The following is a 144,179-nucleotide window of genomic DNA, read 5'->3' as shown; positions in this document are numbered from 1 at the left end:
GGGAGCCATCGGGCAGCCCCCCCTGAGAGACACAGAGAGAGAGAGAGAGAGAGCCGCTGCCTGGGACTGTAACCTTGAAGCTTGATAAACATGGGCCTGTGCTGGCAGCACGGTTGGGACGGAGAAGAGGGGGGGGTTCAGCCGGCCGCTTGTAGGAGCTTTTAACCCCTTTTTGGAGAATGAGAACTTTACAGATCATTGACCTCTCCTGGAAGATAGAGTGGAAAATGAAGAAAGAAATGGGCCAGTGTGAGAGAGGTCTGGGCGAGTGAGAGATAGTAGAGGAATAGAGAAGAATCCTAGTGGGAAGAGATGATGGAGTGGCTTTGGCTGGACTCTTTTTGTATAGCCATGGACAGTACCATGTTCCTTGTGATACAGAGACTGCATTCTAGGGGGAGGCAATGGCCTCAGAACCAAGAGGGTTCAGTGTTGGTGCCCCTCGGCCCCAGGGGGTGAAAATATGGGGGGGACAGGTGTCCCAAAAGGAGAGATTGTGGGGACAGGTGTCCCAAAGGAGAGACTGTGCCTTTTTTGGATCGGGACAGAGCATCCTTAAAAGACAACCCTAGAAGCAGTTCTGGTCCGTGTTCAGTGGTGAGAGCACTGGACATGGAAAGGAAGAAGTCACGACGGCAGATGTACTCCGGGCGGTGCCACGAGTGACACAGAAACACACGAGGCTTCAGCTGTGTTTCCAGGGGAAGCCCATGGTACAAGAAGGACTCCTCTCCTCTTGATGAACTGAGGATTGATTGTCTAAAAAGTGCTGCTAGACTGAGAGTTGGTGATTTGAAGAACAAATGTATTGGGTTGGAAATTTGGTGGGGGAGGAAGAAATGCATTTGTGAAGTTTTCATTTTCCCTGTGTGTGTGTTCCTTTTTATCTGTAGTTGTAGAGTAGTTAATAAAGTTCTGGTTCTTTTCTTCCCTAAGTAGGAGCCTGCTTTGCTTATTCCTGGTCACATCTCACAGCAGAAGCCAGGGAGAAGGTATCTTCATGGGGGCACTGGCATTGTGCCAGTGTCAAACCATGACACAAACCATGCCCCCTCTCCTGGGCAGCCCGGCGTGCTGCACGTCCCGCTCCCGCATCCCGGGAGGCCGGGATGGATTCGGGCCATCGGCGGAGTCTGCGCTGCCCCGGAGCATCCTCGCCGTACGCGGAGACACGCAGCACTGTACCAGTTACTGAGAAGAAAATGAACTCTATCCTAGCCAAAACCAGGCTATATGCTTTATAAGCACATATAATGCAAGAAAAAGGTATCCTGGAAAGGATGAAAGTCAGAAATTCATTTATGCAGAAGCTGGGTGCTGGAGGTGAGATGACGATGTGTAAGAACAGCACGTGCAGACATAAAGCAAGGATGAAGGGATGAAGGTCAGATGAAAGGATGAAAGGATGAAAAGTCAGAAGTTCATTTATGCAGAAGCTGGGTGCTGGAGATGAGATGTGTAAGAACAGCACGTGCAGACAAAAGGCCTTCAGATGTGTGACATACCTTGTCAGCGTTTGTTGGGTTGCCATCCCAGATGAAACGCTGCACCATTCTTGTTCTTGGGGTTTGGTCTAGCAATCCTGACACATTGAGCTATAAAGAGAAGGAAAAATGAAAATTTAAAAAATATTGTCTGACCCACAACAGCCATATTTGAGCAAAAACTTCTTGTAGAGGCTTTAAAAAAAGAACAGAAAATATTATTTCCAGGTTTTTGTCCAGGAAATAACACACTGAAAGGGAAACTTCCAGTGTTATGCAGCCATCTTTTTGTTAGAGGAGGCATTTTCATCATTTGTGTCACAGTGAACTGCAATTTTCAGAAAAGAGGGCTGTATGGAATAGGTCGAATTCACATGCATTACAGATATTAAAGAATTCTTAAGTTAGTGAAAACACATTGAATTTCACAATAATTTGTACCCATGTAGATTAATTTGGATAAATAAATTAACTAAACAGTAATTGAGAGCATAATATTTCTTCACATATGTATTAGAGAAAGATGCTTTGTATGTAATAGTAGAGACCACATTTTATTCCCTTTTATGTTAAGGTTACATTCCACTGTATTTTATTTGTAATTAATTGTTGTGCAATTTTAAAATCATAGTGATTCTCATAGTGGTGTATTTTGTATAATCTTTTACTGGCACATATTGATAGTAACTCAAGTGAGAGAACACTATTTATATAACCACTACATAGATAAAAGAATGCAAATGAAAGAAGTAACAAAATCATCAGCTTCAAAAATCTAACCTTAGCTTTACATAATGAAGCTTTTCTATAGCTTTAGAAAATCTTGATAATACTTTTTAGCTAAGAATTCTTTAACCTGATTAATGAAATTCCTAGAAGAAACGACTTTCACTTTAAAGAGACTGTAAACATAAAGTGTTGACAGCTTGAGATGCCTTATGTTAAAGCTAATTATTTCAGTTGCAAAGTCATGTGCTTGGTAGAGCTACCTAAAAAGGAAGAGAGGCTGCTCTTCTGTGCTGTATTGAACTCTGCTCTGTACTACAGAAATAGGAAAGGAAATGCTTATTTTTCTCAATCTGTTATGGAAACGTAAAACTGTCCTCATTATAGTGGAAAATCCCATCCATTAGGTAAAGACCATAGAGCAGTGTAGGCAGCTGTGGGCTGCAACCTTGGTCATTGATTTTGGGAGCTGGATTTGATTTTTGAAGTGTGCTTTGACTGGTAGTTAATTCAGGAAACACAGCTGATTCCCTTTCTAGCGCACAGGAGAAACTCTTGAATTGTCATCTCACAGTGTTGAGCCCACAAACTGGCTCTCTTTTGGGGGGGACAGGCTTTGATTTTGCACTTGTACCTTATTAATGATTGGAGCGGTTGCTGGGGTTGTGGCTTCATTCACAACAGCCTCTTTTGCTCAGGAACACCTCATCAAACTTCTCTGGAAACCCTCCTGTCTTGGGCAGGGTTACATCCTGCCACACACCTGTAGGCCAGGGAAGGTGTGATGGGCACGGCGCTCACAGAGAAAGGGCTGGTGGAAAAGATCTCTTCATCCTGGGTTCAGTGACTTCTTTCCTCTTGTTTACATTAGGATCATGCTGCAATTATGCATTTCCCACGTGTGTTCACATTTACTTCATTGCTGGGAATTACTGTCTTGTTCTCTTTCTGTGATTGTCCTTGAGGAGAAGAAACATGTGGGCAATTAATGGGTGGTTATTCAGCTCCAAGCTGGCACCTGTCTCTGCACAATGGCTTTGACAACCTAAACCTTTCCCCCACCAGGCAGCAGCTCTGCCAAAAGTTGGGTTCTGACCACATGTGGCAGCAGATGCTGCCTGTAAGGGTGGTGGGCACCTGGGTGCATCACTACCAAGGCTAAAGTGTACTGCAGATGCATTAGCTGGTGAAGACGTGCAGAAGGTCATCCATCCTTGGCTCATTTCAGATCCTGGGAGGATTTGGAAAACATCTTCTCCTCTGTTTTTTAGTCACTGTGTTGGCAGAAAACATTCCTAGGATCTTCTTCAAAGATACAGGATTTAAAAACCACTATGCTGAGCTGCTTAAGATGAAGACAAAGTTACTTGTGTTTGAGGGTGCTACCTAGATTTTAGGAGAGCTGGAATAGGGACTCTCAGGGTGGATTTTCCTTGGAGCAATAATTTAACAGGTGAGGCATTAGTTGAAGAGAAGAATACTTAGCAGTCTCTTGTACCAAATAAAAAGAATAAATTTGAAAGCTACATATGAAGACTGAAAAGTTAATAGGCCACACTTTATGCAGCTTCTTGGACAGAGACCAAGAAGCAGGGGCAGAAAGACAGTTCAAGGTGATTAATGCAAAAAGGGGTTTAGACAAATGAATAGATTACAGGTCCATATATGCATAGAAAATAAGTAATACTTATTTATTCCCTTTTATGCAGAAGTTCCATTCAGCTGTACTTAGTTCTTAAGAATATTTAAGTATCTTACAGCTTTTTATAGCAAGAATATGTAAGGGTCTATGAATGGAGAGCTGCAGAAATGTGCATACATTTCCTCTGGTAAATGCTTTTGTAAATATCCATAGATGTATTCCCATCAGGAGGTGGTAAAGAGCTCAAATCTGCAGGCAGCAGCAGTAGACCATATTCTGAGCACCACGTTACAGCCTTCAAAGAGATTTCAGCTTCCAAAGGAGAAATTCTCAGACAATGTTTGTTTTAAAAGTATTATCTGCCTGACTCTCTACGTAGAAGAACTGGAGCTGATTTGTTTATTTTCTTCCCAGCCCTTGGGATCTAAGCCTAGATGATTTTTTTCTTGGTTTTTTTTTTTTTTTTTTTTTTTTTGGCATGATACAAGGAATGGGTGCAGCTCTGCTCTGGTTAAAACTACTGTTTGCCCTTAGAAAGAGATATCAGATTAATCGAACAGTAACAAACACTACAACGTGAGTGTATCAGGGCCAAAGTAAGCTTACTTAATGTTCCTTCAACCTAAGCCATAAATGTAACCCAAACCTTTCCTCTTCTTATTTTGAAGACAACTTATGATACATTTAGGGTTAATTAAAGAAACATTTTTATTTCTTGAACTAATGGTGAAGTATGAACCAATTCCCTTCTATTTTTAATTACATTAGTTAATCCTGAAAATCAGTGAGAACAGCTCTCTTGGCATGGACATGGCAGTGCTGTTGCTTTTTGAAGGAGAACCAGACTGCCTCAGGTGTGTCAATTATTCTGATATAAGAATGAAAGCATCACAGCAGTGCAGTAAATTTGCTATCTGGGCCCTAAATTCACAAGGCTAACAGATGCAGCTGGGGTACTGTTTAAGGATGGCAAGGCTGCCAGAAATACAAATAATAAAGCAACAAAACAGTAGAGAAAAAATGATAGTATGGGTAATTGGAAATGTATCAGCAACTTTTCTATTTAGTAGGTACCTTAGTAAAGAGGAGTTCAGCTTAGCATGTTTCATCAGACTGGCACCATACAGAAAGATAATCAGGAAAGAAAATTTTGAAAGAGATGGGCACACCATAAAATGAGGTTCTATTGAATTATGGCAGTGTTTTTGTAGGCTCTTCTGCTTGAGGAAAAAAACCCCAAAACAGTAAGAACTTGAAGATGTTTTTTATTGTTTGAAATCCTGTGTATTGGGCACTAGGAAAGAGTTACGGTAAGCCTGAACTTTTCACATCTCATTCACAAGTGATGGGACAGGATAGAAAGCTAATGTTTCACTTGTGGCTTGGTTCTACTCTATTGTGTTTTATTATAATTACCCTGGTTTGAGGGTGAAATTACTGATGAAGTGGTGCATGATTCCCATGTCAACATAAAACCTCTACAAACAAGGATTTGGTTGCTAGAGTACACACATCACAACATACCATCCTATCATTTACATCTGACAAGACATATCCAGTATTTTGGTTGGCCATCAAGTATAAAAGAATAGCCAAGTTTCCAATAACTTCACTTTCCAAAGTTTAAATGAGACTTCAAAAGCTGTAGAAATGCAATACAGGATTAAGAAGGCCTATACATACAATACCAAATCTTTCAAAAAGGAAGAACTGTGAGTGCAATTGCTTATTATACTGACTGACTTAGTTTCTGGAAATTGCTTGGGATTTGTTATGAAGACTTTAAAAATCTTTTCCATCTGTTCTTTCTCTGGGTTATTTTAGAGCAAATTTAGAGAACTACATCCACAGTATACCATGGCCACAATACATCATTAATATTTGGAATAGGCATTTTTACTATAAAGCTATGTTTAAAGTCACAGGAACATTGATTTCCCTAAATAGGCATCCAAAATAATGCTAGGACTCAGAGTGACTGAAGAATCACATGGATAATCCTGGCTAAATAACAGTCTGAGGAAAGAAACATTCACTTGGTCAATAGTTACAGAAGGCTGAACATTGTCTTCCATTTCAATGCAGATCTCAAGTCTGGGAAAGGACTGAGTTTTTCTTCACAGAGACATACTTGAGCAAAACAGGATCCCATCCACGGAAATACCCATCCTGCGAAAACTGATCATCTATCCCGCAAAAATTAGGAGGCTGCACATCCTGTGGTAAGAACAGGATAGTTATTACAGGTAGTTATTAGCTAGCCAAGATGCTGACACTATGCAAAACACTCTCACTACAGTAAGTGAGATTAGTTAAGTAGGGCTGTGGATTAGTTAAGTACATGTTTTTCTCATGCTGACTTGATTACCCAAGAAATCAGGGACACCAGACCTTTCCTTAAGCTTCTTTTCAGGGTAGAAATGCAATAGAGGTGGGATGTCAAGAGACTACCTGCATTCCCTCAATAAATGTCCAGAGTAGAAGTGACAGGTTGGCACAAATCTTCCTTAGTTCATGGAGAATGAACTTTACTCCACCTGTCTGGAGTACTTCTAAAAGCAAAGTGACAAAAAAAAAAATGTAATGGGTGGGATCTTGAAAAAAATGTAACACATTCTAGTCTACTAGGTTTGTCTAGTCAAATTAGGTTTGTTTTTACAAGGATATGTATACAAGGAAAGTGTTGTATTCCCTGGCTCCTGATCTTAGGCCCAGGACCATCATCTTCAAGCTATGGTGTACAGCTGCTCAGTTCCATGACAAACTTGCTCAGCCTCAGCTTCTTCTTGTCATCTCCAAATATAGCGTAGAAGCAAATTGTTATTTTTCTTTTTAGACACCAGATGCAGATCCAGGCATGCAGCCAACTTCATGTATTCTTGAACAGAAATAATAAGAGAGACTTTCTGGGAAGAGTAAGTGCCGAGTCCAAAGGGCAGATGTGCTTCCAGCTCCACTTATGTTATACTCACACAAGCCTCAGCACAGACTAAAAAACTTGAAAAAAGGTAAAAGTGGAATGTAAGATTAAGGTTGTTGGGCTATTAGCAGAGAGAAACAAATGGTTATCAATACACTATTTTCCAAATAAATGTCAATACCATCATCTTTAGCCAGTCATGCTTATCACAACATTAAGAGCATCATCACGTAGAGTGGAGGGTGACATCTTCCCCAGGAGGAGCATCCAGGCCCAGCAAAAGGCCCTTGGCCTGATGAGTTCACTCCACCCCATTGCATGGTGAATAAATAGCAGACATGGAGGGGAGGGAATGAAGAGCTTTATTTGCTCATGTGTGGGCTGTTAGGAAAAGTAGACGTCTTTCTCTGTAAGAGGAGCCCCATGGGACAGATGAGAACAAGACACTGCTGTTACAAGTCTCTCTGAAGAAATGAAGTGCTTAAAGTGCTGTTAATAAATTCCTGCTGGTTTGAACTGCTTATTGCTGAAAAGTGATAAAACTGCCCTCACTGAAGAATGTAGCAATCAAAATAAGGCCTTTCATCTTTTTGTGCCAGCCTGGAACTTGCTAGTGGAATTTCCTAATGCATTTCCCAATCATCATTTATTTGTCCTTCTGTCACATGCATCAGGGTGGTTGTTAGAATTTAGGGACACGGAGATATCTGTGGGTGCTGAAGGGATTGAAACAGATGTTTCTTGCTGTGGCTGTGACTGCTAAAAGAGAAATGTCTAGAACAGAAGGCAAGAAAACAAATTTCATCTACTAAACTCTATCACTGAGAGTTCTCAGTTTTGTCTGTTGCCAAAACTGGAGTTGTGCTCCAATCTAAATCTGGATGAGAGGAGGGACAAACAAAGAACATGAATCTGCAGATGAATAAATTGGTGACCAGGTGGTGGTGGAGTACTGGGTAACAATGGGATAGTGACCATGTCTGCATGGTCAGTGACAGGCTGAGAAGGCAGCGGGTACTGCAGTCACTTGAGGGTTTGATGGGCACCACTATTGTTAGTAGTAATTATTAGAGAGGTGCAGAGGTAAAAAAGTCCCTGTTTGTCAGAAGAACTTGTTTTGATAATGATTTGAAAAAGATTTTTGTTCCCTACAGTGCTGACCCCTCTCACTACACCAAAAGGTTTAGTTCTGAGGTTCTCCTGGCCCACATGTTTGCCAGCACTTTACTGTCTGATTTATTCAGTTGGGCCTGAGAAGAGAAATGTGAATGGAGAACCACAAGGAAATATAATTTGTGATATAATCTATGAATTCACTTAGGAGGAAGAGAAATACTGATCAGTTTTGATGCACACAATTCAAATGACTAGAAGAGAACCCAATAACAATCTATAGACCCTTGCATCCTGCAGCATTGTTGTGTTCTATTCTAGAAGTAAATGGAGTATGACTAGTGAGACAATTGGCATGACCCCCATTAAAAAAAAAAAAAAAGTAGTGACATTTGGGGAAGTCAACTAGGCTGTTCAAACTTGTTGCAGCTTGGCTTCTACCGTGACATGATCTCCATGGTCACAAACTTACATCTTGAAGGATCCTGAACCAAAGATTAATACCATCATTGCAACAACTCTCATAAAGCAAGATGTTTGGGGTTTTTTCCATCCTGGAAGACCTACTGACACACACAGCTGAACCAACCTGACAAAAAAGCACAAACCCATGAGCAGTGCATATTCCACATCAGATGTACTCCAAGTGATTAGGGTAACACCAAATGCAGTGCTTGCTTTGATTTTGTATCATGAGCACTGGGCAAGCATATTTGGCAGGGTCTGTTGCTGTATTTGAGCTTGGATAGAATTGTGATGAATTATTAAATTAACTGAAGAGACACTTGTCAGATTATTTGCTATTCCTCACTTCCAAAGCTTTGGCTGATGCATTGAACTCCTGATAAATATTTTATGTACAGATCAGTGAATTTGGGGAAGGTCTAGTCAGTCTGGAGTGGTTCTATGTTCACAAACATGGTTAAGACATTCTGGGGCTGACCATGCCCTTTGTGGAGCAGACAGCTATGCTCCATGACTCTGCTCTCTCTCTATCTCTGGGCAGGTTCTTCAGTCACATAGCAAGAGGACAGACCTGCAAGAACAATTTTGTGCCTCCCCAAGTCCTGAGGTCTTCCAAATCTGTCTGAGGTCTGGCAACTCCTGTATGAAAGGATAAAGGGGAAGAACAAGGTTTAGGACTCTAAAAGGAGATTAAGGATGTCAGCATCCATATTTCAGTAGTCAGGGTCAGTAGCATCAGTTGTCCCTGAATGAGGACAACATTGTACTATTCAGAGGGTTTCAGAGGCCCTCCAGTGATTGATTGAAGTAAGCCTATGAACAGTTTTAGGCTCAATGAGTTTATTTTGACCCTTAAGGTCCAATGTGAGAATGTTTGTTCCTAAGCAACTCAATCAAAGAGTGCCTATGATGAGTACTGAGGAATTAAATCCTCCCAAGTATTTTTCTTGTTTCATCTCTGGTGCTGAAGAATCTGAATTACTTATCTCTCTCAGCCACTTCTGACTAGACTTTAGAAACACCTCTATTCAGATGTGTCAGTATTTTTATGGCATGCCTGTATTTAGGAAGTTCTCCTGGTACCTATTTGATAAAAGATGATCAAACCATGTAATTTTTTTCCCAGGGTCTCCTGTGCTTCATTCATATGCCTAAATGATTTTTGGCAGAATGCAGGTAGGAGAGATCTGAATTCTGATGTGAAGTTGCACTTTTGTCTCTAAATCCTGCCCAGCTGCTGAAGGTTTTAAGCCAGTTCTACAGATGTTGGTTTCTATGCCCTTCCAGGCCAAAGGTGCTGATGTTGTCCACTGCCTCCACAATTCATTTGCTTTCTTGAATGTCTTACATCTTCGTGGTTTGGGCAAGGAAACTGAGTTTTCCTCTTTGCTCAAGAAACCCTTGGGGTAAGTACTGCTGTCACATCTGAAGTTTGATGGAACACATTTGAGATTTCTCCTAGACTAAAAGGACTTAATCCATTTTGTATATGAAAATATTTTAAATGCAAATTTGTTCTTTGTCTTTTTTTAAAACACATATGCTACAGAACTCGAATCCTTTCATTCAGAAAAATGTAATGCAAAAATTTATGTAAACATGTGATAAAGTCAGGGACTATAAATATGGGAAATGGTAGACTGAGAGCAGTAGGGTTTCTCCTCTGGGCTTTTGAATAAGGGTTTTGGCATTATGTATCTGGACAATATGCTTGTAACTTCCATGAAGTGTAATTAACCAACCACCTCATCTATAAACTTTAACCCTTTCTAGATTAACTGTGCTTCATCCAATCGTTTGCTATGGAGGAAACGAGAACAAAATATCACAGTGTGGACATAGGGTCTTGTTACAACGATTAGGCATAAAATAAATCTATTTGTTTTCCAGTGGTCAAAGTGGGGTTGGAAACTTTATATTGGCTGTGGCCAAAAAATATTTCTGAGAGGACTTTTGGTCACAAAGGGAGACTATGTACTCACATGGTCGGTATGGCCTATGAATACAGCACAGTGGGCAATAGAAGCTTTCCCCAAGCTTATTACAAATTCTCATGCTTAAAATGCATTATTATTTTTCAGTTTCATAAAATTTAATAATTAAATATAACTGAGGATTTTGAAGCCATTTTTTCTTGTTAAATGGAATACAATAAATTTTAAGTACTTTTGTTCTACAAAAAATCTACACCAGCAATGAAATACAATATTATGTGATAATGTAAAAGGGTTCTTTAACATTACAAAACCAGTAAGAATTATCCTGGTATTTTGTTAAACCTTTTACAACAGAAATTTTTATATAATTATATGCAGAAATAAGAAAAGTGTTAAATGGGTTTATAGATGATACCTGTGCAATTGACTCATTAAAATAAGTGCTACGTTTGACAGACAGCAGCAGCCCAGGCAGCTGCTGCCTTAGTTAGACATAAATCAGTACACCAGACAATTGCTGGGGAATTTTCTGAAATGACTCACTGGGAGAGCAGGGTGTTGAAGGATGAGGTCGGAAGACAGACAGCAGAGTCATCACTAAATTTGAAGCAAAACGCAGATAAAATCCATGAAATTGCTGGTCTTCAGAAATAATTGTTAACCCAGACTAGAGAATAATTTGTTTTAATTAGAATAAGCAGCTCCATTTTCCCTGGAGTCAGCAACATGAATTGTCAGGCCAGGATTTTAGACCATATTCTGGCATAAACTAAAGGGAGACTTGAAACTCACTCAAGTGAAATTAAAATCCTAAAAAAGGAAAGCATTAATGTTGCTGATTAATTATAATGATTTTTTTAAAAGATCTGTATTATATATCTCTATGAGGTACATTCTGTGGACTGGCTATTGGGCTTTGACATCCTTGATCAGCCTTTACTAAGTAAGTGATTGCTCAGACAGAATCCATTAAATTAGACATCAAAGCCAGTGGTGTAACAACACTGCTTTTCTAAAATATTTTAAAAGGGTGTTCAGGACCTTGCTTGGATAGCCTTGTAATCAGTGGCATGATACAGAGTGTTTATTTCATGCACTGAACTTGCCATGGTTTATTTGCTTCTGGATGGCACTTTGAATAAAAGTGTTCTCATAATAACAAAACCTGTATAATTTGAGAAAATAAGTATCTTACTGCAAAGAATCAGGGATAACAAGGAAGAAAGAGATTCAGTTTTGAAGAATACTACCACTGTTGGGAAAGAAGTTGAAAGAACAGACAAATTCAGATGCCTGTAGCCTGTAACTGTGAGAAGTTGAAAGACCAAACAGCACAATGTATGGATGGACATGGATTTGCTTTCCTTATGATTATCACAGGAACAGCCCATATCAAGTTCTTGGTGCAGAAAATGGAGAGAAAATATTACTGAGATGTATCAATGGAGTGTGCAAGGCTTATCCAGCCTGCACAGAAGGAGATCACTGAAGGTGATGGACTGTGCCAGGCAGTGCTAGCAGCAGGAAATGAGGGGAGCTGGCACAGAGGAGTGCGGTGATTCCTTTTCCTTGGTGCTCAAGTAGAGCTGGCAGAGCAGATGCTGCTGAGCCAAGCCTTGCCATGAAGACAGAGGACTGTGTTAATGGCAAGCAACATAAACCATGGAAAGGAGCATGAGAAGCAGAACACAAGCCCTTCCAAAGCCAACAGAGAAATGTCAATGAATGTCCCAACAATAATGCTTTGTTGCATGTGCTTACCTCCCTTGGTGACCATTAATCTACCCAGAGACTATTTTTCAGAAAAATGCACCCTGCACCTTATGTCACCCCACACAGTGAAGACTGGTGGTGAAAAACATATGGCTGTAAAATTTTATTTTTTTACCCCTTGGGTACTGTGGTGGGGAAAGAAGTTTGTCACAGGCCATAGAGACCTGCTGTTACTGATCTCTACTGCACCAAGGCTCCCCACTGGTTGTGCTTTTCACCATGAAAGGCCATTTCCTCTGTTGAGCATCCTTGCAGCTGTCTGGCTTGCTTGCCCTGTTTAGTGATTTCCTCTAGTCATGGTGGTTGGGGTGGACCTTGTAGCAGTCTATGTCAGTCAGTGATTTCCTTAAAGAGGGTGCAGTGGCATGTGGGATCCACACAGAGTCCTTGCCACATAAAAACTTAAGGTTTCCTGAAAGGAGTCTTTTCCTTTCTTAAAAAACCCTCTTTGCCCAATGTTTTGCTAATCTATGGTTTTAGCCTCTAATTAGGGTGGCCATTCACTCTGGGCATGTTGTGCACAGTGGATTTGCCTATGGTTTTCCCCACAGGGCAGTAAATACCCAAGTTTCCCTACCTTTAGGAACCCAATGATTTTCAAGTGAAATATCCCAAAATATGGTAACTAGGGACATTAATTAGGTCTATATAGGCCATCCACTGGTCCATGTGCATCAGCTCTCCAAAGATTCCTCTGTGAGACATCCAGGCTCAGAGACAGTGGGCAGACACCCCGAACTCTCAGAGGAGAGCTGTTCTTGCCCCAGGCCATCAGCCAGACCTCTGCAAGGCAAAGGACAATTGCTTAAGCTGGCAGTTCTGAGAACTACGTGTTAGTGATGGATGTAAGGAGTTTAAAAATATATAACTATGTCTTTATTTTTCAAAATTTACAACAGCCATCACCAAGCTAAATTTCAGGTTGTAGAGGCAGCAGCTCATGTCACTGCACGTTAATGGAACAGGAATTTCACCTTTTATAATGTTAGGGGAAATTTTCAGAGAACACTATTCCATGTTATCTGAAGTCCAGCTGGTTTTTTGTCTGCTGTTTCTAGGAGCCACACGATAGCCAACCATAATCTTTTACAAGTTGTCTTTCTTCATTGAGTATTATCATGGCACATTCAGTGGATATTTTCACTGCATGAACTTGCACTGTGCTTTGAAATTCTCCCCTGAAACTCAGGGCTGCTTTTAAGCGTACTCATAGGTTATGAAAGAAAGTTTTTCTAGTCTCCTGTTCTTACAATTTGGCCCTGATGTCCACACATGGGACTCTTAGATACACATCTGGAAACACGCACACACTCATATTTACATATGTGTGCATATCTATATGGAGAAACACACACACATTAACTTGTTTCTTAAGAAAATAACACATATCCTTTATCTCACCCTGCTAAATATGCAGTTGCAGAAAATGGCCACATAGGTCATTGTATTGGGAGTAAAAAAGAGCAAAACCATTCCTTCTGCACAATAGAAGGAAAAGAAAACCCTTTAACCTTAAATCTAAACCTTTGTGTTATGATCTTTAGTCATAAATGCAGACATCCTAATGGTTACTATGATTTTCCTTTTGGGAGGTGGGGGAGGGGTGCACGTATTTAGAGAATTTCAAGACTAATCTTAGAAATGCTTATTGTCTTAGTGACCAGTGTGGCTGCTTTTTTGCTGTGTTTTTTGTTTTTGTAAAAGCTAAAAATAATTTAATTGGTTTGTGTTAGCAAGAAATGCTTGGGTTTTCTTCTGTGCTGCCATGTGGCGTAGTCTGGGATGTGGGTTTTTAATGGCCTGAGTAGTTTGTGCTTTGTCCCCACAGTATCATCAACACCACATGCTCCAATGTACCCTCATGTTTGTACAAGGAAATGAAACCTCCAGGCACTGCAGCCTTTCTTTTAATAACTGTTCCACCTGCCAGACCTGAGTCAAAGTTAGACTATACAGCTTTCTAGTGTTGTATAGCGCTTGGGCAGAAAGCAGAGTTTAAAAATAACTGGGGTTGTTCACATGTGCATTGGGTACTTGCCATAACCTTTGTAATTCTGTTTTTTATTAATATTCCAAGACTCCTCACACTGAACCTCAGAGATATTACCTTCACATGTTAAAAACAAATAGTTAAAAGACATTCAGGTGGGGAACAAGGCTCCCAATGCCTGTTAAAACTGGTTTATGGACAAAAGGAGCTGTGGGACCTTGGTGGCTGAGTTAGAATTCACTGCAAATAATGAGAAACTGAACTGTAGTTGCTTGCTTACACTGTTTTTTTGGAAAACCTTTTAAACGTATTGCAGCAGTAGTGGAAATTATATAATCAATGCTACAGGTCCCTAAATCAGCCAGCCTCTAGGGCCTGGGAAGGAAGAAAGGCAAGGATGGGAAGGAAAGAGGAAAGATCACTCACCCAGTAATCATAAATTACCTGGCATTTTTATTCTGTTTAGTGTGAATCATCCTGTAGTCCTACGTCAAAGTCTGGAGGATAAGGCTGCTTGTGTCTTACCCCAGAATATGTGAAGACCTTTATGCTATGCTAATGGCTCATGTTTCTTTTGATCAAGCCAGACAGTGCTTCATGTTTTAGTCTGTAAAATTCTGGCTTCCAGACTTGCTCAAGGAGCAGATTTCAGGTCAGGAAGGAAAGTGGGCAGTGTGACAGAGCCAGTTGCGTTACTCAGCTCACTTTGTGTGTCAGGGCACTGTAGAACAGTTATCTCTTGCAGACAATGATATATTGACAAAAACTCATCTCTTCAGCTGTGTTGTTTTTATATATTATAGATTATTTGGATCCATAGAGTTTCTAAGCAGGAGCTGTTTATGAAGATGAGAGTAACTTTCTGCTTTCAGTTGCTGAACCTTCCTTCCCATCTAGATCACAGTAAAACTTTCCTTACACTAAAGGATTTGCTGCTCTCTGGCACTCTTAAAAGCCTGTGACTCACGCAGTTAAAGTTTTGTGTGTCAAGATTCATGCACTTACAGGCTTCCATTACACTCCAAATGAAAAGACAGCAATGCTTTTATTATGATTGGTTCAACTGTGCTAAGTTTGCTCACTCTGATATCAAGTTCCTTTCATGTTTTACACCTACAACTGGCAGAGCTCAGGTCTTTTCAAGGGGCATTTAAAATCATGTTCCACTGATTTTACTGGCTCATTTAAAAAGTATTACTAATTTAATAATTATTTAGTAAGCATTATTTAAGAAATAAAAATTAATATTTCATTTCTGTATGAGTTGGTGAATGATTTAAAGTGTTTTTTTTACCATGAGATTACCATGAGATTATCCATTGATCAAAACTTAATTATCCCCATTAAAAAAATCTCATGTCATTACTTAAATGAAAATGGTAATTATATCAAATGGATGATAGAAAAAGTAACCCAATCTCTATCTCCTTTGAATCTCCTTTGAATCTGTCTCCTTACTCTATAGTAAAGCACAGATTTATGAGTAAGTGCTCAGGAGTGCAAGGAAGGTTTTGCTTCCTCTTTGTGTGTCACTATCATCTGTTCCCAGAGAAGAGGCATAGCTATGGAGCTCCACTACTATCTCCATGGCCACACCATTTCTGCTAAGAAAAAAATCATAGAATCATTAAGCTGGAAAAGGAGGTCCAAGATAAGTGAGCCTAACCTTTGACTAATAACTCCAACTAAACCAAAGCACTAAGTGCTTTGTCCAGTCATTTCTTGAGCACTTCCAAGGGTAGTGACTCCACCATTTCCCTGGGTAGCCTGTTCCACTGCTTGACCACCCTTTCTGTGAATTCCTTCTGATGTCCAATCTGAACTTACCCTCATGCAGCTTCAGACTGTCCCTTTGTCTTGGGAGAAGAGGCTGATCCTCATTGTGCTACAATCTCCTTTCAGGCAGTTGTAGAGTGATAAGGTCTCTCCTGAGCCTCCTCTTCTCCTGATAAGACTTACACTCTAGACCTTCCCAAGCCTTGTTGCCCTTCTCTGGACACATTCCAGCACCTCAATGTCTTTCTTGTAGTGAGGGACCCAGAAATGAACACAGGATTTGAGGCACTGCCTCACCAGTCCCAAGTACAGTGGGACAATCACTGCCCTGGTCCTGCTGGCCATACTATTTTTTATGCAGGCCATGATGTTCCTGGACTTCTTGACCAGCTGGGAAAAAACTGGCTCATGTTCAGTCATTGACCAGCAACCCCAGGTCCTTTTCTGCTGGACCTCCTCCCAGTCAGTGAATGTGGATATTTAACAATCTCTCCACTTAACCTCCTGTGATTTCCCTGCAAAATGCTTGCTTTGTTGTACTCTACCTAACACCTTAAAAGCTCATCTAATAGCAGTCTTAATCAAAGCACATATTTCTTCTAAATCAGTCATTCACCATTATTCATGCTGAGTTTTCTGTGTGCTTACCCTAAGTTTTGCTTTAGGGGTTTTTTTGGGGTATGTATACAGTAACTGCAAGCAGACACGGGGTTGGCAAGGTACATAAGAGCTAAAGGAAAACTTACCACGATAAGACATGAACTATGGATCTGACTCAGGGACCAAACTTAGGAGTGAATGTTGAATGTGGCTAGGAACTGGAGTACAAAAGCCACCATAACCAGCCAGTTAATGCCGCTGGATGATGAAAACCATGCTAATTACATGCTTGTATTTGCCTTTACAGCCATAGGAAATTTGTGGTAAAGAACAAACTGAAAAGCCAGCACAAAAACAACATCACTATCTCCAAATGTGTGTCAGATTTTTACAAAAGCATAAATAACTCATTTTTCAAAATCCTCTTTTTTTTCAAATACACTTTGCTGTCCTAAAGAATAAGAAGCTCAAAAGCTGTGGCTGATGAGTCTGTGAGCAGCCCTTAACATGCAATCCCTATTGTCCTGCCCTAAGAGGAGATGGGGCAGACTCTGCTGTCAAAACTGCTAATAGGGACCTAATGGAGCAGCCAGGGGCACCTTCTACAAGCCCTGCTGGGACTTGAAGAGCAGCAGTATCCCAGGATACTTCAGCAGGAGCAGAGGGAGAGGGCAGCAGATGCATGTCCTGGAGGCAGCCCTGGAAGCAGGAGCTCACCTGCTCAGCCCATCAAGGCAGAGTGCTAAGGCATGGCCCAGGATTTTGTGTTGTCCTTGACTAATCCTTCAAAGTTTCTCAATTCAGACCATCTGGCAGGATTAGGCAGCAAGAAAAAGGGCTACATACTGCTTCTTGAGTTCTTTATAACTTTCCAGATATACTCTCAGCTAAATAATGGTTTCTAGGGAAGAAACAGAAGAAGAGAGTGTGTAGATTTTGCTACATATCCTGGGCTTTGTCTGCAGCTTATTTTAGAGGTACTTTTTGGCCATTTGCCTAGAGTGCAGTCCTTTTCAACAAATCAGGCGAGGCTTGGGACATATTTATAACTTTTCCTGAGATCCCCAGCTTGATGAGAGCTCTGTTGCTTCAGATGTCCCTTGGGAAAATGGTGCAGCCAGAGTGGGAGGTGGTGAAGGTTGTCCTGCACTTGCTGTACTCCCTGTCAGCCTTGTCTTTATGGATCCAAAGGAGGAGTTGTAGTGAGCAGGAAAGCTCCCTAAAATACCAGTGGTTTTTGCGGACAGACTGTTACCTTTACAGCAGGCTGGGATCCTTCCCATAACATATCAGGATGCTTTTATAGGACCTGTTTCCCTTCAGCTCTCTGGGCTGGAAGTTGTTTTGTTACTGTGAGTTTGAAGCTTGGGGTGTGAAGACTGTGACCAGTGGCCCAAGGGATTCCCTGGGCTGCAGCCACAGCAGCCACCATTTGTTTTCTTTTGACAGCTTGTGGAGGCCCTGCAGGCAGCTCAAATCCACCAGCTGACTACAAGCTGCAAACCACAACCCCTCTCCACTGTTTTAGAGCATATACCTGACAGGAATATAAGCTCTGGAGGGACTAGCTGTGCTTTTCCAATTGTTCTCTAGCATTTCACTGGCTTTTCATTTACCCAGGATTTGCCTGAAGGAGTTTGCTTGTATTTCGGCATCCCTAGAGCTCCAGCTGCAGACTTCCCTTTTGGGGATACATAAAGGGTGAGGTTTTCAGAGGGGTGGGAGGTCTTTTGTAATTGTTTAAAGTAACTCGGGTAGCATAAGAGGTCTGCAGAAAATATGTTGTCCCTCTCTACAACTGTTAAGAAATTGTGCATGAACCAGGTTAGGAAATCACAGAAAGGATGTTTCATCCCTAAAGCTGTCTATGAGGGTACTGTTTATCATGACCAAGAGCACTTCTCAAAAAGTCTAGCTAGAAGGAATTTTAGATAAAATTGTGGTGGAACAAGGAAATTTCTTCACTTTTTTCTGTGTAAAAAATAAAACCCCAATGGTCCGTTCTGTCATCCCAGTACCTTCAGGCAGATAAAGACTGATCAGGTTGCTAACACAGAGTTCATCACCACACCACTGCCAAAACCTTATTTTTCCAAAACCTTATTTTTCCAAAACCCGCAGGAAAGGTCTTGAAGCTCCTAGAAGAGGCAGATAACTACTGTGGAGATACGTCCTTGGACAGATGCAGTAAACAAAGAAATCCCTTTTCCCATTCCCCAGTTTTGAGTAGATTCAAACCTTACTGAAGACAAGGAAACAGTAACCAAAAACCCCAACCATATGCGTCACATATAAAGATGGTCTGTAAAGCCCCAGACTTATTTATGGATATGGTCAGACATCATGGATCCTGCCACATCTGATGTCTGGCCTCTGACTCTGTGAAGATTGGGGGTTTTCCATAGGCTGCCTGTTAGTAATCTCCAAATTCAGCAGTCCAAAACCTGGCTCAGCAACTGTTTGTCTGCTCTACTTAGCCTAAACAACTAGGCTGGAAGGATAGTTATCATTGCCCTGTGGTGTCTAGTAGGATGTGTAGGATGTCTTTCCAATCTGCCCTGTGATAAATTTACATAGAGGACCTCTATGTAAGCTATGATGAACGTCAACTTTCACTCTCAAACTCTTACAAAACTACTGAAGAGATCTCAACAGACCAGAATATATTAAATAAATGGTGGCTGTCCCATGCTCAGTCTGCTGCTGTGTGCTAAAGTTAAGCCCTACCAAGGTCAGTAGAACATGCATCCTGCAGGGTGTGACCTAGGCCTCATTGGGGGGTTAAGCATGCCAATTTCAGCAAGAAAAGAGAAAAAAAGAGGGTTGCTTATTGCCTGGGGCTTTGTTATAAACAGGTATGCCTGAAAACCATTTTCTAGCAGTGCACAGCTACAAACACAATATTATTTCTAGAAACCACCCATGGCCTCAGTGCTGAAAGATGCAGAGAGGCCTCAGCATTAGGAACGTCAAGTTCCCTTGTTCCAGACTGCGGTTTCCTTACACCTTTCCATTTTGGCATAAGTTTGCAAAGCCACTCTCCATTTTTAATATTTAAAGGTTAGCTGACGCACCAAGCATATTCTTGGGAAATGGTGTAGCTGCAGTTCCAATAGGCATAGCTGAAAGCGGGAAAAGTAACGTGGCTGCGTATCTCAAACAAACGGGGAGACAAGTTGCGTGAGCCAGGAAATAAATTTTTGCATTGCCTAGGGAGTAAGTCTTACTTTCTGCTTCAAACTATAAAGATGATGGCTAAAATTAGATGATTCATGTTGATTTACTACAGGTATAAAAACAAAAAGTCTCTCTGACCAAATTCTTTAGTGGGCAGGAGAGTCTTTTTTGTTAGAAACAGAAAAAAATCCCAAAGGCAAAAAGCACAACACACATACACATTCACACATGCTTAAAAGTTACTGTTTTTTACCCTGGAAAATGTGGTTTCCGTAATTGAGGGTTGTAAAAAAGAAAAAAACTTTTAAAGCATCCCACTCGATTAGTCATTCCAGGGTGGGTCAGTCTTATCATATCACGTGATGTCCAGTAACGGTGATGCAATAAAACAGATGCTGTCCGAATTTTGGGCCACCAGTCTGCAGCAAAACTATGCAAATCAAACCACTGTCCTTTTCTAGAAATTCCAAAACATCTCATCTCTTCCAGGCCCTGTGCTTAGTAGCTTCTGCCTTCCCAAACAATCTAAATACATGATCATTTCTTCTTCAGCCGCACATGACAAGAATGAGTTCCAGACTACTGGAAATACAACTCAGTGGAAATTCTTGTTGTGTACAGAGGGGTACTGTACCTTCTTGGAAAAAGAGGTGGAAAAAAATAGTATTTCCATAAATTGATTACAGTCTGGTATTCTGTATACTTTTATACTACATATATTTATATATATTTATATTGTCTGGCAAGAAGTACTGTACATAAAATCTCATACTAAGACAGGATCAACCCACTTAAATCTTTCAAGACACTGTATCACCCCTGAAAGTTTTTACCCAACATAAAAGGATGATGACAAAATGGTACCAATTCTGTTTCTATTTGGTATATTTCTCATCAAACAGATATGTGGATACAGAAAAAGTAAAGGTAATGTGCTGTACTGTCAAAATTTATTTAAACAAATTTCTGTCAAGTAGAGGATGTGGCTTTGAGTGACTAGCTATAATCAACTTCTATCCAAAAAATGAGGGAAAGCCCAATAAAAGTGCTACACACAAGATTTTATTGGCACAAAGTGAGATAGTGTTAGGAACACACAGAGAAGTACAAGAGTGTAATGAGAATGACTAGCAGCAAGTACAGCAGTGCCTATAAATCAGATTGTCTGAATAAATGATAAGGTATGATTTTTACATTGAATCTGGTTTTACTTGAAAAAATGGTGATATTTCTACTAGAACATGTAGCCTGGAAGTTATTTATGGATGAATGTTTCTTCATTCTGAAGGTGAAAACAACAAATGCACAGAAATACTATCATCCCCCTTGAAACTTTTCAATTCATTTAAATACGTGTCCTGCCAAGTTTTGGATGAATTTTCTACCATAAAAGTAAAGTTCTATAAAAATCTCTGAAGCTACTTTGGGTATATAAGTAAACCCAAGTGGGAATTTACCCAGTGGGAAAATGCACTCCATTTCCAATTACACTTCTAAAATTTGTAGACATGACTTGTATAGATAAAAAAGAGGAACCAGAGATTAATTTGATCGTGTAATAAATTCCTGAAGAATGAAAAGCAGAGCTTTCAAAATATGAACCCAGCTGGAGTGAAAAGACAGGACGTATGGCAGTGGCCACCTGGCAAGTGCAATTGGGCAAAGAGCCCATTAACATTGGCTTGCTACAGATGAGAACTGACCAGTGTAGCCAAAGAAGACACAACCAGGGTCAATAGGTGCCTTCCTAAATTAAGCTCCAGAAACATCTGTTGTTATTGGCCCCAGAAGTTTGCTCAGTCACTGTGGTATGTATACATCAGAGAAGTCAACTGAGCTGAACACACAGCTATGGCAGAACCAAATTGTCCCAGGATTTACCCTTTGTGCTTGAGTAGCTCCATGTTCTCTCTGCAAGGGCGGCCCTGTGAGGCTGAGGCATCAGAATCTTGCTGTGAGACAGAGGTGTCCACTCCAGCATCCAATGAAGCCAGAATGTTGTTTGTGGGAAACAATTCAGACATTTTGAGAGGTCTCCAAGTGCTGGCCCAGGAGTGGGGCTTGGGACTTACCCTGGAAAAAAGCTGGGGTAAAGTTCAGCAGTGGCTGATGAAATTGAGACTGAGGAAATAAAGTGTTTGGCCTCAGTAAGGGGAATAGGGATACCTCTGGCAGGTTTTTAATGGAGTAATGACTGAAGAAGCCTGATTTGCAACAGAATGGCAACAAAGTGAGTTTAAGGACTAAGGGCTGGTGAAGGAAACTGCAACAAAACCAGTGCTTGTCACAGATAACACCTTTTTGGCATTTAGGTTTTCCCAGACGGAGCACCCAAAAAGCCTCAGCAAGGCTTGCAAAAGACCCACAATGCCACCAGTTGTATCCTGCCCTGGGTTTTCATGCTCAATCCTTTCTCCACCAGCACAACAATGATGTGTGAAGGCTGAGTCTGAGCTAGTTACAGCCTCAAGGTGTTTAGGGAGTCATGTATAGACAGGATACCCAGGAAAGGGCTGCCGATATTGGGCCTTCTTGGCCAGTAACTCAACCCAAAAAGTATCCTTCCATGTCTGCAACCATATGGTCCCAGATCCCACGCACAATAGACTCCCTATCCCCATCCTGCATGATGCATGATGCTCTAGCATGGCAACTTGGAGCAACTGAACAGAAACCACCAGTTTTCTGAGCTTGAATAAAGGGATGCAAATGGCATTTGGAAGTGGAAGAGCAGGAACTGAGACCTATCAAATGATAACAGAAAGAGGATTGAAATATAAAGAAAATTTCCCTCAAAACATGAACTTTGCATTGAATATTTCAATACAGCCTATGCAACAATTTGAGGTACCATTGCAGTCAGAAATGGATTCGCAATCTTTATGCATTCACAGGAATGTGAAAGGCTTAAAAGTGCTGCAATCTTATAGTCTGTGGCCGTTATTGGAGGCAGAAAAGACATGCACTGGTATGATGTTTAATTTGGGAAGGGAACACATTTTCTGGTTCTTTCATACTTTCTAACTTAGGTTTTGTTTGGGAGAAATAGTCTTGCTGCATTAAACATTTATGCCTTGTGAATTTACTCAAGTGAATTGTATGAAACCAATACAGAACAGGGGATCACCCATTCTGCTTGGAACAGGCATTAGCATGAGAGTTCTGGAACAAACTGAAGGAGTGTGGCAAATGTACTGTGCTGCAGCAACATGCTTTGTCTTTTTACTAGCTGTGTATTTAAGCAAGGACCAATTTTCACAAACTCTTAGGTTTTGCTTTCTGACCGCAAGACTGAATACAATGAAGGAATAATTCTGAATAAATTTATTTTAATTGCCATCATGTCAAAATGGTTGAATAATTTATCAGCTTCTGAACTGACCATATAACAAGTGGGGTCAGCAATGCCAACACTGGTTTTAGTAATTCTCCTGCCTGCAACATTATGCGTGCAAAAAACTTTCTGGAGAAGTTGTGAAATCTAGAAACATTCAGTTGGGCAATTTGACAGAAAACAATTGTATTGCATGGAAATAAATTGCTTTTCTAGACTTAAAAATAGCCAGCATTAAACAGGTGATACTGCACAGGTCTGTCACTTGGACAATGTGGTCACAGATTTTATTACCCAACACTTGTATTCTGATGTTTCCATTTTCTAATAATTCAAATTGCTTGCCAAACATAAGGAAACTTAAATTCCAAAGATGATCCAATGCTGTGTCAAAGAGGAATCAATAATTTTCCTGTTGTATATATTTTCCAAATAGATGATATCCAGGAAATATGCTTGCCAGAATTTCAGTGTGAGGCAATGAAGTCTCTGTAACTGAAAGCAGAGGCCAACTGATTTTACACAGCTCTTCAGCATGATTCAGTTTTCCAATACCCAGTATCTACTCTGAAGTAACCATGACTGTTTCATCTTGAACATGACTGTTTCTGAATTCGCAGTGTTGGAATTTATTTACCTTTCTTCAGTTCCAGCTCTCAACTGAAGAGCTTGTTAGTGGCTGACATTTGGGAATTTATACGCATGAAGGATGTTAGCCATGAGCTGGTCATGGATTAGATTACCATCTGCACCTTCTCTGTGCACAGACTCCCAGAGTCTCTTAGAGAGGGAGGGAGGGATCTCATGAAGTCCTTTCTCAAAGAAGGGTCAGAGCTGAGTTCAGACCACATTGCACAAGCCTGTGTCCTTTTGGGCCTTGAAAGCCTCCAGGGCAATGCCCTCTTCTTGGTATCCTCCTCCTGCACCCCAGGAGGCTACAGTGAAGTCCTGCCAGGTTATTTCGGCCTGAGGAGCCTGGCTGAGCAGTGCTATACAGCTGAATGCTTAGGCAGCTTTAGAACACAGACATGCACGGACTTCCTCCCCTTTTGGGTCATACCCTCCCCATGTCTGATATCATTGTTCCTGCTCAATACCCTGGGGAAGGCCATTGCAGGGAGGGCTAGCAGAGACCTATGGAGTTTCCCTTTTGACCTAGAGAATTATATTTAAGATTGGAATGTGCCTGGAGAGTGCTAACACACCATGGCCATAATAGTAGCACAGCACATGTGAACCCTGTGTGTGAGAAGAAAAGATTTCAAGTAGCCAGAAATAAAGACAAGTTCCATTAGCCATTTGCTAGAAGTGACTCGTCCTTGTTTTCCACTCTAAGAGCTGTGGACTTGGACAGGCAACAGAGGAAACCTTCCCTTCCCAGAAATTTTAACCAAGTTGAATGAATTTCTGTGAGAGAGCTGAAGTGGCTGACAGTGATGGGAAAGATAATCAATGCTAGGGTGAATGCTTTGCTTCACTGACTCAGACATTGCTCAGTTAATGTTACATTCATTACTTGCAAGATTCCAGCACAACCCTTGTGGCTTTCCCTACTGGTTTTCTTCACTGAATATCCATTCCTGGTAGGGCTGAAACAGGGGAAGAGAGGCATGCACCATCAGATGCAAGTAATATGGACCCCCACAACTGAGCTTGCACTCCTTGATAAAGGAACAGCAAAAGATTATAAACTAGGCATGAATAAATTCAAGATGGAAAGTAGGAGCTGTCTAACTGTTAAGGAGATCTTGCAACACTCTACTCATAGGAGCAGCAGGAAGCAAAACAACATGACTATTTTTAAGATGGAGCAACCCTGTTCTTGTGAAAGGGAAGTGTAGTAATACAAGGACCTGACCTTTGTGGTCCAAGAAATCCTAGTGCTCTCTTGATTGGTAGGAAAGGTGAATTTAAGAAAGCTTCTTATTCATACAGAGAAAAACAAAATAATTTCCCTTATTTTGTATATGATTATAATGGATTCATGTAATGTGAATGAATGAGGAAACACTTGTAGCTTCAAATGTGGAGTACTTCCACAAAACAAGGAATGCAGCTGCTCCATTTTTTGAATTTGACTTGTGTTTAGTGAAGCCCTGGGAATATTTTCTTTGCCTAATTAAGCATTCTTTATAATCAATGTTTGATGAGAAGTGTCATGTTTCTAGGCTCTTTGTTTTTTACAAAAAATCCCAGCAACGAAACCTTTCAAAAGCAGATATGTTACACTCATCTGCTATTGGGTAAACAAGTATTGAATTTTGGGGTTTGTGATTTCGTGACCTGCTACCAGTGCCTAAGACATGTCATGAGGTTTCAGTTTGGCTCATACACATGTATAAAATCCACAAATGTTAAAAATGTGACTGCCAGAGCACTTACCCTTGTCTCTCATACTGCCAGCCCCGGCCCAATTTAAGAAAGGCATCAACAACCTCCCCACATTTCTGTGAGTGTCCAACCAAACCTCTTTCATGTCTGGTAGGCAGACTGAGGGTGGTCTGCAGCTCCTGGGCTGAAAATTGGTGATATGTTCCTTCTTGTCAGGGTGCATTTTTGGAAATTCAATTTATCTCCAATATGAAATACCAGTTAAAATGGTCCTTCTACAGAAGGTCCAACTGGTTGCTGTTCACCACAGTGATTAATTACCTTTCTATGAAATTTAATTTCCCATAGTTGTAGATTTTGTGGGAAAAGCAAAAGCAGTAGGTGTCATGCATTTTAAACATAACACTCATAAATAAGCTGGAGAAGCATGGTCAAGACAAACAGAGGATTCTGGGGTGGGGAAAATCTTCTAGAAAAACACATAATCTGTGGCATCAAAGGAATGCAGTGAGCAGAGTTTCACAGGGTGAAACTCTGCTCACTGAGTCTGATACAATGCAGTATTTCCAGGTCTGACCCAAAGATAGAATAAGGTATTTTACTAAATGTGCAAATAACACCAAGCTGGGGAGAAGTGCAAGGCTAGACCTCAAAGAAATCTTGCCATATTGGAAGGACATAATGGGAACAAAATGAAACAAAACATTTTTCAATGGGGAAAAATGTGGGGGGTGCAGACACTGAGTGGAAACCAAGGCAGCACACCAGTAGGAAATGGCCTACGAGCTGAACATGAGTCAACAGAATTGTAAAGCTACAAGAAAAATAAAAACTGGGCTCTGTAGAGGATGGCCAATAAGACACATGGATGGAAAAGCCGAAGCGTTGTGCTGCAGCACAACCACAGCTGAAACTGTGCCTAGCCGGGGGGCTTGCACATTAAGAAGGACACAACTACTTGGAAAGAGTACAGAGAAGAGTAATGACAAAAAGCATGAGCCTGAAAAATAAAGTCTTGGAAGAAAGATTGGATTTAGTTGTGTTTTTCCTGAAGAAGGAATGGCTAATCACAAGTTTCTAAACCAAGAAAAGCTGCTGATAAGGTGATGAGAACAATAAATTTTCATACTCAAAGGGTAAGAAAAATGTCTATGGGTTGGACATCAGTTAGGACAGTCCTAGGAGCATGGGAAGCAAAGAATGAGGTAAATGACCAGAGGAAAAATATTTTGGAGACTGCTAGGAGCAGTTTGGTTAAATGCTGATCAGGAATGATGCAGCTAGAGCTGACCCAGTCATGGGACAGCAGAGATGAGTTAAGCAGCCCACTGAGGTGGAAATCACTGACCTGGTAAAACAGCAGTTGGAAATATGGGTGACAGCTCAAAGCTATTTTAAAAATGAGCTCATGCCACTTCAAAGAAACTACAGCTTCACAGCTCTATTTCATGGCTGCCTGGAAATTCTGGGCAGTTATACTCTGGGGAGATGGGGCAGTATGATGCCACTTGAGAGCAATTGACAGAAAGCATGCTTTAATTCTTGGCAATAAAACATTTTATTGTCCAGTTTAGTCACTCTCTTCTCACTATTGCAACATCACCAGGACAGCATTAATCTCACAAGCCTTAGCTTGCAATATTTCATCTGAAGATAGAGAGGAGCAGTGAAAAAGAGATATGAATTTAATTTGAATTGGTGTACATTGCAGAGTACATGCAAATTAAGGTACAGCTGCTAAAAAGACCACTGAACTGCACAGAAATATGCTTCTTAAGTAACTTCAGAGGCTGCCATCGAGCATTACCACCACTTTGGGTATGTTCAGTATGCTTGAGTTCCTTTGAGATACCATTCCATTTCGCATAAGAATTGCAAGACTTTTGGGGTTACAGGGAAAAAACGTTCAGGATCAAGATCCTGTGGTCCACTGAGCCAGGTAATCAAAGCTAGAGCTGCTCACAGCAACTCTTTGTGAGCTACTGTTTCCAAAGGTTTTGTTAGACAGGGCTCTCTCATACTGTGAAAGGACCAAGAGGGGAGCATTTTCTTAAATCCCAGAAACACATCTTTTGGCCCATGTTTATGTGAAAAATTGTATGTGACATGTAGTGAAACAGTGTCCCAAAAAGAGCAAATGCACAATGATGTAGCAGTGCAAGTTCTTTCTATCAAACAGCTTTTGATAGAAAATGGCTTTTAATGGCTTAGGACAAAAAACAGTGTCAAAAATCTGTGGGGAGTTGCTGTGAAAAATAACACATCCATAACTTTTGGTTAAAAATACTCTGATGCTACATATACCCACTATTCTTTTATTCTATTTTGATGGTTTTACACATGAGATGCTTTGCTGAGGACTGGAATTGCTCCTTTGTTGAAAATTTATTATGACTATTTACTCATCAAGGTTTTACAAGGATCAATAAAACAACAAAACAACAAAAGTTGCGCAAAGATACAGCAACATGGAAGGATTTTGGTTAATCACATGATTACATAGCCTTGTGGTCTTCCTCATCCATCATACCAGAGCAGGCTGCTATAACAGAGATGAAAGAGATTTCCTGACTGGTATTAGCTTCAGTGTCAGCAAAATTATCAAATTACATCCTGCAGGGGAAGGTACTGCTGAAGTGGTCAAGATATTTAAGATCTAACATATTTACAGAGCTGCATAAGCAGGTTTTTACATAAGATTTCTAGACTGAGATGTGCAAATCCCTGGAATGCTTTCATTGCAACCAGATGGTACACAAGATGGGAAATATCAAGTGTGAAACCATTAAGAGAATGAGGTCAAATATCAGCCATCGAGGTGGTAACGTCTGGATGTTCACTAAGCCTGTGTGGGAAGAAATTCAGAAGTCTGTTTGAGGCAGTATTTAATTTTCAGTTTAAAGAAGTTCATTGATGATGGAAAAAACCCATTCCCTACTTGCACTAGCAAAATCAAGCAAGTATTTTTTCTTTTCTAAACAACAGTTTCTTTAATGAATAGCACCTTCTATATTCGAGTGTTGAAATTTTCCATCTCTGTGATGATTAACAGAATGAGGCTGATAAATCTGTCTTTCAGCTCCATAATGCACTCTGTCTCCTAAACCTTAGCATGGTGGCCTCTTTTTCCCTCAAATCTTTCAGAACAGTGAAACCATAAAATAATGTTCACGGTTGTGTCAGCACCAAGTTAAAACTGCTAATGGAAAGAAACCTTATTTCACAGGGTTCTGTAAGAAGAAGTTTGAGGTCATGTGAGTAATTTTGCTTGGGCATTTATGCCAGTTTACATTGCTGCTAACAGTAATAATCCCTTGACTGCCCTCACTCAATGCTTGGAACTTGAGAACATTTACATGTATTACACGGCAATTTCTGTTGACTTTATTCTCCAAACATCAAGGCATGATGAAAATTGTTTCATCAGCTTGAAATCTGACAGTCCTTAGTCTGAGTTTCAGACCAACAAAAACTGGAAAAGTGATGATCAGAAGTGCATGGTCTTCCAGGCACATCTGGCACAGTTCTATTTCATGTAACTTTTTGAACTTGCTGCAATACAGTTCCTTTGGGGTGCTCCTTATGTATGAAAGGCTTATTTTCTCTTTCTTTTCTTTTATTTTGGAATAATAAAAAAAATATTTGCAGAGAGTATTGTCTGGTTTATAAATGGGATGCTAAAACAGCAATCATTCACGTAATCTGCCACTGTAGATTTGGGAAGCCAAAAAAGAGTCTGAGTCAGCCAGGTCTCTGAGGTCCCAAATTGCATTTATTTTCCTAAAGTCATGCTGAGCTCAAAAGGAGTTTAGCTGCCTAAATAATTTTTCTTAGTTTTATTGGTAAAATCTCCAGACTTTTTAAAACTCGTGTTCTAGATAATAAAACAACTATAAACCCATATTTTTATATTAGCACATAAACTGATCTGCAGATAATACGCTAGTAATTGTTTGGATAGCGGCAACACTATCAGACAATAAACCCTTCATCGCAATTTCAGTTAAAATAATCCCGTTCTCCTAACCAATGTAAATGGAATTTTAAAAATAAATAAAACTCTCTGAGGGAGAGTTTTAATGCCTTGCTTGGATACGCTACGTTTCTCAATAGGAATCGGCAGGTGAAGCCCTTCCCTGTAATGGACGGAAACAGGCACAACGAACAGAATGACAGAAAGAGACAAACTTGTCTAAGTAACAACAGGGAAGAAAAGGGTGCAGGGAGGAAATATTTTGTTGTCTTAAAAGGGTGCAGGGAGGAAATGTTTTGTTGTCTTAAAGTTGGTTTGAAGCAGTTTTTGAAAACATTTCATGCTTTAATAATATGGCTGGGGGAGTGGGGAGTTTTTGCCTAGAATAAAACTGGAAGAATGATTCACCACATGTCTGCAACTGTTCCTTGATCCCAGTTAAGTTTGACACCACTAACACCTATGAGTCAGCAGAGGCTCTTTGGGATGTGCTTTGCCTGCCCTGTTTTGAGACTGTTGCAGTAGGATCTTTACCCAAGCCTGGAAACTGGCTCCCAGCATTGCCTGTGTCAGTTTTTCCTACCCACTATCAAATACCACCAGCCTCCACCAAGAGAAGGGATCTATTACTACATCCCATGGTCTCTGCACTACAGCTGTACTAGTCTATACTTTACTGTCTATGTCCAGGACCTCAATATTGTTTATCATCTCTCTTTAGCCAAGATAACAGATGTTCCCATAGGGACTTTGGGGCACAATGTTGAAGATGAACATCTGGAGTGGTCAACATAGCCTAAAAAAGGACAGCTGCCATAACCAGCACTCCTCATGCCATGGGAAGGTTTTGTGTGTCACGCTTGGAGGCTCCTTTATTCTCCTTGAATATTCAGATACTCTGTGCTTAATGCTTAAGTTTAAAAAACTGTTCTGCTTCTAAAATTATATATTGTAATTTGGGGATTTGAGAAAGTAGAAAATAAGGGAGCTCTTCCATGTACGATGCCATGTTACAACCACATCTTATACATCTTTGTCTTGTTTGGTTCCAAGATTGCTCAATCTCTGAGCTGCTTCAGCTTTCTATCTGGACTTGGCTTACAACTCCTTAGACAACTTTTACCACATTTAAATTTTTGACTAATGGACAGGCATCTATCTTCTGGAGCCATTTTCCAAAAAATGTCTTGAACAAATGGTAATGGCAATACTCGGAAGCACATTGGATTGTTGCGCTGGCTGGCTACATTTATGCAGAATTATAATATTTTACAGTAGTTTTCGTGACTTCCTTCAGTTGTATACCTACACCTAGTTGCTTGTGGATTTTGGGTTTTTTGGGGGGGTGAGACAAAGCTCTTACCTATCTAACCAGTCTTATCTATACTGCAGAGAATGTACTAGTGGCTGCTCTGCAAAAAAAAAAAAAAAAAAATCAAAATAATATCTCAGAGCCATTTTTCTCCAGCCACCACCTACAATCAAAACTATTTTTTACATATGGCACATGATCTTCTTCTTGGAAGAGAGATGTTAGAGAATATTACCAAATAATTCGATAAATGTAGAAGCAAGATTTACCAACAGGAATAGCAAGTCAGCCACAGATCTGGAACAGAGGACATGGTTTTTATGAGAAAGCAAGTATGGATTCATCTTACAGATTTCTCTTCAAAGTACTAATTTTAATGTGAACTGATGGACAGTGTTAATGAGTAGTCCAGATAGGAAAGTTTTCAAACAAATCCTCATGTCTGTAGTGCTTGCTGTGTAGGTATTGATTGTAAGAAGTTGACACTTACTTAAAGTAAGACCAGCTGTGGAAAATACAGAGTAAGGTGTTTAGGAGACATTTGGCAGATGCTTAAAGAACTCCCCAAAACTCTTCAAAGGAAAGATCATCTCCTAAAATTTTCACTTTGCAAAATCTTGTGAGTAGTTTTCCATGCCAGTTGGTCTGAGTAAGCAATATCTGGCAGTGATATCACCTGGAAAAGCAATGATTGAGAGGTTAGTTAACATCCATGTCAATCACATAAAACCATTGTTGTTGGTGATCACAAGTTTCTAGTGCAGAGGAATGGTTTTGTTTCTCAGCTGTTTACTTTGGACTGATTTCTGTGACGCACTTCATCTACACCTGATGCTTTTTCTAAAGTGGAAGCCACACAGGATTCAGGTCATAGCTGGGTGTGGAAGGCAACACCTTTCCATGGTACATCACATCCATATGCCAGGAACCAAAACACTCATCTGCTCAAAGTTCTGTACAGTTTTGTCCTATTGGGTTTTGTTTGTGAAGCCTGCAGCAGGGTTGTAATTATTTATCTTGGTCCCTGGCTCTTCCTGTGGCTCTTTGTTTTACAGTCATGGTCAGAACTGCATTCCTGTTCACTGATAGAGGATACAGTTTTCTTGTGGAGACAGGGGGAAAACCCACTGGTGTTTGGCTTTCTGGCTTTCCTGAAGGTACAGAGAAACTGCTGCATCTGACTTCAGGCTATACTGAAATGCTTTAGCTGCTGTTTCTTAGATTTATTATTGACTGAACAAAAACAGTGTCTCAAGAACAGATTATTTATTTTTAAAAAAACAGCACAAAACACCCATGTTTTTGAAAAGCTTATGCAAAGGACTTTTATTTTTCTTTTTTGTTTTTAATCGACTTCAAAATTTACAATCTTGAAGGCTGACATTGAGCACATCCTGCCCTGCCTGAGTTTACACTGCCCTTGAACTTCAATCATGTCTTAAAAATTGAGGGAAAGGTACACCAGCTCCTACAGTCATGCTCTCTTTCATTCACTAACTCAAAAAATTTTCTAAAAATGACAAACACATTGTTATTTAAAAAATAGGTATAAGAATGAATTCCATTTTGTCTACTCACCACTTGTAGATTTAACACTCTTAACTTAAATGATCTTTATAATCTCCTGGAATTCTAACTGTAAAAGGTCAAATCTTAACCAAAGCATGGTCTTACAAGAAAAATTGAAGTCAAATTAAAAAAAAAATTGTTCCTGTACTGAAGTCTGGGACTCTTGTACTTTTTCAAGCCCACCCTCCCATTTCTCTACTCTTCTAGAGCTTTGAGAGAAAAAGATTGGAGCACACTAAGCTAGAACTTTGGGAAAAGTTATTTTAACCTTTAAGGTAACTTTGTCAGTGTTGTAATTGCTGTTCTCTCAGGCTTTACTGTGTGATAATTAATTTGCAGGAAATTTTGGATGTCTCAGTGTTAAAATATTGGTTTTGTTAAAGCCGGAGATCTCATATGATTGCTAAATTTGCAGAACAAAAAGATTCAACAAACTGGTTTGTTTTCAAAGAGTATGTAAAAATAAAGTTTAAATATTATCAAAAGGTTATTTGAGAGGAATTTAAAAATACTCCTGCCAAAAAAAATACATTTAGAAGCTGATGGCAAGGTCAATATTTAAAGTTCTTATTCTTTAACTTTCTTAGCAGAGTCTTTTCAGTACTACAAACAAAGATACCCTATAATTAGCCATCCCCTTGGACTGTCCTGTTGGATTTTCCCTCTTGTAATTCTTAAGAATGATCATAAACCTTCATAAAGGATGGCAATATTTTAATATGCCAAAAATTATATAAGAATGATGAAGGTGAAACACTTATTCCATTAGAGGGTCTTATATTATAAAAATAAATGGCCTTTTAAATGATGCACAAGAATTTCCTTTCAGTCTGGTCTTGTGAAATGTAGTGGCTTTGTCTCTGACGTGGTTTGGGTTGGAGGCCTTTTGGTAAATAATAAGTTTTTTTAGTTCTTGTCCAATTATTCCTTCAGATGCAGTCTAATCTAGGGATCCTTTTGGGGCAACAATAATATTGCAGTAAATGCCCTGTCTTCAGTGCAGAAGGAAATGGATTTTAGGAAAAGACATTCAGCTACATCTAACTTTTGTTCTCAGCTGACCTGCAACTATTTTTCCATCCAAGTGGGTCATTAAAAGAACTTCTAATTCAATACTTTGTAAGTCCATAAATCTCCTTATAATGCTGTTGACAGATGCTTGAAGGCATCCCCAGCCATGGGGATATGCATGTCATTGCCAGCCCTTCCTGGCCAGGTTACAGACCATCAGAGGAGAAGAAAAAGCAACCCTTCACAGGGTCATTGGAAAGTCCTTGTTGTCAGGGATGCTCAGCACTTAACATTTATTTTAAAGGTGTATCAGTGGTGGTGCTGACACTGGAGACACTTCCTGCAAGGACCTGTATCATTCTTCCCATTTGGTACAGGCTTTCTGAATCTGGGATGATAAACACCCTAAGGCTTCATTGCAATTCTTTTATTGCTATCTGCAACCCTAGCACAAAGCTGCAAAAATATTGTTGCTGCACTGAAGAGTTGAAAAAGAAAATGTTAGAAATGTGTGTTAGAAAGTGTGTCTGTTTTGTACACAGGGACAAGAATTTATAGACATGAGACTAAAGTTGCTCTTGGTTTCTTGCCTTCCTGAGGATGACGGCTCTACCCTGGCCAGAAAAGTTAGGGCTAGAGTTTATTGCCTTGTATTGTACAGTATGGCAACTTGCACATGGAAACTTCTTAGGTTGTTGGAGGAAATGTAAATTAAATCTGAAGAGAATTCTTGATTTACCTAATTATATATCCAGGTGCTTTATTTAGTTCAGAGGTAGGTGAATGATTTACTTCAGGTAGAGGAAAATATTTCCATTATAAATAATTATTAGTTTTAATTCAGAATGTGAATTTACATCAGCCACTGAGGTTATGTTTGGAAAAGCCAAAACTAAGGTTTAAAACTTTAAGTCTAAAAACTTTAGGTTTAAAATTAAAATTTGCCTGACTTTTCCGCGCTTCTGTTCTCTATACTCCCAAGATTTATACCACTTTATTTTTCTTTTTAAAGTTATCCATCAATTTTGAATATTTTAATAAAAAACTAATTGCAGCTTTTACAGTTTTGACTTAGCCAGCACTCTCAGGTGATTGAGGAAAATCTGTTGAGACATTGAGAAGTGATGCAGTTCATGCCTGTATACCAACCTTGGTGTTGTGTTTCTGTGTCTGTCACTATAGAAGTAAAAGTCTAAACCATAATCTTTTCTGCCTTGCTGCATCCAAAATTGGAGTATTTTCTGCAGAAAGTTGAAATTTCAGTTCCAGAGGATCTTGCTCAGTCTAAATGACAATGAAAACAAGTGAAGTAAATTGAAATTATTTCCTCTGTTTTCTGAAGGTGATCAACACTGATGACTGCATTTGTGTTTTGTGATATTTTGAAAATGTCATTTGAATTTAAAAGACCTGACTTTTTACCAATGTTTCTAAAAATGTAGCTGGTGCTGTTTAAGTTGTTTCCAGGATAGAATTATTCATAAAGATCCTCCAATAAGAGACCATAAATTACTCCTCATTTCACAAAGTCTGTCTACTGGTTTACCACACTATGTCTGGGGACTTCATCTATTGCAGATGCCTCTTCATTCTTTTATGTGACAAAATCAAAATAAGGTTCCCTTCTGTAACAGATCAACATTTCATTCCCAAATTTGCTTGAAAATTAGACAGCTTTGTTTCAAATGGAAATGACAAATATTGTAAAATTCAAAAGTCTTCAAACCTTCAGGTTATTTGGTAATTAATTTGCCATATTCTCCATTCTTTCTACTACTTCTTTGAACACATTTGAGGGACACTTAGAAAGGGAACTAAGATGTAGGAGTCAATAGCCCAGACTTTGTAAACATCTGCAGGTGAGACAGCAAGGGTGGTGAAGACTAACATTTTGACACCCAAATACCCTTGGAGTTAGGAAGAGGAAGGTGCTTCCCAGGATTTTAAGCTGTAGGAGCTTTTGGTGCACACCAGAACCAGCAGTCTCCTTGAGTGTCTGAGACTGAGAGCTACCTGTGAGGGCAACTGGCATCACTGACCCACCAAAGTGGTGATAACCTGTCTGAGCTGGCACATACAGAGGCAAAGAAGGATGGTGGCTGTCCTTCACTCCCTGAGGTCTGGTTATAGATCAGATTAAGCCAGGATCTCTGAAGTGCTCAGGGAAAAGTCAGAGAGCAACAGCTGAGATTTGCAGCAAGGCAGGTGCTAGCTGGATGCAAGGGGGGAAAAAATCCAATGGGTGAGCGGTGCAGCCTTGAGAGAGAGAAAGCTTCATCCTTGGAGATGCATTCTTTGGAGAAGCTCAAGACACAGCTGGACATGGCCCTGGGCATCTTGAATTCCTTTTGGAGTTAGCCCTGCACTGAGCAAAGTTTGACTTGGGGGCCACCAGCAGTCACTTCTAGCATCAGCTATCCCATGGGAAAATGACTTTCATGTAAGACATCCAGGTAGGGTAGGTGCGCAAAAACTGAAAAAAACATTCTCACATTTCAGAGAGATAAGGTGAAAGAAAAGAAATGGCTTCAGAAGAAGGGTTTAGAATAGAAATCTTGTTCAGATACTCTGGTTATAGAAAACAGTCTGTAAAGTTCTCTCAAGGATGCACTTTTTCCAACATACAATGAAAAACCAGTTGTCTTCTGAAAGGATTTAATTCAAATACTTAAGTCAGCAGCTAACTGACAACAGCACTAAGCAGCTGAAAACTGTTGGATATTCTGGAAGGTTATGCTCTTCCAGTTCATTATTATTTTGTGGGTTTCATTTTCATTTAAGAGAAAAGTCCTTGTTAGAAAACATTCACTGTGTCTGTAACAACGATACTATAATAAGTTCAAATGAGTGCCATTTTTTTAAATCCTCAAAAATGTACTACCTTTTTTTCTCTGAAAATTATTTCCAAAAGTAGGTTTGTCGTTACTTTTACTTTGCATGTTGTCTCACAGAGGAAAAAAAAGTCATTGTAGTTAAATAGGAAGACATAAATCTATTTTTAAGTCCAGTGATTAACATTTTAAGGCTGAAAATATTTTGAAAAGACAGGCCATCCTCTATCAAACTATAGTATAAACAAGGCTGCCACAATCTTCAAATCTGACATAAGGCTAGGCTTTATGAACATCAGTGGAGGCTTTCTAGCCCTCTACTAGATATGGCAACATAAATGATCAGTTTTCTGAATTTAAAGTCCCACCTAGAAAAAAAGAAAATGTTTGATAAAATCATGACTTAAATGCAAACTAAAAACTTGACTATATGAAAGTGTCCATGAGTAATGATTTTTTATACTGCTTAGGTTTAAAATTCCTCAGAAACAGTGGTTAAAATGTTGTAAGTGCTAAATTACAAGTTAGCTTTCCAAACTAAATCAACTGATGGTACAGGAGATTGCAAATCAAAGTTTGCATCTTTTCCTTGAGACACTGATCCAAAGCCTGTTGAAGTTAATTGGAATCTTTCAAGTGAATTCACTTTGGGCCTTGGAAGAGAAACATTATGTTAGCACTTTTGCCTTTATAATACCTTCTAGTCCCCTGCAGGATATGCAAACAAAGGGGAAACTAAGAATTGGATAAAAGCTGAGTGTTGTGTCTGAGAGGCAGTAGTGACACGTGGTAAATATTCCATTTCAGGGCTCTGGCAAACAGAAGTTCACAAAATCTGCAGACAAGCATGGCCAGCCACCTCTGCTGCTGTATGCACACTCCATCCTTTCAGGCTGGAGATCTTACAGGGCCATTGGGTCATCCTTTGCAAGGGCAAAGTCCTTCCTTGGGTCTGTCCCAAGCCTCCTGCAGCCCCCTCACTCCCAAAATTAACATATCTGTAGGAGACACCTGTAATGTGCCCAGGGTTAACTTTCTCTTACTGATACCTCTAGGTATCTGTGTGCTGAGTTTCACCTCTTTGCTTGGCATATTTGCACTGCTAAGCCTGATCCCAATATTTCCAAGTCATTAAAGTATAGTCCTACATCTTACCATGGAGCATAACAGTCTTAGCTCCATCTCATTCAGCCATCTGCAATGTGCTTTGAAATCAAAAGGCTACCTGAAATTAAGATATTTTTTGGTGCTCACTGGTCTTGTATGTACTGGTGTCATATGAGTATGAGCCAGATTTTCAATTATTTTCTTTTTGCATCAACACAGATCAATTTTACATAGGCAAAATCCCAAAGCATAAAGGGAAGCAGGACAGAAGCTCTGTAGAAGCCAGATGCTGCTTCTGGGAGCAGGAAAGACAGGCAGGAGTGGGGTTTATTGCTCCTGGGGAATGTCCTCTCCATCCACAGCCCAAGCACTGCAAGCCTCACCTCTTGGTCAGCACTTTGCATTTCCATAGCATTTCATCAGTGTGGAGCACGGTTGAGTGTACTTTGGGTGGCAGGGTTAGAACTTGGTGAAGAATTTGCATCAAGTCCTGCCAAAACTTTTGCATTTGCATTTCAACAACCTCATAGTGTTGAAAAGTGCATTAAATTGTAAAATATTTTGGCAAGACTGGGGGCTACCAGACCCCATGCTGGGCATCTGAATCCTTTAATGACAAAATTGCAAGTTTAAGACTGCGCTCCTGTCTGCTCCTGTAACAATGAGAAATTTTCCCAATAGATTTCTGGGGATTTTGATCAAATTCAGTGGCAGCCTTGGTAATAGATGCTCTAATGTAGGTCAATGATTTTTGAAAACCTCTGCTGTGAAATGACTAGCTAGGGCACTGAAACACACTCCTGATCCTGCTTCTTGCATAAGAAACACGCGTGCAGCAGGGCCTGAGCCCTCCCTGCCACCTGCTGCTGAGCTAGCTGCTTCTTGGCCCCTCTGAAAAACTTCTCCCCTCTTTCTTAATACAAAATTGATGGTTTGGCTTCTTTTGTCCACTTTGTTCTGAAGTTTAAACCAAGGGTTGGGGTGCAATGGCACAAGGGTCCCTCAGAGCAAAATTTTGGTATAGTACCATTTGATTGTTATGCACGATCTCTAAATATTGAAAACAATTCTTAGCTCAATCTAAGGTATATTGTTTTGTTTTGGTAGTTAACATTTTATTGTAGGAAACCTGAGCTTGGTACCTCAGCTGCAGTGAAATGATGTTTATGGTAAACTTCCCTTCCCAAATTTACCCACTCCTAAAAAGCCCAGACCTCTACAGACTAATGTTTTTGTGCAGACCTGGACAAAAACTGTCAGTGTAAAGCAACCTATACGATGAAAAATACATAATTTACAGCCTGAAACTAAATTTATGTTGCTTAAAACAACTATTTTCTGTTGGAGAGGTGGAGGTGCTAAAACTAATTACAGCCTAGTTTTGCCCCTTGTAAGAGGTCAAGACATGAGACAGACACAAGACTAATGTGGAAAAGTGGGGCTGTAACTTTACTGGAACTAGAAACCTGGCCATAGTCAAGATGCTCCCTGGGCTATACCTCATATGAGTGTATATCCTATCCTTGGATAAAACACCAAATCTAGATTAAAAGCTCCCCCTTGCTTCAGGAAGACAGCCAGAGAGATTAGACTGCGTGTCAGGACCTACACCCAGCTGCTCACTTTGCTTGAGGGAGCCACGTGGTAAAGGCTCTTCTGCTGCAGGGCAGGATCCAGACCTCTCTGTGTAGAGATCAGCCCTTGGCACTGAGTCCTGGATTAAATATTAGCTTAAATTTTAGCTACCTGCCAGTCATACTTCTAGAAGCTGGCTTTTCAGGAAGATAAAAGCACCCAAAGCACAGAAGAAAAATCTCATTGACAGTGGGCACATGGTCAGAGGAATGCAGTCTGGGCAAAATACAAAAGGCAGCAATAAAACGTCCTGCTGCTGTGAAGCTTTCCCATCCAGCCTCATGGAAACCAGCCTGAAGCCAGAGAACCCTGTCTGAGGGAGGTGGAAAATTTCACAAAGTGAGAAAAACTTGAACCTTTGTGAAGAATCTGGGTTCACCCTCCCAAGTTCTGCAGTAGATGATAGCCCTGAGCATGGCATGGGACCTCGTCTCCTCCCACTGGTGTGACCATGGGGTGTCTTGCAGCACCTTCACCAGCCCACTTCCCAAGGCAAGCCTAAGGAAAGGAAAATCCCTTTGGGAAACTTGTCCTCTTTGGCATGCAGGAGTGCTTGACCATGAGTTGCAAAGAAACAACTGTACATCCACTGACAATCTAACACACTAATTTTAGGGCTTTAACCCACTCTAATTATATTTGGGAGCATTTTTCTTGACATTTGGATGTTTGGGGCTGGCAAAACAGCCTCAGTGGATGATATCTGGCGCTTCCTGGATTTTCCACACAAGGTAAGCCAACAGGCCTGAAGCAGCTGGGGCTGGCCAAGTCCTCTTCCCTGTTGTGCGGATTCATGATGTGCCAAGGAAGCTCCACAAGTGGAGGCTCAAAGGTGAGAAGACAGTGGGGGGAGATGAAACTTTGGCTACTCATTATTTCACTTCACTTCAAATGACTCTTAACATCCAGGAGGAGAAAATACAGTGAAAATCTCTCCCTGAATTTGCAGGACAGTAAACATGAGACCTTTCTTCTGAAGACCCAAAGGTGGTCCTTTATTTGGATGAAACTTGTCTCCCACACCCTCACCACTGGTGATGAATACCCCCAGATTTATCCCAGAAGTGTTGTACCTGGCCATGTGGAAAAGGACAACTGTCTGCTGTGGAAAGAGCAGCAGATTGGGTTGTGGTTACTGATCCTGTCTGCGGCTGAGGGCTCGCTGATGGAGGAGCCTACATCCAGCCCTTAGAGATGCTCCTGCCTTCCAGAGGCGGCTGGCAGAAGTTGCTGATGTCTTTGGCTGCCCTGAGTGCCCCTCATTCAAGGTCCTGCATGGAATTCCTTTCTCTGCCAAGTGGTTTAAAAAAAAAAAAAGGGAAAAAAGAAGAAAAAAAATAATTAGACTTACACTTAAAAAAACAGTTTGGAAAATATGTTGCTTAAAATCAACCCCCATTTAAAAAAATTAGTTCAAGATGTTGTCACTTCCCGAGCCAGGAGACATTGGGAGCACAATGCAGGAAGCCTGTCCAGCCCCTGCACTGCTGTCCGACAGGGACAAGTTATTATAGTGTGGGTGAGATTAAAAAAGGTTCTGAGCACCCAGACAAAATTTTCCTTTGTCTCTGTGCAGTGTGCGTGTAACCCAGTCTGTGACCTGCACTGACCAGGGCATGGAAAAGAGGTTCAAGAGTTTTACCTCTATGAAGTCATTTGTTTCAGACAAATTGCAAACAGCAACACAGATCCATCTGTGGTAAAGACTATTTCTGCCATGTTGTCAGTGGGATGTTGCTAAACAGGGCTGCCACAGACTCTCTTCACCCCACAGGCCACCCTCAGGACATCAAACTGTCAGGAAGAGATGCAGTAGGATGCTGATGCCAAGCAATCACAGAATCATAGAATGGTTTTACGTTGAAGGGGACATAAAAGATCATCTCGTTCCAACCCCCCTACCTTCGGCAGAGACACCTTCCATTAGACCAGGTTGCTCAAAGTCCTGTCCAACCTGGCCTTGAACACTTCCAGTGTCCACAGGTTCTCTGGCAACAGGTTCCAGTGTCCCACCACCCTCACAGTAAAGAATTTCTTCCAAATATCTGATCTAAATCTATCCTTACCCTAATGCAGGAGGACGATGAGTCAGCTATGAGAGACACAGGAATAATGAAATCATTTAAGTGAGCAAGAACTGTGCTGTGTGTGTCTGTGTTTGTAAGGGTATGATGCACACACCAAAGGTACTGAGGCATAAAGATGCCTGCTATCTGTTATTCTGTTATCACAATATCTGTGTTCCAGCATGACCATGCAATCACATTCACAATTTATTTTAGAATTGGGAAAGGAGAGGACGAATAGCTTTTTTCTCTTTAGCACTTCAGGACCAGATCCAAATCTCTTCAAAATCAATGGGCACCTTTCCAATGCTTTCATTAGGTTTCAGCACATACCCTAGCTGCAGTAGAACAAATGGGGATCATTATTGAGGCAGATAAACCTTCCACCACCTTCAACTAGCAATAAGTTTCAGTATGACAGAGACATAACTCATATTTGGGAGTCAAAACATGGCTTGCTAACTCTCTAACAACACTGGGAGATAACGTGGTTTTGGAACTGAACATTTCAAGGCGATATCAACTGAAATCTGCAGTGCATAGGCTGTTGCTTTCAGGAGCCCCTACATTTTATTCTTTCGTTTTTTGTTTCTCATTTCCTTAGCTTCAGCTTCCCCTTTCTTTAATTTATCCTACAGTCTTCACTTCAGTGAGGCAATGCTCAGTGTACAGAACATGAACTCCAAGTTGAGTTTCTTTGTTTTAAGGCAACTCTAATTTGAGCTTTCTCCATTTTCTTAGCTTTTCAGCTCTTTTCAGCATCTTGTAAGTTAAAATATTGTAGTGTGAAATGAAGGTTTATAAGACACAATAAAAAATTGGAAATTTCATTTTCAAGGAATATTATAGTAGACAAAACCACTGACAGTCGTATGCTACAGGCTGGATGCAATAATCTGAAAGGTTTTTCCAGCCTAAACAATTCTCTGAATCTATTAATAAGTTTAGTAAGTGTATCCTTTAACATGATTTTGCAATTGTTTATATCTGCAATTACAACTTAGAGATGTTTTTTCTCAGTATTATCTGTACACATTTCTGAAGAAATGTGGGTCCAAAACATACTCTAAAGTAACTTTCACATATAGAAAGCATATATAGCATTGAATCTGGATCTCCCCAGATTGTCCGTAAAAGCAATTTATTTCCTTTAATTAATGTTATTAAAGTCTTGACTCTAATTTTTGAAAGTGAATGTCAGAAGTTATGTTTCAAGAGAATTTACAGGCAACTGAAATATTAATTTTTTTAAATTTTTTTCCAGGGGTTGAACCAGTTGAATAAACCAGTCTTTGATAATATCTTTGAAGTGCTTAAATGTGAATTTAAGAAACTGAATTGTGAAAGCTGAGTTGCTTTCATTTACCAATTTTTTAAAAAGTTTTTTTCCTGTACATTGACAAGGTTCAATTTCATGAAGTGGTTTGAACAAACAGAAGCATTTTTTTCCTCTCACTTAAAGACAATACACTGCAGAGATTAGCAAAACATATTATTTGCTTCCTCAGATTTTGGAAGAAGAGAAAATATTTGTTTGCTCATCAAAGTAATAGATGTCCCATTTTATCATCTGCCATGGGAGTATTCAATCCCTATTTAAGTAAATGAAAAGCATGGCTACAGACTTACAGGTCTGAATTTCAGATCAGTTGATAACAATAATAATACTCCAAGAAATCAGTTATGTGATAAAGGATGAAAAAAAATCTAGGAAATTAATCACTTCATGATATTTCTATCTACAGGAAAATTCATAGCAACTTTTGTTAAAATTTGCAGTATAAGGCAATAATACCTGCAACAACAACAACAAAACTTTACAAACCTGAATCTATGACTTTGGGGTTTTTTTTGTTTTACAGATACTGAGCTTAAAAATTCCTGATAAACTGAAATATTTTGTTTATTTCCATTAGAGAGATATGAAATGAGTCACTAAGTCTTTGACCTAGATGCCTGCTTGCTTGCGTATGTTATCTCCAAAAGACAGAACAAAATGTTATTGGGCTATAGGTTATTTTTCAGTCTGTGGGTTACTTTCAAAATTAAATAAAAAAACATTTCTACTTGGTTATATATGTTCATTACCTAGTGCCACTTTGCCCTCTTTCATATGTCCATTTTTCACATCAAAATAAGATTCACGCCTGTCCAAAGTTTCTTCCTAAATTTAAAATATAAGAAAAGAAGGTCAGAAAATAAGAGGTTAAACATAACTTCTAACACTATAAATCCACCCAAGCATAAATAGCAAGGTGAGTTGATTTCTTAATGTTTACTGTGACTTTAAAATGAGTAGTAAGGAATCTCCAGTGCTGGAAAATTGAAGATTAAGGGTAATGAGTCTCAAACAGAACTTAGAAATTGGGGCATAAAGCAGGCCAAAGCTGTGCTGGCTCTGAAGAGTAAGGGTTAGGAGCAAGACTCATTGTTTTATGCCAGAGTTTATGCCAGAGAAATTCTCATTTGAACAAAACATTCCATGAAATCCACTGTACCTTGTCTGTGATCCAGCAGCTTTCACAAAGGTGAGGCATCACAGTGGGACGTTTTCCTGCTCACCCATGCAGTCTGGTGCTGAGCATTTCAGACTGAGATATTGGGTGTTGGGTGCCACAATGGCAAAAAAATGGACAGTCATTGCCTGGGAAGGTAAAGCTTGATAAGGAGTTACCTTGATGGCCTTGGGTTAACCTTTGGGCTTGACTTTGAAAATGCCATTTGCAATCCTCCAGTGAGGGTTTGCGTCTTGTTTTGAGTTCATTTGCCTTGAATAGATGAGGAACTTGGTGTCATAATGTCCTAGGGTTAGCACAGAATTACATTCCAGAATTTCAAGTAGATTATCTCAGCTTTGCCCAGCTGTGTTCACATCTCCTCTTGGAATCCTTGCAATACTCTGTGTGGCCTAAATTTGAGTCCTCTCAAGGAATTTCATCCAAATGAAACTGGCTACCTAGATTTGTAGCAGAGGATGCCACCATCTACACTGTATGGAAACCTCAAGCAACAGGACCCTTTTGGAGTTTCACATATGCCTGTACATGCATTACAACATGGGAGGCCAAAGTTTTTCTGTTCATCATGTCAGGATGACCTTTTGTGGTGCTCCAGCTGCACTGAGGTTTGACCTACGGGCCCTGTGCATCAACCAGGACACCCAGGCAACATCACAGAGCCCGTGAGCGATGCTGACAAGCACTGAGCTGAGCATGAGTAAAGAAAATCCAATTTGTGCTGAGCACCAACACTGAGCCTTGGCCTTACGAAATGCACTTACTGGCAGAAGGCTGCTGTTTGCTTCCGCTTTCTTTTTCGCTGGGGCCAAGTCTTTAATCTCAGCCAGTGCCACCCCTGAGCAGTCTGGCCTATGCTCTTTGGGGGCTGCTGAGATCCCAGCAGCCTCCTGCCAGGAGTTCATTAATTACAAGAGCAGGAGCGCTGCCTGAGTGCCGTGCCAGCGTGTGACTTCCAGGTCTTTGACGGTGTGTGTTTATGCAAGTGCAGACCGCCCTGGCTGGCGTCTGCTGCGCCTCGCAGGGTGACAAGGAAACGACAGTCAATTCAGGGGCATGCTCGTGTGTCACTGACGTGAAAATACCCTGCCTTCATCATGCCAGAGAGGAGCCAGTGTCACACTCAGAACCGTGAGGTCACTTCCCCCATATCATGTCACATGTCTCCTGGGGTACTTGCACGGACAGAGCCGCAAAGCTGATGGATTCATATTTTGTTTCAGAGGTAGTTCACCATCACTCTGCTGCTGAGGTCAGTGGAAATGGAAACAAGACTGAGCCAGGCTGAGCCATGGAGCTCTCTGATACTGCCCTTGGAGCTGCCCAGCTCCAGGAGGGTTGATTCCCTGGATTTCACAGACAGAAAGTAGCATGCAAGAGTCAGCGACTTGCTTGGTGCCAGAGTAGCTACACTGGATACTGTGGACTGACACAGTTTTGCACTGCACAGAGATCTGGAGCAAGGTCTTTTGTGCCTCCTGATTGCTATGAGTCACTCAAATTCCAATTCAAATGTAAACCCATTCTAAGGCAGTTTAAAAATATAAAATTAGTGCTTAGTTTCTTGACTGCTAGCATCAAATCTGGCCAAGGAAGCTATCTGTAATTTTAGAATATATCAAGTAGATTTACAGACCTAATGAAAACACTCTTTTCCATCTCTCTGGAGATTTAGCCTTCCACTTGCTTTTTAACTTCAGCCCATCTTTAGATCCTGTGGAAACAACACTAAAACTAAATGCAGAACAAAAATGAGCTCACACCATCTGGAAAAGCTTCTTTCTTGGAGAGATCATATTTAACTTAGGAAGACCCCTACCAGGATAGCAGGAGTTCAAATGAAAAGCTTTTTGTAATAAATGTATTTTAAGGGTTTATACAGTGGTAAAGAGCATCACACTTTCAGATAACCTTGCCAGGGTTTGCCACAAAGGAATATCAAAATATCAATGAGTTTCATGAGTAAACATCAACCCTTTTTAATGTTAGATTGAAACAAAGGGTTTGAAGTATAGGAACAGGAGAAGATTAATAAGACTGAAAAAGCTTAATATAATGATTATAGAAGTGATGGAAAGTTCCAAAGATGGTGTTATAACTATTGCATGTAAAATGAAGAGTAAATAACCACAGCAATAGTAATCAGTGTTTTTATGACTTGGCAATTTTATATGTTATCCCTCCATTATACATAAATGCATGACGTACAACTGAATATAATATGCCATTAAGAGTGAAGGCTGAAGTCTTCTCAATTGCCATCTCAAAAGTGATCAAGCATCTCAGTACCAAAGAGGAAATATTTATATGTCAATAAGTTCAAAAAGTGGAAGCATCAGGATGGAGTAACTGGAAAAACAAAGTGGTGTGAGAGAGGTTGGAGCAGAGGCCAGCCATAGGGCGGATAGAGGAGGAAAGACTTTTGGGAGAAAAGTATAAGCTTAAACTTCAATGAGTGGCAGCTGAGCCCTGCAGCTACTGCAGATAACTTGAAATAAAATACTAGGAGCAATAGAGTGAAGTGGCCTGTGCTCTTCCAAGAGCTGAATAAATTACAGACACTAATTTTCCCTCATCGAGTTTTTCAGTCTTTCATTAAGAAGTTTCACAAGAAGTATTAAAAAATTGCAATGAACAATGAACAAATATGGAGCCCAAATCATTGTCATACAAGACTGGAACCATAGATATTTGATAGACTCTGCCATGATGCTCCTTCATGCCCAGCTGTAGATTACAGAGCCATTGATGCCCCTGCTACAGAACATTGCAATATCAGTCTTGAACTGTGCACTGGGATGTCTGCTTTCCTGTCATACTTGCCAGAATAATGTGGCTGAAAGTCTGATCTGAAGCTGAATACATTATTTCTGTTATCTGACACTGTGCAAAGGGTGAGACTAAACTTTCATTGTCTGTCAGCAAAATAAAAAGTGAACTCTCTGAGTATATCTCCCACTGACCTTGACTCCATACTTGCATAAACTCACAGAAAGTTTAGGCTTTCAGCTTTCTAAAAGATTAGATGATGCAGTTATCCAGATGCTCTTCACAGAAGCCTGTATTACAAGGATAGTGCCATTGCAACCATTGAACAAGAATTTTTCGGCATTCTCAAGCACCCTTTTTGTAGTGCAGCTGGCCAATTATGCTACTTCAGCAAGTATGTCACTGGAACCTGGTAGTTTGATGCAGTAGAGGCTCCTGCTGACTGAAAGGAAGACAGTGTTATTCCAGTTTATAAGGGCATGAGGGAAACCTTGTAAAGTACAGACCTGTTAGCCCAGCCTCAGTGACTGGGAAAATTACAGAGAACATAATACTGATGTATTATGTTCTCTGTATAGGACAAGGCAATCAGACAACACGGGTTCACAAAGGGAAAGTCCTGTATAACTTAATATTCTTCTAGCATAAGGTCACACACCTAGAGGATGAAGGGAAGGCAGTGAAGGAAGATTCTCTGGATTTCAGTTATAAAGCTTTTGTTTCTGTCCATCACAACATTCTTCTAGACAAGCCATCCAACTGCAAAGTGAGCAGATACGTGGTGAAGAATTGAGCGAAGAGCAGGGCTCAAAAGGTTGTAGGTAATCTGGCTGGAGGTCAGTCACCAGCATTGTAGGGACAGTTCTGTTCAATATATTTACCAATGATCTGGAGACAGGAGTTGGAAGTTTGCTGATGGTGCTAAACTGGAATGTGTCGTTGACACAGCTGTCTCTTAAGGGACAAGAGGCCTTGCAGAGGGATCTGGATAGATTGGAGCACTGAGCAATCAGTGGCAGGAAACAACAAGAACAAATGATGGCATGAAGAAATACTTTCCACAAGTATGAATTGGGAGTGGCATGGCTGGAGAGCAGCCCCACAGGAAAGGATATGGGGCTGCAGGCTGACAGCAGGCTCAATACAAGTCAGCAGGGGCAAACCCATCTCGGGATGCACCAAATACACCACAACCAGCTGGTCAAAAGGGGTGATTGCCCTGCTGTATTTAGCACTGGTGCAGAGTCATCTTGACTATTGTGTGTCCCAAAATTTAACAAGGATGTGAAGGTCATGTGTGGGAATGGCTAAAAAGCTGCTTCCAACAGAAAGGATATAAAGAATTTTAAGTTAAGTTTCTGACTCTATTTCAGGGCAGATGTTCGCAAGCATTATCACAATGTGCAGGTGTAGCCAGAAGCAGGTTAATGCAATCCTCAGTTTAGCTTGAAAACCATCACTTGAAGTCTGGCAAAATCGAAGACAGAATTTTGTAAATCCCCTACATCTTGTGGAGAGCCATTTGCTGGCGGGACTGTGTGGGGAGAACAGATTTCTGTCTCACTCACTTGTCTCTTGTGGCAAGAAGTTAATGGCACAGTTTGTATCCAACACAGTTGCTATGATCTCCACCTCTCCAGGCAAGTTTGCCCATAGAGTTTCTTGGAATATTCTGAATTATGAGCTGTTTATCTTCCTGGTGAGTGTCCTTCACCCAGGCTCTCTCTGGAGAGAGTGAACAAGATGCTCTATAAACATCATTCCGTCACAGGACATATTTTGTTTGACCACATATCCTTCCTGAACCCTACCATATAGAATAACCCAAACAATGGAACTGCCTGGAGCCAAAAGAAGTGGTGCCAGGTGAAACCAGTTTCCTTCAAATCAGAGACCCAGACAATGGGTCAAACCACAGATAATACAAGTCTTGAAAATATGTCACTGATACTGAAAAAAACGCTGAAAATTATCTAAAAAGTACTAACCTGTACCAGAAACAGGAAAGCTGATAACTGACTGATGCACAAAGACTCTTTCTAGGGAAAAAAAAAAAAAACAAACCTCAGAAGTTTTAAGAATGTGATTTTCTCTGTTTGGTAATGTGTTTTTTATGTATGAATTTGCATTTTGTATTTTGGCATTTAAAAAATCCAACCCTCAAACATTCCTACTTTATTTTAATTTTTTTCTCTGTTTTAAAATTATTTTGATTTTTAGCCTTTGAGGAGGAAGAACAATAACAATGTCATGTATTACTTTGGGAATAAAAGTTGAAACAATTTAGGTTTAGGAATACAGGTCAAGTAGTCCCTGTTTCCTGAAAAGGGAGAATAAGGATTGGTTACAGTTGCACAGAAAAGTGTGGTATTGGTATTTTCCAAATGATGACACACCTTGATAAGACACCTTGATATTTTCCAAAATGCTTGGTATTTTCCAAATTATGACACACCTTGATAGACACAAACTACACTTTTTGCCTTTCAAAACTTTCTCTGCTGTGGTTGTTGAGTAGTGATGCATGAAAAGCACTCCTGTGCCTGCCTGGTGCTTGTGTTATCCACATGGAGTGCTGTAAAGTGGCAGCTCCTCATGGGGCTGCAAGCCTGGAACCCTTCCAAGCACAGGCTGTTTTGCACAAGCAAGAACCCCTGGAGAAATGGAGCCAAGGGAAGAGCAGAGCTCGCTCCCACTCCAGGTTTACAGTGGGCCAGAGAGAGCCAGGGCACATGTGGTTCCTTGGAAGCACAAGTGCAGCAGGCAGGAACAGAGTAGGAAAGGCCCAGAGGAGCCCTGGCAAGGGGCTTTGCTCAATTACACACAGGACAAGAAGCAACCCCTGGGAGCCACCCTCAGAGCATAGAAAATTGCTTTTCCCCAGATGTGGGGCATGAGGGTCACCTTCGTGGGGCACGAGCAGCATGCAGCAACCTGGGCAAGAGGGACTCTAGAAGCCCTGACCAATGGTCATGGTTGATGCTGCAGAGGAAGGCCAAAAAGGCTCAGAAAACTGTGCCAATCTGTCCCACGGAAAAATTCCTTCCTGATCTCAGCACCAGTACAGGCTATTCTCTAGGCATGTAGGTATGTCTCCAAGATCTGTATTGTTGTCTCACAGGTTGGTCAACACCTCCCAGAAGATGTCTAAAACCTATTACCCCTCAGCCTGGAGCTGTCTCAGGGCATTGTGAAAGCAGCCAAACTCAAATGGATGCTGAACTAGCACATCCTGACCCAATTAGCTCTGGCTGTACTATTTGCATTGCCATCCTGTGCGTATCTAGCAATAATCCAGACTGGAAGTAATAACTTCCTATATAATTGGCACTGAGTGCCACATCAAAATACAAAAATATTCACATCTTTTGGCTGCCATAGGTGGAATTTTTTTCAGAAGTGCAAGTGAGACTTGGCTTTTTTCTTTTACTTTATTTTTTAACTATGGCTATTGATGGCCTGATGTGAGGTTTGTGTCTCATCCCAAACATTTTCCTATGGGCTGCTGTTACATAGCAGGGCACTTTAGTGTGAGGGTTTCCGGTACAAAGCAAGTGCTGTTTACAGCTGGAGTGCAGTGATCCTGCTCACACCCTTGGGTTCAGGTGCCCAAAGTTCACTGCAGTGCTCAAGGCACCTGACTAAACACACACCACTTATGTCTCCCTCCTCTACAGCCCTTTGCCAGCCATGTTTTAGGCAGCTGCTCTGGAAATAAAGGAGGAAGTTTAAATGCTGTATTGTGCTTGGCCGCCCTTACCTGGTGCTTTTGGCTGGCAAGGACATGTTTCCCTGTAGAGGCAATATCCAATATTTTATTCTGCTTTTTTAAAAGATCTTCTGGAGGAACAGATTTTGTTAGTGAGCAACACATCTGACATCATGCTAGAGCTGCTCTAATATAGGCCACATTGAGCTCCAGTCTTTGAAGCACAATAATGCTTTGCTTCCTGTGGCTTAGCTTTTGCCATTGCCTGTTTCACGAGTCCAGCTCAGGTGGCTCAGTGATGGGAGAGGCAGCAGGTGTATGGGAACTTGTCTTGCATCACTTCATTCTGGACTTCACCCTCTGATTATTACTCCTAATGTTTCCCATGGGGATCGTCAGTTCTTTTCATCCACATCTGTAAGAGTGAGACTGTTGGAACAAATAAGGGCAATATCATCTTGGCAGTGTGAGCTAGCACAAGGTGGAAATTAAATGGGAGTTGGGCACTTTCAATGTCCAAATTCAGCAGCTCTATTAAGAAAACTTTTCTTGGAATTGAAAGAACAGAATCATAAGCGCCGACTGTTTATTTCCACCAGCTAGAGATTATTTCATGCCTAATCTATTCACTTCAGTGGGAGGTGCAAATGTTTGGTACTTCCCTGAAGCAAGTATGAAAGGTCAAATCCATCCAAGGCCTCTTTCCTTTTGCAGGGCACCCAAAAGGCATGCCCTGGTCCCTACAGGGCCATCAGGCCCTGAGTGAACAGCATCTGTGTGAGCAAACCCCATGAGTGCTCTGTCAGATTGGTGAAATCTATCAGGGATTTGTATTGCCCAAAAAGAAATGCTGATGTTTAGGAACCTTTGAATATGGATTTGGTCCCCCATAATTAATATCTTTCTGTAAATTCATAAAACAGGCTGAAAAGGGGCAGGCAAACATGGTTCTCCATCTTCCTTTCTTCTCTCTCTCCCCCACTTTTCTTTGGAGTGTGGTTGACTGGTTTTTTTGGGGTCCCACTCTCTTAGTATACTTTAATTTTCGTAAGTTCTTTTTTCACCTTGCTCTATTATTGTTGTTTTTTCTCCCTTCTCACCTACATGAAACATGAACTTTAGAGATTTCTGAATGAGATTTCCCCATCTAGGATGTCCCAGCAGGCTGGAAACAGGGAAAAATGTTTTCAGTTTGGGTGAGTTTTCTCCCATGGTAATGGACACTGCCTTTTGCTCATAGCCTCCTCTGTGTTCAAGCAAGAGCATTTGACAAAACAAAAGATCCAGAACAGGTCCTGTGCTGGCATAAAACATCATATTTCTTTGGAAATCTGCAGAGTACTGAGCCAACACACAAGAAAAGAAACCCGATTCCTCTGACAGGACTGGGTCTGCAGGACGAAACAATGTCTTTAATTAGCTGAATTTATATGGTTGCAAAAGTAGTCAGCTTTAGGCAAGAGCTCCTCTTCAAGTCTACAACAGAAGCAGCCTCTTTCAAAACTGAATGCCAGCTGAGAGGGATTATTCAGAGTTTAGTCCTTCTGACAAGCTGTGTTATTTATTTACTTTAAGCAGAAGTTCTAAGGCTAAAAATTTTATATTAAAACTATATATTGTTTTATAGATACAGTGTTTGTTCCATGACAAATCTTTGGAGCTTTCTAAATAAAATTTCTTTAATGCAAAAGTCAACATTTTCTGAAAATAACTTTTACATCATTTCTGTAGAATGCTAGGAGAAGACATCTTGTTTTCTGTCTCTCTATGAAGCAACTTCTCAAGAATGAATTATGGTCATGCACACAGGATTTAGTACACCATCGCACTTTAATAAAGCAAAAGCTATGTGGGCTGCCCAGCATAGTTGCCCATCTCCTTTGGAGAGATGTGGTGTATTTCCTGGGGTTAAGTGTCTACAGACTCTGCAGAGCCCGGAGTTTTAACAGTCATCACATCATAGTTGGTAGTCATTTGGGCCACCAGTAAGGGTATCCCTGCTGTCACTTGTCATTACTCTCAGCATTTCCACCTCCTGTGCTCTTTCCAGTGCAAACTGCTGCCAACATCAAGAATGTCCTTCTTTATACAAGTCACTGATTAGAGGTATTGCAGCAATAAACAAGGGTTGCTACATGGCACCAAGTCTGTGGTAAAAAAACCCCAAACCCAACATTCATATGAAAAATCATCCCATCAAATTATCAAAAGCAGCTCACATACAAAAAAAAAAAGGAGAAGAAGGAGAAACCACATAAATAATTTCAAAATGGCACAGCAATGGAAAGATAGGAAGGACTTTTCCCACAACTTCAAAAGCCCTGTAGGAAAGTGGAGAAGACCTGGCCTGTGTGTGGGGACAGCGAGGTCCCTGATAGATCTGAAGAATGAAGATAGGACAGTGGGGACAGGCTGAAGGGCACTGTCTGGCCACACAGGGGCTGTCACAGACTGCTGGACTGGGGCAGGAGGCAAATCCTGCCAGACAGGCCAGGATGGCAGTGGCAGAGGTGATGGGAGCGGGCATGCATTCTCCATGGAAAACAAAACTGAGTCACTGGCCTGGCCTGAAGGATAATTTTAGTGCAGAGGGTGAAACCCAACCCTCTCCTTCAGCGTGACATGGGCTGTGACGTAGAGCTGGCAACTCAGCTGCTGCTGTTTCAGGAACGTCAAAGCTGTTTATCAGCCCTGGGCAAGCGTGGGAAAAACTCTGGCGGGGAGCAGGGTGAGCCCAGCAGGTTTTCCTTTCATTTCCTCTCCTTCCCTTTTGCTCATGAGCCCCTTTGCCTGGCGTCTTGGAAGGCTGAGCTGAGCCCAATTAATGGTGACAGCCGGGTGCTGAAGGTCTGAGCAACACCCCCGTGCACAGAGCGAGCGCGCAGGGCACAAAGGGTGAGCCCAGATGGGTAACACACGCACGTAATTTTATTCCACGTTGTAAGGCAGGGGCTGGGAACCCTCCATGACATGGGTGCTACTGCCCCAATGCCTCCAGGCCTCTGAGGGCCCCAGTGGTGGAGGCAGTGATGTTGGCCCAGAGTTATCACCATCAGAAAGGCAAGACCAGGCGGAAAGTAGAATTACTGTTCCCACCTTGCAGGGTGGGAAAGAAAGGAGTCTGAAGTAGATTCCTATGGATGTAGTGGTGAGAAGATTAATTCTTCAGTCTTCAAAGACAGCAGGCAGCTCTCTTTTAAAGGCACACACATTCTTGTAGATAGACATGCAGGTCATCAGTCATGCATTCACGCTTGCAATGCTGGGCTATTTGTCTTTGCTTCAAACAAAATATACTGCAGCTATGTGCATCACTTCATTCAGGATGCAGTTTCAGGCTCTGTGCTGAAATAGCCATACCAAACCACACGGGTCTTTACCCTGGAGCATGCTGAATCAAAGCAGTGTTTAGGAATTTCCACTACCATCTTCAGAGCAGCATCTTGTCCTACATTTCTGACAGTTTTACAGACTACTAATTGGATCATAAGTTTTTTCCCTCTCCCCTTATAAAGCAGTAAGTGCTCAGGATTGTTTAAAAAGCTTTCCAAGCTTGCTCCATTTGTTCCTATGCCTAAGTGCAGATGTGATAACTAAATCTCTAAGTGTCTGAGTCCATGCCATACATGCAGACTCCTGGAAAGACTGTGATCTCCAGATCTTTATAGTCAGGGACCTCTGTCTATTTGCATTAGGTGCTCTTTTGAAAGCTTTATTCCTTATAGCTAGGGAATAAGCTACTGATGATCCTGTGATGTGCCTTTCTGTCATGTGGAAACATCCTGCAGTTTGCCTCCAGCATCAGTTTGTGGCCAAGGATGCAGAAGATGCAGGGTGTGATACAACATACATGCCAAGACCTCTCATCAACTGGTATTTTGGGACAGCAGCAATTGCACATGAGCCAGCTCTGGTCTCTTTGTTGGACACCCTCATGTAGTTCAGTGTATGTTGCTCACATATGGCTGGCACTGCCCCTGCCCTTGAGATAGAACTGCTGGCAAAATAAATAGGTCAAGTCCAGCTCAGATCCATCAGGTATGTAGATGCTCAATTCCTACAGAAATAAATGCAAGTGAAGGTTGCAAACACTGTTTGGAAGTGGGCTTCACTGACATTAGGAAGTAAAGGGTGGTGGGAAAAGAGATGCAAGGTTGCAAGGAGTAACTGTAAGCACTAAAATGTAATTAACTTCAAGGTGAGAAATACACTAATTTTGCTAATGTCCCAAAATAAGAATGTCATACTGTTTGGAGATTTCTTGACTAAAACTGACTTTGACAATGGATTATTGTGTTACTTCCTATGGTCTTCATGAAAGCTGGCATTTCCTGGTAAATGGCAGCACTTCCATGGCGTGCAGCATGGCTTGAGGCAGCAAAATCTGTCCCTAATACTAGAGTTATGCAAACTGTTAAAATAGGAACTGAACCAAATGCTCAGATCTCCTCCCCAAACTCAAACTAAACCTTTCTTTGAGGTTCAGGAATGTTTGGTTAACTTTAAATTAAACAATGTTGTGCTTCTACACATCCTGCTTTCAGAGAAGACTCCAAGCAGAAACACAAAAATATGGCAGGCACATCTATGTTTGCACTATTTCTGGCCCAGCTGAAACAAGGAAACACTGGAAATCTCACAAAATCAGCTTTTCCTCACACACTATCCAGCTACCAGGTTCTGTTGCTGTAGGCCCAAGGAATACAATATAACTCATGTACATTCCAATTTATTATTAACTGTGATAAACAAGTTTCCCAGACTATCAGACATATGTACCCCCCATTTTTATTCAATTGTGGCAGCATACTATATAGATACCTTATATTCCTTTTATGGTCCTTCTCATTGAGTCTCTGGCATAGTTGCCTAAAGACAAGATGTCTCTTGTGGTACATGACAAGAAACCAAAGCACATCATAACAAAGATAACAAACCAGGCACACGCATGTTGTGCTTCATATTTGGTTTGTGGCTAATTCAAAATATGCAATCCTAAATTTTGCTGCTTGATATCTCTTTGACAACTCTCTGCATTGGATTTGTAGAGCATAAATATGAAGACAACAGCATTGTTTTAGCGGAACATATTTAGCCATATAAAATTGCCCTGCAAGTCAGGGCAAAAATTTTAAAACACTTTTGTATACCAGACTTTTGCAAATTCATATTTAAAGGAACACTTAACGCTATTGCTAGAAACTGTATCACTGTCAGCAAAACATAATACAGACACCCTGACTACCCAGCTATCTGCTCGACCGCAACAAAGCCATCCCAAACGATTCAGTACCACAGCTTCATGCTTGCTAGCCAGATTTATTATATTTTCCAGATTCTAACAGGACACATATTAAGAAATGCATGCTAATCATTGTCCTAATGAGAACAATATGCAGTTAGCATTTAGAGTGTCACACAAAAATACAGAAGGCGAGTACAGAATAAATGCACTCTAAATTCAAGGAAACCCAATCCTTCTCTCCACTAGCATGTTTCAGTGAAATGGCCTGCTCCAAGAGAAATTTTTAATGAACTAGCTAAATTTTAACCGGTATGTATAAGTGCTTTCATTAGGCATGGGGCAAAGTAAAATGCCATTCTGACCACAACTGTGAAAGAAAAACAACCACTGTCCCACTTGCTTACGTACAAAAAGCTATGAGTATATAAAGCACTAAAAGCTTGCCCAACATCTCTCCTCTGGAGACACCAAACTTCCCAGTGTTAACATCTGTTTACAGCCAGATGACTTCTGGAGCAAGCAACTACCCAACATGTGTAAGAGGAAAAAAATCTGTCTTTAAATTTTTTTGCAAGTAGTAAATAAAACGCACACCTTACAGAATAAAACAGTTAATATCATTTGGTAAATGTGCAAAACCTATCACGCTTCTGAGAGATTCAAAGGTGCATGAAGGTTTGGTTTGAATTTTCTAATGCAAAATATGTGCACTCCCTGCACTTTTTTGGTTATGTGGAGATAATAAGATCGAGATGCGGATGAAAGAGCAAATAAACCAGGCATCAATGGATCTGCTCAGATTGCAGTGCCTCGCTGCCACACCGCACATCTAAAAGCTGTACTTCCTATTCTTCCCTCCCTCCTCTCTACACAGGTCACAGGCTCTGTCTTTCTCTCCATCCCGACCACCAGGCAGTGTGTGAATGCTGATTCAGCTTTTACTAACTATGCACAAAGAACAGCTTTTCTTTTTTCAAACCTCCCTGGAATTATGAAGGTGTTTCCACACCCCGAGTGAAGACTGTTGAAAGTAGTTACAAAACATTAAAGCTGTTTAGAGTGCAGAACCGTTTAATCTCTTTCCATAGGTTAAAACTAGTATTGCCTTGAAAAGTGAGTGCTGAAGTAAAATTTGACTGAAAATTGTCTCACCACACCCTACTGGAAGCCTTCTCCTAAAGGAAGATGCATAAAAAACTTTGGCTTACTTCTTTTTGAAGGTGTACTTCTCCCTCCTTCCCTTCCCTTCACACCATTCTCCCAAGAAACAGAAAAGTATTTTTTGCATATCAGCAAAAGAATAAAGCTACTCTAGTTTCTTTTCAGAAAGAACAAAACTTAGCTCAAAAATTGACTACCAACTTCCTGAAGAGGAGAAAAAAACTCAAAAAACAACCAAAACAGAACACAAAGCAAAATAAAACAAAAAGAACAAATTTACACAATTTTGATGTGTACAATTTAAAATTATATTTTTCACTTAGGGATGAGGCTTTACACAGGTGATCTTTCCCTTGAAGTCTCCAGAAGTAACAAGAAGAATGACAGCAAAATTTAGCTTTTTCTTCTAGACAGTACCATTGCTGCTGTCTGCCTATGCTTTGTCTTTTTGAAAAAAATAAATACTGAAATCTTTGCAAAAGGAAAATCAACATTAAATAAATAGTATCTAGAAATATTATCTTAATGGTAACTATATAATACTGCAAGTTCATCACTGAGCAGATTAATGTGATCAAAAGATATCTTTTGTTTTATATATTTTACTCAGTTATATGCTTATGTTCTCTCTCAAGCGAAAACTTACAAACTCCACAGAGAGCAATTATGTTGAAAAATCAGCTTAGATGTCAACAACTGACTACCAACAACCATGCTCTTGGCCAACATGTGTTTGCCCAGGGCAGCCAGGGTCCATACTCAGCATTCCTCTCTCATCCTCGTCAGCTGGGCTGTCTGGCAGGTGCTGGGTGGGGTGAACACGGAGGGGTCTGCGATGCCCAGGTGGATGTCAAAGAAGCGAGTGGAGGTTGTCACACTGTAATTCTTGGTGTAGGTTTCCTGTACTGGGTAACAGTCTTTGACGGTGTAAACGCCGACCCAGGATTCCACTGCAAACAACCAGAAATGTGACTGCTTTAGGTGACAAGACAAGATGAATGGGTCATGAAGATGTCAGTCTCTTTTAACTCATTGCTTCTGTTTAACATTGTCTATTCAGATTCCCACTATAATTTAATTTTTTTAAAATTCTATTATTTTCAAACACTTCTAGGGTTTATTATCTCAAGATTATGCTCAACGCTGATCTCCTCCAGAATGTGATGCAGCAAGTCTGTGTGCCTTTTTTAACTTCACTTTAATTCCACAGTGTGCTAACCTCAGAGGTGTTCCCTTGCTCTATTTCCCTTCTGTTCTCCGTCATCACCTCAACCTTTTCCAATATGCTGTTTAGGCAGTGGCAGTAATACCATTGAAGTGGTGTCCTTTGAATGCCCTTTGCTTTTATCTCTCTTTTATTATTTATCTCTCTTTTTATTATTTTATTTCTGTGATCATTCATTACCCCTTCAATCATACTCTATCCTGGTGTTTTACACATTTCAGATCTCTTGATAGCAGAAACTCACAATGTTAAAATTACTTACTGATCACAAATCATTTCCTCTGAGGAATGTCTATAACAAATTTTTCTAGTCCCAAGAACACTTATTTTCTCCCACCTAGCAGCAATCACACACAGTTATTTTCAGTACTTTCAGTTTTGTGTCATAGGCTGTAGCACAACCACATTACCAGAAATAAATAAATGGTGACATGAAACATACTTATACTGTATTCAAAGAAAGGGTGCCAAGCTAAGCAATATTTGAATATACCTCTTTTGAGCATGCTAATATACCAAAAACATTTTGACCTTAATTAATATAGTTTTGAGTACATAGAAATGGATGCAACCTTTTACTAAACAAGCCTTCTCTCAGAATTTAGAATAAAAAAAATCATGGTTAAATATGATGCTATCGAAGTAGCCTGTATCTCCCCTAAAACTTTTTTAATTATAAAAGAAATATAATTTTTACAATTCAAACCAATACTAGCTGAAAGGTAGGTAAGTAACTTTCAGACATTATGCTTATGAACAATCATACAGAACTGGAGCACTGGAGATACAAAATAATACTGGATAAAAATCACACATCATTAATTGAATGTATCTGGATATAAAATTCCACAAAAATTCCAAAAATATCAGATCTGAAAAAAAAATTATTGGAGTGAGTGATTATTTGCCTCTTGCAGAATACCAGAGGATATTTCAGGTCTAATGATCTTGTCCTTCATTCTCTACTTCATTTGTTATACTCTTATTCAAGAAAGAAATATTTTCCTCTGGCTAAATGCTCAAGTTGTAATCAGCCTATATATTAGATGTCCATAACCGTAAGTATTGCACTAGCTGAATACTCTCATAAATTTTCATGGAGGTTTTAAAATTATTTTTATAGTTGTCTGGGTCATCAATAAACCATAGATGAAATTGAAGCCAAAGTGCTAATAAATTTCTGTGCATTCAAAATCTAGCATACTATACCTTGGAAAATTCAGCCTCCTTTCTTTCATGATGCAAGTGCTCAGCTGCCAAGTGCAGAACTAAGCCTTGTGAGAAGATATTTCTTACCAATACAGAGCACAACAACATTTAGTCATATATTAAGGATTTCAATGGCTGCAGAACCATGTGTAGACAAACACTGACACCTCCTCTGTTTCTGTTACACAGACTCTAGTTTGAGTGTGTCCCTAATTATAGTACCAATTATTCTCTAGGCAAATTTTGGAAACGGGCTGCCAGATTTAGACACAAAATGATGCTGTTCCATGCCAAACTCTGTATGATACCAAATACAACACAATCAAGTCCTCTCAACATATTTAATCCTGCTGAAATATGAAATTTTCCTAAAAAACACATTGTTATTAAAATGATATTCTGTGCACAGGGCATTTTCATTACTCCTTCCAGAGAACTCTATGGAAATATGGAAACCTGGGATGAAGCACGAATAATTTTATTTCTCCCTGTGCAGCAGAGACATTGATTATTATTAAAATAAAACAAAAGCATGCACATACATTTCCTGGCTGGTTTTCTGTCAGACCATTCCTGTACCATAACTTCATCTCCAGGTCCCCCAATGTAGTACTGATCTTCGTAAGTTGAATTGGCAGGAATATCATATGGATCCCATGGCTCTGTCAGAGCAATCTTTGAGCAAAGCTTTGTAACTTGTTCAATCTGAAACATCACTGCATCTTTGTAGAGCAATATATACTCAAAGAACCTGAAACATTAAGAAAAAGCAATTAATATATATTAATACATATAGTCTTTTTCTATCCCAAGCAAGGAACATTGCTGATATGTAAGCTTGCCTTTGACTTCTCAGCATAAGAACATTTCCACTTGCATTTAACCTTGCCAAACTTTGAGAAATGCTAACCAGTTGAGCTGAAATTTCCCATGCTAAAAGTTTGTCTCAGCTGATTCTTTCCAAAATAAATAAATCAGGCTGAACTGGTTCAGCCATTTCTGAGAACAACAGAACAACTCTTCTGAGAACAACTGAGAGAAAAACATGTTATTATTCCTAGTTTTGTTTTGGTTTTTTTTTTTTTTAATAACTGTTTCATTAAAAAGCTCCAGTGCCTCCATGTTTTGGAGAAAGGACTTAAAACTTTGGCAGGGAAAAAGTTTTTATTAAAAGTTGCCCAGATTTGGCTAAGTTATAAGTCTTTGAAAAAAATCTGTTTGCATAGGCTGGATAGATTCACTTCTGCACGAACATGGTAGAGCCTTCCTGTGTACTGGTTAGATGTGGTATCTGCCATCCTCACAGATGTTTTTTTCATGGCAACACACACAGCTTAAGTGGGACATGGGGGTGAAGGGGGAAGTACATGGCTCCAAGTGCAGAACAGGGTCACCCTCCATAAGGCACAGGTTCTCCCACAACATAGCGAAAAAAAAAAAGCAGAGGAGCAAAATAGCAAGGCAGAGATAAGGAGAGGTGTGGAGCTCAATGAGCTTGAGAGGCTAGAGGGTGAAGTTACCAGCATGGATAATTAATAAGGATTTAAAACCAATCTTCTAATGAGTATGAAGTGACCAAGGCAAGCTCTGAGGAGAGATGATAAACATTTATATGGACACTTTCATTTAGTTTCTTCTTACAGAGGTCTGATCTACCATCAGTACTGTGACGTTGCTTCCATACCCTCAAAAAGGAGGCGGTATGGTCCTTACCTTTTAACTGTGCACAAAGACAGACAGAAGCAGAAAATCAAAATTATCAGAAGTATCAGCTGATCTTGAACATTCAGCTGGAAATAGCAGAAACTTAACTTCTCCAGGGTACTTTGCACTACCAATCAGATGAGAAATTGTTCACAGCATGTCTCAAATCATTGTCATGTGCGCTCTGCATCTTTTGCAAAGGACTTTCTAAACCCTCCAATACTCTGCATTCATTATTAGAGGCTTCCCTTGAATATCTCAACTCAAATACTTGGCTACAGGCTACTGTTATGCAGTGACTACAGAGAAAAGGAGTCATCTTTCTGTAATTCCTTGTTTCATTCATGATGCTGCCCCCATTTCCTGCCAAAAAAAAAAGGCTTTGGACACAGATATCTTCTGCTTCACAAATCTGATGCTTGTCCCTAACACTGTTCATCCTGTGCCATCAGAAAGATGGGAAGCTAGTAGAAAACATTGCATAATTAATGCAATTGAAGAGATGCACAAAAGCAAGACCAGACCCTTCTCTATTTCCCAACTCCTGCATGTTTCTCTTTGCAGCCTTCACATTCTTTTGGGGAGGATGTAAAGTTTACATAAAATAGGGTCGAAACCAAAACAATTTACAATTTTAATTTTTGCACTACACAATTGCACCAGACAGCAATAACTTCACCCACCACTGACATTGTGGCATTTAAAGGTTGCATAATAAGAAATGTCTCAGCATGGTTAAAAGCATCTGAGCAACACTCCCACCACTTCTTGAGAGCATCATTTATTCTTCATGCATGGAAACACGGTCAGGCTAAATGCCCTTAGCCAAATTGAACAGTGAAGGAGAATATAAAATGGGACAAGGAATCTGACATGATGTAAACTGGGGCCCATCTCTCACTCACAACCTTGCAAAACATGCGAGGTAGGCTTGTCCTGCTTTCCAAGTGGGAAACTGGGAACTTCCCCCACACTGACAAGACTCATGTAAAGAAGCTGACAAACTGCAAGGCTACATATGACCTTCCCCATGGTAAATCATTCTCCTGCCCATATCTTAAAATATTCCTGCTTTTGCCATGCCTTGCACCAACCTAAACTTGCCTGTCATTTTCTTAGTCAAAGGCAAGGTTTGCACAGTCATGATGCGCTAATGAAGAATTCAGTATCTTTTTAAACTCTTTTCTTACATAAACCCAACCTGAGATCACATATGGACATACAGAACTTTTATATCACATTTGGTCCAGAGAACATACAAGAACACTAAAATACATTTATTTATGTGTTTTCAATGAGAGTCTATTGACCCAACTACTCTTCAGCTGGCTGCCCAGCAGCTCCCATAAAAGTGGGATGGGAAATGCCTTACAGAGGACTCTATCACCATGTTTGAGACATCTGAGTGATAAAACAGTGATTTTGTAAAAGAACACAAAACCCCAATGTATTAGAAAAGCATTACAAACAAATAGGAATAAAAATAAAACTGTTACATTTCTTTTTTATTTTAAATCCTCTCTTAAAACTTAATTCACAAAGAAGTTTTGCTTGCATATTTAACAATCCCACAGACACAAAAGGGGCATTATGAAACACCGAAGTAAATAAAAATGAGGAAAATCCAAACAAATCAAACTCAGCACTAATAATCTCTCTGACAGCCATTCTGTAGAGTAAGAGGCTCCACCACTGAGATTTTTGGTTCTGGGAGAGGTGGATTGAACATATGTGTAGGAGACACCGGTCCTACACCTTGATGTGCTGCTGGGATGAACTCTGCCTCTGTGGGGGCACGCATACGAAAAGAGATCTGCAGAAAACCTCGTTCTGCTCACTGTGCATGACAGCCCTGGGTAAGCAGGGGCAAGATTTACACTGTCCTTGTTCAACCCAGACGTGCCTCACATCCCAGCTTTATAGAGAATTGCTCTGTGTCCTGGAAATAGCCAGCACAGAAACCTAAGATTACACAGGATCTGAGTTTAACAGCACATGAAAAGTGAATGGTTAAGTTGTTGTTTTATAAAGAGAAGTACTTACCAGCCAAAATTAACAGCAAAATGTACATGAATATAAAAATTATAATTAAAAAAATTAAAATAAGAAATATTTTTCTCTTCTTGTTTTCAACCAGCCAAGTCCTTAATGTACTGCCTCTATTTGTTTTAGGTGCCTGATATTTTATTGGCTTCTTGAGGGGAAGCACAGAGTCCTGAAAATAGGTCTTGGCAAAGAAACAGGAGAGGAAATTATTTTTAATTAGTTTGTTTTTTCAGAAAAATGTAATGTATTTGCAGCCTGCACCCACTTCTAATATTATTTTTATAATAATTTAATTAAACTGTAATTTCAAGAAAGCCCCAACCTAAAAGGAAGTGCCCCAACTAGGCCTCAAATAGGCACCTTGAAACAGATTTGAAGAAGTCACTTGGACAATTATCCTACTTGCCTGACTGAGATTATTTCCCTTCCTTTCCTACCCTATTCTACCCTACCCTGTCCTATGCCTCACCCCATTATACACTATGGGACTCTGTCATGATCCTTAATACTCCCTTTGTCTGTCTCTGAAAATGGATGAATTCCAGCATAAAAAGACACACATGTTTTTGCTCCCATGCTTTAAAGAATTTCTTAACTCTGGACCATATCCTGCACAAATAATTCCATTGATTTTGCTGGAAGCGATCGTGTCAGATAGGTGGGATACAAGCTGGGTTCAGTACTTTCTTCTCCCAAGCTAAGGAAAGTATTTTTCTGACTAAGAGACCAAGTGAGTTAAATGCAAAGCCAGAATACCACAACCACAAAATCCACAAGGTGAAGCACTTGTGTTAAGGATGTACTGCAAGGAGTGGCTGTGCATCCAAATACTGTCCCAGCTCTGAGACTCCTCATGAAATCTAGGGAGATAGGCAGAGGTCCCTCTCAGGACATAGCCCAGATAACATAAAGACACACTCCTAGACCCTCACAAAGGTCTGAACTAATAAACTTATCTTCTGAATTGGTGATTTTTTTTGCGTGTTAATAATGTAATTCATAACAGTGAACAATTTTCCAACATTTGTCAGAAAAAAAGTCAATAATGTTAAGATCATGCTACCAGCTCCTTTTCAGGTGCTCAGTCTGCATCCTAAGCTGGGTCCTTCCCAACCCTGAAGCCTGCTAGCCTGCCCATAACCTAACACATCTGCCTGACTCCCAGGGCTTACTTCTGCACTTCCAAGGGCTTCCCTGTGAGAGCCAAACCAAGAAGAAAGGAGCTGCTTGCTGTCCAACTGCCTTTGTAGTGACTCAGAGGAGCAGAGGTGCTGTTAGTGGCCTGGCAAGACCATGTGATGTATTGAAGAATATCAGACCAGGTCATTTGCTAGAGAGAAGCAAAATAATGGTCTGAGATTGAGACTGGGTAATAGAAACTCTTTCTGTGCTAAATCTGCCTCTGCATAATTTTGCTCTGTGGCTTTGGACAATCAGCTTACAGTACCAGAGCCTTAAAATGCTGTTTATTATTTTCCTTTGATTGCTGTAGCACTGGAGAGAGACAAATCTGTGGTAACAAATCAGTTGTGTTAAGGCATTGTATTAACAAAGAGCAAAACCACAAATCCCACCCCAAAAAAACGCTGAAACAATGGTGAAACAGACTTTACTGGTTTAAGGTGTACTGGGGTTTCGTGAACTTAGGGCTTTAACCTGTTGATTCAGATTTCCCAGCTGTAAATATTGTAAACTTAAAACTCTCATTCATGTTAGCCAGGACTTATATTACCTAGTAGTATAAAGCTACTGAAAAACCAAAGCAAAATTTTTATGCATTATTTCTATCTGAGATTCTGTATTACTCAGCAGGAAACAGTATTTGCTATTTGATATCTCAAGCTGAGGTCACTGCAATTATTTGCAAGCTAACTTTACTTTCTCTTTGGTGATTAAAAGAACTCTTGAAGCATCTGTCTGCCTTTGTGATACTACTTAATTCTTTGCCACTTCTCTTTGTAAAATGACACTTTTAAACATTTCAAAAGAAGCTAACCCTACATCTGACTAGAAGAAATTGCCCTACAAATATCGTAAATTGTCTGTTCTAGTGTGCACAGATAGGTACATCCATATATTTAATTCTTGAGGTATCTTGTATCCTTTGGATAAAATACCTCACAATGATACCACTCTTTTTTACACATTTTTTTCTGAAAATGGACTGGGAGAATGGGAACCTTTACTAGAAGTGTGACTACATAACCCCATCTTCTGAGGTCCTCAGATGAAGAATAGTTCAAGGGAACAAAGCTGCCAAGCAGACATGCAGACAGTTGATAAACACCCATCAGGTCAAGAACATTCATCTGCTTTTGGAAGGATCTGGCAAGCTCATTTCAAAAGGGAGAAGCATTCGTTTTTTAGTATATTTCTGGGAACTCCTTTCCTCTTTCCCATTAAGTTTTCGGTAATTTCAGACTTGTGTTTTTCTTCTGGTATATCAGACCTCAACAACAACAGTCATTTACCATATTTGATTTCACATGTTTGGCAGTGGTGCAGGACTATGGTATATTGTACAAATACAGGACTGTGCAAATACATGTGACAGTAAATGTAATGTGATATTGTGTAAAAGCTAAAATCTTTTAGTCCAACTTAAATCACTCACAGATTGTGAAGGCTTTTTTTAAAACAAAATTTTTCAAGGAGATCAAGCCCCCTGTATCAGGTATCTAATTAACGAGGAACTTTGACCACACTACCAGTTTCTGAAGCAGAGAGAATTAGCCCATTTAAGTCCTGTTAATAATGCAGTTTGTGTAGAAAGAGAACCTTAAATACAGGAATCAAAAGCTGCAAAGTCAAATCTACACCAGCTAAAGGATGACATACTTTTGTGACTTTAATTACAAAACTCAGTAAAAATGATGCAATTTCTTATTATTTTCATTGTTTTCCCATAAATTAGATTAGTTATTTTGGCAAACACTAAGGGAAAATCAGCTCTTCAGCAAGAAGCCTGTTTCCTTTGCTGTCCCTTTTTGGCTATTTGACACTTCTTAATAATCCACCAAGTCACAGCCCTGAGAACAATGCATTGCAATTGAAGTTGAAATTCAGAAAAACAATAAAGCAAGAGGCTACAAGATGCACTGCCCTTAATAGAGAGCATCTGTCTGTTTCCATAAGTAATAGTATATTCATAACTGGAGCCCTCAGTAGGCAACAATGCAGCTCAAAAGGAAAGGAATGGAAGATGTGGCCAGCATACCATAATGCTTTCCAATGAATCAACGGAATCTACTCCTAGGGAATATGGTATATAATAGCAGAACCACACAATATCAAAATATACTTGAGGTCAGAGATTATTTTCCTGTTATGTGTTTGTAAAAAAGTCTAGTACAATGACTCTTCCATGAGTAAGTTAATAATAATAAAGGTTACTGGAAAATCACAGCAGGGCTTAGAGGAGACCAAAAAGAGTGAGGAAGGCCAGGACTCACCTCTCAGTATATACAAACAACCTTATGAAAGATGAAATAATAAAGAGGGAAATGACAGAGGTACATTAGAATTTATTTATTACATTTCTCACCCTCTTTGTGCTATATGAAGAAGGGAAGTAAATAACTCAATTGGAAGAGCTGATGCCCAAAAAAGAGACATGGAAACGCTCTTTTGACAGTGCAATTATTTTAAGGCTCTCTGTGAGGTTGTAAAGATGTGAGAAATAGGAAACAGAAATTTAGCATGTAGAGAGCCAGAAAAAGCATGGCTACAATGACTGAGAGTATCTCAAAAAAGGAAAAAAAACATACACAAACATAAAAGATGTACCTGTCTTCCTGTTTTTAATTTTACGTCTAGAGGCCAGCCAGGAGCCTGCAGCTTGTGCCACAAGGGCTGGTGGAACCTGGGCAAGGCCAGGAGCAATGGTGGCCAAGCGCCCCTAGCATGTATAAATGGAGCCCACAGGGAGCAGTAGAGGCCAGGGTGTGCTGGAGGGGATCCACCCAAGAGTACTGAGAGACTGCACACAATTGCTCATGGAGACACTTTCCATCATTTCCCAGCAGTCCTGGCTCACTCAGGAGGTCAGAGTTGACTGGAAGTTAGCAAACGTGATGTTCATCTGCAAGAAGGGCAAGGAGGAGGATACAGGGAACTACAGGCCTGTCAGCCTGATGTCAGTGCCATGAAAGGTCATGGAGCCGATCACCTTGAGGGGCATTATGCAGTATGTGCAGAATTGGGTCCAGCCCTCAGGGGTTTATGAGAGGCAGATCTTGCTTGGCCAACCCAATCTCCTAGGATAAGATGATCTGTTCAGGGGATGAGGGAAAGGATATTGATGCATTCCTGGGTTTTAGTAAAGCGTTTGACACCATTATCCACAGCATTACCCTGAAGGAATTGACTGCCTGTAGTTTGTATGGGTGCACTGTTCGCTGGGTTCAACACTGTCTGAAAAGCCGGGACCAAAGAGTGGTGGTGAACGGAGTTAAATCCAGCTGGTGGCCAGTGATGAGTGGTGTTCCCAACGGCTCATTACTGAGGCTAGTCCTGTTTAGTATCTTTATCCATGAACTGGATCAAGTGCACCCTCAATAAATCTGTAAATGACACCAAGCTGGGCAGGAGTGTTGTTGATCTGCTGGAGGGTACAATCGCTCTACAGAGGGATCTGGACAGGCTGGATCAACGGGCTGAAGCTAATGATATAAGGGCAACAAGGGCAAGAGCGGGGTCCTGCACTTGGGTCACAACAACCATAGGGAGCACTTCAGGCTGGGGGAAGAGTGGCTGGAAATCTGCCCAGTGGAAAAAGACCAGGGTGTGCTGGTTGTCAGCAAACTGAACATGAGCCAGGAGTGTGCCCAAGTGCCCAGGCAGGCCAATGGCATCCTGGTTTGGATCAGCAAGGGTGATCAAGGCAGGGACTGCCCCATTGTACCCAGCCCGGGTGAGACTGCACTTAAAACAGTGTTCAGTTCTGGGTCCCTCGCTATAAGGACATTGAGAGGCTGGAGGGCGTTCAGAGAAGGGAAATGGAGCTGCTGAAAGGTCTGGAGCACAAAGCTGATGAGGGGCAGCTTAGGCATCTGGAGAAATGGAGACTCAGGGGGACCTTATTGCTCTTTACAACTTCCAGAAATGGGGTTGTAGCCAGGTGGGTGCCAGTGTCTTCTCGCAAGGAACAAGTGAGAAGACAAGAGAAAATGGCTTGAAGTTGTGCCAGGGGAGGTTTAGATTGGATATTTAGAAAAATTTCTTCCAGCATCATAAGCTCAGCAGGGTGGCTGAGTCACCATCCCAGGGGGCATTTAAAAGACCAGAAGACGTGGCGCTTAGGGACATGGTTTAGTGGTGGCCTTTGTTGTTGTTAATTTAACTCTTGGACTCAATGATCCTAAAAGTAATTTACAACATAAATAACTTAATGATTCTAATTGTCAGATTTATCTGGAGTTTTCACATCTTTCTCTTAACCAGGGTCTGAGACAGGATATTAAACTGGATGCTTGCTCTGCACCCTATGAAAGTATCTATTTTACACATCAGAAAGGCATAGAAGAATGAAGTTCCTTAACTAAATTAAAATACTCTCCCTTTTTCACATACATATTTTAGAATAAAATAATAATAAAAGATTAAAAACATTTTTTCAACTAGAACTGGGTACTGCAGCTTCTTACATGTAAACTTCTGTTTAAAAACAGAGAAGCATCTTCATATACCATGAACAGGGATTACATGCATTTCAGGAGCCCTATAATGATCTTCATCAAGATTGTAAATCCCATCATGCATACACTTGGCCAGTTAGCTGCTTTTCAGTATGCATTCCTGCAGAAAAAGTAATCATGAAGCAGTCTGAGGAACAGATTGCCCTTTGGAACAGATGGGGATGAGGTCCCTATTCTGATAGATCAAACTTTTATTTCATAATGGAATATTCTCTGGAAAAATTTGTGAGGATATGTGCTTGTACCAGATTGCTGTCCCAAGACGTAATGATTTCCACCTTCCATCTGCAGTGCTTTCCTTACGAGGGATGATTCAGGTCTTTCTGATATCTATCCAATATAAAAAAATAAAAAGACTGTGACTGTTTTCAAGGGAGTTTGGAAGTCAGGCCAGATAATCAGATGCAACAATTTGAAAGCTAAGTACTTTTCAACTTTCCAACCTCCATCCAAAGATCTGAGTATAGCTTATTGTTAAATAAACTTTGTGAAAGATGGAGATTCATTTCACTGGAAATACACGCAACCTGAAATCATAGCACTGAACTACACTCATCCTCCCCACCTCCAATGTAAAAATAACTTCATTTCAACCAGAAGTCTTTGTGCAGGTCTTTGTCTTCTTCCTTCAGCAGCTATCAATCAAAAGTCATACTGTTAGGTGAGTGTACAAATTAATGACTGGATTCAAATACAGTGTGTTAAAATTCCAGGTGGAACTGACTGAAAGTGTGCAAAACAGAAGAAAAAGGAAAAGAAGGGAATGTCTGTGTGAAAGAAAACATATAGTTAGGGAAGATGTTAATTGCTACATGGTTGTAAAGGAAATGGCATATTGCCATCCCTCCATATATACCCACTGTGAAGTGGTGCAGTGATGATTTAGAAAGGGAAGTTTACAGTTCTGGGTCCATTAGGGAGGTCATTTATTCTGCTCTGCTTAGTCCTGATGAGACCAGAATGCTGATGTTGCTCCTGGTTTTGGATGCCTCAATTAAGGGAACAGGTAAACAGATAGGACATAGTTCAGAGAACAGCAAGGGCAGTGGCATGTTTAAGAAACAGGACCTATGAAGAAATTGAGCATGTCTGGTCTGCAACAGCAAGACTGAAGTATGATGATAAGATGGTCAGTATATCAAAGCTAAAAATGAATACCAACTTTTTTCCATGTCACCTGAAGCAAGGAGGGCTTACTTAGGAAATACTCTGAAAATGCCTGTGTCTTCTTATACTCCAGTTTTTACAAGAGCTGGTAAAAATATCAGGGACAACCCATGTAAAGCTTTTCTTCTCCAGGATGGAGGAACAGCTTATATGGCAACTTGGGGACCTTCCCAGCCTTACATGTAAGTGATTGGAGAATATTGATGGCTGCTGGTCTTTTTTTTTTTGTAACAGACCAGCTCAATCAATAAATCCTGATTTTATAAGACCTGAATTCTTGACACTGCTACCTTCATAAAGATGGTGAATAATCTTTGGGGATGACTTCCTGAGACCTCACAAATGCAATAGTGGCACTCTCTGAGGAGTCTCAGCAGAGGGCTCCATCTTATTTCACACAGGAATTTCAGAGATGGTGCCATCTCCTGCACACTGGTGACCTTCAGCTCTGTCTTCCTGCACAATTATCTCTAATTACACCATCACAATGTTTTCAGTGCCTGAATGAATTAAAGACAAATAGTGTCTAAAATCAGGACTGGCGAGATAGGTGTCAAATGAAACATGTCCAGCATTCACAGGAATAATTAGAAGGTTGAACTATCTGTTAAACTTGCTCTTCACAGAACTGTTTTTCTTTGGTCCTCTATTGAGTTATTGTGCTTTTTGTTATGGCAACAACTTTTCCACCTTCAGGGGGTGGGGAGTGGCTTTCAGCAGTCACCACAAGCCTACTGCTTGTAGGAAACCTCTGTAAGCAATAGCCATGATGCAGCACAATAAACTGGCATGTCCTTAAAAATCAGCTGGGCTGAAAATACGTAAGCAATTAGAAGATGAAAATTCATTTCAAAACCTTTGTCTTCAAGTTATTAGGACCACATCAGTGTTTTTGATAAAGAACTATTTTCCAGGTTATCTGTTAGTCCATCACAGAAACAACAGTTGCTGAAGACGCTGCAATCAGCTAAAGGAAGCATGGTTAAGCATACATTTCTATTTTTAAGAATGTTTATAGCTATTTCAATTTTATTAAACCCCTGCCATGTTTATTTTTCATTCAAGGACAGTTCTAAGAAGCAGTAGCAAGGAGGTCAAGGCCTGTAAATAATATTGGTATAAATATACTACATTGGCACAGCTGAAAGTTTTCCATTACTCGGGAAAAGGTCACTAGACCTATTGAACATGTTTAGACTACCCATGCTGCTTAAAACATGACAAAAATAGCTTTACCATTTAGAATCTGACACAAATACAAACTGAAGTCTTTAGCAGGCTGGTATGTTTACCTAATTTTGGGGTGTTTTCCTGACATGGAGCCCAGTGTCCTACATGCACACAACACAGGGAGCCACAGTTTTCTTTGAGCTTTGCCTAATCATATGAATTTAGAACTTTTGTGCATGCTAAAAGTCTTTTCCTTTACCATTCCTATAATCATAACAGATATTAACATAACTCTTGTTTTAAAAAGAGAAAATGACTTTATAATTATTTCAAAATTACACAGTTTCATATTTGCATATTACAGTTTTTTGCTGTTCTAATTGCATTATTTTATATACTTAATGGGCAGAATTTTCAAAACTGACCAGTGATTTTTAATAGCTTCCTATTTTGGGCATTCAACATGAAGATACTTAAAAAGGGCAAATTTTCAGAGGGACAGCATTTAGTATTTTCTAAAATTCAGTGTGTCAGAGTAATCATTGCAAAATGGAGGCGACCAATTTTACTAGACACTTTTTTTTGTATTTGAAGACTGCATAAGAAACTCTTGAATTCTCTCTCCAGAGAAGCATATGAGTGGAAATCACTTTCTGCCCATCAGATTTTCTCTCTTATCCCTCATGTTTCCAACTGTCAAGAGACAATTGCTCTTTCCACATCATAGGAGCAGATCCTCATGTAACTGCTACTGTTTGCAATTTCCATCCACCAGCTATGAATTAGAGGAAAAATATGGCTTGATAACCCCTTCTCCAAAATTATACATGAACCTGACCCAAAGTCTTGTGAAATCAGCCAGAAAAGTTTCACTGATTTTCACAGATGCTACACCAGGTGTTCCATTTAGAAGAGAAAATAAGTTGAAAAAAGTTTAAAACCTAGCATGGCAATCAACTTATCTCAAATGGGCAACAAAAGGAGATGCTGAAAGGCAAACATAACATTTTATGCAATCTCAACTACACAAAAATATATTTCCACAAGTTTTACACAACTTTTTCATATTCTGTGTTTTGTGATATTTCTTTTTTCTTCTCCCTTATAGTGTTCTGGGCCTTGTTTTTAGGCAAAGTAATTAATATCTTTATATCCGTAACTCCAAACACCTAAATTATATGAAACATCTTTTTTGTCATAAAAACTCTCCTTTGGGAAGGCTTTTTTATGTAGTCTCTTGCTACAGCTAACTGGACAAAAATCCTAAAACTCTGAGAGTATGGAGACTCAGAAAAATTAATTTGCCTATGAGAAAACTTTGGAGCATTTTCATTTATCCATTTGTTTTCTGGTCTGCTGTATTGCTTGGGGTACTTGATCTCCCACATTCTCTGCCTTGCACTAACCATGTAGTTAGGACTCATCCAGGGAATAGGAAAGTGTTTTCTGAGGGAGGGAGGTGCTACTGAAGCAACCAGTGGGAGAGAGGATGGAAAAAACCTTCTGCATCAACCAAGCCTTATGTTGTTACTGCCTGCCCCAGTGCTCTGCAGTGCAGGTGTATCTCAAGGGCATTGTACCTGGAGGCTGCTATGATCAGGTCTCACAAAACTTCATTTCTACATGTGCTACTTCACTACAAACAGTTTGGGCTAATGATTTGAGCTGACTTCATTCCTTACACTTGATACTTGTTCATACACTGTACTAAGATCCTGGTAAACATCATGTACATATTGTAATGATGAGATGTTGTTTTGCTTTTCATAATATTTTAGGGGACATTAAAAAAACCTCAAAAACTATCCACAAAAATAATCTACGGAGTTTTGCAGCTTGAAACTGCATTCACATATTTGGGGGCATGAATCAGGCTTGTAAGGCTGATTTTTTTCCATTCTTTCAGAGGAAGGAAATCCAAAGAACCAAAATGTGTTTCAGACATGTTAGACTTCCAAAACACAACAAGACCCACCATGGATCCCTCTACCTGGCTCCCACTTGACCCACCATGGATCCCTCTATGTGGCTCCAGCTAAGCAGCTGTGGTACCTACATTTTTGAGGCAGTGCCTGGAATATCATCTGACTGTACATCACTTTGACTTGGTTTGACTATGCTAGCACAACTTATGTGACAGACAAGGTACTCTGAACACCTCTAGTGACCAATTGTTTTCTTCTTCAGAGGACTAGATGACTTACTTTAGGAATTTAGGAACTTACAATAACCTGGGTATGAGGTATATACCTTGTGAAGTCACCTACTCTTAACACTCAGTGAAACTAACAAAAAATGTGTAAGTATGTCAATAAACAGATAATACACATAAATGTACTGAGAATCAATATCTTCATGCTTACATTTGGTTTAGAGATAGGCAGAGCAGAAGTTAAAAATGAGGAACTTTTTATCTTCTGCTGTGTTGAAGCAATTAGGTGCTCTCTCACATTTTCCCTCTTCAATAGCAAGGGGATAAACTTAATGCAATAGGGTGTCTCTGATCTCATACTCTTATCTCCTCTCACTCTCCCTAATTCTTTTTTTTCATCTATAAAAAAAGCACAGGAAATATCTCACACTTTATCAACATGTTATCTGAGTTTGTGCGTTCCTCTATTCTCTGGAAGAGACAGGATAACAAACCAGTCTGGCTCTGTAAATCCTGTGCGGTTTTGGGCACAGGTACTTAAAACGATACAAGGAAGTGTCCAGATAATCACACAATCACAGAATGCTTTGGGGCGGAGGAGACCTTAAAGATCATCTAGTTCCAGCCCCCTGCCATGGGCAAGGACATCTTCCACTAGACCAGATTACTCAAAGTCCCCAGGTACTCTCACAGATAAGAAAAATAAATTAATTTCTTGTACAGAAGATGTAAGTTAACAAATCTGGATCTAATAAAATAGTGATACATTAATTTGGAAAATAATTCTACTAAGAATTCCTCAATCTGTGCATAATTCTGCACTACAAGTAAGCATCCTCTGAGAATTACCATAACTGCACAGCATGAGTACACTTTCCAGTGCTGGCTGCCTGAAAGTATGGCAGAATTGTAAGTTTCCTGGCAAGAAAAGTATCTGAATATGATAAAACCACAGTTGCAAATAGTATTAGGAGATACTGAAAGAATGAAAAATGAAATCTTTCTTCATTGTGTTTACTGGGTGGACTCTGGTCTCTAAGAGTGTTTAAAAACCTTTAGCACTGCCATGCCCAAAATTGCCCTTGGAAAATTCTGGGGAAAATCTGGCCATTCCCCCTGAGAAACATTAATTTCTGAAAAGACAGGTATCCATACAAACAGTAGGTCTCCATGCAGACAGACTACTTAAGAAATTTCCAGCTGTTTAGCAGCTATACAGGTCTCATACCAGCTTTCCTGTGTACGGCTTCACCAAATTAAATAGCAAAGCAAGACACACTTCCAGAAGCCCCAGTATCTACTGAGCCATCTCATTTTCAGATGTAGTAGCAGCCGTGAATTCCCACAAAGAACTGGCAGAAGGACAGCAAATTAAGGCTTGCTAAGTGTGAAAGTACCAGAACTGACAGAGTAAGGGATGGGTAACATCAGAGACCAAAATCTCAGCGGAAAGTCTTATTAGTGGTTTATCTTCCTTGCTATCATTTTTTTAAATTTTTTATTGCAGTTGGTCCCAACCTCTGAATAAGAACAGAGCAGAATGAAGACAGAAGTTTTTGTTCTTTATCTTGCTGATAAGGATTACATTATTTGGAGGTATTTTGGGGCCCTTTTCATCTTACTCCATTAAAGCCTTAAAAAAATGTACATTAGAAAATGGTTTGTTCCAAACAGACAACTTAAAAAATTAGTTACAGACATCACAAAACTTTTCCTGCTAAGGCAGTTGACCGTGTGTTTTGAACATACACTCTGAAGTATGAAATAATATTTGGCAACAGCTATAAAGGAACAGATTCTGAAGAGCATATTACTGCAACTAGAAGTCAATCATTAAGGGTCAGTGAAGCCGTTTTTGAATGATTTACTTGTGAACTATTCAACTGACCAAAAGGTAAATATGCAGGGTATTATTACAATGTTATTTTTTAAATTAAGTGAAGAAGTAAGTAACCTTAAGAAGAGATGTTGCAATATATGTGGTAATATTGGTCTTCTGCATTGTTTGCTATCTATCATATTATCACATTCCATTATGAACCATCCTCAGGAAAAATAATACATATAGAAAATAAGATAACTAGTATGTAGACAATATCACTTTCCATTTGAGAAGGGCAAATGAGTTTAATGAACTTGAGGACAAGCCACTTCTTAGATGTTTCATATTAAAAAATAATTTGAACAGCAATGAAGAAATTGCTTTTGTTTATGATTTTGGGAGAAGCTAGAGCAAAGAAAGTTTCAGTCTTCTGATATCTAAAAGAAGGCAGCAATTGAGATATTTTCTACTCTTTAGAACTCCATAAATATGATGTGCGTTATCACTCTTAGATTACTCTTTGGGGACAGTTGGGTTGAATCACACAGTTATACAGTCCTACATGCATCTCTATTAAGCTTGGAAACATGTTCCTTTTTTAGTTACAAAACAAAATAGAAATTAAAAAAAATGCAGACAGAGCTCCAGAATCAACATGATTTGGTATCTCTCAATGATATTTGACAATCTACATCTTCTTCACTGCTGGAATCTTACAGGTTATTTTTTTCAGACAAGAAATGAATAATCCTGAGATTGCTGACTCTCATATGCCAAAGAAATAAGCTATACACACGCAGTGTGGCATCTGCACACGTTACCTGTAATTTTTCAATCACTCCTTCAATATGGCAGTGTATACCACTGACCCACAGCCACAGGGTTGATTGAGGTGATTTCCAACCTATGTATCCAGTCTCTTCTGTTCCTCCCACATGGACAGAAGGGCAGCAATTCAGAGGGATCCAAATTTCAGACAATCATTAAACCAACAAGGAGCTATTCAGTGGGGAAAGGCAGAAGGCTGGATGGAAGTTCCCTCTGGGATGGATTTAGCCCACAAAACATAGTCTGGATGATGCCAGAATGGAAGGGTAAATTTCATAAGGAATGAAAGGGATAAAATAAGCTTTCATGGAATGAATAGCAAAGCAGCTCCCCAGACATATGAACTCTTAGTAGCCAAAGACTGAAAAATTGTAGTAACTACAGTGTGAGTACTGTACAAGAAGAAAATACCTGCCAAATTCACATTCTGATGCCAGAAATTTTTAAAATCATGAAAAGACATAAACACAAATCTGTAAAAGCATAAATATGGTCATTGCTAAGTTATGGGAACAACCCTATTGACTGTAGGAATGTTGCTAGTAAAATTCTCACAGCAAAAACAAGAACTGCAGGAGTTACCGTACCTTTCTGACTTTTTGTGATACATGGGAAGCATCTTTTAATAACTGAGTGGGACACAAATCCAAATGTCTGCACATAATACTCAAAACAATGATTGAACTGATTCTCAAATAAATAAATTCTCAAATAAATGTTAGCCAGGGATCTTTATTAATGAAAGATGAAAAAAAAGTGTGAGTTCACATGAAAACAAATAATCCCTTCTTTGTTACTACCACCTGTAGTAAGAAAACCATAAATTGGTTTTGGACAAGGACATTTAGGCTGCGGTTGGAAACCCCCAATTTACTCCTGAGTATGAATGTATAAGAGGTACCAGCTCCAGAAATTAATACACTACTTAAAACAAAGAGTGTCTCCCGTATTGAACCTTCAACACTTTCACAAATAGGAACAAATTCTTGGCAGAAAATCCTGTCCCTGGCCCATGACACTCAGGTATGAGAGAGTGACCATGATACAGGCAAGGAAACATCCTCTGGAGCCTCAGGACAACACAAAATTTCCCTGTGGAATCTCAGATCTCAAGTCAACATACCTATATCTCCCCTGGGGCCATGAAAGCGAGGCAGTGAATAAAAACAACTGAAAGAAGCAGGGCTGCTTGGCAGTGGTGAGGAGAAGTTTCACTGGCCACTGGTACCTTCACGTTATGCAATGCCATGCTGGGCATAATGCTCCTTATTCTAGTAGAGCCAAAATATTGCACAAAGTGGCCCTGTTTTACCCAGACATCATCCCCTCCCCAGCACATCAGCCACTGTACCATGCCTTGAAAACACTCTGGAGAAAATAATTTCCCCTTTGAGTAAAGAAGAGCAACAGGTAAAAATACCTCATGAGAGAGAACTCCTCAAGTTGCCAAGCATGCGATTCCTTGCAAATCTACGGGTAAAGCCAAAATGAAAGTCATCTGAAGACAGGGATGAAGCTGATAAAGATGAGGTTCAGGAGTTGGATTGTTGCTGCTGCAGCTACACAGATTCACAGCTGGATGGCCTCAAGTCTGAATAGCTCAGTATTATTTATTATGCCATGCCAAGGTTAGCCACCAGTCAGTTTATAGCAAAATAGAGAGGACAGAAGGATACCTGAACCATACCTTTTAATTTTGAATCAACCAATGACTTGGCATACCAAAAAAGGCATAATAAGGTACCATTTCACTGACTTCACTTCTCTGGGAAAATGTCATCCAGTTGAAAACCAGTCCCATGAAGCTAATAAATGGATAAGCCTGCTGATATGCACTACAAATCAGATCTGTATCTGGAAAAGAAAATAATTTTTTTACCTCACAGAAGCCCTATATTAGAAAATTCTGGTTTAACCTCCAGAGGAGATACTTTTTCAGATGAATGGCCTTTGGTCCTGTGAGAATAGGTGTGATGTTGTCAGTTGTGACATCTGAATTGCGTCAGGCCTCAAGCTGAATGGAGTCCAAATTAAGATCATGAATATAAAGATGTCTTTCATTGTGTCTGTTTAGCTGTACAGTCACGTCACCATCAGCTGTCTGTGACCACAAAACACTGAATCTCTTTCTATTCATGTCCACTTTAAATCTCTACCAAAAAAGAAAAAAAACCAAAACCAAACAAACAACAAACAAACAAAACCCCCATAAATCAAATTTACAGTGATTTATCTTCTGAAAACATTGGTCCAAGTTATAGATATATAGGCATATTGTATTTTCAGTGCAGTCCTGGTCTTGCCTTAAGTTTTTGCCATAATGTCCAACAGTACAAAATGAGCCAGAAGTTTCAATGCAAAAACACATTATTTCAAAAAGTTCAAATAGACAAGCAAGAGATGATAAGAGGGAAGAAAGAAGTAATTCCCTAAATGTAAAGGGTTCAGATGGATAAAATGCTTAAGCCAATCCACTAGTATCAAGTACAACATGGTGTTAGCGACTACCATTTAAGATCTTTTAGAAAAACAAAACTTTTTAATGAGAACCTCTGTTTTTTAACAATATCCAGGAAACGATATCTAGAACTCATGTGGTAGTAATGACCCCAGTGAGTGTCTGACAGTGGTTTTTAAGTACACCAACCAGTGCTCTAGCAAATTATCAATTTGAGGTTACTGGACATTTTATCTACATTTTTTCTCTAGCTTTAAAAGGTTTTGTGGATCCTGCTATTTTGAATTTAAGAGCCAGTTTATTCTGCTCAGTTTGGATATGTGCTGTGTTTTGGTATTGTATGAAATGGCTCCAGAGCACTTAGCATTAACAATGGTTTCAAGAACACTACACTAAACAGAACAGCCATCTCAAAGCAATGGATTTGCTTTATTCATACTCAGGTGGTTTTTTATGTTTTTGGTTTTTTTTTAAACTAACAAAGATGCTGTTGTCCAAGGAAGTATAGCACACAAGACAGAAAAAGCTTTGCTAAGCTAACAGTTCCCAACTTCCTCTAACAGAGTCCACTTGTTTGTTACTGATGCAGTTCAACGGCTGAAGAATTTCAACTGCCTCCCACGAGCAGTGTTTTCATCTCCCCAACCAACCCACCTGTAACAACAACAGCAATTAACTCCAGTGCCTTCCTGAGCTGTATAGCCTGGCCGACTTCCAACAAGACCAAGAACTTGGAAGAGGGAATGATTGCTGCTGCCTGGGGGCAGAAACAAACAGAATGAACAGCTGGAGTGAGACAAGATGCTCCCCCTTGCAGCCATCACAGATCACAGTTCCCTCCTTGTACAGTGCTCTTCTCCAAGGAACCAGCTGCCTTGGCAGGGAGCATCACTGAGGGACTCAGTAAACTGACTTGTAATTGGGCTTTGATGGAAATGCAGGAGTTAAGGCTTTTACAGCCAGCCCTCCATACCCCACCACATAACTCTCATTAGAACAACTGAGGCTTGCTTCAGGGTATTGCCTGGCATCTGACAGTCAGTGTGCATCCAGCACAACAGCTTTCCAAAGCCATCTTTCCAAAGTCACAGCCATTAGCAGCAGCAGACACTTGAAAGAACCCCTGACACCTATAAGAGGAAAGTAAATGCAGGAGGTCTAAGTACCTTCCTTCAGTTCTTGTTCTCAGAGGTGAGTTATATATACAGCAGCTTATGAAGAATTTTAGGTCCCAAGAACTCAGGTTACTCTTACAGAAACTGGGGAAAATTCATTTCTGTTTCACTGCAAATTAAGAGTCTCACAAGTCTGTACATTCTACATAATCTTTAAAAAATGGAACTTGGGTTCCTGGGCAACTTGGCCAATTCTGAAAATTTTACCCGTGACAGTCTTTCATTCCCCAAAACTTTAAACTGCAGAAACCACTCCCAAAACCAAGTCTGGGAAACAAATTTGCAGTTGCTCAGCGTAGCTCAATACTTAGCCTATTGAGTCACCACAATGACCACAGAACGGATGGATTATATGATTTTAATAGGTCAGACACTGCTGTTTTTTCCTTTACAATCACACATCCTAAAACAACTAAAAAGTAGTTAAGTCAGACACGTGTGCCCACACTCTGTTTATTTTGAAAAGTCATCACCTCTTCTCCAGATGAATGTTGTTGTATTTGCACCTGACCTTATGCTGCCTCTCGTCAGTCAAGGACAGGGATTGACACACACAGGCAAAGAACCTGTCAGAATAAGAGACTTATTTCTCTAAACATAGCTTTGTCACTCCTCTGTCACACCAGTAGTCTGTGTGGGCAGGTGAGGAGTTTATCCTCCCCTTAACTGTGCCTATCTTTTGCAAATATGATAGAACTAAAGGAATTTAACAACATGCAGTTCTGTTTTTAAATCAACACTGAATCATAGGACATCTCCTGATTGTTCTTCTGCTGTGCAGCTACAGTTTTTAAGACACTAACCCTGACAGTTGCAAATACAAAGGCATCTCAATGTGCTGAGTACTGTACAATAGGCCATGGAGGTTACTATTAAAATATATGCATAGAAGAAAAACAAAAAAGCATTCTCTTCCTCCTACTCACTTTCTTGACCACATGGAAATTTTTTTCTTCCCACCATCACATTTCTCATAAGACAATATGTTATTGGGCCTTCCCTGAAATCTCTCTGTGGAAAACAGTATGGAAGGTAAGTGTGAAACTGTGAACACACCATGTGGCAAGTAACACTCCAGCTGTAATATTTCTGCTCTGCTCCTCACTTCATGCTTTTCTTCTTCATAACTGAGCACTAACACCTGTTGAGTGGCTTCAGTAGTGCTGAAGAGCACACCCCTTGCTCTCTTTCTCCAAGAAAATGAAAAGTGATGGATGACATTAAGTTCTGGCCACAGTGCAGTCAGTAGGATTTTTTCTTTGGACTCTTTTGTGCCAGGATTTTTCACCAGTTTGCAGAGATGTCATACTCAAATCTACAGCATTTGAAGTTACCTTAAAAAGAAACTTTTGCCCCAACTGCAAACCATGCTGGTGACTGCTACCTATTTTGTTAAGTGTCCTGAGATAAAGGCCAACAGAGGGCTGAACAAGAGTGAGGAAGGTTTAACATCCAGAGAGCACAAAAGGAAGTAACTTCATATAGTAGGCCATAAAGGACTAAAAATCACGTTCTGTGTTTAACAGCAGGAACTCAGCTTTGCCTCAAGAGGTCTAGGGAGCTGCTTCAAGTGCTCCCCCTATATCTGGACTGACCTAGTCCAAACAGGAAACAGCACAACATACTCAATGTTTGTTTTCTTTTCTCTTCTGCTATCAGTATCAACTGAGCACCACACAAAACTTTAAGATTATCCCTGCTCGCCCTGTCTATCCCCAAAAATTCAATCCTGAAGGGGCAAGAAGCAGCAGGGCAAGGCATGCTGGAGAAAACAAAAGAAGCAGAGTGTAGCTAAGGCGGGGTCTGTAAAAGAAGTGAAAAATAAAGCCCAGAAATGAATCCAACTGGAATAGGTTCTCCTTGAAAAATCTCAGCCTAGGATCACTGCTGGTAGCTTTTACACTCCGAGCCAGAGTGCAGGAGCCAATTGTGTGACCTAGAGAAACATCCACCCAACAAGCTCGTTTTCTGAAACCACAGCTATGACTTCCCTAATGAACTGGCTCTGTTGGTTGTCTGGCAAGCGAGGTGTGTGCCCAGGCGGCAGGTGACACAGTGCAGCCGGACAATGGGGAATGGGCAGTCTTTACCAATGTGGTCACTGCATCTCAGCTGATCTTGAAATAACTGATGGACGAAGAAGTGATGTTAATGAAGCAGCGACTGGGTGTTTACCTTATGGCTACTTGTCTGGAGTTGAGGTAGGTATGTTTTACTGGGCTGATGTAGGTATGAAAATGCCACATGGCAGAACACATGAATTTGAAACATAGATCTACAATAAAACCTGAAAGTTTCAAGTTTTTCTGCGGTTATGAGCCTGCAAGCCATTCCACACAGGCAAATCTTTGTGTCCTTGATTAACCTCAGCCAATAACTCAAACAGGGCTGTGTCTGATTAAGGTCCACATTTGCAAGCTTCAGAAAATGCTTTGTAGAAAAATGTGGTTGTTGGCCAACCCTGATTGCTGCACATAAGTTACATCTGATAGGAGCAAAATGTGAGAATTTAGACTGAAATTTCCTCACAGACCAGGGCAGCACTATTTTTTTTGTTGATTTTCTTGTTGATTTTGTACTCACTGCCTGGGCATAATTACCCCTTTCTTGTCAATGTCAAAACAGGGTGGAGGAGAGGTTATTTTTCAAAAGACAGGATAAATCCCTTTGCCTCTAACTTTTGAAAACTTTGGTTTACAAGTCACTGTGTCCACACTGAAATGAAGTTGTGATCACAATTCTAGACCTGATCCAAAACATACTGAAACCAATGGGAGACTTTCTGTTGACTTAAATGGAAGCCTGGGTCATGCCCTGAGCAGACACTACTGCCCATATAACAAAATCAACCCCTCTCCAATTTTGAATGGCAGAAAACATGGACCTGGAAATATTTAAGACCTCTGAGGTCAGAAATTTGTCTACAACAAAAATCTAATACAAGAGAAATCAACAAGTTCACCTGTCTGCACTCTGCCTCTTTCTAGTGCTACCAACCCAGACAAAACTGCATCCACAGCAGGTATTTTATCAAAACTGTAAAAAGATAAGATCTTGGAAAAAGACAAAATCTGGCCCAGAGTCTAAAATGTAGAGTAATTATTCAATCTTAAAATAAACTTTTCAAATAAAGTAAACATAAGCTTGAGAAATGAGTGTAGTACAACTCAGAAGCTAGAAAAGACTTGCGTCAGGCTTTATAGCACAGTTTTATGCTTGTCAAACATTAAAGTTAACCTAGGACTTGCAGAAGAAGGCAACATGAGCACCCCATGGCCAGTGTCAGACTCCATGCTGTATGTCAGCAGAACCACCAGCAAACACCTCTATGTTGCTTTTAACATTCTTCACATGGCTCCTATGCAAAAACAGTAATGAAAAAAGCTTACAATGAGGGGACAGTTAAGCTTGAAAATGAAACACACAGAACAGTTCTCCAAGTGTCAGGGGATTGAGAGAAAGGATCACAGAAGAGCACATGCTTTGGAAAGATTAAAACAATTACTGTACAATGTTGGTATGAAACTGATTGTCAAGGAAAAATACAGCAGGAAAAAGGAATACTGATCTTTTAACAGGAGAGACCATTAGTATGGATGATACAGCATTTGTAGGCTGGTCATTACCTTGTCTCACACATCCCCAGGACAGATGCACTATTATTTGAACAATTCGTAGGTGGGAGAGTGGAGGTATGGGCAGACCTGCTACCCTCACACTGGCAGGAATGCTTTGTCATGTTGTCTGAAAGTGACTGACACTCAGTAGCCAAAAAGGTCTCACTCAGGGAGGCCTCTCTAGGCCAATCAGTTCTTCCACCCAACCTGAGCTTGGCAGGCTGAGGAAGGAAAAAGAGGCTCTTCTTTAGTCAGCTTTTTTCTACATTTGTTTTTCAGCACATCAAGAAACAGACAATGACACAGGGATTTTTTTGGTATAAATTATGGGCTTAATAGATACATCCTGTATAAATGAAGAACAGGAAGGTCTGCAGGGCTGTGCAGTGGGAATGAATACACTGTACCACAGGTAATGGATGCATCCTGACACCCTGGCACTGACTTAGGACCAAGCACTGAGAAGGACCAAGAAGGCCCAGAGAACTTGTAACTCAAACTTGTTAGCAAATTATTGAGCTAGAACTTCCTCCCTTACCCCATAGCATTACTCACATGCTTGAGTATAACCTATTCATTATACCTCATGATACCCATTATACCACAAATTTTGGAATTAATTTCAAATTCCATTTGAATAGCAAAAGAGCTGGGAGGGGAAAAATATTTCTGAAGGTAAAAAGCTGACAATGTTGATCATAAATCTCTCAATATATACACACATATATATACACATATATCTACACGGATCTAAGCCATGCTGGTGTCAGGTTTCCTAGCGCCAGCTGTTTCTACCACGCCGGTGCCTCGCCCGCGCCAGCCCCGCGCTGCCCCGACGCACGCAGGGGAGGAGCCGCCTGCACGGCGGGGCCCGAGGGAGACCCCCCTTCCCGGCTTCGCATCACCGCACCCCCCCCCGGGAGGCGCCTCCGGGCTCTGTGCCGACCCTCACCGCCCCGCCCGGCTCGGCCCGGCCCCGCCGCAGGTCTCGCCGCCACCTACTTCTTGCAGGGGATGAGCGCCTTCCTCTCCTCCAGGATGCGGAGGCGCTGGTTGGGGCTGTCGTAGGAGACGGCGGCCCGCGTGTTGCGGCCCGAGCCGTGCTCGTAGAACACGGTGCGCCCTTCCCACTGTCGCGGCGCCTGGCACGGCTCGGCCCCCGCCGCCGCCGCCGCTCCGCCGCGCAGCAGGAGGACGCCCAGCAGCAGGAGCAGCCGCAGCGGCGGCCCCGGCCCCGGGCGCAGCTGACGCCCGGCCGCCGGCCGCGCCATGCTCCGCTCCGCGCCGCGCTGCCTCGGCGCACGGCCGCCCCGCACGGCGCGCAGGCGGGCGGGCAGGCTGTGCCGAGGGGCGGGGGCGGCCCGCCTCCAAACCCGCATCACCTCAGAGGCGAGAGGCGCTCGCCGCCACAGCGCCCGGACGCCGGCGGGGCACGAGGCAGCGCGGCGACAGGCGACCGGGACCCTCGCCCCCTCAGGCCTCCCTCCCCGCAGCCGGGAGGGTCTGGGCGCCCTGGCCGTCACTGCTCCGCGAGGGCTGCCCAGAGGGGCAGCTGCGAGCTCCAAGCCCTGGGCACTCTGCGTGAGCCTGGGAAGGGAGGGGATACGCGAACAGGAGTCACCTGCTGGGACAAACCGCTTTAATGTTGCCCTCGAGGGGGGCATTTCAGTGCCTCCCCTCAGGGAGACAGTGTCACCAAGCATTCCTCCACCACATGCATTCCTTCATCTCCCACCGCCCTCTTAGGTGTATCAGTTGTTGTTTCCTGCCTGCTCTGGATGTGCTTTCCTCACCCACTAAGGAAGGGCCGTGCCCCACAGGTGCTCAGTCCCTGCAGCTCTGCTGCATCTGCCGGGGACAACACCGGTGGCACCACGGTACTTGGCCGGGGCAGGTACCTCAGAGCCACGCTGCGGCTCTCTCAGGTCACTGGGATAACCTGACACTGGGTTAATCTTCTTATCTCAGCGGGTCCCTCAAAGACTGGGGAGCGGCATTTCCCACAGGGAAGAACGGGCTCAGAGGTCTTTCCGTGCAAGGGGGAACACAGGTGGGCTGTGAGGGATGAGGGAGCCCTTTGGCCCTGGCACTCCTCTGCACCAGGGTCGCGTGGCCGTGGAGCACCAAGGAAATGAAAATAAAAAACAGCTTGGGAAAAAGCCTGAAACCCCTTCTTCCGCTCGTGTGCAGATGCGATTGGTGGGGAACAGCGGCGGAGAGAGCGGGACGGCGGGCTGACTGCCCGCACAGCAGCCCCACAGCGGCCCCGCCGCCCGCTCCCGTCTCGGCCCGGCCGCCGCCGTTTCCCCTGTCCCGAGCAAACTGGGCCACGAGCCACCACCCCGTCTGTCCGCCCGTGCGCTTCACGCCTTTCCCCGTCCGAGCCGAACTCATGGCGGGAATTCTGCAACTCCCTGGAGGCGTCGGGAACAGCCGCCGGAGCTCCCTCAAGCCCGCAAAAAGTTTCTTCTCCCTTGAGAAAATGCGGCGTATAAAGTTCAGCCCCACGGGAAGAAGCCGCGGTTCCTACCGTCACCTTCCCTCTCCCCGCGCCGGAGCGCATAGCCCGCGGCAGAACCGTGTAGTTTGGGTTTCCTTCCCTCCCCCTTGCCCCCCTTCCACCTGAAGGAATTTATGACACAGATGAAAACTGAAACGGAGCTGGAGCGGCGGCCGAGAGACGCAGTGATGTCGCCGGGGGATTAAACGGGGTGGAGGTGATGTCACCGTGCCTGCACAGCAAAACGCACACATACACGCACACCCCCCACCCCCCGGAGGAGCGGGGCTGCCAAGGGAGCGCGATCGGCCCCACGTCACTCGTGCCACTGGTATAAATGCGGTCCCGCGATGTCCATGGCTGTCGGCGCGGCGGCTCCCGCGACTTGACTGCAGCCGGGCTCCGGGAGGCAGCGCCGCTCCGCTCCCTTCGGCCGCCGGGACCCGCGGGGCGGCGGCGGGCGGCGGCGGACAAGGAGGAGAAGGAGGAGGAAGAGGATGCTGCGCGCCTTGGTGGCGGTGTCCCTGTGGCTGCGGGTGAGCCCGCGGGCGCAGGGCGCGCCGTGCGAGGCGGTGCGCATCCCCATGTGCCGCTCCATGCCCTGGAATATCACCCGCATGCCCAACCACCTCCACCACAGCACCCAAGAAAACGCCGTCCTCGCTATCGAACAGTTCGAGGAGCTGGTGGCCACCGGCTGCAGCCCGGTCCTGTCCTTCTTCCTCTGCGCCATGTACGCCCCCATCTGCACCCTGGAGTTCCTCTACGACCCCATCAAGCCGTGCCGCTCCGTCTGCCAGCGCGCCCGCGACGGCTGCGAGCCCATCATGCGCCGATACAACCACAGCTGGCCCGAGAGCCTGGCTTGCGACGACCTCCCCGTCTATGACCGCGGCGTCTGCATCTCCCCAGAGGCCATCGTCACCGACGTGCCGGAGGGTGAGAACCCTGGGGGCAGCGAGAGGTGGGAGGGAGGACTCCCTCCACCCCCGCGGGAGGTCCCAGGCTGGGACGGGGGGGCTGCGGGACCCCCACGCTCCAGTCCTGGAGCCTCTACCGACAGTTTTCACTCTCTGACGCGCCTCTGTTTGCAGATGTGAAATGGACGGACTTCACACAGGGCTTTATGGTGCCGGACAGACCCCTGGAGCCTGACTGCAGGAGCCGTGGCCAGGGTGAGCCTAGGACGATCCCCCTCCTCCACCTCCCTGGAGACAGGGTCCATCTGACACCTCTCAACCTTTCTCCCTTCTCTTCCTTTGAAGAGCGGTGCAGGTGCAAAAAGACAAAGCCTACGCTGTCAACCTACTTGGCCAAGAACTACAGCTACAGTAAGTGCATGGGGAAATGCTTCACTTGGCCTGCCCCACATCTTCCTTGTGTCCCTGCAAGTTAGGCAGCTCTGTGTGGGTGCTGAACCCACATCAGGCCCCATCCAGCAAGTGTGGCATGGGAAGACTGCTCCAACACAGCCTTTCCAAGTGAGTGTTTGCCAGGGAATACCTAGTTGTAGCACACACCATGTGCAGGCAGTGGTAGTAATGGCACAGATGATGGTGTATTTCTGACAAATGCAGTAAAATGTCAGTAATGTGCACCTTTCTGCTCTGCAGAAGGGGTGGTTGCTGCTGCAAAGGTCACTTTAGTAAAGGCAGTTATGCCTTATGTGAGTGTGATGACTTTGGCCAGCTCCTGTTTTCATCCAGCAGATAGAATAAACAGGGTTTTTCTACCCAAATAAAACTTGTAAATGTGAACCAGCTGCATCAAAGTAAAAAGTTTTTAGAAATTTGTATATGCTTTTACTTATTAGCCTGAGTTCTGGCTGGTGCAGAATTATCAGAGATTAACTGAATTCAGTGACAATTTGCACCATCCAGCCGTGGAGATAGCTGATAGTTTTATTAGATGTTGGGTGACATATTGGCAACAAAAATAAGTATTCAGCCCTCTTTCCCCTTAGCTTTCCCCTGCCTCAGTTTTCTGATGGTGTGAGTCAGGAAGAATTCTAATTAAGATTAGATAAATGCCAGATTAAACCTAGTGTCAATACAAAGCCCCTATTAACTATGAGTTTTATATGCAGTATTGCTTCATTTTGCACTTTGTGGGTATTTTCTCAATGGCAGGTTTTTTCCCAGTCATTTATCTAGTTCTTCTGCAGTAGGGTTATAATATAGTTCAGTTCCTATTTGTTTGATATCAGATAAAAGCAAGTTTGTAGCTATTTGCTTCTTTGTTAGCATCTTTGGTGGGAATAATCAAGCTGAACCTCTAGCTTAGGTAGTTGTACAATTTTTGTTCATTATAGCATTTTGGTGCATTTACATGACTTATTCTTTTTATATAATTCTTTGATCTGTGTCAGTACAACATAGAGATATGTTTAGGTGGACCAATGATTTTCTATAGTTGCCTGAAACATATGAAAATAGTGATATCAAATGTCTGTTCCAAAATGAAAGACAGGTGTTAGCTGTGTAAATTCTGATTCCAGTGGTTTCAGTAGGAGTGTTCCTTGAGTAGAACCTGTATGTCGGGGTCCAAAATTTAATTCTATTGAATTTGTGAAATCAAGATTTTTCTTTTTGAGATGTAAGTATTTATTCAGCAGCCTGTGAGATAAATAGACCTATTTATATGGAAAATGAATGGAGGGACAAGATTTAATGAGATGAAAATCAATCTTTTTTTTTTCTGAAAACCTTTAAAATAAGACATACTGCCAAATTGTACTTTCAATTGTACCAAACAGACTTGAAAATGGATTGTGAGTCTCCAAAACTGAAATTCCTCACATGTTTTGTGTCTGTTATACATGTCCTGATAAAGGTAGCACATAAACCCCAGACTGCATTAACAGTGCTGGTCTCCTGTTTTCATTGTGTGAAGTTTATTCGAAATGTTATGAGGTTTATGTGGAAGCTTTTGACCCCGTGGCTGGCAGGGGCAGGCTGATCATCCTGTGGTCTGTACACTTCTCATGCTTCTTTCACTGAAGAATTTTTGGACAGTAGAACCCTTTCTATTTTGACATTTCCTAGAGACAAAATCCTTTATGTAAAAATCATACTTAATTTATTAGATCTGGTATTTTTCACAAGAGAGAAGGGATGAAATGCTGGAGTGGTAGGTGATGCCAGAATTTTGTAGGTACAAAGTTAGCCCAGGGATCATTTCAGAGCAATCTACAGTGCTTCAGCTTCTTGCATCTGTGCAGACATGCAGTTTTCCTCAATGAAAGGTAAAAATACAAATGATTGTGTATTCAGAGTCAGAAGAACCTTTTTCAGTATCTCGATTATATAAGGATCTCACTATTGGTAGAGAATCCAAAGGCAAAAGATGAAAAAAGGTATAGCTCAAGTAAGTCATGGAAATCCTAAGCCTCTTAGTTTTTTGACTATTGTTTCTAGCCTTCCCTTGTTTCTTATATTTAAGGAAATACTATATTTCCTGGTTACAATCTACAGGAAATGATTTTATTACTGAAAAGACTGAATTTGTGACAACTGTCTGAGGTAAATTATTCATTACTTAATCAGAAATAGCCAGATGTGGCTGGAGGATGGCTTAGATTTATGCAAAGGGTTCTTCAAGTCTGAGTTGAAGGAGTTGTTTGTGTGTGTGATTCCAGGCAAGATCGGTTGGTCTGATCTGGCAAAGACTTAAGCACATGTTTAATTTTACAGTTGTCAACAGTCCTACTGAAAACCAAATTGAGATCTGGCCTCTGTTATTCTAAGCCACTGTTCATGCCCACACAGGCAGAAGTAGTTCTAGTTTCACAACCAAAACAACAGCTTCCAATTCAATATATTTTATTTAATTTTGAGATGCATTTAAATTTCCAAGACTGTTTATTGTTCTCGCTCTTCTGTTTTTCTATTTGCAGTCATTCACGCTAAAGTAAAAAGCATAGAAAGAGGGAATTGCAATGAGATAACCACTGTGGTTGAAGTCAAAGACATACTCAAGTCTTCAACGCCAATTCCTCTGTCCCAAGTGCCTCTTCTTACAAATTCCTCCTGCCAGTGCCCACCTCTTCAACCAAAGCAGGATGTTCTCATTATGTGCTATGAGTGGCGCTCAAGGTGAGCTGTGATGTGTTGCAGAAAAGTGTTAGAGATGGCTGTGAGGGATGGGAAGGAGGACCAGTAAATCTCTCTTCCTCATCATAGGCTTGTTTTAGGATAACTCATACATACACTTACATATTTCCATTACCTTCACAGCTGACTTTCATCAGCCTCAGCTCTGTGCCATGATGTGTTTACAAAATTTGACTCACGCAAAAAGTATAAAATCTGGTGGCATTAGGTGCTGACGTCACATTGATAAAACATCATGCAGCAGTTCAGTCACCTCCAGCTTGGGAGTGTTTTTCCAGGACCACTTTCGACGGGGATGAGCTGCTTAGTGTGCAACAAGCCCAGTGGTGCCTGTAGATGATGGTCTGTGTTGGCAGGACCACATGGAAGGCATGTGGTTCTTCCTCACCAGGGGAGTGAGCAGAAGATGATACACATCCTCTGTCAGCAGAGCTGCTGGAATCAGAGCCAGGCCTTCTCCACTGGCCTGTCCATACTTTGGACCAGTGCCGTCAATGAGATGTTTCTGATCCCGCAGCCGTACCGGGACCAGCCAAAGCTGCAGCCATTGGAGCTCCAGCTCCTGGATGGCAGATGAAAAGTAAATACTCTTAGAGCAGCTTGCCAGTCCTGCTGTATGATTAAAATTAAAAACAAAACAAAACTAACTTTACCAGACCTTTCATCTGGCAGTCAGCCTAGCCCCAGGCATGGAAGGAAATCCAGCATGCTGGCTTGGATGGGAAGGAGTGATGAATAACAGCTCCCTTTTCTCCCTGGTTCCTTGAGGCAGAAGGGAACATCCCATCCACATTAGCACCCCAAGCGCACCAGTAGATGCCAGCAGAGCAGGTTGTGGTGTTACAGGTTTTGTCTAGGCCTGTGTGTTGTAGTTTGGAGGCAAGGCTGTCTGTAAAATGTGCAGGCTGGTTTTGCATACTGTGATGTTACTGTTAATTGGCCACACACACTTGTAAGGACCACGGAACATCCACATGTGGGACGTGGTGGGCCATGCCCATATTTTTAATGAGCTTTATGTTGATATTTTGGGAGCATTTTATAGGTGTTTCTAAAATTTACCATCTGATATCTTACTACTTTGTCTTGTTTTTGTCTTGTGAGCTAGCAGACACAGCATTATATTATTACTCACCTCTTTGCCCCTCTAGGTCTGGAAGTATTTCACAAATATTAATGTAGAGCTCTCTCTTTGTGTTAGTGATTTTAGGGATACAAGCTCTGACTCATGTAGAAGGACTATGACCAGAACAGCAATGGAGGAGCTCTGGGTTGCAGAGGATCCTCTGGAGGCTGTTAGGAAAGGGAGATTTCATAAGTCAAAGATCACAATCAGCATCTCCATTATTATGGAAAAAAACACGTGATTCACTAAATGTCTTGTGATGGTTTTTAAAGGTCATTGAGGTTTTTAATTTCATATAGTGTACTAAAGTGGATTTGAAAAAGAAACATAAATTATTATATGTGCTTCCTGTTGAACTCAGTGGCAGGAAAACAGAAGGTTTTGAGTTACAGCAGCTTTTTAAAATGACAGAGGCAGAATGAGTGGAAGCTGTACCTCCTCTGCAGTCAATGGCAAAATACCTATTGCCTGTTGTTAGGGTTAGAGCCTCACTGGATAATTTGACCTGAACAAAGCTGTGCCAGATGTACTCCATGTTGTGGTTTCATCCATGGCCGTATGGCCTTGGCATCAGTCCTGTTACATTAGTACAACATATTGGTCCTGATTCTCCAAGGTTTGCACTCACATTAGGCCTTTTATGTGTGGTCAAACTGGATGCACAGAGGCTAATGACTACAAGAGGCAGCATTTTGTACTGTGTTTGAGCTGCTAAGAGCAGTGATGCTATTCATAGAAACTGGAGGTCAGGTCCTGCTACACTATTTAACCTTCACCAGCCAGAACAGTGCTGTGTGATCTTATGTGCATTTATAACTATGTCTTGATGTTTCCAGCCAGCACTGGTGTCTAAATACAACCAGAACTTTAGTGGAATTTATATTAGGGCATGTTAAGGCCTGGTATCTTGACCAACCAACCAACCAACCAACCACCACCAACCAACCAAAAAAGCCTCAAAAGTTGTCACTGGGCTGGAACATGGAAATTGTGACATCAGACTGCTTTAGAATAAGCTGCTTTAGGAGCTGTTTAAAGCATATATATTTAATAGTCACATTTTTGCTTTGTTCATTTCATAACAACTAGACTCAGTGTTTTCATGCAGGAGCTAGCCAGATTTCACTGGTAGGCAAGTATGGCAAGTATCACTAACCACGCATCTTCCAAATTCACCTCAAAGGACTCATTAAAGAGTTAGATGTAGGAAACACATACTACCATCCTCATGTATTTATAGGTAGAAAAGGATACAATTGTAAGGGATCATATAATTATATTACTGTCTTTCAGCTAAGCTGTATTAGCTGGCACATATGAAACAGCTTCTTTTTTAAAGTCAGATCTGTTTAATCTACTCTTCACACAAACAGACAGAGAAACATATGGTATCCCATCAGCCCATCCATAAAACCTGTCAGTACCAGTACCTGTGGGTGCATTTCAACTCCAATCTGTGTCAAATCATTTGGAATGGCATCTCAGGAATCAAAATCAGAAATATCTATAATTTGTGTGTATTTCTTAATTTCAGGTTGATGCTTCTTGATGGATGTCTAGTTGAAAAATGGAAGGACCAACTAAACAGAAGGTTTAAGGTAAATACAACCAAAGAAAAGAATGCTGAGGTTCTTGATAAAAAGTTAAACACCTTTGTTTTACTTCAGATTGATTAACTTTGATGACTTTCAGATATCTGTAACTCCAGTGAGTATCATTATTTTCACTTGAACATTTTCAGCCTTTATAGTTACCCAAGTATAGGTGAAAGTTTGAATACTTTAATCTTGTGGTTTAGGGTCTCTAAAATTGTATTTCTATTTAATTTTACCCTGTGAGATGATCTTTGTATGAACTCTGGTTTCTTACAGTAATGTCTCTAGGAATTTCTTTCATTTCCCTGCTACCACAAGGAGCAATGATATGAAAGTGAAGGTGATATGCAGATGAGTACATAGCCCACATTAGATAAGAAAGGAAGTTAAAATCCTCTGCACTGGATGAATGTTTTTTTGCTGCATTAAAGATTACAGGCTGGAGACACACACTTCTCACCAGGTACTCCCTACTAAGACCCACCCAAAGGATTGGGCATTGTCTCTCTGGATTCAGGAAACACTGGAAGGAAGAGTCTTTAGTATAGAGACATGGGTGGCAGACACAGCAGATGCCCCTGCTTTTTGGGGCTTCAGGATAGCATTTGATATCACTCTCTGCTTGTAAACTCCTCTTTTTAAGATAAAGAAAGGATGCATTGAGAGAAGGTCTGATTCTTCCTCCCAGTTTTAGACATGGAAGAAAGTTATTTTTGGAAATCAGAAAGGTTTTCAGAGCATTAAGGGCATACATGTATGTTTAAGGACATACATGTGTGTTTTAATTGTGAGTTGATTGGCAGTTGATAGAGAGGAGGAAAAGAGATGTAGGAATCCATAAGAAAAAGCTTTTAGATTACAGACCAGCTTCTTGCAATGCTTCTCAATGCTTCAATTCAATGCTTCTCTCCTACCCTCTTCACTTACTCATCTGAAACTTATGTGTGGAAAAGAAAACATGCTTTAAATCTTTAAAAAATAAATACATGGCAATTGCAGAGGATGCCATGTGGGATTTAGAAGAATATTGACATATGACTTGGATTCCTGAAGTCCTTTAGCTGTCAACTTAATGGCCTGTTGCTGGCACACATTGTGTTTTAGTCACCTCCTCACACTGTTTTGTCATTTCTAATTGTGTCTTGAATCATGTTTGGGCTTTAGTTTTCAGATTGTCAAATAGATGCATGACTGCCAAAAAAATGCTCTTCAAAGCACATGTAATTTCCTCTCATATTAATAGTTTCAGAAACTAAATCCTCATTTAAACATATTTGAGTGGGACACAACTAAATGTCTGCTGATAGTTTTGGTTTTATAAACATGCATAAAATAACTGACCACACAGAGCCAGTATGGAGCTAGGTATCACAGTGGCTTCATTTTAATGCCCATCATTCATCTCTGAAGACTTGCATCCAAATTTTGTGTAGAGTTACCACTTACAATGGATGTTTTGAGCTGTCAACCACAGAAGACAGTTGTTAACATAACCACAACATTGCTGGTCTTTTCTTTAGCCAGGACAAGAGTCTGAGCTACAACAAAGTCAGTGCAGAGATATTGAATAGGCAAGCTGGAGAACATTTCTCTTGCTCTGATCACTGGGTAAATCCGCTGCCTTTAGCAATTTCAGAAGGGAAAGATAATAGAGGGGAGAGGTGAGATCCTTTCTGGCTTCTACTGCCTACCTTGTTTTCCTTAAAGTAGGTATTTCTGTTCCTAGAGGTCAAAGTCTGCAGTCTCTGTTGCTGTTCTATGGATCCCTCCATGTTTTGGAGAGTTGACCAGTCAAACTTACTGTAAAAACCTATTTTGTAACTACTGCATTATTGGATATGAAAATCTGACAGCTGTTATTGGTGCTTTTCAAAATTTCTTGGGGATGCTGCTGAATAAAGCTGCAGGTGCATTATTCAAACCATGCTATTGCAACTCTCAACACTGTGGTTTCACTGTGATCATTGCTATTGCCTGTCCATAGCATAAGCTTGTTCCTGCCCAGTCCTTTCCACCCCAGGGAAAAGCAGAAGCAGAAAGTAAATGCTAGCTCCCCTTGTGGCTGTGTGCTTAAATGTATATTCTGAATTGATGGTTTGATTCCTGTAGACTTTTCTGAGGAAAAGTCAAGTAGCACATCCAGCAAGACAGCAAGGAAGGGCCTTAAGAAGGAACTCCAATGTGCTGGTCCTGACTTTTTGATGGCATGATGCCAGCTCCCCTCTATTTCTGAGAAGGCACTCACATGCAGCATGCACATGAGATGGGCAATTGTCATTTCCATCAACTGGTGCCCCTCTAACCTAGAACACACTCCCTGCAAATAGCCATTACATGCTGACATCAATGGCCTTGCAATATAGAGCATGAGGCTGTTAAAGGGAGCACTAGCATCAGTGGTTCTGGATAGCTTTGATTAGGATGTAATTATTTATAATTATGTCCTTCCCTAACTCATCCTCTTTGTCTTCTGCATTTCTACAGAGGTGGGAACAGAGGCTGCAAGAACAAAAGCGGCGAACTGCGCGCAGTAAGAGCCAGAATTCAGGACGCAGTGGTCAGAGTGGAGCCCTGAAACCACAAACCAAGAACACCAACCCACTGATCAGTGGCTCCAAAAAGCCCATTAAAACAAGAAATGGCCAGAAAGAAATCAACCCCAAAAAAGTATGAGTGTGAATTCCCAAAAGGAAGGACTTTCCCTGCACGACAAGGGTCACAATCTGGCTTGGTCAGCATGTTTTATTAATCTGGAACTCATCGACTTAAAGAATTATGTCATTTTCTACATAGACCTCTTTGCTGCACTTTACTGTTACAAGGTTTGCTTATCCTTTCACTGCAAGCCATAGAGCATAGGTTTGCACTAATATGAGGTAGGCATATTCCAGCTGACTGAGCTTTATCTTTGGGCTCTGATTTCCCATCTAGACAGAACTAGCCTTGGCTGCCAGAGGTTTTGACTCCTTGTGCCAGTGGCCTGGTCTGTTTCCCTGCCAGATGTTGGAGAGCTGCATGGAGTTTCTCTCTCTCCTCAGCTGGTGTAGTAGTTGGTGAGTTAGTCTGTGAGTTAGCTGAGAGCTCACTAGACCAAGGCAGCTGAGGAGCAGCAGAAGGATGGTAACCTCTGGCAGATATCTCAGGCAGCAATGACTGCAGCTGCTGGAGCTGAACATATCTGCTATTTGGAATCACAGCCCTTGTTCAGAGTGTTCAAAAGCATAGTTTACCATTAAGCATCTGGGTATGCATTATGTGATTATTTTTATGAGTGTGCCGAAAATATGCTTACAGTGATATTATTTGATCTTGTGGGTTTGTGTAGTAAAAAATGCATTCAAAGCAGACATTTAATTTTTTAAATTGTACTTCAGGCTGGCTTCTGTTGTTCTAATTTCAAATATATTTAAACATCTAATTGAAAAATCTGTATTTTTTTGAAAGGACCGATTAAAGTGAACAGATCTGTAGAATTCTTAAAAGTAACACATTTGCTGTAATATAGCTTTGCTATGAAAACTGGAATTGAAGCTTTATTCTAAAGATAACTGACAGCTACTGTACAGTATTAAGGAGAAGATAGGGCTTCAAGTGGCTCAGTAATCATTTGGATAACTTTTTATCATTTGATACAATATTTCTAACCTTTCTCTGAGATCAAATAAATAAATAAATAAATAAATAAATCAGCTTTGTCCCTATTAATGAGCTTCTCAAAGCAACTGGCTATCTGCAGTTTTTCTTATCAGAAAGTAACATTTACTCTGAAAAGAGTGACAGGAAAACAGATTTTTTTATTTATGTCTTAAGTTTACTGACTTAACATTTTCTGTATGAGGTATTAGAACAACAATGGTGATATAAATCTAATCAATATAACTCCAAGGTGGCATTTGTGCTATTCCTTCTGAGGTGTACTTCAATGAGGCAGCATAGACAATACATTCTGATTTCATTTTCATGTAACACGCAAGAAGATCACCAACGTTAAGATCAGAAGAGCTCCTGATAGATGCCTGAAAGACCTTCCAGATTTCCTGTAGGAAGACTAAGAACTTGTCAATTCTGGTAAAATGAGGATTTTTATAATAGAGCAGTTCTACATCAGAAAAAAAAAAAAAAAGGAGTTCTGTGTAGATTATCATAAGGAATAACAATTGGTCATACCAGTATGTTGATCTTTGCCATGACAAAAATTCCAATGAAATTTGCATGTGTGAAATTCACAGCAAAACATGCTGGAGTGATTCTGGTAGCAGAATCATACTTGGTAATTTGCTAACGTGAATTTGGGACATAGATGCCAAGTTATGATATTTAAGACAGACACAGGTGTTACAAGAAAATGGAATAATAGCATATAGAATAATTTGAGGGGGAAACCAAACTAAATGGTCATTGTTGAGCTTTGAGTGTAGCACTACTGGTAATTCTGGGCAGGTGCAGTACTTTGTTGACATGGAACACCTGCAGAATTAGATCTAAAATTTATTCCAGGTGCCAGGAATGCTGAGCATATATAGGATATGTTGACTTTAGTAGGAATTATGTTTTCGACATGTCTAAAAAAACAGACTACAAACTTAGGTGCTTAAATACAGCCTATAGGTGGAACCTTAATCATGTTCAGTGAAATGGAAGAACTGAAATGGAAATCAAAGAAGACAGAATTTCACTTGCAGGTGACTAATTCAGGTTTGAAAATGCTGGCTTAAGTAAACATGATCTAAAAGGTTGGAAAACTTCTGAAATAGTTTTATGTACTCTGTAGCAGGAGTTCTTAAGTTTTGATTACCTATTGGTCCCAATTTCAAGTACCCCAATAAATGTATATGTGGTTAGTCATTAAAGAATGAGTGACACTCACATCAATGTGATGTTGAAATAACAAATACTGAAGTCATGATATATCACTTCAAGAAATTTTATTGTGAACATAGTCAAATGTGGTGTTTGTTAAATGAAATTTTTGGAGCAGCTACCTAGACTCCACAGCAACATCACATATTATTTTATAACTGTTAGAATCAAACTTATTTTTTCATTTTGCCAGAGGAAAAAATGTACAAATTATTTTCTCCAGGGAATTGTCACCATTCCTTCTCTGAGTTGCTGTCATTAGATTGACCATTCCAATACGCTGGAATAGACATGGATGCACCAAGCCAGGTGTTTCCAAACTCCTTAACATTTTTATGTATACTTTATGCTGACTAACTTTCAACCTAATATGGTAAAAATATGGAAGAATGAAAGGCAATACAACAAAAAGCAGGGGATATCATAATACAAAGAACAGACATACAAGGGATAAATTAATAAAGGTAGTGTGTTTTTCCAAAACCATTTTTTCCCATATTTTAAGAAGCTATAGGTTAACTCAATTTAGCACTAATGCAAATCATTCAATTTTGAAAATCCCCTATGATTATTAACTCCCTGTGAAGTTATCAATTGCCAGCTGAATCTAGACCCAAAACATCTGCACCCTCTTGCTTCCCTTCCCTTCCCTTCCCTTCCCTTCCCTTCCCTTCCCTTCCCTTCCCTTCCCTTCCCTTCCCTTCCCTTCCCTTCCCTTCCCTTCCCTTCCCTTCCCTTCCCTTCCCTTCCCTTCCCTTCCCTTCCCTTCCCTTCCCTTCCCTTCCCTTCCCTTCCCTTCCCTTCCCTTCCCTTCCCTTCCCTTCCCTTCCCTTCCCTTCCCTTCCCTTCCCTTCCCTTCCCTTCCCTTCCCACAAAATAAGTGTTGGAGCAGTGAGGGCTGTTTGAACAGGCAAATTCCTCCCCAGAGGGTGCAGTCCCCACCTCTGCTCCCTCTGGCATGTGGCTAAAGGTCAGACTCACCTCTTCTCCTGCACATCCATGGCCATGTGTAGCCATTGCTGTGCTGGTGCACTCCAGCACTGGAGTCGTGAAACCTCCATTCAGCAAAGGGAGGCAAATAGTTTGCTGATGGGTGAATGTAATTATTCTAACTATTTAAAGATGAAAAAAATTAAGAGGCCAAATTCTTGAAGTGTTAAATGTATTTTTTCTCAGTGTTGCTGCTAAGCCTTCTTACTGAGGGGCTTGGCATTTTTTTAATATAAAATAAAAATTGCCTGGAACACCAAACATATGCTTCTAGTGAGTTTCTTACTACCTCCCACACACATGTGCCCAGTTTAGTTAGAAGTGCCATTCAGTATTTTCACTGAATGTTCTAACCTCAGTTCCAAAAGAATGAAACCTGAAAAAATATTTACTCTAATTGTGAATGATTGGCACCATTTTAGAAGCTCACTGTAAATACAAATCAAGACTCTTTTATGAAACACATTTTTAAAAAACCTATAAACCTTCCTCCAACAAGACCTGACTGACCCGGTCACTTCAATTCAGTGTTGCAACTTTTGTCCAGTCAGTGCATATGACTGAGAAATACTTCCTAAGCAAATAAAAAGAAGATTTTCCTGTCCAAAATACTCAAACAGCTCTTAAATTCTTTTACCCAGAATTGTAACCTAGATTCCAAATGAATGAAACCTGAAAAAATATTTACTCCAATTATGCACAACCGACACAGGCCTTTTGGTTGTGCTTAGCAGTTGAATGTAAATGCGCTTCTGAAAACATTTCCTCAACCAGATTTTTAAGGTAAGCTACATCAGCAGCAATTAATTTTGTAAATAAATATAATCCATCAATATGGGTCAACAAACATTCAAAATTATGTTTTCATTTATAAATACCCCCACTCCCCAATGATTTGCAAGTAATTAATTTCTGTAAGAGTGCATTACTTCTGATTAGAGCTAGCCAAGGCTTTCTGGAAAAATTGCAGTGAATTTCAACTTCTAACACTATATTTCATGTCACATGTCTGAAATTAAACAACAGCCTTATTGGAATTTAAACAGCATTTCAAACTTGCTTTTGGATATGCAGTCAATTTGAGGGCTTCCAGGTAATCTATTAATATTAGATTGGTTCCTGCTGCTGCCAAAAGTCTGGTGGATAAACCACTATGGAAATGAGCATAAAACAAGGGAAGGCAACACTCCTTTTCTCTAGATGGGGATATTAAGATCAAGCCCCAAAAGTACCTTAAATATATCAGGCAGTCTACACCCAGATAGAAGGTTAATGGTTGTATCAGAGTAACCAAGAAATGCCCCAAACAGAACACCCTAAGTATTTTGATTACTCGTGGTTATAGTGTGATGAAAACTATAATTTGTACATACTCTGAAAACTTCAGTATGTATTCTCTGAGAAAGGTAACCAGAGAGCTGATAATTTGCTCACAAAGAGCTGTGGATAAACTGAACAGATATTTGAAATGTCTGACTTGCCAGTGTAGTTCATTCAGCAGTCAGAGCAAAGGCAAAATTGTGGTACAGAGCCACAAGCTGATTGACTCCATCTTCTTGGCAGGGAAAAAATGTTTTTTCTCCACTTGTCTTATTTTTTTATGTAGTAGTTCAGTACAAAATCTCAGAACAATCAGACATACTTATTCTTCTAAAACAGTATTTTAAGATTTATGACCCGCTTGTTTATCATTCTAAACTGAAACAGATCTTTAATATAGTCTTTAGTGTCAGGTTATGATTTCATTAAAGTTCCTAAACAAGGAAATATGTGGTTTGTGGTACAAATAAACATGCCCTGTGGTTCCATTTCTCTCCTGCTGGGACAAAAATCAGAAGAATAATTATGTTATCTTTTGTTAGTCTTGGAAGAATTATAATCAAATCTTTGCATCACCTAATTCTATGATGAATGACAAGATGTTTTCTAAATAAACAGTTGTAAAGGCCACATTCTCTTTTGAACTGGCATTTAGATATGAGCTAAACAGACACAGTCAGACTTTCTGTAAGTTTTATATGCAGCAGTTTTGTGTAAATTTAATTGCAGGAAGATTTTAATCTGTGAGACTTCATGGAGTTTATGTTGGAACAGAGTCCTCCTGACTCTATAAATCAAATAATTGCTGACCCCACCAGAAATGTTCAAATTCTTAAAAATTGCATCCATGTCTATATCACAGTAATATAATTTTCAAAGTAGAGTGGATGGCAGTTTAAATAATGTATGCAATACCTACAGGGTGAGTTAAATTTTTAAAGAGACAAAGCAATCTCTTAAAATACTGACAGTATTTTGATTGCCATTCTTTTGAATGCATATTTTGATAATTGCACAAAATCTACAATCTTCTGTTCTCGAAGATATAAAAGCTTTGCAAATCTGAATCTCTTAATCATCTGAATGAAACAGTTACGTTTGATATTTTAAAATGCATCTGTTAAATTTCTCCTTTCCAAATCTTCTAGAAGACTTCAAGAACGTATTTAGGAGAAGAAGATGAGCATTAATAAATGAAACGTTTCCACATTACAGTTGGGATTTGGATACTTGGGCAACATGAAAAAACTGTCACAAATCTATGCATAATATTTCAATGGAATCTACTGGATCACTTTAAACAAGCATAAAACTGGGATTGTAATTGACACACATGAATATGGAACCCCAAATAGACAAAATCCTTCAACATCCAATAGTTAAACCAAACTGACAAAAATGTTACATTGTTTAAGAGTGATGTGATGCAACATAGAGGATAATAGTTAAGCAAGGGCAATAACTTGGTATACGAAATGTCACCATACTTAAACAGGCAGAGGCAGAGCTATGGTACCCTCACAGCAAACTGAAATTTCTCACACCAGAGCAATAAGTGATTCACTATATTCATAACCCCTGTATGATACTTATCAAGCTCTTTGGTTGTGAACTTCCACCGGACATGTTATGGAGTCTTAATAAGATATAAAAGCACTTTGCTGTTTTCAACATTTCTGCTCCTGTCAAAAAATAAATCCTTATAAACTTTCACCTTTGTATTTGTCCCACTGGTTGAGAAGCCATTAACTCCAGCAAAGATCTGAGGAAATAAGCTGAATTGATGTATGTGAAATTGCACTACTCAAGCAATCTGCTCTTTTGTGAGGCTGCTTCTTGGTTTAAAGTACAGCATGCCAGGACCCAAAAGACCCAGAGTGCTTAAATAATGCCAGGAAGAACAGTTTTAATGAGTTTTTGAAGTAAATAAGAAGCCAAAGATCATACAGCAATCCTGAAGTATGTTTCTCAGAACTCACCTCTGTGAGGCAACATATAAATTCTGCACTAATTACAAGCTCCTACAGGCTAGCAGCCTCAAGCTGAGTTTGTGGCAGTAAAGCAGCTGTAGGTGAAAATGGGCCACCAGGAGAATGCTCAGTCCAACTTCTGCTGGAGGAATGTATATAATAACAAATGCCCCATCACAACAGAAATATTTGTCAGGAAGGTCTTTATAGCAGCTAGTTGTATTAAATACGGTAGGAACAATAAAGAAAGTATAAGAAGGAGTTAATTCTAGACTTCACACTTAAAATCAACGATGCAAGAAAATTGCTTTAAGTGAATGCCATTCTTTAGAACCTCCACCTTCAACAGACTTAGACAACAAATGTGAGAATACATCAGCTACAGGATAATATTTGTGTTCTTCATGAAGGCCAGCCAAGTTAGACTGGACAGGATATGAACTCACTAGTTTGGCAAGGAGGTACGTGTCAAGAATAGCTGTTATGTAAGAGCTGGCTTTATATTTTAGTTCTTCTGATGTATTTGAATTAAGTAAATGGACTGGAAAGGACCTTTTAGTTTATTATCCTACCTGTGACAGTAATCTTTAGAAGATCTTTAGGAAAAGGATGAATAAACAATGCAAATTTTTTTCAGGGTCCTGAGGGAATCAATAGACCTTAACAGCCCAGAGTAGTCTCACCAGGGATGCACACACACACAATTGGCCAGTGGGTCCAGGAGCCCGATTTGGCTCACATTTGGAACTGCAGAACTCAATCCACATCACCATTGGTCGTGCCATTAATGGTGTTTTAGCCACCTACCTTGACCCTTGCCCTTTTTCTTTTTAAGACAGCTATACACAAAACACTGGAACTATTGGAACTATTTAGAATCCTGGAACTATTGGAAACACGTAAATCTGTTAAAATGATAAAAGAAAAAACATCTACTAAACCTACATAAAGAAACAATTACTAGTGCCAAACTCCTAGCAGATGTTACTTGTTACCTTGCTATGTTTTGCAATATGGAAGAGCTGATAACAAAACCTTCCCAACTAAAATTGGATGGACTCTGAAGAAAAATAAGTGTGTTTATGTAGTCTTAAATATAGTGGTTGGGTAGACAAATCCATCTAATTACATGAATATCAATTTTCAGAGGCTGTCTCTTAATTGTTTAGTCTGCATCTAGCTCTCCAAATACAAACTGAATGCTTCTCTCTGCCTGTTCTATATCAGATGAACCGTGAACAGCATTAGCCAAAATATCGTGTGCAAACTGAGCCCTAATTGATTCAGGACAGGTCTTCTTTGCCTCTTCTGGATCGGGTGGACCCATTAGTTTCTTCCATTCTTCCACAGCATTTTCCTTTGATAAGACCATTATCACTGATGGACCCCTGTAAAATCAATATAAAGAAATCTCTTAAACTATTCTGAGATTTCTGAGATGCAGACTTAGCTTTAATGTCAGAGGTACCATGAAGGGTTATAATAAGCATTGAACTATCTTAATTTTATTAAACTGCTTAAATAATAAAATTTGTTTCTGCATGTTTTGTTTAAGGAAAAATCCCATAGTTGAAAGCCAAAGAGATTGTGATGATCTGATATTTGGATTTGGACTTCTTGTCCAAAAGGCATTCTCACCCAATAATTTTTGAAGCAAGACAATACATACTGTTTTTATCAGCTATACTAACAATATTATGAGGAAAATATTTGTCCTGCATGAGGAGAAAAAAGATCCCATTGGAAAGCAGTTCCCTTTCAGGGAAAATAAAATCCAAAATAAAACTATCCATAAGTTCGAAAGAATTTTGAATCTCCCTTTCAAAGGAAGAGTATTATTTGCTAGAAGCCACTAAACTTGCCAGAAAGAGTGACAGGTTATAAAATCCTTGCGCCAGTTATGATGTAGCATGTCTTGTTGGCACTGTAGCAAGTGTGATGTGTACTTACATACCTCAGTACTGTAAACCAAGACACTTACTGTGTCATAAAATTCACCAGGTCATCAAAAAAGGGTTTTCCTTCGTGATCCTTGTAAAAGTGTAAAGCCATTTCCCGAGTTAAAGCTTGTTCTTTTACCTTCGAGATGCTAAATCCAGCCTCTTTAACTTTTTTCATAATTTCATCTAGGAGGGTGACAAACAAGCTCATTTTTGATTTGAAATGGTTTAGATGCAAAAAATGCAAACCCCAAACACCCAAACGTCAAAAGTTTCAGAAAATACTGGATGCCTTCTAAAAAAAATCACCAATAGCTATTAGAATTCTTCTTACAATATCAAACCAAATATGGACAACATAAGAAACACTTCAACAGTCCTCTAAAATAGGCAGAAAGCTATGTTACTGCATTATCCATCTTGATGCATGTATCAAACACAGATTTTAATAAACTATGCCAATAGCATTCACTGTTATTTCTCACATTGAACAGAATGTGGATTGAAGTTGTAAAGCTGTATCAAACATCAACTGGCTGGCCAAAATCAATCTGGATTTTCACAAGTGGGGAAGATAGACTCACAAAAGCTAATGATGAATTAGCATTAGAAAAACTACCAAAATTTTTTAGGAGAGAATAGAGTAATGCTAAGTTGGGGGTTTAGGTAGAAGATTTTTAAAGACTGGCAGCAAACATGCTTAGGGCAAGATTCTGAATTGTGCATAGTGCTCTTTTTATTTTGATTTTTTTCTCCTTATTCCCTTAGACTAATGGTAAGTTAAATCAAGGATGGGAATGCATCTAACTGAGCAATGACCCCTTTTGAGTCAGTAGAGATACCTGCCTGAAATAAGTAATACAGGTTTGGCAAGTGTCTCTCTCCTTTGACTAATAAAGATGCTCGGAAGGTAGTTTGCAGAAGTAAGTAAGGCAGGGCCTTAAACAGTTTAACTTAGCTAGGAACTCTTTTTCTTTAATTCATCACTATTCTAGTGAAGAAAGACCCGTAGGCAGCTTAAGCAAAAGAAATGTCGCATTTGAGATCTTGATCTGAATTATGCAAGCCATGTAAAAGAATTTCTCTGCACAGAAAATGTACTTCAGAGAATCAGAAGAATGCATTTGATGTGATTTGCTCTAGTGTGCATTGCTAATCCTTTGCAGAAATGATTGCATCACTAGATACAGCCCATGCTTTCTAAATGCCTTACCTTTATGAGTAGCTGCATCAGGTTTGATTAATGCAAAGGTGTGTTCCTCAGGGAAGAAGAACTTTAGTTCCTTCTGAGCATCGCTGGGCGTAGAGCTGCCATGCAGCTGGTTGATAGGTACATGTTCAAACGCAAACTGTGCACGCAGACTAAGTCATTAAAAGAGGGAAGTTACTTAATAGCCATTTTGAGCTCTGAACTATAATTAGCCTCAACCCAGGGAATATAAATGACTGTTGATTTGGAAATCTGAAATATAAACACCCTCCCTCCCAACACTGGTGTTGTTGTATTTCCAAGAAATACCACTTATTTCTTAATGAGATGGCACTTCTGTCAGCAGCAGGTAAGGTGATACCATTGCAGTTTTCTAAAGCAATGTGATAAGCAGGCAGAACTAAGGTGTCTGTTTATAAACTGTGGAGGAGAAACTTAGTCACAAACAAAATATTCTACTGATGCAAAGTTTTCAATAAGCTACAAGAAAATCTTAGTGGTATTTCAAGAAAAAATAATGGTGGTATTTTAAGACCTCCTTCCCCCCCCCCATTAAGAATATGTATTACCAGCATTTTTTCTCTGGCTCAAGAGTTCCCCTTTCAGTTCATTGCTCTTTTTAAAACTTAGATTTTAATTCTGTTTAGCAGCCATTATATCTCAAAAAATGCTGAGGTTCCTATATGTAATACACTACTACCTTCAAGAAAAGTTTAAAAAACTGCAGAAATGCATATCTGTTTCCAGATGGTGGCACTACAGTTACACTAGTTGGAATGTGGAGTGAGATGAGAAATGTGAGGGTAAGTTGAAAGCTGTGAATGATGGTTTACTTCTGTGACTATTACCTCTCTGGATTTTCCTTAGCCTCTTCAAGGATCTTTGGGCCTAGTAAACTTCTCCAGTGTGCTACAGCATTTTCTCGTGTTAGAGCCAATATAAGAGTTGGACCACTGTACAAGGGGAAAAGTAGCATTAAAACAAAACAAAACACAACAAAACAAAAAAAAAATCAAGCAAACAAACAAAAAAACAACAACGACAAAAAAACAAACAAAAACCCAAACTCTTGGAACTTTTAAAAAGTAATTTGATTATATATAGCCCAGACTAGGAAAATGAGCCCAAGTATTGGGGGACTTTAAAACTGATCTGATTGTTTAAACAGGTACAGGCTGAAAAAAGTTTATGGGGCTTAAATATGAATTTAAATTGCAAAGTTACTGTGTTTTTCACAATGGCAAGACAGAGAAAGACTGATCACGCCCAGACATGAAGGGAATATCCAAACATGATTTATTTCTCTTCCCCAAGTTATCTAGCACATAGCCGGGTTGAAGATTTCAGAGGTCTCTTACAGACAACCTAAATGCAGCCTTTTCAGAGCAGACCTAAACTGTTTTCACTCGAATCAGTGGACTTGGCCACTGACACATCATACATACAGCAATATGGGACAGCTAGTAACTTTTAAAGGCTGGATTTTTTAATTTGTTGTACTTGGAAATTATTCCATTATCTGCAGCTATCTGTTCCTGTTTTGCGTTTTACTGAACCTTTAGACACATGTGTATCTTGGAGCCATGTATTATCCAGGAAGTGTTCAACACCAGGTTGGATGGGAGTCTGAGCAACTTATTCAGGTGAAAGGTGTCCCTGCCTGTGGCAGGGGGTTGGAACTAGATGGGCAATAATAATCCCTTCCAACCCAAACCATTCTGTGAGTCTCTGGTTCAACAATTATTAAATGTGAAAATTTCAATCTTACCTGGTCATTTGCTCTAGAAAGACTGGGAAGTAGTCTTGATCTACATGCTCTTTGTAAAATGTACGTACTTGCTCCTCAGTTAGAACTATTTCTTTCTGCATTGCTATTTGGAAACCATCGTCCTGTATCCTTTGAATGATGGAATCTGTTAAATATATTTAAATAATGCTAAATTGCCATCCATTCATTCATTTGAACACTTGTAGAGAAATGACACAGACTTTTCAATGATAATGTTAAATTTTTTATGGGTGAATTTGTTTCCTAACTCAAGAACAGGAAACTAATTTGAAGCAACTGCTAGGAGGAATCACTAGTTGCCTGGACACTCAGAAAACTGATCCTCTTCATATTTAGGCTTTCTCATGCTTAAAAAGTCTTGGTAGGAAATCCTGACTGAGAAATATGATACATGTTACTACCAGCAAAAGAAGGTCTAAGGAATTTGAATAGGTGAAATGTTTATTTAACTAAGTCTTATAAGGCCACATGGGTAAGTAAGCAGTATTTGGCACAAGTCAAAATTACCTACAAAATTAATGTGTAATTACTTGAACATGAACTGCAGAACTGCTGCTCTAAGCAACATGCTAGACAACCATAAGTGACATAAATTCACAAGAAAAGATCAAAATTGTAGTCTTTCAGCTCTCTGCACATAAGATTGCTCAAGTACAGTGATTCTCAAGTTAGAAATAAAAATACTATCTGAAATCTAGGAAGAAATGTAAATATATGAGGACAAAAGTAAACTTGTTTGGATGAAGCTTCATGTAATGGGGTAGATTTTTTAATTTAATCTGTAGAAATGCTGTCTGTTTAGAACTGCCTTGGAGCAGCACTGCCTCATGCAGCGTAGAACATCTTTGGTTGGATATTTTCTCCCCTGCCATTGATTTATCCCGAGTCTGCTATTCAAGAATATCAGCTACTTTATTATGGTGAGAAATCTAGTCCCTTATACTATATTTGAAAATACAAGCTTCTCAGAGAGGTCTTCTAGAAATATTTCATCTGCAGAATTTCTTGAAAAATTAATTGAAGGAACAAAAAATCATTGACATTTGCATTCTCAATATATGAAAAACATTAACTGTAGGAGTGTGCCCCCTGTTGAGGGAGTGACAAAACTATCCTTTGTCCCCCTCAAAAAGGAAAGAAGCCCAGAAGTTTCTTTCGTCAATTAGGTGAAAAAGCCACCTCATAGGCGTGGGGGACTTCACCTCAAACTTAAGGATAGCCAATTGGACAGAGCTAAAAAGTCCTTCCTGGGCAATTTACTACAAAAAGAAGTGAACAAAGAAACTAATCACTTTTGTGAGGTGTTTTACCGGGAGCAAGAACCTCTGGCACCTGGCTCGGTTTTTCTCTGTTATTTTGCCTTTTATGAAACCTTTTTGTTACCAACACTGCAACACAAGCCACCCTGCTGATTTTTATGCCTCCAAGGGTAGCTGAGCTATCTTGGGTGTGTTATAGACCTCCAAGAGCTTATAAGACCTGACTCGAGGAGGCTCCTATAACAATTAACCTCATAACTTCATTCCAAAGATTACTCCTGGCCTAATGCTGGAGAGACGGTATAACTGAAAAAAATATCATTAATTGAGTTAGAATTTTTAATTCAAAATTCAAATATGAGAGTTTTATATACCCTTGATAGAAAATGCAGTTATTAACACTTACTTCGCCTTTCCTTCAAGAGAGTAGGTCTAATTATGGCCAAAGTCCTTTCAGCATGATGTCCTCCCTCCTCAATATGAAAATTTGGGAAAAAGAAGGCAAGCTGTCTGCTGGCATCTTCAATACTGTCTTGCACATCACATAAATTTACCAGACTGTCGGTTTCCTTGAGTGGTGCCAACCTGATGAAACATGAAGTAATACAGCATTTAAGTCACTGATTAGTGTTAACAAGCTGAATTTTTGAAGGCGTACTTTCTTAAAATTTAGTGAAACATAAGAATAGAATGTAAAACTAAGTTTTTATTAAATTCAGATTCATGAGTAAAGTAACATTTCTGAGAAGAGAATTATTAATCTTCTCAAAAAGTGCATGATCATGTGCTCTGAAGGAGAAACCGCAGCCAGGTCACTTTAACAATTCCCCTCTAGCTTATCCAAAACAGTTTCTCTGTTTCTTGAGATAGAATTACTATTGATAAGTGTACAGTGTATAACAAATGATCAATAGAAGTCTTGTGCTTAATTTACGTACCGCATGATCATAAAAATGATAGCACTACAGAGTTGTTGACAACAGAGACACTTCTCATTTTTTCTCACCTGTTTGTTTAGCTGTGTAAAAAAAGTCCCTCCTGGTCACTTGTAGAAAATGCAGTATTCCCCAGCTGTACTTAATTAATGCAGAAAGGGATGCAGCAGGCATTGACAAAAATGTCAATTACAAATAACAAATTAATTTTTGGACAAAGTATTTAAGCTCATGTTGCGTTAAGTAAATGTCTAAATATAAAACTTGATCTGATATTTGAATTTTTGTGACTACTCTATTGTCTGAGGCTGTGTATACAACTATCATCCTTTAAATTCTCCTCAAGCCCTTGGCATAGAAGAAAACCACGTATTTCAAGATACCATGGTTGTGAACAGCTAATCCTTACAAATTTTTTTGCATCTTGGACCAGGGTGGGGACACCAACCCAGTATGCTTCCCCTTCTCTGCTGGCTTTTACAGTGTTCCCAGGGAGAAGAGCATGTCTCAGGCGTTCCCTGGTCTGTCCTGGGCCATATCTACAGCTTCCCAAGGAACATAGGGATAAACATGGGAAAGAGTGCAACCTTCAGTGCAAGCAGTGCAGGCAGTCCCATGGCATGGGTGAACCAGAATTGCAAGGACTACATCAGCTTTGAAGTGTGTCATTGTTCCAATTGTTCTGAGAACCCACTGAAGGTGAGTTCAAAGAGATCAATGACCCTGGCTTGTCATCTTTAACTGGGAAGCAAGGAATTTCTGAATTCCCATGAGGACTAGGGCTGCATCTCTAGTGGTGGTCCTGTGGACTGCCTGCTCCCTGGACCTGCACACGTGGGCACACCTGCATCTGTAGGAACATGCCTTGGCTTATGGTGTGCTCTGAACACTGACTGAATCATAGATACACATTTTCACTGGTACTTACTTGACTGGCTCCTCAGGCTCACCAGACTCATTTGTTTTGTGTAGTTCTATCCAATGAGGAATAGCACCAGTTGCTTCTTTTTTAGTGATTATCAAAACATGGCATGGTCTACTCATCATGAATTGAACGAATGCATTAAAGTCAGGCTAAAAAACAAAATTTTCCCCCCCATGAACTCTGAGTTTGTCATTGGAAATGAGACGATTATACTTTTAAAGTAACTCATACATTCCTGTTCCTGAAACTGGCATTCACATACATTCCTCAGAACTCTGATATATTGTTTGGGAATATTTTTTTATCAACCATTTGAGACATTATCAAATGTCCAAAATGAAAGTCAATTGAGATAAAGAAAGTCATGTAAATGCTTTAAACAAGTACTAGATGTTCTTCCAGGTTAAAATGCAAATGACAAGAATGAAGAAAATTATCTAGAAATTCAATGTGATCACTTGCTATGCTTGTAATACAGCATGTAGTGTGACATAATAAACTGCAATACAGTTCCATGAATAATTTTTGAAACTAAAAGTCATAGTATAAATATAGAACACTGAGCTGTTTGCAAGACATTTGTAGGCTCTCCCTTCATTTCCTTTGCTATGTGCTTTTCACTTCTTCAGTTTCAACTTACAATCCTATAAAAGTACATTTCCATCAGAAAAATAAGTTTTGAAACTTATGGTGTGAATTGTTAATTTTATTTCTTTTTTGCATGCCACCTTTTTCTTGGGGATATCTATTCTCCCTTTAAATATTTGACTAAATCCTTATCAGCCAGCATCATGTCATTGCATATGATAGTTTTTTCCTTTAGTAATACAAGGATGAAGTATTCACATATATGCTTTCAATTCATTGCTTTTCTCTTTCACTTATCTTCACATCTATGCATATTCTTAACCCATTTCCCAAGATGAACAAACTAGTCTCAAATTTGGCTGCTATTCCCATGAAGATGAATTACTTTTACCTCTGTTTCAAAATTGCCTCTGTCTAACCTACAATCCCAGCTTTGCTAAAACCAAGCTCTTCATGGTTTCTTACAAGATCTCCCCATTACTTCCTTTTTAAACCATCCTTCTGAAGAGTTAATTTTAGTTGTCACACTACTGGAAAATATGACCATATCCAGGTTCCAGTTTGCTAGACCACTGCCATATAATGGTGGACAGCCTAATTTAATTATTTTCTTGAACTTTATATCTGACTTTAGCTATTTTTTGTCCCCTAATATAGGACAAGGCACAAAAAATTAATAGATTTTGGCTGAGATGCTTTCCCTCTCTGCCTGTGCACATATTTATTCCCAGAACAACCCCATGATAAAATCTAGAAAGAAAAAAAAAAGTATAATATGTAATATAATTTATTTTCTGGCTGGAATAATATATGTCAAATAGATATACACTCTCACATAGATGACATTGGATTTTGGATTTGTGCCGTATTTCAGCACCTAATAGCCAAGGTCAAGTAATTGCAGAAATAATCTATACAGCATTCTAATTTTCTTTCCTACAAAGGTCACTAGGCCTGTTATAACACATTTTAAAATCAGTATAATTTTATTTTGATAAATAGTGTTATAAATTTAGCTTCATGTCTAAGGATCATGTACATTTAGATAACAAAAAGAAGAAATAAATCTTTCAGTATTTAATTGGAGGCCATTTTAATTTGGTTGGAATATTAGACTGCTACATAGTGATATTTATATGAGTCAGTGAAAAAAAGGGAGAGGGAATATATCTTTTTTTTACGTACTAAATCTACATTAATTCAGTTCTTCAATATACCTAAAATTTACCATACAGAGATTTGCAAGTACATCTAGGAACAACTATATGTTTTACCTGAGCCTCTCATTTATGTTTTCAGTTTGATTTTACCTCGTCTTTATTCCGGGAGTAAAATACTCTGATTTGCTCTTCAGTAAGCATTCTCTCCTCATCTACTTCAATGCCAAATCCTGCATCTATAATCTGCAATTATTCACTTATTACTCAGGGGCATTTGAAAATAGATACATACAAAATCATATATTATTGTAAATCTAAAGAGTGATTGGTTTTGAAAGCTAACTTAAATAAATTCTCTGAAATATTCAAAATATAATCTCTATCTTTGTCTAAACTGAACTTCCAGCCTTTCAAAGCACTTCACTTCAGGATTACAATACCCCTAAGTTAGTGTTTGAGAAGAAATATAGTGCAGTTCAATGTATGAAGTACATTCATTCAAAAGTTAATGATCCCTTTTATTTCACATCGATTAAACTCCTTTGGATCACTGTGAGTGGTCAACATGCAACTTATGTTGCAAGAAATTATAAATTATATTGTAACCTTGGTAGTCACATAAATGTGCACTTGTTAACAGTTGTTGTATAAGGCTAAACTACTTGGCTTTAGAAACAGCAAATGAGGAAAAAATTAAATCTACTTTATGATTTTCTGTTTTGAGCTACGTTACTGCACTAAATGCAAGCATTTGTGAGAGATGCACACATGACTTGCATCAAAGTTCCCAATCCATTGGTGTGAGGTTTGTACCATATACTGGTATTTTTACAGCCAAGGCAGTATCCAGCCCCAGTAGTGATGATACAACAAAATTCAAAATTAACCTGTATACCAGCACTCTGCTCTGTAAAAGCCCCTGTGGTGCTGCTGAGTGTTTTCAGCCTGCCCTGACAAGGCTGGCTGTGCATCCTGTGTTGGAGAACACACCTCATGAGCCAAGTAGCAGCTGCTCCAGCTAACCTCTTTTCAAGCACTGCTTTTTTTTTTCCTCTTTTTTTTTTTTTCCTTTACTGAACTTCCTTCCTTTTCAGCTAAAGTAAAGTAATTAAGTAATTGCAGAAACAACCCATATAGCACTCCGATTCCCTTTCCTGCAAAGGTCACTGTCCCTGTCATAATACTTATTAAAATTCTTTTAATGTGGTCTTGATATATATTGTCATAAGGCTTTTTATTTTTTCATGAGAGAAGCAATATGAACCAATGTCTAATCTCTGCTGGCATAGAATATTAAAGCAATAGTATAGATTTGAATGTCATATTATTTCAGGTAAAAATTATTGTGCTATTATCATCCTTAGCAGAGAAGCTTTATCAGATTCTGTTCCAAAGTCTGGGCATAAATTATGATCTACTTAACCTTACATTTTGCCATTATGTCTCTTAAATAAATAGAATAAATGAATATTTTAAAATTCTCTCTACCTTTTTTTTAATTTCTTCTACACGTCCTGCTAAGACATCATCAGGTTTTATAATTCCAACAGAATAAGTGAGTACTTCTGAAAAAGGGAAAAAATGATGTGCTAAGTAACACATACATCAAAATAAAGGGAATCATCTTTACTGGACCTGAAGTTTACAGTTAAGTGTTTGACTGTAGCTCAATCAGGTCCCAAAAATTGTAGAATAATTTAAGATAGTGATAATGGAAACAGCAGACTACTACTTGCTACCAATACTACAAACACTCAAGCAACTGCATGTGTTGAGGAAAATATTCCTGCCAAATGTTAGTGTATTACAGTGTCTGAGAGATCCCGTAACCTGAAGCTGAACCTGAGCTAAAGCTCTGTTTTCTGATTTTCTATCATGTTTAGATTTTGGGGATTAATAAGTCTGTAGATAATTGCTAAATGATAATACTGTTCTTCTGGGTCTCACAGGGTTTATGAGAAAAAATATAGGCTAAAGCTGAGGTCAGGAATTTGTCAGGTGAACCATACAACTAAATAAAAAACCAAACCAAAACATGAAGAGGAAGGAAAAGGGATGCCATGACTGTGATCTAATGCCTCTCACAGGGAAAAGAAAAAGCAAGATCAAGAAGGAGAGGATGGAGGAGTTTGTTCCATCTCAGGCTTGTAGAATGGCATTATCTGCATAGATAAAGCAGTAGGAACATTCAGTAACCACAGATAACAATAAAAATAGAACAGATGTAGATCTCAGCTAATGAAAAACCTGAGATAAATCACAGACAGGACTTTTAAATGGGATGGTGCTTATTTTTCAATCTTTTTGGAAGCTTATCCTACTAGCATGGATTTATGTACTTTAAAAATCTATTATTAAATCTAATCTGATGAAAGAGTAATCTGAGAGAAGGCATGCCATTGTTTCACAGATTAACTCTTACAATCTTCTCAGGTTGGCCCCATCTTGGTATTCCACCTCAACAGAAGTACACTTCTCACACAGGGACTGTGTAGAAGTGACTTTCAGGCCTTAACTTTACACAGGAAAATTCCCACTCCCCTGGCACATCCCACTTCTGTCCAAAGTCTGAGGGTTCCCAGTGTGAGGGTGAAAATGTTGATGCTGACAGCCCAGTACATTAATTCCTTACAGAAGAAAGCTCAGTGATAGCATTTTGTTAACACACCCAAAGAAGGTCTATTAGTGCTAGACATAGACAATTATTAATCAAAATATATTTGTTCTCTTTCTTTCCGTTAACATTTCTAAAATACATCAAATATATTTACCTTCCTCTTCAACCTCCTCAGCAGACCCATCTGATGAACCTTCATCATGAAAAATGAGTTCTTCTACCTAAGGTAATTGCAAATGGAGTAAAAGTGCATCACCATTGCAAAAGCAAAGTCACCAAACACAGCTGTCACATCTTTACAACACATTTATCTTAATTTTGCTACCCTGGAAAGCAAGCAATTCTTTAGAAGGCCTTTGGTCAGTCTGATTTTCCTTAACTGAGTTTCTGTTTGTTAAAAAGCTCTTTTTTCTCTAAGTGGAGTTCTTTCATCTCCATTTAAACAAAACAAGCAATGAGACATGATTATTTCCCATGTCTTTGTTTCATATGATGCAGTTCCTAAGTTATATATAAACAATAGTAATGAAAGAAAAAAGGCTACTAAAACATTTATGGGCTAGTGACATTTCATCCACCTCTCAATTTCTTGCATTGCTAGGCTCACCTGTAAATTTGTCAAGTTTATATAAAGTACCATAATGGAAATTTGGGGGTTCTGAGGAGAACAAGCAACAAGGGAGGATTGATGCTGCTACTGTGAATTCCAACAGTGGGACCTTTCACAGTGCAGGCTGTTGAGGTCAGACTGAGCTGTCCTTATGTCCTCATGTTACCTGGAAGTCAGGAGTCAAAGGTGATAGAATACACTTGTTGAATGGCCTTTGTTTTTTGTAGCAAACTGGTTTCATCAAGTACAGATCAAGCCCCATGGCTTTGAGCAAACTGATCTAGTGAAAGGTGCCTGTGGCAAGGAGGGTTGAGCTAGATGATCTTTAAAAGTGTCTTAGAACCCAGATAATTTTACTTAATTTCTTAAAAAAAGGCACATCATATATGTAATTTTATTGTTAGGACCAAAACGCAAAAAATTAGACATTATCTAAACACCATCATAGACATTTAGAGAAACAGTGTAAGTGCAATAAAAATATACATTTATGCATAAGTATCTGGTTTGTGAGTACCTTAGCATGTTCCTTCTCTCCAGCTGCAATTTGCCTCTCTTCTTGCACTAAATCTGTTACTATCTTGGTTATGAGAGGAGCATTTACACCTTTCACCATTGCAAGAATTTTACCATGCTGTTGAAGAGAAAATAACACTCTCAGGGACTTTTCATCACTTAATTTACACATTAATTTTGAAGTGTGCAATATCTTGCTAATTTTTTCCAGCTACAGAATCATTTCTTATGACCACTGAAGTGAATACCAAAGCTACTACTGTCTTTATTATTTCAGAATGAAACTTTTGTGCATTTAATTCCTTGATTCCTTCTTTACCAAATTTTCCATGTTTATTTCTAGGCTCAATACTAATAATACAGTTGGAAACAAATGCAAATACGGATTTTATTTGTTCTTAATTTCTGTACCATGGAGTTTTCCATCTTTTTTTTTGTATGTGTGTGACTTTTCACTGCATTCTCTACCACATTCAGGTGCACAGTAGTGAAGCTAATGGTGACCAAAAATACTGCTAACATTTCTAGGCAGCATTCAGATTCAAACCTGAAAGAGTCCTGAAAGTGTCATTATCTTTGGTCCTCACTTATGGAAATTCAAAATCCTGGCACCCTCAAGTTAAAACAACCCTCATCTCTTCTTAAGGGAACAGTCTGAGGAGAACCAGCTTTCTGTGTTCATCAGTGAGATATAATAAATATATGATTAATTGCTACAGTTCCCCAAGTATGAAAACACAATTTTATCTGTTATCTTAAAAATCTTATAATGCCAGGAAATGTAAACTCTCTTTCCATGATGAAAACAGTGTATAAAATAATTTCAGTGTAACCACATGTAGGCACTTTATGTAAGGCAAACCTGGAAAACTTACCTGGACTTCTCACTATCACCAAAACAGTGACTACCAAAATTCTTCTGTGGCTGTATGTGCAACAGCTACAACAAAAATGTGCCTGAGGACCACCAGATTCAGGCATGGAAAATGGCTCAAGAAAACAACATCAGACAGTACCATCCTACATAATATAAAATGTAAAGATAGGATTTGTACAGCTTCACATCTATTTTAAAATCTATTGAAAAGCTAGAACAGAAGTAGGCTGCACATTAAAAGAAGCTGATGTGATGTACTTACAACACTAAAAAGAAACACAGGTTCACAGCTCCTCCTAAATGGTTTCAGAATTTCAATGTTGTCAACTTCTGCCTGAAGTCAGACAAAAACCGTTATTTGCTCACATAAGTAAGTATGCATATATAAAGAAAACCTTTTTACTCACAGGAAGACCCCACTCTTAAATACTTTTGTGTTGCGAACTCAAACTGCAGTACTAAATACAACTGACAGTCCTTATAGTGATGAAGAAAGAACTGTTTTGGTAATATGGGATTGTCCTCCCTTTGTATTACAGCAATTAATCATGGAAAAATATCTTCTCTTGATGCTATTTTGTCATGTAGGTTATAATAGCATATATAAATGAAGGAGTGGCCCATGTAGTCTTGATGGAAGAGCTTATCCGGTGTATTAATTTTTTTGTGAAATGCGGTCAACTGTAGGAAAGCACGTGAGATAGACTTCAAACATAACTCCCTGCCTTTTTCATGTATAAAAAATTCATGGTTTTTTTTGAAAAGTTCTTTCATCATGGAATTTTAAGTTTTCACGAACATGAAAAATGATGAACTTGGTCAACATCTTGGATAAACTGAGTCTTTGAAACAAATTTATCTACTTTAAATAGGAGGTATGATACACTCATATATATATACTGCTAGTGTAAACAAATATTTTTACTACTACAGTTTTGGGATTTTTTTTTTCATTTTCCCCCTTTTTGTTTTCTTAAAAATGAAATTAAAGTTAACATTTGCAAAAAAATATGCAACAGTTTTTCAGGGATGTTAGAATTTTAAATGCAATGGTCCTTAATGCAGAGACCTGAAACTAAAAGTCGTATAGTCTGGCATTTGAATATTTCTTCAATCTCATCAAGGAAAACAAAAGTTGTGGGATATCAGCTCTTTTTTATCATATCTTCTTACATATTTATTGCCATTTCTAATCTACTTCTAAACAAAGTTTTATGAGGACATATGCAGGGAAAGCAACCAGGCCAAAATTACGGCAACTCAGTATAAGGATAGTAAGATGAAAGCTCTGCATATGCAGATCAGAAGATATATTTAAATCTAGATGTGAATATGGTCACACAGGATTTGTGTCCTTACCGCAGCAAAATGTAGCATATTGTCTTCACCAAAGTCGATCCTTAGTTTTCTCAATAAGTTCTGCACAGCTTTGCAAGGACCACACCAAGATTGATACACATCTATTACTAAAAGGTGATAGTTTGGAATTATAAATGGATGACTTGAGGAACTTATAAAATGAGACATTTATGTTTGCACTGAAGCAGCACTGGGAAGGCATTTATGTGGATCTCTCAGTCCTCTTCTAGACAATGAATGCATCATGAATTCATCAATGGATTCAGTGGATACATTACTGGATACATACTCTTTAATTTCAATTACTTTTGACATTGGAAACCTACTTCAGAATACTCTTTGAGATGATTAATCCAAAAAGCAACTTTTCTCTCATATTCCTTTTGCTTTTATTTTCTCTTCTTCTCTCCCGCTGTTGGTTTTCATTCTTATCCTGCCTATTACTATCCCTCTGCAGATATGATCCTGTTACAGATTTTTTCATTTTACCGAAAAAACAGTTCCTAGGAGACCTAGGAGACAGTTATTGGACTAAATGAACTGAAAACTGGGAATAATGCATGTCATGGAACATGCCCTCTCTGGAAAGCTGCAATAGTTATTTAATCTGTGAAAGATTTTACACACAGAAGCATCCAACTCCCTACCATAGAGAATACCATATTGGAAAGATATTTTCTAATCATTGGTTGCAGCAGTATATAAAAATAAGACTTAAATAAATATTATTTTGATGAGAATTTATCATATAAGATACTGTATATTCATAATTGTAATATATGATCTTAAAAGTCTTTTCCAAATGAAAGAATTGTATGGTTCAATGACTTTATGATATACCTTTATAAATATATGTTAATATAGCCTTTCTTTAAAAGATATGGTGCTAGCCTTCTAGAGTATCTATTAAAGCTAATATATAAATATGAAAACATGCACATATGTCCATGAAAGATTAAAAAGAAAATATCAGCTGTTAGTACCTACTATACCCTTTATCTGCAGCATTTCATCCCACTGCTCTTGATCGGTTATTAAGGTCTGAAACAAAATTAATTAACATTTTAACATTCTAAAAAAGCAGAAAAAGCATCTATTTCCCTCTAAAGTTGTTCAAGCAATTAGGATTTATACCTGGAGCTGAACATCTTTCTTCTTGCCAGCCATTTCCCTGTGATTATAGGAAAAATATTGAAATCCAAAGCATATTTAAAGTTTTTTATAAGACCATGTGACATACAGAACTGATTTTTATGGTTCTCAAAGTATCACTGCCTTCTGATTCCCTTTGCAATTAACTCAACTGAAGCCCCTACAATGATGGTAGCTAATACACCACTTTGGAATTCTGTGGAGAAATATGCAACTTGTTTGCAAAACCCACATGGCACAAGAAACAGAAGAAAATTTAGTATCTTAATCTGTTAGGGTGTGCAAAACTTTTGACCTCAACAATCTTTCAAGCTTATAATCACTCTGCTCAGAATAGCCACAGGCACTTTGATGGGATGACAGGAGCTGTAACACTGGACCATTTCAGAAAAATATTGATTAAAGAGCTTCAACTCTAATAACATCAAATCAGTATTCCTGTCTGCTGGGATACATAAAAAGCAATGACATACTTGTGCCCCATAACTAAACTCCCAAACTGAATCCTGATACATTCATCATTCTGTCATTAATAAATAATGTCCTTCATATATTTATGGTAGACAAGTAACTGTGAACTGGACAGAACAACAATTCTGATACATATGTGGGTGGAGTTTGACTTTAGCATAGGCAGCTTGAGTTTTTAGAATTGGTTAAGATGGTGGTCTTGGCCTGAGGGAAAATGATTGAGCCCCCTTGAATGTGACCTCCTCTGGCATTGTTACTTGAGAAGTCAACCAGCAAATATGTCCAGGATTTGAATTATCCTGATACACTCACCAAAGCTGTTCCCTTCTCAGCACAGGTTGAGGCACAGAAGACAATATGAGAGCTTTTACCTGTGTTCTTGTTTCACATTTCATGTAAAATTGTTGGTAAGAATTATAATTTTAAAAGCAGGCTTCCTTCAAATCCTTTAAACGAGGTGATGGTACAAAGAATGGCATTAATTCCTATCCTTTAAAGACTCTAAGAAGATGATGCTGCCTACTGATACTAGCGGGAACTGGCAGATGGAAATACGTCCTATTAGTAGGAAATCTTCATGAAAATAATCTATCTTTCATTGTTACCTTTGGCCACTGAGTAATGGCAATCAATTCTTTGCAAGATCAGTTCTGCAAAATATAAACCAGTGCATGAAAATGGTCTATACATCCCAATTGTTCTACACATGCTCTCCAACTAAAAATATGCAGTCATACACACTCAGACGGCAAAGCAAAGTGCTGCAGCACAGACATGTGCTGCTGTATGAAAATATGCAAATGTGCACATTAGTCTGGCATAGTAGCTGTATGTGACAGACATGTGAAGACTACATGTGACATCTATACTTTTAATTAAAATTTTCACATGACATTCACATAACATTCTTTCAATAATGCAATCAGTACTATACTGATTAAACCTGGACAGACAAGCATGTTTTCTCCTTTGTCCATGGTACAGGCAACATGCTTCTCTAACCCTGACAAAAGACATTTTTCTATCCACACTTCACCATGGACGTGCAAACTCTGCATCTCTTACTACACTCTTTACAACCAAAACTGCTTCCTTGAACTAGTCAGACATAAAAATAGACCTAGTGTACACTCAGATACACTCTCAAACTGATACTCAAATATGCACAGTCCTTGCAGATAGCCATCCAACATCTTAGCCTAAACCCTCATCACACACATATACATGAAGATAGCCAACCAAGAGCTTGTGAGATTTTGACATGCTGCTGTGTGTATGTGCTTATACGCACATAACACCCTGAGCATAAGTTCTTGTGCGTGACAGGGGATCCTTGGGAGTTCCTAGGTGGCACTCTGGTGGATCATCTGGCCACATACACACACACACAAAGTGAGAAACACGTGTAAGTGAACAAATGCACACACACAAGCCAGTTCAGGGCCAACAGTGCTCTACACCAGATGTCATGACCAGTAAGAGCTCCCAGACACTCATGTACCCCATGGTTTGTCACACACCCTCCACAGTAAGCACACCACAGCACAGTGGCTTGGGTACCACTCAGCCCTGAGCTGGGAGTCCACTCAGGAGCCCACAGACCCCCCCCCCAGCCCCCTTGCACCTATCCTGGAGCAGCCACTTGCCTGGGGACACTCTGTGGCCACCCAACTGCCGCCCCTTAACGGCCCTAACTGCCTCACCTATCCTTTATCTGCCCAGCCCCATCTCTGCTCCATCTCCAAGGGTCATTTTCCCCCCTCACCCTATTTTATCAGTCTGGGGTTGACATGGCACAGACAGCTGAGATACAGGCATGCTGAAATAGAGTGAAAGGCTGGGAGGAAACGTCACCATTTCCTCTGTTTCCTTTACCCTAAGGAGAGTCAACCTTATCCTTTTAGCATGTGAGAAAATTAGTCTTGTCACCTAATTAATAATCTACCTTCACTCTGTCTTACTTGCAAATTGTGAGACAAGTGAGACTAAAAAAGGAAGTCTTTAGTGGCGGTCCTAGTGAACCAAAGAGGGTCTCAAAAGCCAAAGAGTGGTGTCTGCCCATGCTCATACACTATCAGTGCAGGTCTGTCATCATTCCGGTGTAAAACAATGTTATCATTTTAAAGATGCACATTTGCACCTCAGCAGCCCCCAAAAAGTCACAGAAGATGAAGGCAAAACTTATTTATATATTTATTTATTTATACACATAGAAAGCACAATTGTTCCAGAGTACTATGTGGCTATTTTCATGTATTAACTCTTACAGGCATTGTAACTGGTGGGAATTTCTTTGTGAAGGTAAAGGCTTGAGAATGTTCACAAATCAAATGTTGGTGTCTCTAAACTGCACACATTTCACATATGCATGTTGTTACAGAACTATAAATTGTCCTTGTATCCAATTTATTTTTGAAACCCTGCCCAGGCATACTGTATGCTGTCATGTGTGTCTACCACATCTTAAGAAAATCTAGTTTTAGATTTGACTTTCTTGTAGCTTTTCTTGAGCATTCTGGTGCTGCTCACCAAAACATGACTTGCAAAGCCCCAAAGGAACTTTTATTTCATGAAAATAATATGAAGGAAAAAGTAGGGAAAACAAGCACTCAGAGGCACTAGAATAGATGTTCTTCCTCCCAGTGAAATCTTCCCAAGTTGATGGATGTTCATTCTGCAGTAGTGGGAACGAGGCAGTGTTGTTTCCACAGAGTGACAGCAGTTTTCAATGCTGAGATTGTGCCTAACATCTTGGATTAGATCAACTAGGTGGCAAGAGAGATTTTTGCATTCAGATTGGAAATAATGTGTTTATATGGCCAACATAAATCACTTCCTACATTTTTTACTGGAAAACCCAACTTTGGAACTAGTACAAGCTCTGCATTGTCCTGCTTGGGAGTGGGGGAGTGCCATTGAATAATCTTTATTTTCCTGCATGAAGTAGGAAGACCACTTTTAAAACCATCATAGACATACAAAATTGTATGAACTACAAAAGATGAGATATTTAACCCAACCACCATGTGGAAGTTAAAGACTCAAAGACTAGGCTATGTTTTTGGAGTTTCCTTCACAAACTGCTAACTTTTTTATCCAGACCACTTTCTTAATGAACAGCCAGTGTTTTATACATTGCAAAACCCCTCCTCCCAAAAAAGTCTTAAAGAAAAACACTAGAATGAGGTAATGCTTATGTTCCAAATGTTAAAAGGCTGACACAGCCTGTTCTTTAACTGCTCTGTTGGAATGAATTATATGTATGCTTTGGATATCACAAAATAGTTAATGTAAAGGGATTTGGTATTTCAAAACGCTGAAAAAAAAATCATCCTTCTTTAGTTTAGAGAGTATGGTTTTATAAAATTTTTAATGAATTTAATGATGACACACTTAGCTTATGTAGACCAACAGTATTCATGGTCACTATAAAAAGCATCCAGAGAGAAGGGGTTAGGAGTTTACCAGGTTTTTCCCTGAATCAATATGATTCAAGTTTTGTATAATGTATATGAAAAGTATAAGGAAAATATGCAATGGGTAAACCACAATGGATTCATGATGAATGATTGCATAATTTTTCTGAGTAACTTTTAAACTATTTCACTCCATTTTGTGCATACCACTTGATTTCACGTTTGCTCTTTGTCATGAGCTGTTAATGTCCAGAGTGACCTAGTTCCAAATTATTAACATTCTTTTACAAAGTAATGGAAAGTAGTTGAGTACACCCTGCTGAGACTTGTAACCCTTGAGACAAAACTAGAGATGCATTTTTCCTGCTAGTCAGTTTTTCTGTGTGCCCTGGTATATGCTCAGAAGCCAATGCATATGTAGCTCTGATGACTACCTGCTTGTAAACACAGTGGAGGCCTTGGTCACCTTAATTTATAAACCTGTGTGGTCTCTTCTGTGGCTCTATAGTCCACATGCATACTGGTGCTACAATGAATTCAATCTATGCCTTCTGCATGTTAGATTTCCTGCGTGTGTCCTAGTGTTCCTCTTGCCTCTCTGCCTGGATTCACTACAGGACTGCTCACGATGAGAGAACATCTGACTTTCCCAGCTTTTCTGCAGAACTCTTAGCCTGGCAGTGTGGCAGCCAACTTGAAAGCTTTGTATGTATATATTGGCTTTTTCTGCATCAGCCATAGGTAGACCATGGATCTGATAGCAATGGAACAGCTTTCTGATTTCTTGTCTTTTCCTCTAAAAAAGAAAGGAGGTATGTGAAATGGTGGACAATTTAATTTCTTGAAATCAAAAATAGCGTTTATAGTTTAGAAAGTGCAAAATTGAAGAATGTGATTTGTGCTGCTCCAAGTGCAGATCTCTGTCAAGATGGTTCTGTGCAGTAAGACTGTTTTGGTAAACAAAGAAGGAGCATAAAATAAATAAATGAACAATTTTCTGTAAGGACTTGCTGTGACACACCAGCTTGTGAGCTCTCAGGGTGAGAGACCAGGTGAGGCTGGTCCAAAACCAGGCAGTTCTGAGTGACCACCACAAGTTCCAGTTGTGGAGGTTTGAGGAGGAATTAGTTTTGCCCAAAAGTGGTGACTGACACAAAGGATTTGACAGCTTGTTTTTCAGGAATGACCCAGCTTTGTCAGTGGTAGGTACATTCCCCTAATTTGCCCTGCAGACACCATGAATGGTAGCCCTGAAGGAAGTCACTAACACATAAACTTTTGCAGCCTGTACCACAAGAGAGGTTCACGAATGTTAGTGTGCAATATATATAAAATGAACAGATGAAAAGGAATGGAGATAATGTAGTGATTAAGATGTCTTTAGAAATATAGGCATTAATCCTCCCAAGTAATATGGCTATTACCTCTGGGACTTCATTCCCTAGAGCAAGAAAAATCAGGGATTTTTTTATTTTATCCTGCTCGAAGAATCTCAAAATTATGTGAATAACAGCATGGCTAATAGTTGTGGATGTACACATGATGCTTTTATTTATCTTTAATTACAGCCTTTGTTAAAATTTATAGTTTGGTAATTTGAGTATTAATATTTTTATGTATTCATTTTTTGGTTTTGATGTATCTTTTGAATGTATGAAAAACATTTGACACCTTACATACTGATTTATAGAATATTAGAGTCTAACTTTGGGAACATCCTTTGTAGCTGTAGTATGTGCAAACCCATGAATACAAGAGTTTAGTGAGACATAACGAGTGGTTTCCAACAGCTCAAGAAACTGGTAACTCTTAACTCTGATTTGCATCATACCTAAGCCACTTGAAAATAAACTAATAATTTGCTCTCCGGCAGTATCTAATGCACCGATTCACCAGATTCATGTACAGTTTTCCACCATATTTATGTGTACAGGTCAGCATTTTTCTCAAAAAGCGACAGAGAAGACTGGTCTTTCCAATGGAATCTAGAAAGTGTAAGAAAATGAAAAAAAAATCTTCCTGTATATTGAAAAGCAAAACCCATGATATCAGGTAACAAAGGTGGATTGGAGCTCACATAACTATTTTTAACCAAAGGTAGCTGGTAAAGATACAGCAGTGGTTTCTATTTTACCAAACCTAAAGGTGTCCAGAGCCCCAGTTTAGGAACCTCTAGAATAGTTAAGATGGCTCAGCTGAACTCAGACCTCTCTATATTTTAGGGACCTTCAACTAGTAAAATTTACTTGCATATTCCTGTTTTAGCAGGGAGAATTTCATCTGCAGAGAAAATTGGAACATGCAAAAAATGTGACTGAAATATGTGAAAAGCTTGACTATATTCATGATAGTAATTCCCAGCAGGACAGAAAAAATAGAAAATATTCATCCTGATACATGAAGGTGAACACCAAAATTTGCTTGAGGAAAGGTTTAGGGACATGAAAATATGATGGAAAGTTATGTGAATACTTGAATTGTGATGTAGTTCAAGCAGAATAAGCTGTTACGCTCCAGTCATGGGACAAACTAGTATCTGCACAGCTGTATTGGGTAAAAAAATTTGTAGCCTGTGAAGTATTGTTCCTTGCTAAAATAGGAGCGGAAATTAGACACAGTAAAAGAGCCACTAAAAACTTTGCCAGAGGCTAGTTGAGGTAAGTTTTTATGGACATAATGAATAAAATAATCAAGCAATTGGAGCACAATTTGGCTTCTGTAAGTTTGTTTTGGTTTTGTATTTAAATTCCCTAGTACTTGGCAATATGTGGTCATTAAGAAGAAAAAGTAGGATAATGAGTGGTTTATAAAGAAAAAGAGTGCACAAGGCAGAGGCAGTTGAACAGACCACATTGAGAAGGCTAAGTCTTAACAAGATTTTTTTAAAATATTCTGAGCCTAAAGAACATGTCAAAGGAGTTGAAATTCTTCAAGTTGCATTCATTCAAGCTTCTGCACAAAAAAATTACATTGAGTTATTCTTTTTCTTGACGCTTTCAGACTCTGATCCAATTCATGCAAGTAAAAAAGACTATAAATTTCTAGAAAAAATTTGAATATCTGTTCAGTTAATAAAATAATAAGGGCCAGAAAATAGTTCTTGATACAATGTCTTAAGTCATCACACCATTTAGCCAACTGAAGATTTCAAAAATAAGCCCCAGTCCTTAGAAGATTGCTGGTTAGAAATGGTGAGTACTGGCGTGACATTCAGATACATTTAAAATGTTGGATCTTGTTTCAGGTGCCAGTTTCCCATCCAAGGGGTTATTCTGGTTCAACTTGTTGAAAGGATGTAGAATTTATCTGCATGTAGCAGAGCTGTACAGGCTGGCAATAGCCAAGCTTTGGACCTGACCCAGGCTAGCTTTTTTGCTAAGGGGATAATTTTGAGGGATAAATATCATGTGCCTTCCTAATATATGATGGAAGCATGAGATAAACCACAAGCAATAATTTCTGTCATAGGTTCCTGTGGATGGGAAAAGAAAATCAGAGGTTTGGTCATGTAGTGAGTGTTCATACGTCAAACAGGGTGGTCACTGGGACAGAGTGTAATAGCCACTTGTGAGCAGGAATACCAAGTTTTTTATGCTGCTGGTGATGTATTTTTATTCTGTGGATGAAGGTCCTACTGGAAGAAGATGATACAGAGCAAGCCTGTGGCCAGATGACTCATCCTATTTGTGAGCTGAAGCTTGGGTTTCTCCCAGGGTTTCCAGGACAGTGTGTGCTAGAGGATCAGAAATCACCTCTGAGTCATCTCAAAACCAGATTAGCCTCTGCTGTCGTGGTTTCCTTCCTGTGTCCCTGCTGTATGCAGTGCAGTGAGTACACTTCATGTGCACAGGAGGTGTTCCTGAGGTGAAGATCCCTACTGCACACAGGTCCAATGCCAAACACCCTGCTAATCCCATGGGATCATCACAGAGGTTGGAGGTATAACAAACTTGCTCCCCCTGTACAGGTCTTGAACACAAAGACAGATATGAAGTACCTATATATCCCAGCAAATTATCCTCACTGATCAAATTTAATGGACTTCAAGACCAAATCTAATGAATTTCACTCTGCTGCTGAACTGAAAGTTTATAATCTTTTCTCTTTCCATGCATATTTTAGTTCTAGGGCTCTGTGTGTCACTGATAACACAGTATGTAAATATATAAATGCAATTATAAGGTCATCACACCTTCTCCTTCTCCTTTTCTGCATATACAAAACCTTTATCATGTTGCCAGCAGCTATTTGATCCTTAAATGAGAGAGCTTCTATCTTTATTTCAATTATGGAAATAATTATTATAGGTAATAAAATAGTGATATTTTTAAAAGTAAGTGAAAGGTCTTTCAGATACTAGTTTCAGTGCTTTTCTCTGTAAAACAATACAACAGTGTTATACACTTTTCTACATTCCATATTTTATATCTACTCAACTGGTCTATTTGTTTTATAGGAATAGCTATAAATCTTTCACTTTCAACTTTGAACACAAAGATAAAATTAATTTTAAAATCTCATTGCTCATAGTTTTCACCTATATTTGTTCAATGCTCTCAATTATGCCCTGTTAATAGATCTCATAGCTACTTCATAAGCTTTCATTAACTAAAGCTCAGAAATTTGTAGCTTTTGCATGTCTCCTTCTAATTTCACCACTTTGCCTGAAATTTTCAGCATCAGAAGCACACAAAGAAGCTTTGGTGGCTTACTTTGCTTACAAATAGCAGAAGTGCATTTTTCTCTTGTATAAAATTTGTGACAGCTGTTTATTTCTAATGCAAGTCAAGTGTTGTTTATAGCACAATGCAGTCATAAACGCATCTGGACTTTTAACCAACACACTTTATGAAGTCAGAAAATTTGTCTTCTGCATCTCAAATTCACTTTTAATTTTCACATGAAAATATAAATGCTGTATATTAATATGTAAAATATAAAACTATTCCAAAATAGTTACAGTATGAAACTTCATCTCCTGACCCAGTGTCCTACCTACATTGCTCAATTTCAGTTGTTTTGCTTCTCTGTGTGATCCACATTAGACAGGAGTGGTTACAGCAACCTGATAGGTTCAACACACCCTAATCTTAGAAAGTTGTTCCAAAGAGAATATTTTATGTTAAAAACAACTGCCTAAGGAAGAATCTGAATTACAGAAATTTGTCTTTGTTGGATGCTTCCCCGTGACTTAGCTGGACTGAAACATTCCATATAATATTTAAAATATTTTGTCTGTGTGTGTGTGTGTGTGTAGGAAACTTGGCAGTAAAACATAGCCATAGCAGCAAGTTACAATCATATTGAGAGAAAACACTCAGAGACATCTGCTCAAGCCAAGTGGAAACTCTCAGATTTTCTTGTTTTCCTTTTAATGTCTGTCCAGCATCTATTCTGTATCATTAAACTCTGGTTGCATTTATCCTACTGAATTGAACCAAGTTCAAGAATATTCCCTGGTGTTGAACTTGCTTAGTAAGCCTGTAAGCTTTTAGAATAATCTGTAAATGTGGTGAGTGGTCTCAGAAAAGTACTTATCCCTGACAGCCAGCACTTTTCATAAACATCTGCTCATGATGTGAAAGTTGACAGGCCTCTAGGGACCCTGCTGTTTATTCCTACAGATATGGCCATGCTTGCTTTGACATGGTGCTGTGGCAATGTCTTAAGGAAGCCTCAGACTGTGCTCTAGGTTCTGCTGGACATATGAATGTCATGCTAAAAAACACCTTTCTAGTTTTCACCTTGAGTTCAAGAAAGGCTTGGTTCTAGGAGGATGTCTGCCTTTCTTCTAGCCAAATAGGGTCTGAAACAAGAGTCAGAAGAGTTCATCTCCATCTGGAACTCTTTGGGGACCACAGCAGTTCTGAATATCATGTCCTGTTCTCTCAAGACATGGAAAATGACAAAGGTAATGTTCAGAAGAGCACAGAGTAGAAACATCAGTCAGCTGTATTTTGGCATGGGTAAGTCACTGTGTTGGTCTCCAGTAGGTCTTCAAATCTGAGGCCTGGGCCGGGAGTGTTTCCCAAATACACACTCTCCCAGCTTCTCCTTTGATTTTTACTTTGTGTCACTCTTCTCCACTAGAATTATGCCAAATTCCAAGAGCAACCCAGTGGCCTTTCTCTCATATGCTGATGTCCTGCTCAGACCATCCTGCTCAACAATAGGATCTGGCCTGGGGCTTCCTCCAGTGTAGGAAAATTGAGGTTTATACCTTAGATTTTTTCATGGAAGAGAGGGAAGCTAAATGCTGAGAAGGTTTAGAGACAGGTGCCTTTTTATGTGAGGAAAGGTATGCAGAGGCAGGGAATGTGCTGTAGCAGACTGGAGGTTGGAAGGGGGGAAGTTGGAAGGGGGGAAGCAGCTCCTCCTCAACAGTCTCCTATGGCAACAGCAGCAGAGAAAATAGCATCAACCAGAACTTGCCCCACCAGGACCTCTGCTCCCTACCATGCTTGGCACCCCGATGGCAAACACTTTAAAGTGGTTACAGCTGCCAGGTGAGGTTGACTTTGGCAGGCAGGTGGAATGTGTACATGTACATGCTACTCCTGAGGCAGGAACTTTCATTGCCTGCCCCTTCTTCATGGGGGTTTCCAGGGCTCTGCCACACTCTGACATCCACCACTGACCACATCCTTGGTCATAAGAGGCATAAACAAACTAAGACAAAATAAGGAATAAAGAAAAGCCCAGGGCATGCCCACCTGTCATGTGCTGTGCTGAAGAGCAGCTCCCAGGTGGAGGAGATGCAGGTACAGATCTGCACCTTGAGAAGGACAGTGTGTAGAAGATCTGCCAAGGGGGAGAAGCAAACCTAAAAATTTTCAAAAAGTGCAGTCAGGGTGGTTGCAAGGCTTTGATGGTTCGGTGCAGTGATTTGTTTGAGCACTGTGGTGAGGTAGCCCTAGCCCTGTGGTTTTGCAGCCAAAGAAGTGGCCTGCTGCACCCTGAACTGCAGTGATTAGTCACTACTTTCTTGTGTCTCCACTTCTTTACACGGCTCTGCATACAGAGGAAACATAATTTCTGTGGCATAGAGAGCTATACCAGCAGCATCTTTTGCTTACTTTTGCTTAAACTTGCCAACAAGTTCTACAACAGTTTAATTTAAGAGGACCTGGAAGCATCCAACGCTGGAGTCTCATATGATGTGGTAATGATGCAAGCCCTATATTGCACATTTTAAAAAGGGAGATTCTTTCCCCTGGCAAGTAGCATATCCTTGGTTAAAACTGAGTGAAGATTCATTGTGAAACATGTAGTGTAATATAAATATTGTAGTATTAATACAGAAAAAGTTTGCATATGATATTTGTGTGCACGTGTACACAAACAGAATGCAAACCCACAGGAAGGATGCCATATTGTTTTTCAATATTTGAACTTAATTCAGAAACTCACCATTGAATTTTCAGCGTTTTTCAGTTATGCCATGTTCTTCCTTCCTGTTGCTGACTTTTGAGTTTTGTATTTCATTCCCTCCATCTTGTCCTTTGTTGTTTTGTTTTAATGAAATAATTTATCCTGCAGGTTTCACTAGCATGTTCTTTGAAAAGAGTAGGGAAGTAAAATGCATACACTTCGAAGGAGCTGCTAAAAGATTGTCTCTTGCAAATAAAAAGGATAAACTTCCCAGCAAATGCTACAAATCCAAGTACAGAAATAATTTTGAATTTCATAATGTAGCATCAATATGCATATACCTTTAAGAACAACATCCTAGAAAACTCAGTTTTATAGTTCAAACTATGAGCATATCACATGACAAAAGTAATTATCTTGAACTTCTTATATAAATTGAATAGAATCTTTTGTAATCCCTTTCATTAATTATAAATAGTGCCACTTGCAAATTTTTTTTGTGTGGATTCCATCAATCATTTTTGGATAATCAAGATTTTCATCAACGTAATTTTCAACAGGTGAAGTCACTGCACCTCTTAAATGAGCCTGTTATGTCTTAGAATGAAGGTAGACATGTTTTGATCACCTGTTGCCACAAGAGCTGCCAGGGTTGCCAGGGATGCCTGGAGCACCTTGTGGCAATGCAGTGTGTGAACCACAGGCACAAAGGTGACTTTTGGGGGCAGCTTTATGGGTACGGTGCTTTTTACCACTGCAAGTTCATCACAAAATTTATCTGTATCACCATTAAAAACCTCATAAGGGCATGCTTGGAAAACATATCTTTTTTGTGGTCCTGAAATGTGTTGTATAAATTCTAGAAGCATCAGTTTGATTAAACTGTCTACGAGCTAAGCAGAGTTGTGCCATGCACAGCAAGAAAGCTTTTGCACCTAGAAATATATTGATGGATAGTCTTTTCCTTTAAATGGTAAATTTATGTTTTTGCCATATATTTAGAGCTGAGCTCCTCAAAATACTTTCAAGCCAATCTGAGGTTTTATTCTGTGGAGGATTCACCAGCACTGGCCACCCTGGCTTTGTAAGTTTTATTTCTGTGGTGAGGAAGGTGAGAATATTAATTCTACATATGCTGTCCAGAATGTTTAAAATTTCCAAACAATAATGTAATAACATATTAAAAAAAATGAAATGTTTTTGGTCTGACTGGAGTAGTTCATCCTGCCCTCTTTTTTTTTTTTTTAATAAATTGTAAAAGCTGAGAACAGTAAGGCAGGGGAGTTATATGATGTGGTTAATGCCAGAGTCTTGTGTTTATGAATCATTTCAGAAGTTTTAAAAAATTGATATAGTCTATACTGAACTGCTTGTAAATTGTGTTAGTACCTTAGCAGAACTGGTTCCTGGACAGAAATATGAATGGTGGAGGAATGGAGTGAGGAAATGGTGACAGCTGACAGAATGGTAGCAAGTTTGTACTAAAACTTCACACTTACTTTCTCCTACTGTTCTGGAGTGACAGACATGTAATGTCACATAAACACCCAGCAGCTATCAGGTCTTCTCCCTTCCTGCAGATTCTTTCTTTAGTAATTCTTTACCCTCAAAATAAGAACCAACTGGAAAAAGGAGAAATAAACTGAGTTTTTTAAATTTGAGAATCTAGGTGGATTCTTCAGATACACCTCAGGTATTTTGTTAAAAAAATTGTTATTTAGTATTTAATTAACTTGCACTTTGGAATAATCTCCTTCATGTTACTTTCTCTTGAACTTTTTTGTTCTGTGATGCTTTCCTCTGTCATATTCTCATTTTTCTACAAGAGTAGGAATTTTGTATTATAGCAATTAAGAAAACACTTTTAAATTACTTATTTAATTTTATTTTATAAAACCAGACTGCCTGCAAGTTGTCAATACACTGTAGTGTTGATATTTCCTGCTAATCTGTTTATTTCCAGAATTGGTAGATTTTATATTGAAGTAAATTTGGGGGGGGGGGGGGGGGTGTTTCGGGGGAACGGACGGGGCAGGAGCGGGAGGGGTGATTTTTTTGTTGTTTTTTTGAGATTCCCTTTTATCATTATCTCAATTTCTGAATCTATTTAACTCAGTGGGATGTCCTGAGCTTATTCTCCAGAGCTGAGTGCATCAAGGAAACTTGTATTGGCAGCAGAAAACCAGCAAGTGGCATTAACTGCATTGGAAGACACTGGGAAGGGATGAGTGGAGAGGCAGCACCTCTGGCAACTGGAAATGGGCATCCCTCAAAACCACACAGGTCGTGAGTAATGGTGCAACAGCAGTTTGATATTACCTGTGGATGCAACTCCCTTCTCTAGCAAATTTGAAATTATTCTTCAAACAAAAACCACCAGGGGTAAAAATGTGGGTGTCTCAATAGTAAGGCTTGAGGAAATTGTTATTTTTTTCTGTTTGCTAAGGGAATCTCTCTCTGCATAGATATATTTTCCAGATGATAAGACAGTGATTTTGAGAATAACTATAAAGCCAAAATAAAATAATGAAGTGTGGCTACCCTGTAAACCCATACATTTCTCTTAATTTCTTCTCCTGTCATAGAAGAAACTTTACAAATGTTGTTTAAAAAGGTGCCACAGAGTGGCAGTCTCTTTGTTTTTGTGGAGGAAATGTTTCTTCCTTTCTCCCTTTTATTTACAGTCTGTGTGTATGTTAAATTTTGCTTTTCTCACTTTCTGGTGCCCTTTATCTTTTGAGTTTGGATTGTATTTTTATCATCCTTTTATATCTTTCAGGTTCTAGAATCCATGCTGCCTCACTGGATTTCAAGCTGGATAGTTTTGATTCCTGTATGCGTAGTTTTGTCTTCTGAAGTTTTCTTTTGAGTCAAAGTTCAGTTGTAACTGAAAGAAGGGTTTGCTTTTAAAAAAAAAAAAAAAAGCTATAACCCATTTTTAACTATAGGTTCTGACTTGCCTTTAAATATTTATTTGTGACTCATTCAAATGCTTATTTTACTAGTAACTTCATTCTGCTTAACCAGGCTTTCTGTCATCAATCATGCTGCCTGTTCAGCCAGAAGAGAAAAATGCAAAGAATGATAATATTACAGTAGCACTGATGTGCATTTCCAGAGCTTTAATAGGATAAGTGTCAGCACTGATCCACTTCAACATCACCCACTGCAATAATACTGAGAAGCAGAGGAGGAAGACCGCCGAGCTCGTTGACATTCATGTATGTCTCTTTATGCACGATCAAATTAGCATTTGCTCCCAATTGAAAGCAGGAGTATATAAAGGAGAGGATTATGTAAAGTGAAGATTACTACTCTAAACACAGCACTTACTAATGTAAAGCTATGAATGGAGGACTACCCTTCTGTGAGAAAGGACAGAAAGACTGATGCAGACATGAGAATTCACTGTGTAGCTTTCTAGCTGAGAGATGGGGAGGGAAAAAATAAATTCTTAAAGCATCTCAATGAAGCAACTAAATTAAAACTCATCTCAGACTCTCATCTCCTTGCTTTTGCTCGCTACTTTTATTTTTAAATATAGTCACTGATTTCAAGCATATCCTGACTCTACCTGCTATGCAACTTGATTGCTGTGATTAGTGATCAATATTGAAGAACTTGAGACCAAATTCCATCTCTTTACCAGCTTCAGTGTGAATAATCTAATTTATAAATTCTGCATAGCTCCTGTCAAAGACCTCAGGATTTATCAGGATTGTGCTGTCCACTGTAGCTCTCTTACTGCAAACGATTCTAAAAGAATATTTTAAAGGTATAAAGAGGCCATGAATAGCAAATTGTAAAGCACTGGAAATTAGGCCAGTTGGGCAATTTACAATAGTTTGTAATGTGAAGGACAGAAAGCTCGAGTGCTTGATCTGGGAGTGTCAGAGGGGTGGCCTCTGAGTTTGGTTCTTTAAAGCCAAGAATGGATGGAGATTAGGTGGGGTCCAGAAGTAAGGCAGAATAAGGCAAATGTCTGGACACTCTCAGTGGTGGTAATGACAGATTGGTGGGTTCAGATGTTAATTCTCCTATTTATCTGAAACACATATTTTTGAGAGGTCTAGACTGCCTGCTGAAAGTACCCAGCTCTTCAAGATAACTGGCTCAAACTACACAGATATCTTTTGGGTGGCCACAAAAGCAGTGAATGACTTTGTGATGAATGGGAAGTTTAAACAGGGAAAAAACAGGGAGAGATAACACCAGCCACAGAGGGATTCATTACAGCTGAACGGAAAAAAGATTTTTTTAACCTTCTCTAATCTATTTTAAAAACACTCTGTTAAATGTTATGCACTGGTGATCTTTTTCACAGTGTGCTTTCTGACCAGTAGATTAGTTGACATAATTAGTTTGTGGTCACTACACTGGTATGAGGGATCTTCTCTATTGTGGGTGGGGTTTTTGTGGTGTCTGTGAGAGGTAATGAAATGTAATCTGCTCAGAGGTCATCTCAGCTCATAGTGAAGAACCTGACAGCCTCTTTTTAAAATCAAAATGTTGGAAGCATAGAAACTACACAGGCAAGTTTGAGAATGTCACTTGGTGGTTAGGCTACAGCTGAGGAAGAAACACATTTGAAAGCTTGTAAGATGCTTTCTGAGAAGATGACAAGTGGGCAGATACAACAGAGCATGATAAAGAGGAGCAGGAAGACAGTGCTGATGAGCAATCTCACTTGAGTCTTTCATGGCACTAAACCAAAAAAAATATAGCAATACCACCAAGTACCAAAGTTCTGTTAAACAAGTTTGTAAAATAATTACATCAACAAGGTTTCTAATGGTGTCAAATTTTTAGTCATCTAACATAAATGATTATTATATCAAACATACAAAGTAGTAGTTGGAAAACATGTCTGAGTGACTTGAGTTAATAATTGCATTGTTTCAAAATTTCATAATGTGGTGCTTTCCATGCTGTCATAGCTATTGCCTATGCACATACAACATTCTGCACAATAAAACTTGTGTACCACTTAGCATGACAAAGCTGAAAGCTTTTTTTCCTTTGTGACATTGCAGGAAAAACTACTTAATAAAACAGAAGTCAAGTCAAAAGAAAGAGTTATGTGGCTGGGATCCCAGTTGCTACACTGCTTGTTACCTTTTTAATTAAAAAATAGGTGTCATTAGGTACTTAAAAGAAAGGCAGCTGCATGCTGGACTACAGATGAATCCAGAAATGTTACACACACCCTGCTGCAGATTTGCTGCAGGGCAACAGATATTTCTTCACCTGTGAAATTAATGTGCTGTGGGATCTTGTGCTAGCTTTCATCATCATCAGTGGATCAGACTGTTAGCACCACTTTGGCATTACTTCCAGCAGAGTTTATATTGACAGAAATGAAATGTTTTAAAATACAGCTGTGAACTTCTAATATCCATCAATATTACCAAACTGCTCACGTTTTTCCTAGACAAACTGTGAGGACCTCTTGCCTTTTCCAGTCTCAGAGTATCAATATTATCACAAATAGCCTCGAAAATTCTGACATCTCTTGTGGTCACCATAGCCTATTGGTTCAATACACAGTCACCTGGGTCTGATGCAAATCCTCTCTTGCTTGGCACATGGAGATTATATCAATCCAAAGCAAGAGTCCACCTACAGAATGTGCTTTTGGAGGTGGTTGTTGATTTGGTCTGGTGACATTATCTACACCACATTAGGATGTCCAAGAATGCTGCCAGGGATGCGCAGCAGTGCCATTCACCTTGACCACTGTCACTTCTTTCCCTGTAATAAGAAAATAATCAACCATCACTGCCACAAGTAGGTCCATAGCTGCAGGCTGCTCCATGTGAAAACATAAAGCTAAAGTCAAAGACTGACAAGGCTACTGTGTGAAACTCTGACATTTCAGTTCCTACTGAGAGTTTAATGATAGATATTTCTTTGTAGCTCTAGGAAAGTTCTGAAATAATTATTTTTTGGTGATGAAAATTGAGATTTTGTTCTTGCCAGTAAACTGTATCAATGTTTGAGTGATTTAAGTGTGTTAATATTTGTGCCGTTTAGTCTCTGCTGGCACCAGCATTCTTACCATGCAGACCTGCTGATCACTTCCTTCCTGATGCGGAGGACATGAGGTCCAATACACCCAGCTTGCACCTGTGTTTTAGACATAGAGAAAAACAGACTTGCAAAATGTCTGCCTTCCCTGAACATTCAGTGGGAGTGGTTGGTGTATTAGCACATCATGGGTAAATATTCTTCAAACCCAGTACAGACACCAGGCAAGTACTTCACTGACATCTCTTGCCTTACTTCTTTCGAGATATATGTATCATTTCTGAGACATACCACCTTCATATTTAGAGAATCTCTGGAGGGTCCTGGCATTTTGATGGACAGGAAGACAAGGTCTAAACATCAGACAGGAAAAGCTAAGCACATCAGAATAGGGGATGGATCATTCCTTGTCCCTTCTTCCCATTGCTGGAACAGAACCATCATGCAGCTGGAACTGCTTGGGCTTTGGTTCATCCTGAGGCAGCCTGGAGCTGTGCAATGCAGAGCACTGTGATAGCAGTACTGCACACATCCATACCTAATAGAGTTAGTCTTCCTCAATATCATTTGGAAACAAGCTGCTCTCCTAATGCTGTTACACAACACAAGGGACTTTGGCAAGAGAAGAGGAGGAGTTCTCTACAGCTCTGATGATGGGGATAAATGAAATTAATCCAGTAAAGAAGTCTGCACTGTTAATTCTTTTAAGAGTACTGAAAATTATTTTTCTGTGCATTTTCATGGTGCCCACTGGTTTATCTGAGGATATGTAGTAGCATAGCCCCTTTAAGAGCAATAAATCAGAGTGGAAGGATTTTTTCATGGTATTGTGGTGTGGCACACTTACACTTCAGTTTGGAGGTTAATGAGCTCTTTTCTATGAAAGCTAATACAGATTTCAGAGGCATTCCCCAGAGCAGCTAACGTGGTGGTTTAATGATTGCCAAACTGGGTGCTTGCATCATTGTCAGGTCTATTTGAGATATTCTGCCAGTGCCTCTTCTAAATCTTTGTAGAAAGGGTTTCTCAGGCTCCCACAGGGATTAAGAGTATATTTCAACTTCTTGAAGTCTTACCATAATTTTTTATATGCATTCACATATTTTTCTGACTGGCTAGAATCCATCTCATTTATTACTCTGAAAGTGTGTTTTGTTGGTTCTGCTAGCTGCTTTTACACCCATATTCCCACTGCCCTCCCTCCCAGGAACACGTGCCCAGCTATGTTCCACTGGCCAGCTGGCAGCACCTCGTGAAATGCTCCTACTGCAAGGATATTGCTCACCAGAAAACAAAGGCAGGAGCTTACCCTTAGCAGGAAGGAATGCAGGGTATTTTATTCTGGTTTTACAGGAGGAGCCAATGATCCAAAACTTGCTGGATTGCAGCTGTGCGTAGATTTTATAGGTGGGAAGCCCTGTGAACTCTCTTCTAACTTAAAAGCTCAGCAAAACACACCAAGCTCTAGCTTACCTAGCTATGTGCCAGAAGAGTGTTTCTGAAGTCCAGAGATCATGGCTTTACAGCCTGATGACTGGCACAACCAGTACCTATTAGGTGCTTGAATCAGACCACCTCCTTACTCCTCTTTGGCTCCTCAAGTTGCTCCTGCACCACAATCCCCCTGAGGCAGATGTATTCCAGGCACAGACTGTGCTCCATGTCTGGATTACAGTGATGCTGGCGGGGTGGAAGTGCCTCCATGCCACCTCAGCTGTAGCCTTATCTGATGGCAACTGCTCAGGGAAGCCTCAGCACATGGAGACTGTTCAGTGTCTGTTACCTGCTGGCAGAAAACCTGGGATGCTTTGATCAGATCCCTGCTGGCTCATGCAGTGTGGGTGTGCAGGAACAAAGGTGAGCTGACAGCTTTTTCCCAGGAGCAATTTCATGAGGAGCTCTCCGCTGCAGAAGTAGGTGTAGAGGATGTATTGCTTTCTTATTAGCTTATTATTCTGTCTGATCAGACAAGATCTGATTAAAAAGATTTTATTCCATCTGATAATGAGAGGAGAGCATTCCTTTTCAATTGAATTCCTTTTCAAGCTCTGTGAGTGCTAGTAGGAGAAAAATTCTAGAAGAAAACTAATGGAGTTTGTTATCCTTATACTTAAAAATAGAGATATTCTGATTTCAGAGGTGATTTCAGAGGGCAATTCCACTCCTGCAAGGGCAATCCATGGTTTTGGTCTACCAAGACTCTCCTAAAAATGTCTTTAATATGTCCCTTACATTTCATCTTTCAGCCACCTCTATTTGTCAGATAGCAATTGTGGTCTATTTTTGGTCCCTCAAATTTTGTTAGCATACTTCAGAGACACATTTTAAGCTGCTTCTTTTCTTTTTTTGTCTTTTTATCTCTTTCTCTCTTGCTCTCTCTTAACTTCTTTGTCATTTTAAATAAAAAACCAGTAGATAGCTATGAGTTACACTATTCCTTCCTTTCCCATTCTCCCTTGCATTGTTTTATCTTGAATTTTAATGGCCTGGCTTTTACAATTGAACTGTTTCTCTTTTGTAAAGCCTAAGATTTTTTTGGTTTTGTCTCAATTTTGCAGACTTCTAATAGTTCCTTCCTCTATGCGATTCTAACCTTGCTCTAATCCTTCACATGCAGATACTGCTGTTATTTTGTAAATTATTCTCGTATTTATTGCTCCTGTCAGAGGAATCCACCATCAAGGCTGTTCAGGTATTTCTACCAAAAGCCCCTGCTTGGGCACAAAGATTATCTTGTGAGTCAGAGGGCTATGTCCATTCCATGTATACAATATGGATCTTAAAGCAAAGATTTTGAGTTTTGATGGTTGAATGGTAGGAACCTTAAACTGCAGATGACACATCTGTGGGCAGACACCAGGTTGAGTAAGAGTTTTTGTTAACCAAATAAGCTTTAAAGCTGTATAAATCTGAAAAGTGATTGTAATCACACTGTAACTTTAGTTTCAGGCAATGGTTCTCAAACTTTACACTCTCCAGCTTCCTCCTGCCAGAACTTGGTTGGCAACAAATCAAATAAGTCAAGCATTAGGGTAATCAGTAACAGACTAGCTCAAGTCTAGAAACCAGGAAAAATCACACTGAACTTTCTGGTGCTCAGTAAGTTAGTTTTCCCACCCAGAAACAAAAAACCAGTATTTCACCAAACAGATGAGAAGGAAAGGAAAACAGACAATGAGAAGATGAACAATGTGCCATATGATACCAAACCACTCATCTTTAAAGGGGGTAAGAGCTACTTACAAAGGGCTCCTCGTTCAGGTATTCTGAAGAACCACAGGCTAAATCCATGTTTTCAGCTGAGATAGATTTAATTTCCTTCTTAGTAGCTAATGCAGTGCTGTGTTTTGAATTTAGGATGAAAATAATGATGATAACACACTGTTATTTTAGGTGTTGCTGAGTAGTGCTTGCCCTAAGTCAAGGACTGCTCAGTGTCTCATTCTCTGCCAGGTGCACAAGGAGCTGTGAGGAAGCATGGCCAGGACAGCTGGCCTGAACTGGCCAAAGGGACATTCCACAGCATAGACTACCATACTCAGTATGTACATAAACTGGAGACAGTTGGCTGGAAGCCCTCTGATTGCTGCTGGGGGACAGGCTGGGCACTGATCAGCAGGTGGTGAGCAATTGGGTTGTGCATCGCTTGTTTTTCTTGGGTTTTATCTCTCTCTCTCCCTCTTTCTCTCTCTCTTTCCTTTTCATCACAATTATTATTTTTATAATAATATTTAGTATTATTAGTAACATTATTATATTTACTTTACTTTAATTATTAAACTATGTTTATCCCAACCCACAAGTTTTGCCTTTTTTCTAATTCACCTTCCCATCCCATGAGGAGAGAAGGAGAGGAAGGTGAATGAGCAGCTGTGTGGTACTTGGTTGCCAGCTGGGGCTAAACTACACACACACACATGGTAAGTCATTAGATGTGATCATCTGTTATAAAGCAAAAAGTGGAACATAGGTTGCACAGATATATGTTGTTAATCAGCCTAAAATTTTAAAAGGTTTTTAACTAATCCAGTAGTAACTCCTGCTGATGTTACTCTTCTCAGGGAGTCAGCAGGTAAAATGTATGAGAAGGGGGAAATTTGAGATAAAAAACACTGGTAGTTTTCATGTGTCATTTGTCTGAAAATTTATTTCTCCTTTGAAAGGTCCTGTGGGCTAGAGGGAAATAAAAGTGCCTTCTTACAGATAGGAATGTTTTTAGTGTGAGTGTAGAAAGTAGCAGTAGAGGTCAAGCAGGGAAGTTCCTGGTGACTTATGTTGCACGGCCTTGTTTATGGGACAGGCACCACCAGCCTGTGCCCTGACATTTCGTGCTTTCACAGCACAGTCAAAAGACACTGAAAGAGACACAAGGAGCAGGAGATGAGTCTGAGTCATCTTGATGTTCCTCATTGTGGAAAAGCCTCTTTCTGAATTTGTTTCTTCATTTGCTCTGTCCGGGATACACAAGCAGTCATCCACTTAGGTTAAGTCTTGGAAAAGGGGCTGGAACGATAATGCAAATGGAAAAACAAAATGTGGAGCTTGTGAAAATTCCCCTTCCAGCTTTTATCCAGTAGGAAGACTTTTCTCCTGCTGGTTTCCATATTGCAACATTTCAGAGGGCGTTTCCACAGATAGATGATATGAAAGTGAGAGAGGAAGAATTGCTGCAGGAAGTGGATTTAGTAAAAATATGTCTGAAGCATTTTTTATCACAGCTTTGAGTAATTGCTGTGGTGTGTAAGATCATCCCTGGGTTTGAGACTTCTGCCAAGCAGAGTATGAAAATAGGGTAGCATGTATTTTATGCTATTTTTTAATATCATAGAAAGGTTCTACCTTTATCAGTCTTTCCAAATATTTGTGAGCATTCATGAATGAAAGAATCATCATGCAAGTCAATGTCTTCCAGTCTATCTCCTGCAACCTTCCTCCTTCTGACGCATTCATCATCTCTGCCCTTGCCTGCCAGGATATAAAAGCAGACAGCTGTTGCTAGCACTACTCTTTTGCTAGCATTAAGGCACTGAGAACCCCCATCACATCTTTCCTTGTCAGAAAGAAAATTACCTCCTCTGGAGGCCAGATTTCCCCTCTTCTGCTGTGTGCAAATCTGTTGGTGTGTTTCTACGTGTACCTCAGTGCTTCTGTGTGGTTTTCCATAAATGATTACATCTCCTTGAAGCAGGAGAGCTCCTGCAGGCAGGGATGCCATCTCAGTCCCAAGAGAGTCAGAAGCTGCAACTCTTTCATCAAGTACAAGATCAGCACCCTCTTCCTGAGTGATGGCTCTTGTTTTCTGATTAGATTGTCAGTCTAATCGGAAAATCATTGGCTGATGAACAAGATGTTTCTGTACAATTTCTGTGACTCACTTTGTGTGACAACACATGGTCTTGACTTATCATGGATTTAGTATATGATAAATCCAAGTCAAATCCTCACTGACAGCTGAAAACAATGTAATAAAGAAGGCATGAAGAAATTGTATGGTTTTTTAAATGCTCTTTTGTAGCTTTGATATTTTTTAAATTTTTTTTTCATGATTTCTCAGGCTTTAATTTTGTCTGGTATTAATTCTCTGCGCAACAATCATTGCAACAAGTGCTGCCCTCCTGTAGCTTTTCTGCAGTGTTTTCACCCACATGCTTATGGATAAAGCAATTTTCAATTTCTTTCATAATTTTAACCCACATGTAGTTCTGCTCTGTATGCCAGATAACTGCTCTGTGGCTCGTGGTGGCACTCAAAGCTCCAAGTTGGAATGTATGTGATAAAAGGCAAGTACTGTAGTGTGTTTTTATGTTTAGGGTTGACACAGGAAAAAAAAAATAGAGACAGATAGTTATGACAGTATCTGTTAGTGTTAAGAGTGTCATTGCTTGAGTGAAGAAGAAGAGAATAAAGTGCGAGTGGGAGTGTGCCTTTGTTTCCTCCTAATACATCTGTTCCTTCTGCTTGTTTGCAGAGAGGGGCATGTCAATCTGACAACACCATCAATATGACCTTTCTCTGTGAGCAGGCACAAGGAACAGATAATTGAAAAGGAAGACATGAATTCAAACCAGAGATGTCTCTTGTGCATCACCCTCTGCACTGTTGAGAAGGATATGCTTGAGTTAGGTGGGAGCAGGCCACCCATAGCAGCGGTGTAGCTGTGACAGCAGTGAGCAGACTCATTTGTGTGGTAAGAAGCACCTATAGCTTTCCATCAAACTAACTCAGGAAGTCAGGGATACAAATGGGATTTTGGTTTTGGTCTGCTTGCCTGCTCTGTTCATGCAGAACTCCATGCAGAGAACAACAATAGAAGATACGCTCGGCAGTTCGATATTCTTTGCTCCAGAATGTCTGAGGATTTTCCCAGTCTTTGTTGAATAACATTAAAAATGAATGGGGTGACTAAATGGCTTACAATTTTACATGATCCTTTGATGTGAAAGCAATTATTAATGTATATCATTAGCTCCAGAATTGCTTGGGTCCTGCAAATGGCATTCAAATCAACATTTTTAACTGTTTTCCAGGGAATGTTATTATATAATTCATAGTAAGGAATAGTACCCTACAATCCAAGCTCAATATTACTGTCCTTTCAGAATTTATTTCTCAGACCATCCTTCTGAAGAGTGCTAATTTTTTTATTTTAACCTGTTTTTAAAGTGCATTTAAAGATCTCAGCAAGGGACTAGGTATTGAATAGAGCTTCTATCACTTTAATGTGAGTCTTTGATGTAACAACACTGAGATCAATGCTTAATCCATTATCCTCTGAATTAGGAGGAACATAGTGAATCTACACATCTGCTCTCCCATTGTCTTTTCTGCCCACAGCCTACCCACTGTGGGGCAGAGTGGGAAAGAGAGAAAGTCTTGGTGCTGTGCAAGTTCACTCCATCCCACCCAGAGCTGGTGCTGCTGCATGCAGCCCCATGGCACCCAGGCAGGGCAAGCAGTGCAAGCCCAGTGCCAGCCAGCAGCCAGTGGCTACCACGTGGCTGTGATGGGCAACACAGCTTCAGCATCACACCAGGAAGTCAAGCCAGTGGGTCAGGGTTATTTCAGCAAGGTAAAAATGTCAGGCAATACACAGGCAAGGCCATCAAGACATGATTGGTTGAATGGCTGAGGACATGCATGTAATTTTCCTTTTTCTCCCCCATACTTGCACACCATTATGGTGGACAGATAGACACAGGTAGACCAGCAGACTCACAAGCAAGGTCACATGACTCTGATCTTTACCAGGCAGGTCACCTTGGGAACATTGGCCAGTGAGAATAGGCAGAAACACAGGACACTTCTTCAAGGAACAAATTTTTTATTTAGCCCCAGGAGTATAGTAAGGGAGAAACAGTGTACTTGTTGCACCACCTGCAACTTTGCCAGTTTTTCTAAAGGCTTTGTTAGATCCAACTTTAAAACCTCTCCCTTTCTACTTCATCTCTGGGATACTAAATTCTAGGTCTACCTACTGCCTTTGAAAATCATGGGCTGATTAAACTATTTTTTGAATAGGAGTGGGCATGGTAACTCCAGAGGAAGCCATCAGACCAGGGTTTTCAGATTTGGGGACTTGCTGCTGAATCCTGGACACCTTACACATTTTAAAAGAGGAAGAAAGGAACCTGAAACCATAGGAGTTTTAAAGAAAGTTTTTTTATGGAAATGTCAAGGCAAAAATGTTTATTAAGGATTGACAGAGTAGGCATAAGTTTTTTCATTCAAAGAAATGTCATCAGTCTGAGGTATTAGTAGCATTACTTTGTAAGTGTACTTTATTGTCCTCTCAAATCAAGCTTTAATCTGTTTGAATCCAGGGATCATAGCACTTTCTGTAGCAAAGATTGCCAGACTAAAAATGATGGGAACTTATAGAGCTGTGAAGGAGGAAGTGTAGCCTTGTGTGAGTCCTAGGAGTCTGGGGTGGGAGAAATCTGGCCTCAAGCTGCTGGGATGCAGCAAACAACTGTGGGGCCTTCAACAGAGGGGTTAGAGACCTTCTGCAGTGAGCAGAGCAGGAAGAATGAATCATTAAAAAGAACTTTTAAATCATGAAGATAAAACAGAGATTCTCAAAACAGATGTGATTCCCACAGAATATAATCTATCTAATGGAGAAAAGATAATACTTCAGAACAAGTTTGTATACACATACACAAGCATATGCAGAACTGATTAGGCACTGTTCAGTAAGTTTGTTCTGGTTCTGTTTTTTATGTGCGTAAATGGAAAAAATATGACATCTGATAACAAAATCAACAGACAACTGAAAGTGACCAGACATCAAAGGTTTTTGAAGGCTAATAAAGTATTTCCCTGTCCTGGAGAGGGTCTGATCTTTCCCCTCAACTGAATTCCAGATCCAGTTATGGAAGAACAGCAACTTTTTGGCTACAATGGACCTAAGAGATAACAGATCCAGTCCTGATGAGTGACATAAGGCAGAAGTTTTGATTCCTGTTCTGCTCTCATTCATTCTAAATATAAAATTATCACAATTCAGAGCTCCTTGTGGATTTAGAATGACACAAATAAAGATGAAGTTGTGATAATGATTAGCTTTCACATAATTTAACTTAATACATACTTTGTATAAATTATACAAATGGAGGTTGGACCAGATGACCCGCTGTGGTCTCTTCCAATCTGACCCAGTCTGTGATTCTGTGAATACTTCTCATTTGAATAGAGTTTATGTCCTTCTATCTAAAACCACTAGTACAAATATCCTGTAAAGGAATTTCTTTTTTCCAGCCCTTCCCTTCAGTATCACAATTGCCAGAAGAAGTTAGACCTTCAGAGGAGAGTACTTATTGGCCACAATGGATTGTGGTTATTGAGACACTTTGAGGAAAAAATTACAAAGGAATGGATACTTGTGCTGTAATTGCTAGAGAAGGACAGCTAAGGAAAATCTTAATGAAGCTTCAGGGCATGACTTTTAGGTCAAGACTAGAGTGAGACTCAAGTGTGTCTGCTTTCTAGAGAGAAGATAAAAAGAGTAGCTTGTGAAAGTGGAATCTTACTGGCCTGCAAAAGC

General features: G+C 39.9%; 3 protein-coding genes across 3 annotated transcripts; 1 reads left to right on the top strand and 2 right to left on the bottom strand.

The window, feature by feature from the left end:
• Positions 1-55,065: 55,065 nt before the first annotated feature.
• EPDR1 (ependymin related 1) lies at positions 55,066-83,733 on the bottom strand. The gene is made up of 3 exons (XM_036406065.2): positions 83,444-83,733; positions 59,149-59,357; positions 55,066-57,122 (listed from the first exon to the last, which is right to left on the bottom strand). Exons 1-3 carry the CDS (start codon positions 83,710-83,712, stop codon positions 56,932-56,934), a joined length of 669 nt encoding a protein of 222 aa, XP_036261958.1. The 5' UTR covers positions 83,713-83,733; the 3' UTR covers positions 55,066-56,931.
• A 1,675-nt stretch (positions 83,734-85,408) lies between these two features.
• SFRP4 (secreted frizzled related protein 4) lies at positions 85,409-95,460 on the top strand. Its single transcript, XM_036406479.2, has 6 exons — positions 85,409-85,880; positions 86,036-86,116; positions 86,207-86,272; positions 88,837-89,035; positions 91,714-91,777; positions 94,259-95,460. Exons 1-6 carry the CDS (start codon positions 85,439-85,441, stop codon positions 94,445-94,447), a joined length of 1,041 nt encoding a protein of 346 aa, XP_036262372.1. The 5' UTR covers positions 85,409-85,438; the 3' UTR covers positions 94,448-95,460.
• Positions 95,461-102,079: 6,619 nt separating this feature from the next.
• Positions 102,080-117,866, bottom strand: NME8 (NME/NM23 family member 8). Its single transcript, XM_036378683.1, has 15 exons — positions 117,834-117,866; positions 117,683-117,740; positions 116,700-116,806; positions 115,603-115,674; positions 114,465-114,581; positions 113,492-113,558; positions 112,209-112,285; positions 110,871-110,963; positions 108,976-109,121; positions 107,519-107,697; positions 105,833-105,977; positions 104,913-105,017; positions 104,068-104,216; positions 102,896-103,040; positions 102,080-102,302 (listed from the first exon to the last, which is right to left on the bottom strand). Exons 1-15 carry the CDS (start codon positions 117,864-117,866, stop codon positions 102,080-102,082), a joined length of 1,716 nt encoding a protein of 571 aa, XP_036234576.1.
• Positions 117,867-144,179: the final 26,313 nt, after the last annotated feature.

Source organism: Molothrus ater, chromosome 1 (genome assembly GCF_012460135.2).
Source record: "Molothrus ater isolate BHLD 08-10-18 breed brown headed cowbird chromosome 1, BPBGC_Mater_1.1, whole genome shotgun sequence".
Taxonomy (NCBI): Eukaryota; Metazoa; Chordata; class Aves; order Passeriformes; family Icteridae; genus Molothrus; species Molothrus ater.
The sequence above is the reverse complement of the archived record's forward strand: the minus strand, read 5'-3'. Positions and strand labels throughout refer to the sequence as shown.

Coding starts and splice junctions, on each gene's coding strand:
- EPDR1 (XM_036406065.2), bottom strand. CDS start 83,712: ATGGCGCGGCCGGCGGCCGGGCGTCAGCTGCGCCCGGGGCCGGGGCCG. Junction 59,358..83,443: donor GCGCTCATCCCCTGCAAGAA/GTAGGTGGCGGC, acceptor TTAATGTTTCAG/GTTCTTTGAGTATATATTGC. Junction 57,123..59,148: donor CAGAAAACCAGCCAGGAAAT/GTATGTGCATGC, acceptor GGTTGTTTGCAG/TGGAATCCTGGGTCGGCGTT.
- SFRP4 (XM_036406479.2), top strand. CDS start 85,439: ATGCTGCGCGCCTTGGTGGCGGTGTCCCTGTGGCTGCGGGTGAGCCCG. Junction 86,117..86,206: donor CTGCAGGAGCCGTGGCCAGG/GTGAGCCTAGGA, acceptor CTTCCTTTGAAG/AGCGGTGCAGGTGCAAAAAG. Junction 86,273..88,836: donor GGCCAAGAACTACAGCTACA/GTAAGTGCATGG, acceptor TTCTATTTGCAG/TCATTCACGCTAAAGTAAAA.
- NME8 (XM_036378683.1), bottom strand. CDS start 117,866: ATGGCTGGCAAGAAGAAAGATGTTCAGCTCCAG. Junction 110,964..112,208: donor TAGAAGAAATTAAAAAAAAG/GTAGAGAGAATT, acceptor GAATAATTGCAG/ATTATAGATGCAGGATTTGG. Junction 109,122..110,870: donor ACTCCCGGAATAAAGACGAG/GTAAAATCAAAC, acceptor TTTGTTTTTTAG/CCTGACTTTAATGCATTCGT.